The sequence below is a fragment of the Jaculus jaculus genome, chromosome 23 (assembly GCF_020740685.1).
Source record: "Jaculus jaculus isolate mJacJac1 chromosome 23, mJacJac1.mat.Y.cur, whole genome shotgun sequence".
Lineage (NCBI taxonomy): Eukaryota > Metazoa > Chordata > Mammalia > Rodentia > Dipodidae > Jaculus > Jaculus jaculus.
In genome coordinates, this window is record NC_059124.1 from 8,190,642 (window position 1) to 8,333,844 (window position 143,203).

At 48.9% G+C, this 143,203-nt stretch overlaps 1 protein-coding gene across 5 annotated transcripts; it reads left to right on the plus strand.

Moving 5' to 3' along the window:
- Nucleotides 1-23,893: 23,893 nt before the first annotated feature.
- Nucleotides 23,894-102,835, plus strand: Ntf3 (neurotrophin 3). Of its 5 annotated transcripts, none has more exons than XM_004668685.2 (2): nucleotides 23,894-24,081; nucleotides 101,631-102,835. In XM_004668685.2, exon 2 carries the CDS (start codon nucleotides 101,652-101,654, stop codon nucleotides 102,420-102,422), a length of 771 nt encoding a protein of 256 aa, XP_004668742.1. In that variant the 5' UTR covers nucleotides 23,894-24,081; nucleotides 101,631-101,651; the 3' UTR covers nucleotides 102,423-102,835. The 5 variants fall into 5 exon arrangements, with proteins under 5 accessions (XP_004668742.1, XP_044995650.1, XP_044995649.1 ...); XM_045139715.1 differs by having other exon boundaries at nucleotides 23,980-24,085; XM_045139714.1 differs by lacking the exon at nucleotides 23,894-24,081 and adding an exon at nucleotides 24,575-24,627.
- Nucleotides 102,836-143,203: the final 40,368 nt, after the last annotated feature.

Genomic DNA, 143,203 nt, shown 5'->3' on the forward strand with positions numbered 1-143,203 from the left:
TGCTGCTCTCCATTTGTCTTTGTGGCGGGCACGTTATTTCACTAGAGAGGAATGTCCTATTTTTAAGGGGTGGAAGGCAGTATGTGGGGTGGAGGTTGTACTAATAAATTTTGACAGGGAAAGGAAGGAGAGCATCTCTTATTTCCTGATGGCAAAGGGGAACCGAGCCAAGAATCTTGAAACTCACTGCGATCATAAAGGGATGTGAGGACCTTCACGAGGGAGATGTCTCGGAGGGCAGCCGTGCATGTGCCCAGACGGCCTGAGTAGGCAGCAATGCCTTGATTTCCCCCATCATGTCATTAACTTCCCAGAGTCCTGGGAACTATCTTAAAGTCTTCTAAGGGTGAATACTTCCGGTTCCTGGAATGTGGTATGCAACTCTCTTTGGATAGTGGCAACCACAGATTCCCTGCAGCCCTTGATGTAAATGCACCTTATCTTCTGTGTTCCTGAAGCTCTCCATACCAAATTTCGAAGACTTCAGAGGTTAATTCATAAGATTTTGCTGGTTGTAAGGGAGGGTGTTCGTTTTCCAGGGCCACCCTAACAAAATATCACAGACCAGGTGGATTAGGTTCATGGTTTGCCTCCAAAAATTCTGGAAGCTGGACATCCAATATCAGTGTCGGCAGGTTTGACATAGTTGTGGGGCCTCTATCCTTGCTTTGCAGATGGTTACCTTCTTGCCGAATCCTCATATAGTCTTCTGCATAAATGCACCCTTAGCATCCCTCTCTGCCTCCACATTTCTTCCTCTCTGGGTACGATGGTGACAGAGGGTGGAGACCCAGGATCTTCTGTGTGCTAGGTAAGATTCTGCCACTGGATTAATTCCCTGTATCAGATGTATTCATATTGTTGGGACAAAATACCCAACCAGTAGCCAAGGAGGGAAGGATTTAATTTCAGGCTTCAGGTTTTCAGGGAAACCTTCATTGTACTTGAGGAAGGCTGGGCAGCTGTCTCACAACTTCGCCTGTCTGTAGCAGAGAAAGCCAGCTGGTTCTGATCGGACAGGGTGCCGGACCAGTCAACCTCCAGGTCACTCAGGACAACACACTTCCTCTAGCAAGGGCCCACCAGCTGGAGACTGAGAAGGAGGCCTAGTCCCAAGCACCGGAGGCTACGAAGGACATTTAACTCCAAGCCACCACAACCCCTAACAACCTTTTCAGATATTATTATTGCCTGCTGAGTTATCTAGGCTGCCCGTGATAAATGAGATATAGTGCCAAAGAATAAATGACTTATTGGAACCGTGAGCTAAGGGCCCCACAAGAACCAAACCAGAGGGGAGGCTGTCTTTAGGCAAAGGACACCATGATGTCTGCGGTGTGATGATCCACTAAGATGCTGACACCACAGGATGGCTCGCCAGCCTACATAGGTGCCTGGACCTCAGCTTGATCACTTAGAAGAGCCATATTCAGCTGGGCGTGGTGGCGCACACCTTTCATCCCAGCACTCGGGAGGCAGAGGTAGGAGGATCTCCGTGAGTTCGAGGCCACCCTGAGACTACATAGTGAATTCCAAGTCATCCTGAGCTAGAGTGAAACCCTGCCTCAAAAAACAAAAATAAATAAATAAATAAAATAGCCATATTCTTAGGGAATGTGCAAACACAGAACCTACAGAGTCTATTAAACACTCAAATATATATTGTCTATTATGCAAAATCCCCTGGGTTTTGACACTATGCAGAACAGAAGGAAAAATATAGAGTAAGAAGAGAAAAGGAGGAGGAGGAGCTAGCTTTGGTTAAGTGTTACACATGAATAAACAGCACTGGGTTCTTAAAGGGAAACACTGCTACCTCTGTGGTGGAGGTCAAGCTAAAGCCACGGACAGCAAGTGGTCAGTCAATGTGATTTCACACTTACGCTTAATCTGACAACCTTCAGTATTCTTGCAAAGTATGTCTGGGTATGTTTTGTAATGAAAGGCAGAGAAGAGAGAAACATCCCACGCTGAAGTGAACCTATAGCCTAGGTCTCCAGTGGAAGGAGAGAACTTCGGCCCAGTTAGTCCCACTGCATCTACACACACACACACACACACACACACACACACACACACACACAAAACGTGTGCCCACCAGCCATGATGTCTGTAGTCTTACCCGGTGGATTTTGGTACTTTCCTTGACACTGTGACCAAACACCTCACAAGAGCAACTGGAGGAATGTCGTGGTTTGATTCAGGTGTCCCCCATAAACTTAGGTGTTGTGAATGCTAGCTCCCCAGCTGATGAATATTTGGGAATTAACGCCTCCTGGAGGGAGAGTATTGTTGGGGGCGGGCTTATGGGCTTTATAGCCAGTTTCCCCATGCCAGTGTTTGGCACACCCTCCTGTTGCTGTGGTCCACCTTATGTTGGCCAGGGGGTGATGTCCACCCTCTGCTCATGCCATCGATTTCCCCTGCCATCGTGGAGCTTCCCCTTGACCTTATGAGCCAAAATAAATCTCTTTTTACCAGAAGCTGCTCTTGGTTGGGTGATTTCTACCTGCAATGCGAACCGGACTGCAACAGTAAAGTGGTACCGAGGAGTGGGGTTGCTGCTAGACACCTGACTGTGTAGCTTCAGCCTTTTTGGAGCTAATTTTCAAGAGGAATGTGGAAGGTGTTGAAACCTTGGCCTAAGAGTTGCCTTGCAGTGCTATAAGTACAGCTTGATGGACTATTCTGCTCTGAACTATGAACTGTGAGGTTTGGCTCATGAGGGTGAAAAGAAAGAGCTTTGCCTGGACTGGGCTAGCAGTTTGTGTGAGAAGCTTGCTCTTGTGCCCATGTCCTGAGAAGTTGTGCAGGGTTGCTTTGCGTAGAAATGAACTGGTGTGAGCAGAGGGATATGGCACAGAAAGAAAAATCTTTGAGTGAACTGTTGCCCGTTCAGCTGTAACTGAGAGATTACAACCTTTGAGACTGGGCTAGCTGACCTGTGCTGGGGCAACAAGAAGAATGTAAACTCTTTTGAAGGGGACTGAGTGCTCAAGGAGTGTCCTGTTCTTCAAAGTCTGCTTTATTCCCCTCTGGATTAACAAATTGGCACCCTACCTGGTATCATGGAGTATAAGAAATGCTGGGAAGTGGGTCATTGAGTTTGCAACACGGTCTTGTGTTTTGGAAATGGCCATGGGCAGTGTGAAGCGGGTTTGCTGGTTGCATAGAGACCCCATGGGGCCATGAGGATGAACCATGGCTTGCAGTGGAGACCCAGTGGAGATGCTGGGACCATGAGATGGCTGCCAAGGAGCTGCCGGCCCCGATGAAGTTTTCCAGGACTGTGAGTAGCCTAGCTGGAGGGGCGGAATTGGAATGCCAGAGACTCATTGCTGGTTAGAATTATCGGACTTGAAGATTTGTCACTGGCTAGAGTTGCTGGACTTGAAGCTACAGAGTTTGATGTTTGCCCTGGTTGTTTTAAATCTTGTATTGGTTGAATGTTTCTTTGCTATGTCCAATGCCATCTATTGCAGTGTGAATATTTATTCTGTGCCATTATGGGTTTTTTGAGGTTATTTTTTGGTATTATGGCTCCGTTGAAAGATCTTGGACTATGGGGATGTATGAACATCATTGGGATTGATAAAAACTATGGGGACTTTTAAAAGTCAGACTGAATGCATTGTATTTTACATCATGTATGGATATCAGTTTATGGGCATCAGGGGCGGAATGTGGTGGTTTGATTCAGGTGTCCCCCATAAACTTAGGTGTTGTGAATGCTAGCTAGCTCCCCAGCTGATAGATATTTGGGGATTAATGCCTCCTGGAGGGAGTGTATTGTTGGGGGCGGGCTTTATAGCCAGTTTCCCCATGCCAGTGTTTGGCACACCCTCCTGTTGCTGTGGTCCACCTTATTTTGGCCATGGGGTGATGTCCACCCTCTGCTCATGCCATCGTTTTCCCCTGCCAGCGTGGAGCTTCCCCTTGAGCCTGTAAGCCAAAATAAATCTCTTTTTCCCAGAAGCTGCTCTTGGTTGGGTGATTTTTACCAGCAATGCGAACCGGACTGCAACAAGGAGTAATGTCGTGTTTTCGTCAACAGCTTAAGAAAGACTAGGGTCCATCTTGGAAGAGAACACATGGTGACAGACACATGAGGTGGCTAATCATATTTCATCCCTAATCAAGAGACACAGAACAGGTGGGAAACGGGGCCAGATGATAAAACCGCAAGACCCACTCCCGGTGACCCGCCCTCTCCAGCAGGATGCCAACTCCTGAAGTTTCCAAAACCTTCAAATTCAGCACCAGTCGCTGAGGATGGACTGCTCACCCACAGGAACCTGCTGGGGACATTTCCCATTCAACCACAGTAGACTGGATCAGCATTAAGGACCTCTATAGACATGAGTATTTTGCTCACACATGTGTAGATGGTTGTACATGTTAGGATTGCCATGTGAAAGAGACTGGGGGATTAATTTCAAAAACAGTAAGGTCTTGAGCTGGGATTTAGCCCTGTGGCTGGAGAGCCCAGCTTTCCACTGTTAGCCTCATGCCACCTGAGAAGCCTTCCCCCTGGAGGTCTCTGATTTCCACTCTGGTCCATGACTAACAGTTGAGTCTGCCTTCCTTCTCTGGGCTTGCCAAGTACTCTCTTCCACAGCTCATTCCAGCTGGTGCCAGCTTGCTTGGAAAAGGAGCTCTTTGGTCTGGAGAGATGGCTTAGAAGTTAAGGAGTTTGCCTGTGAAGCCTGAGAACTCATGTTTGAATCTCCAGGTCCCACGTAAGCCAGACGCACAGTGACGCAAGCACTCAATGTTTCACACACGCATAAAAGGGCGCACACATCTGGAGTTCATTTGCAGGGGCTGAAGGTCCTGGCACGCCAATTCTCTCTCTCTCTCTCTCTCTCTCAAATAAATAAATTTTTAAAAAAGGAGGCTGGGCATGGTGGCGCACGCCTTTAATCCCAGCACTCGGGAGGCAGAGGTAGGAGGATCACTGTGAGTTCCAGGCCACCCTGAGATTACATAGTAAATTCCAGGTCAGCCTGAGCTAGAGTGAAACCCTACCTTGAGAAACAAAATAAACAAGCAAAATAAATAAATAAACAAATAAATGAAAGGAGCTGTTCTATAAATCCGGCCAATTTCAGTGCAGTCTGTTTTATCAATGGAATGATCTTGGAGCTCTGGGTAGAGTCATCCATAAACTAAACCACGCAGTGGCAAGAAAAAAAAAAAAAAAAAAAGGAAAGAAAAGAAAAACTTTACACTGAAGCCAAAAGACACCAAGAGGGGCCTGTGTACCGAGACTCACAAGGACACTTTCACTGACTGGCCCTGCGGGACTTCAGGCCCCAGAGACCTCCAACACGGCTGGCCAACTCCAGTCCCCAGCAGCCCACTCCCTTTCCGTGGGTTCGAAGGTCACAGGGAGCTTGCGAGCCCACCCACTACGTTCACCCATCTTGGTCCTAGCTCACTGGGCTTGTTCCCACGGGACCCGGTGACTGCGCAGTCCATCTGCTGTGACCCCCCCCCCCCCAGCCTGGCACAGGGACCTTTGGAATCTAAACATAGATTTGAAGTTTTTTGTCCTGCTCTCTCATTTTTCAACTTGATCTTGCTCATTTTTAACCCCATATTACAAATCTCAAAACTTTTTGAACGTTATTTTTATCACTTAGGATATTAATATTTCTACAGATCTGGAAAGACTCATCTTCTTTCAAGTTCTAGACTGAGGTAAGAGAGATGACTACACCAGGGGGTTTTTACTGGTGTCTCTTGGCTCCTGACTGCAAGCTGGCCTCAGCCATCAAGGCAGCTCAGCTGGTAGCCAGTCCGTCTACTGGGCCTGTTTTTCTGAGAACTCTTCCTAGATTCCGGAGACTGGTACTTCCCAGTCTAAAACCCGAGGAGTGCTGATTTCACACTGACGCACTGAGCACAGCTGGTTTAACGCCTGTTCCAGAGCAGAGCTACAAATTAGTAACCTTTGTGTCTGTGGTCATGATCACCCTCAGAATATTCAATGACATTCTAAGACACTTACTAATATTTAATCTGATATCTTAGATACTCGATTTAATCTACAGTGTCCCCAAATCACCTGTATCTCTCGTTTTGATGACAAAATAAAGCACTAGCCTGTTTCCAGTGTGCAATCCGTTTCTCATACTTCAAAGCTTATAAACAATTATCTAAGACCATAACAGCTGATTTAAATATTGCCATATGTACTTTCAGACTTGAGTTTAAGGAGGCTGGCGGTTCTCATGTGCCTTATCTGTTCTCCAGTGGAGGGCTCAAGGAGACACACTCAAATCCATTTATTGCCCCCCCCCATGACACACACAAGAAAACTTGCCACCCTCACTCTCTGTTTATGGATGAAAACAGAAAATTACACCCATCCTTTCAGGACTGCCCAATAAGGCATGGTGCTCTGTCTTCTGAGGTCAGCAGGCAACATTTTCATGTCAAGCCATGGCCTTAACGCCTTTATTATTTCAGAACCTGAAACCAAATGACAAATTTTTAAAAATGTATAATTTTAGAATTTGATGTTATCTAGTACAGCCTGTCATCCCTGGCATCTCACAGAAGGCAGGTGACCTAACAGCTGACCACACGTACACGTGTAATGGAGAGAAGGGCCACCCTCTGTCTTCTGATCTCTGGTCTAGTGGCCTTTCTTTTGTACACAGCCACGTTTTAATTTTTTGTTGTTGTTGTTGTTCATTTTTATTTATTCATTTGAGAGTGACAGAGAGGGAAAGAGGCAGAGAGAGACGGGAAGGGCACACCAGGGCCTCCAGCCAATGCAAACGAACTCCAGATGCGAGCCCCATTCCCCTTGTGCATCTGGCTAATGTGGGTCCTGGGGAATCGAGCCTCGAACCAGGGTCCTGAGGCTTCAGAGGCCAGCGCTTAACCACTAAGCCATCTCTCCAGCCCCACAACCACTTTTTTTGAACCCTTAGCATATTTGAGGAAGTTATTATCAATGATGTAACTGACCTTAGCTAAACAGTAGTAACACTTTAGACAGATTAAACAGATTTTATCTGGAGGCACCGAAAGTAAGGAGCCCAAAAGAGAACCAAGCACAACCCCGGCAGACTCTGCTCAGACTAATCCTGGTCCGACCTGCCATTCCCTCCACCCACCTTAGCGCCTCATGCTAGAAATGGCAGGAGCTCATCACACACTGAGTGTGTGGCATGGGCTGTTCCTTAGTACTATAATATCATAATATAATGTAATATAATGTGATTGATATGATATGATATGATATGATATGATATACTAATGCTCAGAATAGCCTTATGGAACAAGGACTGTTAGTATCATCTGCATCTATAGATGTGGGCAATGAGGTAAGATTCAGTCGTTTTTCTGAACCTGTAGAGCTACTGAGGAGAGCTGTACTCAAAAGACATTGCTCTGGACTTTGTGCTCTTCACCGTCAGCAAAACCCTCGGAGCTCACAGGTTGCTTGGAGCGGGGCCTCCTCAACCCTGAGCCTCCTCCCAGAAGAACATACAGGTTTTTCCCTAGCCAGGACTTAACAGTGTCTTCTTAACTGGCAGGAGAGAGAGCTCGGTTGCTGTGTGAGCAGAAGGACCTGCATTTGATCCCCAGGACCCACATGAAGATCGTGCTCGCTGCGGGGTGTGTTTTCATTCCCAGCACTGAATGTACAGTCAGGAGGGTCTGTATGTCTAAAAGGAAGAAGATAATTGCTGGTGGGTGCTGATGACTGCAAATGAGGCACCCTTCTTGGGAGGGCATCTTTGGGCGAACCTAACCAACATTGTTCAGGTAAGGGCGCCGTGAAGGACACGGTGAAGCTGCCTCTCAGGAGAGCTAGCCTCGCCCTTCTCTCTGCATGCTGATGCCATCTGCCTGGTGTGCCCATCGTAGCGCCTCGTGCCTGAGACGCTCAATGCCTCTTGATTCCTTCTTGTGCCACAGCAATTCCACACTGAGACGACCGGGAGCCCTGGGGTTAGTGTTGCCCGGGCACAGAACCTCGTGTATATTATGCTAGTCAATCATCACATAGAGCTTTCACACACTCATTTTACACATGAGGGAACATCTCAGAGAATTAATGACATGTTATTAAGCACCTTGCCCAAGTTGTCTAGCTAGACAGCAGCTTTAAAAAAAAACAACCCACTGAGATTCAAAACTAGTTTGCTGAATTCTATCAGCCTGGTCCACCCCTCCCTTCTCTTTTGGCCACCACCTCCTCCCTCACTTTTCCTTCCCTCCTTTTATCTCTCCCTCTGTATCTACATTTCTTTCTTACTTTAATTGTCCTGTGTTTTCTCACATCTACTGGCCCATCAGGGTGGGTGTGTTAAAGGTATTCGACAGGAACAGGATGAAGGAGTATGTTAAGTCTACCAAGCTTTGCTGGAATGTGACTAGAAAGAAAACTAGCCTGGGTACTAGATCGGACACTATTCTCTGAAAGCTCCTCTCTTACTTGGTACCTACATTTGCAACATTAGAAGGATCTGGGAAGATTAGTGATGTTCTTACAATGTCCTGTTGCATATACTCATTTAAATTATTTAGGATCTGTGACTGCTTTTCTAATCCCCAATAATGTGAATTTGTGCCTTCTGTATTTTTATTAATTAGCCTTGCTAAGATCAAGATCAGTTACATGTAGTATTAATCATACTATTCATGTATAAAGGTATTTGGAAGAAATAATTTTTAAATGCAGAATCTTTAGTTTCTTTATAATATGCTTTTCTTTTTCCTGAATTTATGTCTTTCTTCCACAATTTTCTTACTTTCATTTTCTTTGTATTCAATTGGAGTTTCATTTTCTTTTCTTTTTAAAAACCTTTTTATTGACAACATCCATGCATATAGACAATACAATATGATCATAGTTGCCTCCCACCAACCCACCCTTTTCCTCTTTTTGTATGCCCCTACCAATTAAAAATTGACAATTTTTATGTATGGACAAATTATATTCTGATCATAGTTGCTTCACCTTCCTCTGTCTTTTTTTCCTATCTGCCCCCACTCCTCCTTGCTCTTCCCCCTTCTTCCCTTCAATAGTAGAAGGAATGGTTGCTTTTTTTAGAAAACTTCTTGGGATAGCATTTAATTAAGTGAATTTTAGCTTTCATTCTTTTCAAGGCTAATACTGAAGATTATCAATTTGGCTTTAATAATAGCTTGATCTGTATCTTACAAGTTTTCTTATAGCTTATCATTTTGTTGAGATATCTTATTTACCTTGTGATTCTTTTTTAATCTTATTTTTATTTATTTATTACAGAAAGAGGGAGAGAGAGAGAGAGAGAGAAAGAGAGAATAGACATACCAGGGCATCTAGCCACTGCAAATGAACTCCGGATGCATGTGCCACCATGTGCATCTGGCTTACATGGAACCTGGGGAATTGAACCTGAATCCTTACTCTTCACTGGCAAGTGCCTCAACCACTAAGCCAGCTCTCCAGCCTCCTTGTGATTCTATACCATGTAAGTTATATAAAAGTATGTTGCTTCACATCCAAATGTTCAATTTCTTCACTAATAGGTGTAGCTCTCTTGGCTCAACTCACAACAAAATGCCCTGTAATACTCAACTTGATGTTGGGACAAGTACCAGACAAAAATCAGTTTTAGGTTTTTTTGTTTTGTTTTGTTTTGTTTTTCGAGGTAGGGTTTCACTCTGGCTCAGGCTGACCTGAAATTCACTATGTAGTCTCAGGGTGGCCCCGAACTCTTGGCAATCCTCCTACCTCTGCCTCCCGAGTGCTGGGATTAAAGGCGTGCGCCACCACGCACGGCTCGAAAAATCAGTTTTAGGAAGGAATTGTTTATCTCACATTACAGTTCCAGCTTCTCGAAGGTCCCATCTCCAAATATCACATTGAAGTGCTGGATTTCATCCTATGAATTTAAGGTAGGGTGAATTTATCATGTGAATTTAAGGCAGGCTCAGTTGCATGCAGAGGAGGTGCAGTATTTAAAAAATTCATTGTTGCTAAATTCAACCTTATTGCAAATATAAATCTTTCACAACTTTATTTCTTGTCTACTTGATGGATCAATTTTGAAGCAACACATAATAGAGTCTTTTAACTATAGTTTAAAATTTTTGTCTTCTTTCTGTCTGTATCTGGTAGTCAATGTCATATTACATATGGACAATATACTCATGATATCAGACACATGAGTGTTTCAACTTTAAATATATATAAGACAATATTGATAGCTCCTTTTCCTCAGGGAACTTTTTAAAAATTATTTATTTATTTGAGAGAGAGAGGCAGGTAGAGTGAGAGAATGGGCACGTCGGGGCCTCTAGCCACTGCAAACAAGCTCCAGAAGCATGCCCACCTTGTGCATCTGGCTTAGGTGGGCACTCTAGGGAATCGAACCTGGGTCCCTAGGCTTCACAAGCAAGCACCTTAACCATAAGCCATCTCTCCAGCCCAAAAGTTACATATTTTTAAATTTGTTTTTTGGAGGGGGAGTGTTCATTTTTCTTTCTCTTTCTTTTTCTATTTCTCAGAGGATCTTAACTCCAATTTTCATCTCTGAAGCATGAAGAGATTACTCAGAGTTCTCCTTGGGTTTTTGTTTTCTCAGTGTCACTACTTTCAAATCAGCCCATGTCTCAAGAGCGCAGTGGAGCAAAGGTCGGTCGCCCTCTTCTGCTCTTCCTTTTTCTTGAGATCTCATCCCTTCATTTGTACTAACTTGACTTTTCTCCAATCACGTCAAAGAATTCTTGCATTTCCATTCAACATTGGATTATGGTAATCTGAGACACGAGGACAAGGCTCCAGTATATTAACGTGAATGAACACTCATGTACCCACCGACCAGATTCTAATATTTACATTTTAAAACGACTTATTCTTACCTCTCTCTCCATTTATTTATCCCTCTGCTCATTGATTTGTTTTATTTTTTTGATGCATTTATAAATAAATAAAGGACATCAGGGCATTTCCATTTAAATGCTTCCGCATGAATTTAATTAAGTAGAGCTCAATATTGTTTAATGGATATTTTTCATTAGATGCAGCATGTACATAAAATAAATTGTATAACCTTAGAGGAACGTAGACTGTTTTGACAAATGTGTGTGCTGCATAATGCAAACTCCTATCATTCCAGGAAGTTCCTTAATACCTCTTTCCAGTCAATTCTCACTCCCTTCCCCACCACACAGGTGACTGCCCTTATAAGTTTTTGCACAATAGCTTGTTTTTTTCTACTCTACTATAAAACTTCCTAAGGTTGGAATCTGCTAGAACACATTGTGTCTAAAGCTTCTTTAACTCATCATAACATGTTTGAAATTTCTTAGCATTATTCTGTGCTTTCAGTTTTCTCTTTTTGAGGTTGGCCCTCTGCTACGTGGCACACAGGTGTTTGCTATTTGTTCCTTTGAAGGTGGCCTTCAGGACTTCATCCGTGAGCTCATGGCTGATCTTACGGAGAATCCACTAACTATTCCACCAGTGCAGACTGTCTGCTTAGGCTTTCTGCAGATTCCCTTGAGCGGAGGGCGGCAAGCTCCACTGTGCCGTGGTTTTACTTGCCTTCTGTATCTGAATGCGTTTATCATTAATGGGGTGGAATATTTCCAGATCTTTTCCTGAATAAATTTTTGTGTCCTTTAACCTATCAACAAGGTGAATTATATTGATTAATTTTCAAATGTGAACTGGCCCTGCATTGCTAGGATAAAATGCTATGGTCATAAAAATGTTATGTTTAAGCCGGGTGTGGTGGCACACACCTTTAATCCTAGCACTCGGGGAAGCAGAGGTAGCAGGATTGTCATGAGTTTGAGGCCACCCTGAGACCACATAGTGAATTCCAAGTCAGCCTGGGCCAGAGTGAGAGCCCACCTTGAAAACGAGCAAAACAAAATAAAAAAGAATGTCATCTTTATATATTGTTGGATTCTGTTTGTTAAGAATTTTCACAATCTGGGCTGGAGAGATGGCTTAGCGGTTAAGCGCTTGCCTGTGAAGCCTAAGGACCCCGGTTCGAGGCTCGGTTCCCCAGGTCCCACGTTAGCCAGATGCACAAGGGGGCGCACGTGTCTGGAGTTCGTTTGCAGAGGCTGGAAGCCCTGGCGCGCCCATTCTCTCTCTCTCCCTCTATCTGTCTTTCTCTCTGTTTCTGTCGCTCTCAAATAAATAAATAAAAAATTTAAAAAAAAAAAGAATTTTCATAATCTGCAAGAGACATTAGTCTCCAATTCTTTCTTTCTGCTCATGAGAAAGTGAGGTTACTTCAATTCCAGATTTTGGTGCTTACAACTGTGGTCTGACTTCAAGGAAAGACAAAAAAAAAAAAAAGGGAAAATTAAGCAACAGTAAATAACATCACCCTATACTCTTTCTTCCTTGAGGTGCCAACTCCTTTGCAGAATTTTCCCACTTCTGTTCACTCTCTGGCTGTGGTCTCGCGTGTTTAGGTGGAGGAAGACTGGTCTGTGAGAGGCTTACACAGCCATCCCATAAGTGGAACCTTCACATGGTTTTAAAAATATTTCCCTAACTTTTTAAAATATTCTCAACGGAAAGATTGGCATATTACAAACTGGTCTATGTAGCCAGAAGTAAAAGTTCCCAGTAAATGTATTTTTAAAGGCAATTTTATATCTTCATAAATAGTCTTGATGCATTAGCCAAACTGAATCCAATTATTAGATTTAAAAATGTTTATGCACACATTGCCCAAACAAATTTTACATAATATCTGTGGCATGGACTTGGAGAAAGCGCAAAGTGGACGCGTCACTGCTATATGACCCGTTGTGTTAAGAAGGGAGTTTGACTTCTCAGCCACCCGTCCTAACCTCAGCCCCTGTACGGCATCACGGCAAGGTCGCCTCATGCCCGAGCTCAGTCAGTGACAGAAAACAGCTCAATAGCTGGGAGGCAAATGATTCTATTTTTGGAAACTCCGTGTGTCAGAGACACCACCCTTGAGGTCACTTGATATGTGCACCCCGCAGACCCTGCCCTCAGATGCAACTGCGCCCCTGGAGACCCCACAGATCAGTGTGTTTGTTTTCACGTCACGACTCTCTTGAGCTACTTGGGTCTCGTGTGTTTTTCTTTGCAGGTGCCCGGGCTCCTGGGGCGTGTCATGGACGTGACAGTGGTGTCAGTTCCTTTATGAGGCCGGGATACGAGACAGGTAGGACTCTGAATTTGACACCAGCTTTGACTGATAGCTTCATCGTGGGACAAAATGAAATGAAACGTTCTATCAAAGAAACATTCCCTTAGCTGGCGAGATCTTTTCGGGTGTGTGTTTTTTCCCTCACCAAATTCAGCTTTAGATTTGTTTTTTAAAAAAATTTAAACTTTTTTAAACAAAGATACAATGTGCTTTGGTGATAGTTCCCTCCCTTCCCTGGTCTCTACACCCTCAACCCCTCCACTGAACCCTTTCTCCGTCCCAGTCAGTCCTCCTCTTAGATTGATGTCTTTCCATGCCCTTCATCATCTTTGTCCAAATGGTGATGGGCCGGTGCAGATCTGGGGTCAGTAGCAACAGCTGCAGGAGCACTGGCTACATTATGTACAGAAGACGGCTCGCCAGAGCCCTCTTCCCCATCCTCCAGCTTTTCCTTTCTTTCTGGTGCCTCTTCCACAACATTCCCTGCGCTTTGGTAGAGACGTCTCATTTACTTCTGACCACTCCACAGCTATGTATTCTCAGGACTTCGGCTAGGTTTGACTCTCCCCAGTAGCCACTTCCCCATCCAAAAGGTTCCCCATCCACATGGTTCCCCATCCTAAAGGTGAGAACAGCACTAACCTATGGCCATAAAAAAGTATTGATGGTGGGCTGGAGAGATGGCTTAGCGGTTAAGCGCTTGCCTGTGAAGCCTAAGGAGCCCGGTTCGAGGCTCGGTTCCCCAGGTCCCACGTTAGCCAGATGCACAAAGGGGCGCACGCGTCTGGAGTTCGTTTGCAGTGGCTGGAAGCCCTGGCGTGCCCATTCTCTCTCTCTCCCTCTATCTGTCTTTCTCTTTGTGTCTGTTACTCTCAAATAAATAAATAAATAATATTTTTTAAAAAAAAAAAGTATTGATGGCCACAGCATACTCATTTAGTCAAGTACCAGTAGTAACTTCTCCCCTAGAATTTATGACCTTCTCATCCATTCATTTTGTTCTACATTTATTTGAGAGAGAGAAGCAGAGACAGGGAGAGAGAGAATGGGTGCACCAGGGCCTCCAGCCACTGCAAATGAACTCCAGACTCATGTGCCACCTTGTGCATCTGGCTTACGCGGGTCCTGGGGAGTGGAGCCTGGGTCCTTTGGCTTTGCAGGCAAGAGCCCTTAACTGTCAAGCCATCTCTCCAGCCCTGCATCCATTCGTTGTTGACAGGGTTTCTAGTCATGAAATTCCAGGCGTGAATTCTCTCCCATGAAGCAACCCGTAAATCCAGTCAGAGAGCAGCTGGTGACCTCCGTGACCATCATGTCAGTACTGGGGAGTCCCTGGGAGTCACTGGGCACACCTTGCTTGGCTGGACAGTTGGGTAGCAGACAGGGTGGAGCCACTGCTGGCTGAGACCGTTGATGACTCTTCTTCCTCAGCAGCCTCAACAGCGCAGGCCAGAATGAGGGCAGCTCCGTAGCAGGGAAGAGACTTCAACTCAGTTCTACCTTGATTTTTTTTCTCCACCCCCCCCCCCCCATGTCCTATGGCTGACGGGTGTGGTGTCTTCATCAATAGGGCCTTATGATCTAGTTCTGGTGGGTAAACATGGGAAATAGTCTGCATTGTTTTGAGGACCACCACAGACAACAACTCTGTGGGAGATACCCCACCCCTGGCCCTTGGGTTTCCCTGTACCAACTTAAGGCTTCTAAAAGCACCGTTGTCCCTATACAGGGAACTTCTGCCCTATCTCCTTTTTTCTAAAAAAAAAAAAAAAAAAAATTTTATTTTATTCATTAGAGAGAGAGAGAGAAGATAGAGGCAGAGAGAATGGGCACGCCAGAGCCTCTAGCCACTGCAAACGAATTCTAGACGCATGTGCCACCTTGTGCATCTGGCATACGTGGGTCCCGGGGAATTGGACCTAGGTCCTTTGGCTTTGCGGGCACGCATCATAACCTTGAAGCCCATCGTCATTGACCTCACACTCCCTACTGACACTGGGGAAAAAAAAAAGTCATTATTTTGATTTATTACCTATGGGTAGAAAGCTGAGTGTTTTCTGCCCGGCCATTTGTCTCTTTTACTTGTTTTATTTTAAAAGTGCCACAGCCAGATGGGAGAGATGAACAGCAGATACAGAGACAAGGACTGTCCCTTCCTGAAAAGTTTCCCTGTCTACCCACTCCAAACGAGCAAATTCCTAATTTGGGGGCTCTTGTTAAAAACTTTTGGAGAAAGCCAGGCACGGTGACTCACTCCTTTAATCCCAGCACTCGGGAGGCAGAGGTAGGAGGATCGCCGTGAGTTCGATCCATAATGAATTCCAGGTCAGCCTGAGTTAGAGTGAAACCCTACCTTGAAAAACTAAAAAAAAAAAAAAAAAAAAAACCTTTTGGAGAGATAACTTAGCAGTTAAGGTGCTTTCCTGGAAAGCCAAAAGACCCAGGTTTGACTCCCCAAGACCCATGTCATGCCAGATGCACAAAGGGGCGCACGCATTTGGAGTTCGTGTGCAGTGGCTGGAGGCCCTGTTGCACCCATTCTCTCTCTCTCTCTTTCTCTAAAACATGAAAATATAAATAACGTATTTTAATAAAATAAAACCTTTCGGTGGAAGAGCTTTTAAGGATTGAGGGAAGCACCAGTGGGGGATTCTCATTCTCGTTTGGTGCCGTAGAAGCAGAGGGAGGGGAAAGATGACATGCATGTCGGAGGCCTTGCGGTCACTACGCAGAAACAGTTCCGGGTCTTACAGCTCCATCACAGCCAGGTCTCGAAGGCTGCCTTGCCTTCTGAAGCTAAGCTGCAAGTGACGCTTAAGCCTGTATCTGCACTAGGCAGGCAGGTGTTTGTATGAGTGGCCACTTGTGACTCAATAGGACTCGAATGAATCATATGTAACTAAACATCCATTGCCCATACTGGGTGGGTACTTAGAGTTATTATATTATAGTAAGTCATAAGCCTCAGCGCTCAACTCTTTTTCCTCTGTGCCTTGATCCAGCAAAACCTTTTGATCTCTGTTAAACATCTGAAGCGGGGTGCGGTGGTGCACACCTTTCGTCCCAGCACTCAGGAGGCAGAGGTAGGAGGATTGACGTGAGTTCGAGGCCGCCCTGTGAATACAGAGTGAATTCCAGGTCAGCCTGGGCTAGAGTGAGACCCTACTCTGAAAAACAAACAAACAAAAAAAAACAAACAAAAACATCTGAAGCAAACCAATGGCTTGGCCCTTTACACAAATTTCTTAGCAAATTGGATCCAAGTGGCTTTTCCAGCATGCTTCTAGAAACTCTTACACCGGGAGCTGTTGTGAACGTATACGTATGTTCTATACCAAGAAACCAACCAAGGGGTCAGATGGATCCTGAAATCTATCCGTCTTCTATACGCCTGTCAATGTCCTGGTGTGAATTATATTCACCTACAAAGGACTCGACCAACTCCTGCCTAAGACTTCATTTTAACTTAACTTCATTTTCTCATACCTCACACAAGCTTGAGCCCAGGAGGCCTGGCTCTGTGGGCCCTAAAACCTTCCTACAGTAAGCCTACTCCACTAGAATAGGAACTGATTCCCATGCCAGGGCCTCTGTGTGGCATTATTTAAATTGCTTTCTCCCCTTAGGCTAACCTTGGGTGGTACATGGGTAAAAGACAGCTGAAATCCTAACTGTGTTGCCACCCATTTCCTACCTCTGCCTTCTTAAGCAAGTGATATAGTACATGTTTGGGGCATCAAATTTTTAAATCTGTAAAGTGGGGGTAATAGTGTCCCTGGTGTTTATATATAGCACTATATGCCTCCTCTTAGTATGCCATATGTATCATTGGTGCTTATAAAAACCTATGCAGCCAGGCGTGGTGGCACACGCCTTTAATCCCAGCACTCAGGAGGCAGAGGTAGGAGGATCACCGTGAGTTCGAGGCCACCCTGAAACTACAGAGTGAATTCCACGTCAGCCAAAGCTAGAGTGAGACCCTAACTTGAAAAACCAAAAAATAAAAATAAATAAATAAATAAACACCTATGCATACTGGTACCAAAATGCTATCTTCACTTGACATATTTGAATTTCTTTTTGTTTATTTTTATTTATTTATTCGAGAGCGACAGACAGAGAGACAAAGAGGCAGAGAGAGGGAGAGAGGAGAGTGGGCACACCAGGGCCTCCAGCCACTGCAAATAAAGAATGGTGCTCTACTCTAAACCGACAGCAGCCAGGAGGGGAGAAACATTCAGCCGCAGGAACTGGGAAGGAAGGACACTTGTCACACTTTGTACAGGAACAGGGTCTGGGCCACAATCCCAAAACACGTCATCCTGAATGACATTATTTCAAATGAAAGATCAAAATCCTCCAGGTCTATTGCCCTGAAAGATTACAAAAATATAACTAAGGAAAAATGAAATTCTTTAAATGACATTTATTTATAAAGGGATTTTAATCTGAGAGACATATAAAAACACAATTGGTGTTGGGGATGTGGCTCAGTGAAAAAAAAGAAGAAAGCATGCATGAGGTCTTGGGCTTGATCGCCAGCACCGAAAAGAAAAACAAAAGCGTTGACAGTACGTTTCATAGGTCACTTGCCAGCTTTCACAGTAAAAAAAAAAAAAAAAAAGAGCCGGGTGTGGTGGCGCACGCCTTTAATCCCGGCACTCGGGAGGCAGAGGTAGGAGGATTGCCATGAGTTCAAGGCCACCCTGAGATGTCAGAGTTAATTCCAGGTCAGCCTGGACCAGAGTGAGACCCTACTTCGAAAAACCAAAAAAAAAAAAAAAAAAAAACTACAAAGGCAATAAGAGCCTACACATTTTTGCAAATCTACACACTCAGCTATACCCCAGTCATACTGGCGTAACAACAAGTAGAAAATCCCTACTTGTAAGGCCAAAGGTCAAAAAATGAGCTGCATAAATGGATATCGCTAATTGGTAATTGTGGGCACCACGCTCTGTAACTGGCCACCTAAAATACTGTGTGGGACAAGTGCATATTAGTGACTTTTCTCATTATTGTGACAAGATGCCTGACCAAAGCAGCTTAAGGGAGGAAGGGTTGATTTCAGCTCGCAGTTCTGAGTACTCCATCCTGGCCCAGAAGCAGAGTGTCGTAGCAGGAGCATGAGGCAGGTGGTCACCTTCCCTTCATTCAGGAAGCAGAGGGCCATGAATGCCAATGATCAGGTCACCCTCCCCAGTCTGCAGAGTGTCATCCCTCCACTTAGCCATCACAGACAGCATAAGATTTATTTGTATTTTTATTTATTTATTTGGGAGCAACAGACAGAGAGAGAAAGAGGCAGATAGAGAGAGAGAGAGAATGGGCGCGCCAGGGCCTCCAGCCACTGCAAACGAACTCCAGACGCGTGCGCCCCCTTGTGCATCCGGCTAACGTGGGTCCCGGGGAATTGAACCTGGGTCCTCAGGCTTAGTAGGCAAGCACCTTAACCGTTAAGCCATCTCTCCAGCCCAAGATGTCTATTTCTTAGTGGAGTTTTGAAGTTTCAGTGTGTTTATGTGAATGTTCAATGCTTGTACATAGCATCTACATTGGGATCCAATCTGGGTTCCAGGCTCCTCAATAGGACCCTTTTTTCAGTGAAAATTTCCAACATGGCAGCTTGAGGTTTCTCAATATTCAGAATGATATTGGGGATTATGACATTTTTAAGGATGTTAGGCCTTCATGACTTGACTGCTCAAAGTTTCTGGGTTTAAGATTGTGTCTATGGTCTCCATATGGAAGTCTTGTGACCAGTGGGAGATTTCATTCATGAAAGTCACACCTGGCGCTCCTCAAGGTAGAGAGAAACAGAAAGCACACCCCCCCCCCCCGGCCCCCCAGCTTAGTGTTCTCTTTACTTCCTCATGTGCTTTCCTGCTTATAAAACAAACTAGGGGAGGGTTGGAGAGATGGCTTAGCGGTTAAGCGCTTGCCTGTGAAGCTTAAGGACCCCGGTTCGAGGCTTGGTTCCCCAGGTCCCACGTTAGCCAGATGCACAAGGGGGCGCACACGTCTGGAGTTCGTTTGCAGTGGCTGGAGGCCCTGGCGCGCCCAATCTCTTTTTCTCTCTCTCTCTATCTATCTCTCTGCCTCTTTGTCTGTCGCTCTCAAATAAATAAATAAAAATAACAAAAAAAATTAAAAAAAAAAACTAGGGGAAATCCCCGTAAACATGGTTGAAACCAGAGAAGTGTGAACGCTGTGTTTCCCTAGCGCCCCACGCAGTGCAAGGCTGGCTCCCAGGTCTGTCCCCCAGCCTCTGCCCCGAAACTCCTCTCCGCCTGGTGTTCTTTCAAATGACTGCTCTGTCCTTGCAGCATAAATTTAAGCCTCAAGCTCCACTTAGAACCTTTTAATCTTCCTCCTAAGCATTCAAGTTGTTGTTCAGCGTCCAGACCCTCCCCCACACATAGGAAGCCACAGCGAAATGACCTCTAACTTGGGGGTTTGGAAACTGGCCCTGGTCCCTCTCAATTCCACCATCAGGCCTCGGCTTTTTACTAAGGGCACGGGGAGCTGCCCCAAGGTTCTGAGTCTGTTCTGATCAAAAGCATCTGCAGGTTTTATTTTCTGCGTGTGTGCACGAGCTCATCCGCGTACGTTGGTGCAAATGTGTGTGTGTGTGTGTGTTTGCTAGCATTTCTCCATGTGTACATTGGTGCATGTGTAGGTGTGAGCATGTCTTTATGTAGGTACTGTGCATGTGTGTGCAAGTGTGTTTTCATGCGTGTGCGTGTGAGCATGTCTTCATATGTGTTGTTGCATGCGTGTGCAAGGTCGTCTTCACATGTGTGTTGGCTCATATGTGTGTGAGAGTGAGCGCATCCTTATGTGCATGTGTGTGAGCCCGTCTTCACATGTGTGTTGCTGCGTGTGTGTTCATGGGCAAGTGGGTCTTCATAAGTGTGCGGGTGAATGTCTGACGTCAGATCTCTTCCTCAGCCGCTCTCCAGGAGCTTGTGCGTTCCTCTAGTGCAGCTGGCCAGCTTGTTGAGGTGCCTGCCTCGGACCTCTGTGCCAGCTCTGCGGGCACTCACATGGGTACAGGCTGTCCACGGTTAGGTCTTCACGCTTGCGTGGCACCTGCGTTGACTGAGGCCATCGCCCGAGCCCCTGTCTGCGGGTTCTGAAACTTGCAACCTGATTGTGCTTTTCCCTTTCATCTTTACGTTTGGTGGCATCGGAATGCAGCTGTGCGGGGCTCAAGACAGCAGATGCATGGCGGGCCCATCCCTCACGGTGTGTTTGTAAGACGGAATCTGCAGTACGAAGTGAAGCCTATGGAGGATCTTACTGCCCAAAGATGGAATTAATGGCAGTGCCATATCTATGTCAAATGCACATAATAAAATTTTATGGTTCCTCCCCATGAAATATTTTGTTTATGTCACATGGGTCTAATCTAGTTTTTTTTTTTTTTTTCCCTTTTTCTTCCCCTCCCTTCCTCCATCCTTTTCCCTGCCCTCTTTGTCTCCTGAGGCCTATTCCCTTTGGAAATGCATTAGTTACCTAGGAAACCTTAATGTCATTTTTTTTTATGAGTGGAGTTTGGTACAGCATGAAGTAAATTTATAGGGTGGTTAGAAATTCATGTCGTGACTGGCGAAACAGGAGACTTTATTATGAGTCCCACTTCCACCTGTGTGGTAGGACTACGTGCCTTCCCTCTATCATTATGGGTAATTTCTTGAGGCATAATTATAAATATGTATTCTATTTCACAAAATGAGTCGATTCATTGTTGCTCAATGTAATGCGTTATATTGTTCAGTGGAAGCCTTAGAATGTAATTAGCAATAACAACAGGCCAATAATACACACCAGGCAGTCTGTTAATGGTGGAAGGATATGCTGGAATTTCCTCGCAGAGGGTGAGATGATGTTGCCTCAGAGGCCAGGGAATGAAGATTTCTACGTACTTCAATTGTGTCTTTCATGTGCTCTGAGGTCCACGTTGGTAAATTACACAAATTCTAAATACATTTGCCACTTGGTTCTGTTCACTTCTTGGTGTGTGTGTGTGTATGTGTGTGTGTTTTCTCCAGGAGAAAATACGTATCCATGCAGTTATAGCAATGAATTATGGGCAGAACGCATATGATAAACAGGCTTCTATCCAAATATCACCCACCCATGGGGAGGCAGCGTTTACAGCATAAGGACCGTAAGATTAAGCCCTGGAGTTTGCCCTGTGCCAGGCCCTAACTGGACAGGGTATGAATTAGTTTATTTCATTTTTGTAGCACTCCTGTGGGAGTGCGATTGTTTTCAACATTCCAGGTGGATTTTAACCACTTAAGAAAGTTCTCCAAAGACGCAAAGCCACCGGGTAGAGACTCATGTTTGACTGCAAGATTGGTTCTTCCGCTGAATTCTGGCATCTGATCTACGACTGCGGCCTCTGTTTGGGTTCTGAGGACCCGAAGGAAAAGTCATCGAAAGGCTGAGGCCTTGGTTTTGCCAGTGATGAAATGCAGGCTGGGGGTGATCCTCTCTGCTCCCAAGTATCCGGGATGTGCTTTCTTAGGAATCTAGAGGTGACCTGGCCTTGCTTAGCCAACATGGACAGATCACTGAGCGTGCCTGTGGACATCTGCTCCCATTGGGCAAAAACAACAGCAGCAGAATGACACCCCACACATGATTGAGGGCATTTGAGAGCAGTTGTTAGTTGGTGCCATAGCCTGTGTGATGGGCGGCAGCCGGGAGGGGGGTGTGTGGAATCTTTTGAGTGTGGGAAACCAAGGTAGCCTGAAGCTCCCCTTCCCCGCCCCCACCATTGACCCCTAAGTTTCAGTTTTTCAGGGCCAATGCTTTTTGCATTCAGCAAAATCGACTCTGGCGCTCCATCGTCTGAGGCAGCTGTATATGGGTGAGGATGGACCCGGGCAGGGCACGGGCTAGACCAGAGGGACAGCCGTTCCACTGGGACTCTCCACAGCAATGGAAGGTGCAGTCGCCGAGTATTTCAGAAGGCGTGTGGTCTATTTATCTGATTCCAAAAAATGCTGAACTCGAACCACAGAAAGAGGACAGGCACTGTAGGCTCCCTACATGCATGATCCTAGGCTAGCTGCACAGCCAAGCTCATCTCTGCCTGCTGTGGTGACGGAGGGAAAGGGCCTCGGAGGCCACTGGGTCCAATCCTCCGGTTTTCCTGGGCCCATCCGTCACAGCGCATTGACCATGCGCTCTTGTGGTGAAAGATTGCTTGGGCACACGGTCCACAGGGCTGCATGAACCACCCCTGGAAGTAGGTAAACGGATTTCCCCTACATACTCTTTTTTTGTTGTTGTTGTTTGTTTTTGTTCAACATTTCAACCACAGTGTGGAGCTCTTGCAAAAGATAAGGGTGGGCCCAAGTCAAGCTCTAGAAATTTGCCATGGGAGAAAGTTCTGAAGGGGGCCTTCAAAAACTATCCGCTTGCTGCTCTCACACACTACTTTCAGGAATCAGGCCCCTTCCACTCAGAGGCAGTAAGGGGGCGGGGGAGGCGGGGGAGAGGGGTTGGGGGAGAAAGTCCCACCACCTGGAAATACAGTCAATAGACACACGCCTGCCCCGGCCGCCAAGAGCAGGAAATCAGCTTGGAGAGACCCTCAGCCTTACCTTCCCTAATCAAAGCCTGGGCTCCCTCTGCCCTGTCCTTTCTCTTACGTGTGTGTGTGTGTGTGTGTGTGTGTGTGTGTCCCTAGTCTTTCTCCAAGAAAAGAAAAGAGGAGCGCAGAGAAGGCTCTTGGTAGACAGCCAGGTTTGCTTGAAAGTCATTCTATGTGTGGACTTCCAAAGGGGCTAAATTACATGGGGGTCATCGTTGTTTCTCCTGCCCGGTGGGTAAACAAGTGAGCTTTCCTGTTTGTTTCTCCACCCGGCCCTGTTTTATCGCTTTGCTCTACACACTCCTGTAAGTTCCAAGACAGAGTCGGCCTCAGTCTTCTACTGGAGGAACTGGAAGAAGAGATGATCCTTAGCTCTGAAGTGGAAAGAAAAAAGGGAAGGGAAACAGCAGACCCACCTCCTGCTGGAGGCTCATGCTCAGAAAGAGGTTTCTGTTGTTGTTGTTGGTTGTTTTTGTTTTTAACAAAGAAAGGGGTCTACAGGGAAAACCGACCCTAGGGTCGAAAAGTGGTCTTTTCACACTCTGCCCTTGCTTCCCTTTCTCCCTGGTCCTCTCTCTTCTCCCTTCTCCCTCCTCCCTTCGGGGCCAAGACACCATCACATATTTGGCAAGATTAGGGTGTCACCTCTCATATTCCAAGGCCTGTTGATTGCAGAAGTGACAGACACCCCCCCCCCCCGTGCCTCCCTCCCCCCCACCCCGAGGTGGGAAACAATGCAAACTCCTGTCCACTTGGATTGGGTCAAAGCGAGGCTGCGGCCAGCCTGTGCTCCTGCATTCTCCTCTGACTTTTCATATTTGAGCTTGCCCCTTCCCCTCCTCCCTACAGACTGCCAGGGACTGGGGAGCTGCAGGCAAAGAAGCATTTAACCCATTCCTCCTTGCCTGGGAGCCAGGCACTTTTTTGGGGTGGGGGTGCAATGACAGGAACCCCAGGACCAGAGCTTGAGCAAAGAGTGGAGCTGACCCTGGCTGGGGCCGCGGTGGGAAGGAGGGGGGCCCCCTCCGCCCCTTGTGTGGTGTGCGGGATGTGGGGGAGGGCGGGGAGGCGGGCCTGGGAGGAGAGAGAGAGAAAACAGAAGCCCACAGAGCCCGCCCAGGCCAAACCTTCAAGGTGCCGAGTGTCGGGGTGAAGGGGAGCCTCGGCGGCTGGGAAAGAGGAGGGGAGCCATTGAAGGAGAACCGAGCCTTCCCCGAGGCGTCCTCGGGAGGCGACGTCCTGTCTTTGGGCCTCGGTGGGCGCTCCTGGCCGTTTTTCGATGTGGCAGCCTCCCGCAGCAAGGATAATGATGAGGCAGGTACAATCTATCTAGTACGCAGCCCCCACCCCCACCCCGACCCCCAGGTCCCCCCATCTTTCCTTCCCAGCTCCCCTCCGCGCTCGGCCTTGGGCGCGGCCCTGGCGCGCGCGCGCGTCCGTCCGAAGGGCGCCCGGTGGCGCGATCTCGCCGTGGTTTCAGCAAGCGCATACAACTCCAAGCAATTTGGAGTTTGGGTGATTTTTCTTTTTTCTTTTTTTTTCTTTCCGAGATTAGGTCTCGCTCTAGCTCAGGCTGACCTGGACTTCACTCTGTAGTCTGAGGGTGGCCTCGAACTCAAGGCAATCCTCCTACCTCTGCCTCCCGAGTGCTGGGATCAAAGGCGTGCGCCACCACGCCCGGCCAATTTGGAGTTTTTGAGCCTGGACCCTAGCTGAGCTAGGACAGGGTGGCTTAATAAGATGCCTGGAGTCGAAAGGTCGTGGGCAGTGGTGATGGGCCGAGTGGCTAAGGTGACAGCGGCGGGAAGGGCCAGGGAAATGGACGTGGATTCCACTAGCAAGATCAGGGAAGAAGGACAGGTACAAAAACCCTCCTTCCCCGCGCGGCGGCTCTCGGTTTCTCGTGGACCCCTGATCAATCCCCCCCACCCCCATCCTCCATCCCCGCACTTTTCTAGAAGGGCAGTTGGGGCAAAAAAAAAAAAAAAAAAATCTAGATGACTTAAGGCTGCAAATTCAGAGAACACGAGGCAGGAGCCAGTGGCATGTAGTGCAGAGCGAAAAATCGTCTCCAAGTTAAGATCGCTGGCCTCCACCCTGAGATCTTTTTGCTGGAATGAATCCACCGGTGTGGGATTGAGCGTCGCTGCGCTTAGTCGGGAGCCAGGAAAAGGTTTGCTGCTGGCCTCCTGGGGCTTTCTTGCGCCGTCCCCTCGTGCAGGGCGCAGGGCGACCCTGCTGCGCTGATGCTGGGCAGCTGCCGGACCCAAGCGTTGGTCCCAGGGAGGAAGTTGGAGGCTGGGTGAAAGGCGAAGAGAGAACCTATTCCTCTAGCTTGCTCTTATGGACACACACACACACACACACACACACGCTCCTAGAGCTGTCCTCCAGTCCATTGCTCACAACCCTTCCCTCTTACCTCTGGACTTAACCTCCCCAGACCGCCTGCTCAGCGCCCTGGACGCAGGTTCCCCAGGAATGGCGAGTTCGTCGGGGTGGGGGGGAGCAATTGTCCTTGGGCGTGTGCGTGTTGTTGGTGGGGGTGGGGGGGAGGAGTGACGGGTGGGTTTCATAGGGGGTGGGGAAGGATCCCTAGCTGGAGGGTCTGAGGTTTGGAGGAGGAGTTTATGGTGCAGACCCAACTTGTCTGAGCGGGAGGGCCTTTCAGGAGGGCCTTTCAAGGCCCTCCTGCCTTTTAAAGAAAATCTTAGAAGGGGGAAAAAAAAAAAAAAAATATATATATATATATATATATATATAGAGAGAGAGAGAGAGAGAGAGAGAGAGAGAGATCAAAAAGAAAAACAAAATTGAGAAAAAGAATAAACAAGACAGCCTGAAGACATGAATATATAAAATGTCCCGATCAAATGAATGTTTTTTGGTTGTGTTTTTTTTTTTTTTCCCCTTGACCTGTAAAGGGAGTGTAGAGGCACTTAGGCAATAGGCCTGATTTGAAAGTGGTTTTTGTTGTTGTTTTTGTTTTCTTTTCAAAGGGGCCTAAAACCAATGACCAGGTCTGGGAGCAAGGCTCCAGGGCGCTGTCTCTGGGCCCTGGAGGTGCCCAGCAGGCGGGGCGCGGGGGCGAGCGCTGGCGCGCAAGGGGTTAAGCGCTGAGCGCGGAGCCATCTGGCCGGGTTGGCTGGTTATAACCGCGCAGATTATGTTCGCGGGACTCACAGTGGAAGGTTCCTCCGCTTCCCCGGCAGCTCCGCGCACCACCCTGCCCTGAGAGAGCGAGAGAGAGAGCGAGAGAGAGAGGGAGAGAGAGAGAGAGGGAGCGAGGGAGAGGGAGAGAGCGAGCCCGGCGCAACTTTCTTCTTCTCTCTTCTTTCTTTCTTCCCCTCATTTTTTTGTCCCCCTGCCGCGTTGTGGCTGCCGTGGGGGGTGGGGAGACTTTGAATGACCAAGCTTCGGTCCACCTTTCTCTTCATGTCGACGTCTCTGGAAATAGACACACGGATGCCATGGTTACTTCTGCCACGGTAAGGGGAGACGTCGGGGCACGTTGGGTGGGCAGGTCCGGGAAGGGTGGGGGAGCGCCGCCGTCGAGTGTAGGGGAGATTTTCCAAGGGATCTGCGTGGTGGAACCCACCCCCCCACACACACCACTAATCTCCGCTCCACCCCCATCCCGCAGCAAGCAACTTAACTTTCCGGATCTGGTGCCTTCTTCCCCAAACTTTGCGCTGGGGCCCAGGCCCAGGCGAAACCTTAACCACCACCACCCCCTCCCTTACACACACTCGCGCGCACACACACGCGCACACACACACACTCTTGAACGCACGGATACTCTTCTCCACCTCCTCCTCCTCCCTCTGGTCTCTGGGCTACCCAGGAAACCGCCCTCAGTCTGGGAAAGTGATCAGGTTTAAGAAACCTGGATTGGAAAGGGAGGGGGTGGAGGCTAGGGGAAATGGGGACCACCGAAGGGCAGGAAAGTTTCTGCATTGCTCCCCCACCCACCTCCCACCTTCCCATCTGGTCCTCCAAAGAAGGTTCCACGCGCAGTCTATAACAAAGCGGGGAGCAGACGTACCCCCCGGGTGGGGAAGGAGCGAGGGTCCCCTCTCAGCTCCGGGGGGCCCTAAGCCCCACACCCTTCTCGGCAGGCCCACCGCCCTGCGGGGCCGGGGGTTGGGGCTGGGTGCGGGGATGCCGCCGAGCTGCGGAGCTGGACCACCACTTCCCGGTTTGCGGGAGTTCGGACTCTCCAGTACCTGCTGGGGTGTCCCGCCTCAGCTTTTTGTCAGGAACGGATCCGATCCCCAGCTCTCCAGCTCCTCTTAACCGGCCCCGACTCGGCGGCTGACCCACCCACCCCGGATCTTTGCCCTGATGTTGGACCAAGCTCTCAGCCTGGGATACTGCCAGGGAGTAGTGGGCACCTGGGCGGCACCATCTGAGGGGATTTGTTTGCAGTTTCTGGGAGCGCATTTTAGCCCCCCCCCCCTCGCCCCCAGCGATGGTGTAGGAAGGCTGGGAGAGAGCGGGACACCAGAGGAGCTAGGTTGGCATTAAAAGGACCCACGAGGAACTAAACCGTCCCGCTACCCCAAGGCTTTGGCACAGTGGTGGACCCTCCCAGTGAAATTCGGCACGCTGGGGAATTGAAGGTGCGGGGGGCCGGGGGGGGGGGCAAAGGGGGCTGAGATGCAGGAGGGGGAGGGGACCTCTGCTTGTGGATTTAGGGCGCAGAGGTGATGTCTCTGGGATCACTGGGGCGTCCTTCCCTGGCCTGCGCTTCGGATTCACCTCGCTGAGCCGCCCCCTCCCCACCCCTGCGCCATCGGCGTGTGGATCAGAGGGGGTCCTGCTCATGGGGATCCAATATGGGGTGAGATTCCAGGTGGGGGAAGAACTCCACAAATTGCCCGCCCCGACCTCGTGCTGCCCCGGGGCCCGGAAGGCGGAAGGCAGGCAGGTTGAGTCCGCGGGTGGCAGTGGGTTGGAGCGAGCGCCGCGCCGGCTAACGAGCTGGGTGGAGAGAGCCCGAGCCGCCGCAGCCCCGGGCTTCTCCCGGAGGAGTGCAGGGGCTGGGGAGGGGGCGAAGGCTTGCTGTGGGGAGGGGGAAGGGAGACCCTCGGGCCGGGTGTCGGTCACTTAGCGGGTTACAGAGTGTACGGGGGAGTCTGCTTTGAAGTGAGTGCGCGCGCGCGCGGTCCTTAGGGGAAGGCGAGGGAGGAGGAGGAACGGGGTGTGTGGGGGGGGGGTGGGGGGGGACTTTGCCAGCGCTTGGGTGTTTGTTTGTTTCCCCCAATGCTCCCAAGTCAGCCTGCATACTGGCCAGCCCCTCTCTCAGGTCGGCGAGGTTTGTACAAAGAAACTGGAGAGGAGGAATGCAGAGGATCAAACCCAAGTGCCTGGCCTAAGGCTCCAACCCAGACCTGGGTAGAGCCTCGGGAGCGCGTGGAGAGGGAAAGAAAGCAGCAGACCGTTGTAACAGTCTGGAGAAAGAGTAGAAAGGGTCAGAGACGATCCAGTACGATTGCAGGCTGGCCCAGGCTCCCGTGGAAGGTGGACTAAGAGAGGGGAGTGAATCCTGGGCGGACGGGATCCCCTGCATTCCCCCCCCCCCAGAAGGGAGACCACCGTGATCCTTGGGTGGCCCGCTGGTGGGTGGGGAGGGCTTTCGTAGTGACTGAGTGGAGAGGCGGAGTTCCACCCAGCCCTGCCAGCCGGCGAGGGGCGTGTTCGTGGGGGGGGGGGGCGCCTGTGGGATGGGAATCTGTGTGCATAGCAGGGGGTGAGAACTTGTGATGGGAGCTTAGGTGTAGCTAATGGGAAGGCTGAGCCCGAGGAAGGCGTCAGGAGCTGGGGGAGCGCCGCCGCGCTGCTGCGGGACGGGTGGCTCTGGGCATGCCCGCACAGACACACGCGGGCCGGGCGGGGTGCGGGGTGGGCTCAGGTGTGTGGCCGGCTGAAGATTTCCAAAGACACTTCGGAGGGAAGATTATCTGAGGAGACTGGAGTGTGCTGGGAATTTTTGCAGGAAGGGCACTGGAGAGGAGAGAGAGAGAGAGAGAAATGTGGGCTTGCAGGAAAGGACGCTCACCCCCTCCCTGCCTTCCAAGGGAGGGAATTGGAAAAGGCTTAGGGCGAGGGATGTACATTTAAGGGGAAAAGTGCCTGTGTGTTGGCACAGCGTTGGGTGATAGGAAGAGCTCTGTACACAGGACTGGAGTGAATGGAGGAAGACACTCCAGCGGCAAGGAGTTACATTGGTATCACATTGTACCTCAGGCTTCTCATCCAACAGAACCCACTATGGCCAATTCATATTGATCACCAATCAAAATGTATGCGATGCTCAGCTCTTTGCTGGGTACTGGGATATGGCACACTGCCTTGGAAAAATTCCTTCCTTGGCCTCAGCTGACTGTTGCAATTTTGCCAAAAAAAAAAAAAAAAAAAAGAAGAATTAAAAAAAAAATCTAGAGAGAGCTCCGTCCTTGTTGAGGTCAATAATTCAGTTTCTGCGGTTGTTTCTGGATGGTGGGGCCCAGAGGGAAGCTGACTTGAAATATATCCGTGGTTTTGTAGAAATGGGATAAAGATAGGGGATGATGTATATACTTCTGTGGGTGGGAAGGGGCTGGCAGATGTTACTGTTGCTTGCAGCGAGTACTGTGCGCTGGGAACTGGCAAGGTGCTGCATTCCAGGTGGGAAATGTGGGTCCTGATGCACATCAGCATGGCAGTGAAAGGTGAGACAGGGGCGGGAAGTGTTTGCTCCTCTTTGAGGGCTCCCAGCTGAGTTCAGAGCTAGTGTGTGTGTGTGTGTGTGTGTGTGTGTGTGTGTGTGTCCTGAGGGCAAAAGGAACTAGGAGGAAACTGGCCAGCAGGATTGAGAGATGCACACATTATGGATCTTGCGCAGGAGGGTAAGATGTGATTTTTTTTTTTTTTTTTAGGAATCCTATGTGAGTAAGGAAAGATGAAGTTTGTCTTAGATGTGGATCTTAAGTGAACAGAGTGAATAAAGGGAGACCCGTAGAGTTTGGGGAGCGAGAGAGGAAAAGTTCTTTCACTGAGATAGCAAAGGGAAGAGCCTGCGTTGGGGGGCACACGTATTTGTCCGCATCGACTAGCTGACAAAGAATCCTAATTTTATTCGACCCACAGCATTCTTAACTTCATGAAACTGGAGACCCGTGAGCCTGCCGTTCTACCTTAACGCTTTGCGGGCACGCTTGCCTCTGTAAGGCATAGCTGATGTTAGGGAGGCCCCGGTAGCAGGGATTGCTGCTGGCCTTGGTGAGGGGGAGACTCTCACTTGGAAAGGCTTGATTTCATTCTAGACCCGCCCCTCTGAGGATGTTTGTCTGTCTGTTTCTAAAGTGGCTGTGTTGGCTGGGGTTCCACAAGAGGAACCCTTTTAGCTCCTCCCATCTGGCTTGAAGTGACTCATGGCCCAAAGACCCGTGCAAAGACGAAATGTCATTGGACGCAGGTGTGAGTCACTGTGTAGGTGGGATCTTTCCCTCCCTCGTCATGATAGTCTGTCTTGAAGGCCATCCCAGCTCTACCGTTCACCCACTGTGTCAACAAAGCTGCCCATGGCTGCCTCAGTCTCCCTGCCCGTGCACTGGAGGCAGCCAAAGCCAGATTTTTAGCTAATGGAAGTCTGTCGGGTCTCTGGACTGAACAGGGAGAAAAGCCATCCAAGAACCAGTTATTAATTTTCTGAGACACTGTCTTGTTTTGTAACATCAGCTCTGCGGCTCACGAGGCCAAAACAAATGTGACTTGAGAACACAGAACATAGTAATTGTCCTTGGCATAGCCACCGTCTGAACAGAAGAGAAGCAAAGTCCAGCCATTCCGTGTTACTATCAAGGTCTGTTTCTCTCTAGACGATTGGCAGGCCCCAGCCTGCCTGGAAAGAGGGAGGCTTTGGGTTCTGATTTGTGACATGCTGCCTGCCCAGTGCAACGAGCTGGGCGCAGTCACTTTCCCTGGAGACAAAGATGGAGACACAGAGGCACTGAAATACCCCAGTCCTTCCAGAACTTAGCACGTGCTGTTGACTCCTGGCTAAGAGTCAAGGCTCCTATCCTTCAGTTCAGTGGCCATAAATAGTCAGGAGCTAAGCTATTTCCATGCGGCACTAAACCAATTCTGTTGCTTTTCTTGGCGAGTTTGGGCCAATTAAGTTGATTGGAAGAGGTCAGTGTTGATGGGTCTCACATTCCCCAAGCGGGACAGGCCAGCAGAGTTTAATTACATAACATTTCCCATCTCTGTAGCTCCGCTCCCAGATGTATCAGACACTCAGGCCTGTCCTCCTCCCTCCATTCAGGATACCTAATTGGCCAGGCAGTTTCTGTGGAAGCCTTCCCGAGTATTCTATCCCAAGCAGTTACGGGGCTTCCACCCCCAAGTAATGGAATGCAATGCCAGGTGCTGGCTGTGAGCAAAAGGGGCCTTAACCTGACCCAGAAGATTTCCAAAACCCACTGCCCGGCTTCAAAACCTTACCCGGCTGCTGCTCTGCCCTTCAAGGAGGCAGGCAGTTCCTGGCACTGGGGATTCTGAACTCATCATGACCGTCGTTGCTAGGATTTCGGATTGAGTTTTATGTAAGACTGACTGTTGGAGAAGGGCCAAGTCATCTACTAGAGAAGAACCTGAGGCTTGTGGGATGCTGTTGGTGAGGCCTGTGGTGATGCTTTCGTGCATGGACCAGCTCATGCACATGGAGAACACGGATGCTCTGTGCATGTGTGTGTGTGCAGGGTGTTGGAAAACACATGAGCACAGGATCAGCCTTGGGTGGGCAGGAAGTATTTGTAAAGCGGATGTTATAGGTGGCAGATATATGGACACCTGGCTCATTCTTAGTTATCATCAAACTGCTTCTCATAGGTGGGCCAAACTAAGGGGGGAGAAATGAGGGCAATTTCTCTCAGATCACTTACATATGGGGACTGTGCTTTTAAACATGAGTCCAGGGCTGAAGAGATTGCTTAGCAGTTAAGCACTTGCCTGCAAAGCCTAAGGACCCCGGTTCGAGGCTCGATTCCCCAGGACCCACATAAGCCAGTTGCACAAGGGGGCGCATGCGTCTGGAGTTCGTTTGCAATGGCTGGAGGTCCTGGTGGGCCCATTCTCTCTCTCTCTCTCTATCTGCCTCTCTCTCTCTATGTCTGTTGCTCTCAAATATAAGTAAATGAACAAAAAAATATGAGTCCAATATCCATACTACCCATCCTTACCAGGAAAGATATCTAAGATCAAGTCTGAGAAATAAAAGAATATATATATATATATATATATATATATATATATATATATATATACACATGCATTCAGAATTCTCACTTTCAAACTTATGAGAGCACATGTGCATAGTCCAGGAGATTTATTCTTTGCTCTTATTGCTAGTTTCCCATAATTCAGCCTTTCAGTTTACCTAACAATACCCAGGGGGTAGGGACTGCATGCATCCCCGTGTAGCCAGAACTCACTCTTGTTGGCATCCTTATCGGAATCACGGTCCATACAGAGTTGATGAGCCACTGAGGGCCAGTGGGCAGCCTCGCAGGACAGAACTCTGACTCCGGACTGATTTAGCTGGAAATGAGATTTGGAAGTGAAACTTGGTGTGGTCTGTTGTGATGGCTGACTATTTAGTAACTTCTTCAGAGGAGACATTTGTCGAGCCCCGGATGTAACGGGCATGTTTAGTCGCTGACTTTCAAAAGAAAGCGTGGCTCTTGAACATGCAGAGCTGTGGACTAAACAGCAGCTTCCTGATCTCCAAAGACCCCATCACAGAGGAATCTCGAGCAACACAAGGCAACAGATGGCTGACGCGGAAATGGGGGAATCAGGCTGGTGACTGACCTCTGCCAGTGATTAGCTCGAGCTGTGTAACCCTGGGCATTCTCTCCAGGCTGTGACTTCTCTGTGCGTACGGGGTGACTCACTTGAATTCCAAAATCACAAAGTCCCATTCGAGTTGCACCATCCGAGCGCTGGACATGAGCTCCGTTCTCCTATGTTATCCGTTCTAATGTGCCGCATTCGAAGCATGCCTTGGCATCCCTTGGCATCCCTTAAAGAGCTCCTTGTGTTTTATCTTTGAGGAGTGGTTGGATCAAAGGCAGCAGAGCACGCAGAGAATTTTCCAGAACATTTTCCTTTTTTTTCATCTCATGCCTGAGATGTTGGCTTAGTTGGTAGCAGCGCACAATGGGCAGAGCTGGTGGTACGAGGGTTTGGCTTTCTGGCAAATGTGGTGCTACCCTCCAGGCAGCTTCCACTCAAGTGGTTTCCATAGCCTACCTTTCTTTTCTTTTTTAAATTTTGGTTTTATCTATTTATTTGAGAGTGACAGACAGAGGAAGAGGCAGAGAGAGAGGATGGGTGTGCCAGGGACTCCAGCCTCTGCAAACGAACTCCAGACGCGTGCGCCCCCTTGTGCATCTGGCTAACGTGGGTCCTGGGGAATCAAGCCTCGAACCGGGGTCCTTAGGCTTCACAGGCAAGTACTGAACCACTAAGCCAATCTCTCCAGCCCTATAGCTTACCTTTCTAATGGTAGTGAGTGTCCAGGTACTTCCTGGGTATGCCAACCATGACTGAAAACATTAAATGGAATTATCCCAATGCGCCCAGATAAAACCCCATTTACAGGGAGGAGTGCTGAGGGGATGCCAGGCTAAGGGGTACCCCGCAGCTACACTACAGAATGCGGGTACGCTTTCCTTCCTGAGGCCAGAGTCATCCCAAGGCCACCACCTACCAGTCCGGTTCTGATGTCTCTGTTCTGTGATGAGGTCCGGATGGGAGTCGGTTCTATAGCCTTCTGAAAAGTTTGCCGCCCACAGGATAACCTGCACCCCAAGAAGGTCCTTCTTCATGTGCAATGTAAATGTTTAGGCCCCTGCTGGCAAGCATGGGTCAGATCTGTCTTACATGGCCCTCCCCCAGTGGCACCCCCACCATCCTTGCATTGACAAGGGAACCTGCAACTCCAGAATGCAAGTATTGATTTAAGATGCAATTGCCTCCTTGTAAACGCTGGACGATTAGATCTGGGCAACTGGTTTTGATCCAAGTGTCCAGAAAAGGCAGTCGGTCCCAGCACCCCTGAGTTCTGGGATGAGCCTTGGGCAAAATCTAAGCAGAAAAAACTCTGAATGGTGCCCATAAGATTCTCTTCAGAACTTGGAGGCTAGTTTTTCCTCGGTAGGCTGGGGAAGACACAGCATTTAGACTGGAGCCAGAAGTCAAGGAGATCTCTTGCTGGGAGCTGGGTGGTCGGGGGTTATCCCAACTCTCTGGACCCCCAGGTTATGGTCTATGTGGAGCAGCCCTGACACTTGCTTTTCCGTGGCACTCTGGGAGGAAGGACTTCCTTGAAGTAGGAAAACCGAAGGGCTTCCGAAGACGGCGCCTGCCCTCTTTGAAGGCTGTAGCTATAGTCTCTTGTTTTTATTTTCTGACCTCCACTAATCTGACCAGTACCACACGCACATCTTCAGGTCAGTCAAGGAGAGATGGCTGTCTTCCGTTGCTAGAAGAATCTTCACTGTGCAACAGAGAACACTTAACCTAATGAGTCATCAAGCGTGTTTGATTGCTGATGCTCAAAGTGTATTCACTTTGTTTAAAACTTTTCATGTGTACGATGATACTTTCCTCTTTATATAGAAGGTATAGACTTTAAAAAAAAAAAAAAAGAAAGATAACCATAGACTTGAAATTTACTACCCCTTATCCTTCTGTTTCTAGACCTAAGCTCGATCATTTAAAAATATCCTCCTCTTCTGGCTCCATGTTATCCCTTGAGGAATGTATTTCAAGTTCTTAGTCTGGGATTAATTCCATCTTGTGTCTAGCAGACTCGCTCCCGCCGCTTCATACGGCAGGCACTTCTGCTGGGTTCAAGCTGAGGATGTGATCGGAAATCACCTGGTTTCCCCACAGGTGGGTCCCACCATTGGGAAGAGCTCCGCCCCTCCTGACACCCAGGTGGTTAGCTAGAGTAGCTAGTCACCTTTCTCCTGTAAAGGACTCAGCCGAACTCTGTGGCTTCAAACAGAACATATATATATATATTTTTTTCCCCCTATGGGTCTCTGCGTCCTGGTTTGGAAAAGGGGCGAACAGGACTCTGTGGTCTGAAGGACCCTAAAGGCTGTGGCCGTTCCATGGGCGCTCTGTTTCCCGTGCTGCTCTGTGGCCCGTGTTTGGCATTTCCAGGTTTCTACTGGCCTGGAGTTCTTATGCGCAGAGCTGTGGAGGGAGTACAGGAGGAAATTAAGTTATGCGATACCAGATAAGTTATTGAACATATGGATGAGTGTGTGTTTATGGAGTGCCGAAGAAGCAAGCCTGCCAGGTTTGTGGCGGATCTTGGATTTCTGCAGGAGCGTGGGGAGAAGTTTATGTGGGATAAAGTTGTGGGGGTCACTGAGTCCCGTCAGCTGAATCCCAAAGATCCCAAACTATGATGGGGAGACTAATGCCACCTCCAACCTAGTAGTAAGGACTTGCTGCACCCTGGGATGTCCTTGAGCCATCCTAAAGCTCATTTTTCCTCACCTGTTAAGTGACAAAGTTAAGGGCTTGGGATATTGCTGAAGTCTTTGCTGTCTTTTCATTAAATTGTAAGAATTGGGGCTAGAAGAAAAGTCTGGATGGATGGATTTTTTTTTTTTAATGCTTTACATGTAAAGGGAAATATTCTGATGGAAAACTGATATAAGTACTCAAAATTTGCATTTGTTTTTGAATTAAGATGTGTATATGAGTAAATGTGTGTGCAGACGCATATGTTGTTCTGAACGTTCATTTCTTCATCTTTCCTGGTGATATTAAAATCATACTTTACATCTTTGCTTCATCATTAACTTCTCTGGGAAGCCTGTCTCCCCCCACCCACGACCAGAGAGCCCCGGGGCTCCCTTCCCAGCTTTCCCCCATGTTATACCACTTAGCAGCCTGTATTCCTATCTTCTTGCTGGAGTGTGAGCTCCTTAAAGAGAGATCTGCTCTTGTCATTTTTTTTGTGTCCCCTAACACATGGACCAGTGTCTACCTCAGAAAAGAGTAGGGTGAATCAATGAACACTTGAAAGAGTCTCTGGCGAGTTCAGATTGGCAACAGTAATAGATGGCACTGGGAACTGGGCTCAGAGAGGTTACCCACCTTGCCAAGGGATCAAAGCTATGTCCACTGTGCCTTCATTTGGTCTATCCCAAGGCTAAAGTCACGAACACTGGCTGTCTGCTTACCAGTAAAGACTCCTCTGCCTCTTTTTATTTATTTATTTATTTATTTATTTATTTATTTATTTATTTATTATTTATTGAGACAGGGAAAGAGGCAGAGTGAGAGTGAGAAAGTGAGAGAGAGAGAAAGAGAGAGAGGGAATGGTTGCTTCAGGGCTTCCAACCACTGCAAATGAACTTTGGATGCTTTTTGTCCCAAGTCTTAGCTTGTCCAGCTTTTCAAATTTGGAGAGTTGGGAGTCATTCCCCCCACGAATCCCTCTTTAGATCCTTAGAAAGCAGCTCACAGCACCTGTGCGAAGATGCTTCAGTAAGTGTCCCGTTTGTGACCCTACGATAGATACCTAGCGAGTGCAGAGATGAGTGAGGTCCCACTCCGGAGGCCCGAAAGCCGGTATGGAAGATGAAGGCCAAAGATGGTTTGACCCAGGCTTGGCTGTTTAATGGGAATGAGGTAGAGGGTCCTCGAAGCTCAGGAGCGTACTGCTTGTAAGACTGGTCTTCACTTCTGCATGGCTCTGCTTTTACGTCATTTTCCCAGTTCCCAGTGCCAGACCAGGGCTAGGGGAAGGATGCTCAGAGTCCACTGTGCTGAGGGCTTTTGGTTCTTTGGGGCATCGTTTGGGGGGAAGATGTCTGTTGTGAGCATGCTGGGTTTTGGGGGGATGTAAAGGGATGCGAGCTCACGGGACACTTTTCAGAGGCACCTGCAACTCAAGGCTGCAGTCAGCATCCTTGGGAGGGGGTGGGAGTGAGGGAGATGGATCTTCCTCTAGAGACTGATTTTTCTCTGCTGCCTCCAGGCAGTATATATTGTCTCTGTGACCACTTCTGACACAGGGACAGACTGCCATCTACTGTCCGCTTCTGTCCTCTGAGTCTGTCCTGCTCAGCCAACCCCTTGTCACTTTCTTTCCCCACATCCTGTTTACAGCGTGTCCAGACAACCAAGGAGCAATGGTGTTTATTTAGTAGTTTCCTTAGAATTTAGGGAGAGCCTGAAAATAAACAGCGCATCTATCAGATGGTTTTCTTCTCTGCTTTGCGAAAGAAGGCAATGGAGAACCACGGAAGTAAAGGGTGGTGCAAAGGGGACTTGACACTCCAGCATCTTCTGAGACTTCTAGCCATGGAGCTGAATAGCAGCGGTGTCAAAGGAACAGCAAGTCCCCGCTATCAGTGACCTTAATGTGTCCTGGCGAGTTCAGAGAACTGGTCAGTAGGATGTGGCCACACAGGCTTGAAAACACACAGATGGGTACAGCGACTGCCTTGGCTGTGGCCATTTGGAGGAGGGTAGGTACTTGCAGACTTGTGTGACTTGCCCTGTGTCTCATTTCGGTGACTCGTGTTTGGAAAGAGGCTCTAGAAAGCTTGCAATGTCCTAGGACAGGTGCTGAGCGCCAGGACCAGGATGACCGGATGCCTAGAAGCCTGGGGCATCATCTCTAAGGTGGGCCTATTGGTGGACCTGATGACCAGGGCTGACCTCTTCCTGACCTTGCTGTCACTGTCCTTACTTGGATGTGGCGAACTGTGCTTTGTTTGTTTTTCACCTTGCTGAGAAACAGGAAAGCCCCTTGGGTCTCTTGAGTGAGGGTGCCCAGCTGTCCAGCTCCCGGGGTGACAATGGCACAAAGGGGGCTAAAGGGCTCCTCTAGGGGAATGTGGGCGCTATCCAAACCCAAGGGGTGTCTCTTCTCCATGCCTAGACCTTTACAAGAATACCTGCCTGGTGCTGGAGTCAAAAAGAGCTCCCCTAAGAAAAGTCTCATCGGTGTGCTGTCTGGGATCATGGTTTAAGTCCAGGGTTCCTCTGTGTTAGAATTCATTCTGCCAGTGTTGTTGGCTTGTTCTTTTCATAAGTGTCTGAGACCTAGCTCTTGCTTGTTTGGAGGTTTGGTTTTGGTTTTGTGTTTTGATTTTTTTTTTTTTTTTGAGATAGGATTTCTCGGTCACCCAGACACTCCTGGAACACATTTTGTAGCTCAGGCTGGCCTTGAACTCATGGCAATACTCCTGTCTCAGCTTTCTGAGTTTGGGGATTACAGGTATGCACCACCATGCCTGGCTTATATGGAGACATTTTGTAACTATGGGAAGGTTATGTTCAGCAATTCTCTTTCTTATTCTCTGTTCTTTCTTAGTATGTAACTTACCACCAAGGAAACTCCCAGCTTGCTTATTTCATGTTCTTGTCCTAGGGATGGGGAGACAATATGCACCAGAATTAAAGGCATTTTATGTTGTGGTCTATTAGCAAATGTGAGCACTCAACTTAAATTTGGGGTTACATTATTGGGTAAGAGACATCAGTCAGCTCTGTGCTCCATTTCTTTTCCTTTTGACTGTTCCCACTGCCCCCTCAGCACTGACGTCTCTTCTGGGGCTGCTGTCTAAAGTTAACTTCTGTGCACAGCAAGTGTCCTGATATCTTTGGGGGACCACTTAACAGAACCAATGGCAAAGGTCAGGTTTTGGACAAAGAGGGGGGGAAAATGTGAGAGGGTTGGAGAAGGATTCCAGGTGATTCTCTGTGGCGTGAAGATTATCTATGATGATTGTCCAAGAGAGAGAGTGAACTGGGGCTGGCAGAGAGGTTAAAAAGGGGGGGGGGGATTCCCCCAGAACCACCCATGTGCAAAGAGAGAATTAGTTCCCAGAAACACACGTGGAGCAAAGGACACCTGGAAGTGACCAGGACTTTCCTGCTAGCCTGGGAAGTGACTTTCGATCTTTGGGGAAAGCGGCGGGTGGCGGGGGGGTGAGGGGGGTGGAAGATGGGGAACATGCGCACTCCACTGCAGTGAATCCGGGTGGTGAGCGAGACCCTGGCATAGAGCGGAAGAGGTGGGCAGATGCTCTGGAGAGTCATGGGAGCTGGTGGAGGGTTCCAGTCAGCTCTGGGAAGGGCATAGTCATGCGTGAGTTTTTAAAAGGCTCCCACTGGCTGCGACGTAGAAGATACTCTTCATAAATGGTCTAGTGAAAGCAAGAATGGCTAACTAACAGGCTAGATGGTCAGAACAATTAATGAGTGAGCAAATGAATGAAGTAGAGAAAGCAGTAAGACTGACTTGATTGCAGGTTTTCCCATCCAGGGCTTCTTCTGGGGAAATGATATCAGATCCACCCATGATTGATTCCTATGGGTTAAAGTTGTGTGTGTGTGTCCATGCTTGTAGTAGATCTATATGGAATCTTCTTCTTTTTTAATATTTTATTTTTATTTATTTTATTTGAGAGAGATAGGGATTTAATAAAAAGAAAGACAGAGAGAAAGAATGGGCCCACCAGAGCCTCTAGTCATTCATTGCGAATGAACTCCAGATGCATGTGCCACCTCGTGCATCTGGCTTCCATGGGTGCTAGGGAATTGAACCTGGGTCCTTGGGCTTCACAGGCAAGCACCTTAACTGCTGAGTCATCGCTTCAGCCCCCCTGGAATCATTTTCTTAGGTCATACTGTATAATATCTCTGTGGAGAGTATGTGTGACAATGATCCCAATACACAGCATGCCATCCCTTAAATTGAGAGGTGGGAATGCTAGAACTCTACTCGGTGACACATCTCAGAGGTTAGCAGCCATCTCAAAGACCTTTGTGCAACATACACTTTCCATCATGGTCTCTATGCTCTGGTCTCTGAACCCTGCGTCGTGGTCTCTATGCTCTGGTCTCTGAACCCTCCGTCGTGGTCTCTATGCTCTGGTCTCTGAGCCCTCCATCATGGTCTCTATGCTCTGGTCTCTGAACCCTCCATCGTGGTCTCTATGCTCTGGTCTCTGAGCCCTCCATCATGGTCTCTATGCTCTGGTCTCTGAACCCTCCATCATGGTCTCTATGCTCTGGTCTCTGAACCCTCCATCGTGGTCTCTATGCTCTGGTCTCTGAGCCCTCCATCATGGTCTCTATGCTCTGGTCTCTGAACCCTCCATCATGGTCTCTATGCTCTGGTCTCTGAACCCTCCATCGTGGTCTCTATGCTCTGGTCTCTGAACCCTCCATCGTGGTCTCTATGCTCCGGTCTCTGAACTCTCCATCGTGGTCTCTATGCTCTGGTCTCTGAACTCTCCATCGTGGTCTCTATGCTCCTGTCTCTGAACTCTCCATCGTGGTCTCTATGCTCCGGTCTCTGAACCCTCCATCATGGTCTCTATGCTCTGGTCTCTGAACCCTCCATCATGGTCTCTATGCTCTGGTCTCTGAACCCTCCATCGTGGTCTCTATGCTCTGGTCTCTGAACCCTCCATCGTGGTCTCTATGCTCCGGTCTCTGAACTCTCCATCGTGGTCTCTATGCTCTGGTCTCTGAACCCTCCATCGTGGTCTCTATGCTCTGGTCTCTGAACCCTCCATCGTGGTCTCTATGCTCCGGTTTCTGAACCCTCCATCGTGGTCTCTATGCTCCAGTCTCTGAACCCTCCATCGTGGTCTCTATGCTCCGGTCTCTGAACTCTCCCTCATGGTCTCTATGCTCTAGTCTCTGAACCCTCCATCATGGTCTCTATGCTCCGGTCTCTGAACTCTCCATCGTGGTCTCTATGCTCTGGTCTCTGAACCCTCCGTCGTGGTCTCTATGCTCCGGTCTCTGAACCCTCCATCATGGTCTCTATGCTCTGGTCTCTGAACTCTCCATCGTGGTCTCTATGCTCTGGTCTCTGAACCCTCCGTCGTGGTCTCTATGCTCTGGTCTCTGAACTCTCTATCGTGGTCTCTATGCTCCGGTCTCTGAACTCTCCATAGTGGTCTCTATGCTCTGGTCTCTGAACCCTCCGTCGTGGTCTCTATGCTCCGGTCTCTGAACCCTCCATCATGGTCTCTATGCTTTGGTCTCTGAACTCTCCATCGTGGTCTCTATGCTCTGGTCTCTGAACCCTCCGTCGTGGTCTCTATGCTCTGGTCTCTGAACTCTCTATCGTGGTCTCTATGCTCTGGTCTCTGAACTCTCCATAGTGGTCTCTATGCTCTGGTTTCTGAACCCTCCATCGTGGTCTCTATGCTCCGGTCTCTGAACTCTCCCTCATGGTCTCTATGCTCTGGTCTCTGAACTCTCTATCGTGGTCTCTATGCTCCGGTCTCTGAACTCTCCATAGTGGTCTCTATTCTCTGGTCTCTGAACCCTCCATCGTGGTCTCTATGCTCTGGTCTCTGAACTCTCCCTCATGGTCTCTATGCTCTGGTTTCTGAACCCTCCATCGTGGTCTCTATGCTCTGGTCTCTGAACTCTCCATCGTGGTCTCTATTCTCTGGTCTCTGAACCCTCCACCGTGGTCTCTATACTCCGGTCTCTGAACTCTCCCTCGTGGTCTCTATGCTCTGGTCTCTGAACCCTCCATCGTGGTCTCTATGCTCTGGTCTCTGAACTCTCCATCGTGGTCTCTATTCTCTGGTCTCTGAACCCTCCATCGTGGTCTCTATGCTCCGGTCTCTGAACCCTCCACCGTGGTCTCTATACTCCGGTCTCTGAACTCTCCATCATGTCTCTATGCTCCGGTCTCTGAACTCTCCCTCATGGTCTCTATGCTCTGGTCTCTAAACCCTCCATCGTGGTCTCTATGCTCCGGTCTCTGAACTCTCCATCGTGGTCTCTATGCTCCGGTCTCTGAACCCTCCATCGTGGTCTCTATGCTCCTGTCTCTGAACCCTCCATCGTGGTCTCTATGCTCCGGTCTCTGAACCCTCCATCGTGGTCTCTATGCTCCGGTCTCTGAACTCTCCATCGTGGTCTCTATGCTCCGGTCTCTGAACCCTCCATCGTGGTCTCTATGCTCCGGTCTCTGAACCCTCCATCGTGGTCTCTATGCTCCGGTCTCTGAACCCTCCATCGTGGTCTCTATGCTCTGGTCTCTGAACTCTCCATCATGGTCTGGCTATTCTATAATCACTTTCCACTTCAAGGACTCTCTGTGCTCTGCCTAACAGTGTCCATTCAGGATGTGATTCTGGCCAGTTCAGTCTGAATGCCGAGGGACTTTAGAGCTCATCAGGGGATCCCAGGTGATGAGCCACTAGCTCACAGAGCTACCCCTGCAGCTCTGTCATGCAGGTGTTCCAGTCTGGCCCCTGGGTACACATCTGAGAAATCCTCATTGAGTTCAGGATCCCACCTAATTTTGCCTCTGCCCTCTGCCTCCTACCTACTCAGTGTTTGCCCCAGAAATCAGTGGACAAGGAGGAAGGACAAGCTTTGAAGACTATGAAGTTCCTACGGTTCCTCACCATCTGGAAGGGGTTGTAAGGATTAATGGGAGTATAGAGGGAGAAAAAAAAAAGAGAGCAAGCCAGCGCTCATAGCCACTGATGAAGGTCTAGGCTCTCTGAGTTATCTCGTTTGTTCTCGCGGCAACCCTTACAGGCAAGTATTGCTCCAGGCTGGAATGCAGTTTGTATAACGCGTTTGTATTGCAAGTGGTCCGCAGCTTTTCCACACTAGGAATTTGCACAGCAGTGATAGCCCTCGTCTACAGATGAGGACTATTGATTGCTGACGCTGCTGGTTCAGTGAGTAAGAAAGCCTTGTCTATTCTCCCTTGTCTGAGGGATCCAGGCCTGAGCATTAAGTCTTGGGCTGATCCTTCCAAGAGACACTCCTGGGCCCATGTCTTAGCCCACTGTCCTCCTCATAAAAGAAGGCGGTTGTGCCAGGTGTGGTGGCACACGCCTTTAATCCCAGCACTCGGGAGGCAGAGGTAGGTGGATCTCCATGAGTTCGAGGCCAGCCTGGACCATAGAGAGACCTTACCTTGAAAACAATAAAATAAATAAAATAAAAATAAAAAGAATGCAGTTGTTCCTGTCCTTGGATTTCCCAGATCTTGCAGGAGTGCTGGGGAATAAAGGTTTAGGGAAAGGATTTGTTTAGACCTTTAAAGTGGACCATACAGATTCCCACCCGTCCTTGGGTCTGCCATTTACAACTTTGTAAACAATTATTACTGTGGTTGCTCTCCGGCACACTTGGGCCGTATATTTAGTGTCCGTCACTGCGCATGTGCTTCTGTGGGAGTTTGAGACTTGGGCGTCTTAAGGCTCTTGAGTGACTGAGGTGTAGTATAGAAAGTGACTGGCATGCTATGGAATGCGCCACAGTGACCAAATGTGAGGACTGCACGGTGGTCCCCCGACAGAGCGGGCAGAGCGGTGGGGCAACCACGACCTGCAGGTCTGGTGGGCGCAGCCTTGCTCTGCACCAGGGGCTGAGCGCACATTGCAGACAGAGTTCCGCAAAGGGCAGGGGAGGCCGCAAACCCGAACGCTGTCTGTCCGCGTTTATCATGCAGATTGAACTGAAGTCATTCTTGCCTACGTGTGCCTGCTGCCTTCTTCCTTCTAAAGACACAGCCATCTCCTTCAACAGTGCCCTTGGTTTTTCTTTTTTTTAAATATATATATTATATATATATATATTTATATTTATATTTATATTTATATTTATATTTATATTTATATTTATATTTATATTTATATTTATATTTATATTTATATTTATATTTATTTGAGAGTGACAGAGAGAGAGAGAGAGAGGCAGAGAGAGAGAATGGGCATGCCAGGGCCTCCAGCCACTGCAAACGAACTCCAGACGCGTGCGCCCCCTTGTGCATCTGGCTAACGTGGGTCCTGGGGAATCGAGCCTTGAACCAGTGTCCTTAGGCTTCACACACAAGTGCCTAACTGCTAAGCCATCTCTCCAGACCCTTTGTTTTTTATTCTAACCCCTTTAATTTTTTTAAATTTATTTATAAGCAGAGTAAGAGATGAAAAAGAAAAGAGCGAAAGAGTGAATATTAGAATGGACACACCAGAGCCCCTAGCCACTGCAAACGAACTCCAGATGCATGCACCACTTTGTGCATCTGGCTTTACATGGGTCCTGGGGAATTGAACCCTGGTCATTAGGCTTTGCAGACAAGTGTCTTAACCACTGAGCCATTTCTATAGCCCCAAAATATCACTGGATTTTCTAACCAAAGAATAGTCATGCCGATGAGTAGAAACAGTCATTCTGAATGCTAGGGACATTTATTTTGTTGCCCAGTGTCTACAATACGACAACCTGGAAAGAGAATATGAACTAACATGAAGAAGGGCATGACAGTCCCGAGGAATATCCGATGTGGTGACTGTGAGAACCACGAGGAGTGATTCTCTAATGACCTCCTTGTGGGATTTTGCACAGGAACCCAAAAAGAAAATGTTCCTGGGGTTATTTTCCACCTTAAACTAATGCAACACAGTGGCAGGGATGGAGTCTAACCTACACTGCTGTGAAGTAGACCAGATTCTTTTCCTCTCCCCAGAATCACCAGTGATCACAGCCTCTTGAAGCCCATTTTCCTCTCTGGTAAAGTGTTATAATAAACCCTACCTTCATAGCACAGTGAAAGTGGAGTTTTGGGGTGAAATCAGGCATAGAAAAGTATATTGCAAGCTGTAAATTACATATGTGTGTTGTGATGGAATCTGAACACTTTGTGTGTGTGTCTGTGGTGATGGAACCAAGGACGTCAGCATGCTAAGCAAGCTCTCTGCCACGGAGCTCCATGCCTGACAGACCCAGTACTCCTTGAAATAACATCTCCCTGTTTCTCCTCAGTTGGGCTTGGAAAGGGGCTTCTGAGGCGATATTGCAATACCTAGGTGCTCCTGAAACACTTCAGGGACATCTCAAGTGGCGCCATTAAGAAATAAGAAGCAAAAGCCAGGCGTGGTGTCGCATGCCTGTAATCCCAGCACTTGGGAGGCAGAGGTAGGAGGATCGCCGTGAGTTCAAGGCCACCCTGAGACTACATAGAGAATTCCAAGTCAGCCTGAGCTAAAGTGAGACCCTACCTCATAAAACCAAAACCAAAACAAAACAAAAAGAAATAAGAAGTGAGCTGGAGAGATGGCTTAGCAGTTAAGGTGTTTGTTTGCAAAGCCAAAGGACTCAGGTTCAATTCCCCAGGACCCACATAAGCCAGATGCACATGGGGGCGCATGCATCTGGAGTTTGTTTGCAGTGGCTAGAGGCCCTGGCATACTCATTCTCTTTCTCTCTCTCTCTCTCTCTCTCTCTCTCTCTCTCTCTCTCATTGCAAATAAATAAATTAAATTTTTTAAAAAAGAAATAAGAAAAACTCTTGGTGATGTGGTCCCAGCGAATGACAATGTATGACCCTATTTCTTCTTGACCATGTCATTGGGAAGTAGGAGCGTCCTGCCATCTGCAAGGGGCTGCATGTGGCCAAGGACATTCAGAGGGGCCTGCACAGGAAATCTGAGTTTACTTCATGGGTTGGCCACCACTTCTGCAAAGAAGGTCCTTGCTACAGAGAGAGAGAGGGAAAGAGAGAGAGAGAGAGGAAGGGAGGGAGGGAGGGAGGGAGAGAATGGGCACACCAGGGCCTCCAGCCACTGCAAACGAACTCCAGACGTGTGTATCCCCTCGTGTATCTGGCTAACGTGGGTCCTAGAGAATCGAACTGGGGTCCTTAGGCTTCACAGGCAAGCGCTTAACCACTCAGCCAGATTCTTCCAGCCTGATCTCTTCCTTGCCTCGTGAAAACTCCCTTTGGAAATGTGGGTTGTCGTCTTTGCCGATGCAGTGCCTCATGTCTTTGAGACTACTAAGCATTTGAATGCCTTCCCGGAAGCTCTCTTAATGCTTTCTTAAGTTAGAGGGTTTGGGCAGCGGGGGGGGGGGGGGTAGAGTTCACTCTTTCTTTCTCTCTGGGATGGGCAGCTCTTTACTCTGATCGTCACTGGCCTACTGTGGCACACTCATTGCACACCTGGATTCGCTTTTCTTTCTTCGGTGGATCCCTCCATTTTCAGGCAATGAAAATGCATCTCCTTGTTTCCAAGACTAGCCTGTTACACGTTGATTTTTAATGTGTTTTGCTGCACCACATATGATGTCAGGCACGAGCAGGGAAACTACCGTGTGTACTTAAATCTCAATCTACGGAACCCCTCTAGAATTCCTCAGATCGCCCCATCACGTGAAACGTAGGAGAGGTGTGCCGCAGTTGAGGGCATCAGCGACAAGAGCTGTGCCTTCTTGTGTTCACACAGTGCCTGCCCCATGCCAGGAGATGGCTTTTTAAGTGAAAAACTGGGTGGCTGTGCCTTCCTGTAATTCAAAACAAATTCTGTGGAACGTCAGCCTTGTCTTCAATCCCGCCTTGATCTCATCTTAGCTGTAAGACTTGGGTAACATCTCTTAAGAGTCACGCTTTGTCCTTAAGTATGAAAGGATGGACACAGAGAATAGCCAGGCCTGCCCACCATATAGTTGAGAGCCCTCAGCAAGACAGAGAAGGTGGCCCTGAGTCTGGAACGTGGTCGGGGTTCGAGGAACGCTAGCTAGCTATCACCGTCCTGACATGATTGTTTTGGATACTATTAATTAACCCAAAGGGAAAAATCAAGGGTCTAATAGCATCTTAAGGAATTCAAGAACAAGAACTCCAAACAGATTTTATTTATTTACAGACTGTTTGGTCCGCCTGCATTGTAATCCCAGGACCACCCACCCCTGCATCCGTCTGTCTATCTCTCCAGTTCAGCCTCAATTTCAAATTCCCAAGAAGAGATTCTGAGTTGTGTAGCCTCAGTCAGCAGCTCACGCTAGCTCATCAAGACGTGGACCAGAGAAGCCTGCTGGTCGTGTCATTCCCATCAAAATAGCCCTCGGCTTCAGAAGCTCAGCTTTCAGCAAGGGGGCAGCGGTTCTCAGTGCGCAGACGGTTGGTTGACTGAGCATGCCCAGAGTTACCTGTCAAAATGATTAGTGAAGAGTGGCGGGAATGGAAGGTGTCTGTGAGCCATAGAGGATCCTCGGGTAATATTCTAGGGAGTGGGGGCGTCTGAAAGAGGCCGGTCTGTTTGGTTCTGCACACAGTCCCAGTACGGAACGGTGGGACCAAACCTCTGCTTCCTAGGAGCTCTTGCTCTGAGGGAAGGGAGAGGGTACCGACAAGACTCAGGCCCGTTTGGAGGACAGCTCCTCTGATGAGGCAGGCAGGCAAAGGAAAGGGTGATGTGTCCCCCCAGGAGTGTGATGGTTTCCTAGCCTTAGGGCATGCCAGAGCTGTCCCTGGTTAACAGTTCAGCCAGGCACTTTGTGGAGTAAACAAGCTATAAGTTGGGTGACTCAGGAAGGCTGGGTCACCTCTAAAGTTCACTCACCTCCCACTGTGTCCTTCATTCCCCGTGTGCAGACGCTAAGCCGTTCTCTACAAGCCCCTGGCCTCTTCCTCTTGAGCTCAGAAAGCACAACCTTCATTGTATTCATCGTTCCCAGTTTGTATCGACCTTCTCCCCTTCAACTCCTGCATTTCTTTTTAAAGCTTAAACTAAGGAGACCTTAGGGGACATCTCCAATGGTGAAGCTGCAGATCCTTAAGTCCTGGGTCATTAGATAATCAGTTTCTGAATCCAGTGACAATTTCTAAAAACCCATTCAGGATTTGCCAGCTTGGCTATTTGCATATGGGGTCCTGAACCCCGGGCATGGAGCTGGGCAAGGCCCAGTATGCAGCCTCTGCCCCCATAGACATTCTGCAGTATGGAGTGTGGGCCCGTGCACAGTGTCTGCCCCAAAGGCCATTCTGCAATATGGGTCGGTGTGCAGTGTCTCCCCCCATGACCAATCTGCAGTATGGGCCAGTATGCAGGGTCTGCCCTCATGGCCATTCTGCAGTATGGGCAGGCAGGTGTGGTGTAGAAGTTTTGGAAATATACGGTGAGCGCTGCTGTGAGCCTGGCGATGCTCTGCATGTGCCGGAGAGAGCCCTAAATAGGAAACAGTCCCCTCTGCCCCCGGCAAAGCTTGACCTCCAGTGAACACCGTCTTTAGCGAACGCCCACACAGAGAAACGGAGAATGAGCAAAGTTTTCACTCGGACGCGGGTACCCCGATTGGAGATACAGTGGTCTGGGAGACAGCGGCGGGGGAGAGAGAGGACGCAGGATGACCAGGAGCAGTGACAACAGGCCATTGTCCTTGCTGGACCCAGTAAAAGCAGCGTCCTTTCCATGCCCGAGAAACGTGCACTATTACCGGGAGCACAGAAGAAATAAAAATAGTTGGAATGTTCAGTATGCTTCATTTATCTAATCTGAAAAATGAACTGGGCCCATGACTGAATGGGCATAAACGCTGGTTTTAAAACAGCAAGTCATTCAGCAAGTGGCTTCAGAGGGCCTGATATGGTAAGGCATTGTGTTCTGTGCTGGCGAGGAATACAGAAATGCATGGTTCTCTCCCTCTCAGGACCTATAGCGCATGCAAGAAAATAACTGAAAACCGAAGTGGTCTGGCCAGGGTGTGGCATGCGTGACAGCCGTGGGAGTTGCAGAGACCCCCGCTGGATGAGCCCTGGGTTGAGGGAGGAAATTGCAGGGATAAAGACAACACAAGCCAGGGCCAAGAGGTGCCGAGAACCTGGAGTGGCCGGTGCTTGACAGAGTTCCCGAAGGGAAGTTAAGTGGAGAATTAATCGGAGCTATGGCTCAGGATTGCCCCCAAGCTCCAGGGCATTGTGGTTTGGGGGTACAGTGCCCATTTCCCTCTCGTGGTGGTCTTTCTCCTCTTTGGCTGTTTTGGGTTTTATTATTTCTCCCCCTAATAGTGCCCTTTAAGCTTTGAGAACCTTCTCTCGGGGGTCTCCTCATCTGTTCCTAGTTTAATACTGTGCTCCATCGTGGGGTTCCACTCTGGAGGTCCACTGTTTGAGATTCAGCCTCCCCCCACCCCCCGAACTTTCCCTCTGAACTGAGCATTCGGCAAACTTTTTTTTTTTTCTTGTTTTTCTGTAATCCTAGTCCCAAGAGAGGAAGGGCTTACCCGAAGTGCACACAGAGCTTCAGAGAAAATCCCAACTCTTCTGACACCAGCCCCAGCTTGCTGGGATCAGGCAAAAGTGGGCCCTGAGGGAGGAGAGGGGCACTCTCGCTAGGTGTCAAAGGTAAACAGATCAACCCCAGCCCTGGGGAGGCAGAGGTAGGAGGATCAAGGTGGAGGCCATCCTGAGGTGGTTACATAGTGAATTCCAGGTCAGCCTGGGCTAGAGTGAGACCCTACTTAGAAAAAGAAAGAAAGAGAGAGAGAGAGAGAGAGAGAGAGAGAGAAAGGGAGAGAGAAAAGGAAAGGAAAGGAAAGGAAAGGAAAGGAAAGGAAAGGAAAGGAAAGGAAAGGAAAGGAAAGGAAAGGAAAGGAAAGGAAAGGAAAGGAAAATCATTAGGTTCCTATGAGCTCTGAGAGCCATCAGCCCTGGTTTGCGAAACCCTAACATAATGTCCAAGTTAAACCCTGCATTTAGTCACTTAAAACATTTTGACACATGCATTTGCTGTCTTGTGCATGTACAGATAAACACACATATATATCTCCCCGTCCTTTCCCAGCCTCTTGATAAGCCCTCCCCTCTAGGAGGCTGGAATCCAAGGCCTCTAATCCCTGACTTTTAGAAAGCTGCTCCATCTGTTTAGCCAATCACCTACTATTGGCCCAGCGGCAGAGCAGAGCCCAGGGCTACCCTCGCACTCTGGAATTCTAGGCCAGCCTGCAGCTGCGGATTGAGGCTGCATGCTGGCCTGTCCTTGGGCGCTGGGCTTTGGAAGAGTTTGTGAACTAATCTCCTGGCTCCCACACGAGCCCAGAGAAGTGTAGACTTGAGGGAGCAACAGACTGCTTTCCTTTGTGCCACTTGGAGAACCCCCTTGGGTGCCTAATCACCCTGAGGGGCCCGGCACAGGAAGTCATGTCAGAACCCCATCACAGCAGCTGCCACCTGGACTTCATACCCTGGAGTGGAGGCGCCGAAGGGCAGGTAGCACTTTATTTAGTGGCAGAAGGAGTAGGAACCCCACTGACTTCTTGGGAAGGCTGGTACCTCCTGAGGTGCAGAAAACCTTGCTTCCCAGCCTTAGCCACTGGGAAACGTGGTCAAGACCTTCCTGCAAGGCTTTGGCCTCCTTTATGTACCCCATCCCTTTGCCTCCGACACTCCTGAACGGATGCTGCCTGGCTCATAAACCTGCTGCGTCACGATGCAGGAAAGGAGCGTAGATCAGTCTTCGCTCCTGGCGTCTCACTCAGTCCGCCTCTTCAGTGATCCTCAAGTCGATGGTATTCGCTTCTTTTCTCTAAGTAAAAACACAAAATACTGACCTCCCGAATTCAAACGTATCGGCTTTTCCTAGATTAATATTAAGACCATAGAAGCGGCATTGTAGACATCAGGATTTCCTCCCCTCCCTTTTTTTTTTAACGTTCCAGGAAATGTGGGAAAGACGTAGGTCAAACACTAGGAGCCATTCCCAAGGTAGCTATAGCAAACATCATTTCCTGATCATGCAGTGAATACCTATTGTAATGTACGTTCAATGCAGGCAACAGGGAAAATGTTAAAAAAAAAAAATCAGAAACAGAGTACAGACCAGAAATCCCATCCACATTCTAGGATGCCTTGTTGGCAGTTCTTGTCTGTGTGTCTGTGTGCATGCGGGAAGATCTGTTTTTTTTTTTTTTTTTTATTGGGGGCTCATCAGATACATAAGTGTTTTGTTTGCTTGTTTGTTTCTGGTGTCTTCTGTTTACTGTTGAATCCTACTTAATACTGGACTCCTCCTCATATCTTTACAAAGCAATGAAGGCATGTAACTTGACGATTACCACATACCAGCGTGTTCTGACCACTTCACGAAGGAAGTTCGTTTCCCTTGCTTTCATATTGCGGTTACCAACCTCAGATATTCGGTTTTTTGTAGACATATCTGGTTATTCTCTCGGGATGTGCCTCTAGAAGTTACCTTTCTGGTTACCAGTGTCAGTATTTAGAAGAAAGGCGGCGATTCTCAAAGGCTTTGGCATCGCCGTGGGGCACTTGGTTGATGACCCTCACAGGATAGCAGAGAGACCCTGGGGTCCCTCACGCCTAAGCCACCCCTGTGGACTACACTGGATGATTAGAAGGTGGCCCTTTGTGCCTGTCACTTGATCTGGGGTCTCTGTGTGCTGTTTCTAGTCCGTGGTGGACTCTCCTCGAGTCTTTTCTTCCCATAAGCCCCGGCATGTCAGCTAAGCGCATTATCTTCCATAGCACTGTTGCGAAGGATCTTGGGGGCTGTCGTGGGGACAGGAGCGAGGTAGGCTTGCTTTTGAATCCAGCCCCACCACTTACTAGCAGGGGAGCTTTGAAGAAGTCACTTGGCATCTGTGTCATCCTCATTTCCTCATCTGTAGAAGGCGGATAGGGCTAGAGGGATGGCTTAGCGGTTAAGGCACTGGCCTGCAAAGCCAAAGGACCCAAGTTCAATTCTCCAGGTCCCACGTAAGTCAGATGCACAAGGGGGCGCACGTGTCTGGAGTTCATTTGCAGTGGCTGGAGGCCCTGGCGCGCCCATTCTCCAGCCACTGCAAACGAACTCCAGACGCGTGCGCCCCCTTGTGCATCTGGCTAACGTGGGTCCTGGGGAATGGAGACTCAAACCGGGGTCCTTAGGTAGGCTTCACGGGCAAGCGCTTAACCGCTAAGCCATCTCTCCAGCCCTCTTTCTCTCTCTTTCTAGTAAATAAATAAATAAATAAACAAGAGGAGGATAGTGATGTGATCATACCCCAGCTTGTGTGAGGTTGCATACGCAGAGAAGCCTTAGAATATTGCTGGCAGACACCAAGAGCACTTAATAAACGGTGGTGCATAAAATACATTAAGAAAACAAGCGCAGATGCACAGATGAGTATTATTATCCCTCTGTTCATAGTGTTTGACTTCAGAGTCTGCTGCAGGTGAATTTGGCACCGTCGTATGCGTGTGTGACTTACTGACGGGACTTCGGCCAGCCCTCGACGGCGACGCTGTCTCCTTCGGTTGCATGTCCCTGCGCTTTCTCACCGCCCCTGCCAGCGAACCCCGCTGCTGCGCACGCTGTGGGCTTCTCTGGTTTCCAGATGGGCGAACGTGCTTCTCTTTCCCACCCCAAGCAGACCTGCTTGCCTTATCAGCAACCTTGGTCCACTTGGGACGAACTGGCGGGCAGTACCTCCGTGGATGTTTTTCCACGCGCCGCGCTGGAAAACTGTTCCCTCCGTGGCTTAGAAACCTCTTTGATCCACGTTTGGCTGTGTCTCTTCTCCCGGCAGATGTTTTGGATAGTTGGAGAATTTTTCTGCTCCCACTGGCCTAGCCTCGTGGCCCCCTCAAGCCCCACTTGTTCAGGTCTTTTCCCGGCTGGCCGCTTAGTAGCAGGGTCATGAATGTCTCCCAGGCCCGGCAGCAACAGAAGCAGCCTGGCATCCAGAACTTTCCGAAGTGCGCAGACTTCAGGGGAGGACGGAAGAAGAGATCAGGGAACCCTGCAGGGGATGGTTTGAGTTTCCTTAGATGCATTCCAGAAGCGCCTTTGATCCGAGGAAGACATGATAGAGCTAGTATTCGGTGATGTGTTAACAAAAACTCAACTTCACCCAGCCTGTCGTAGACCATCACATGGTCACCGAGCCCTCAGGGTGGAGACGTGTACGTGTTTACTGAGGCTACAGAGACAATGCGCCACACCTGGGGTTGCTAAAGGCAATAGGGATTTACTGACCACTCCAGAGGTCAGGAGTCTAAAGTCCAGGTGTGAGCGAGGTCATGGTCCATCTAAAGCAGTAGGAGATCAGCGGCCTCTGCCATCTTTCCCACATCTTGCCATAGACATTTCCTGGCTTGCAGATCCATCCCTAGATCCCTGGTGTCTTGACACGGCCTCTGCCGGTGACTACTTCCCTCCATGCCTGCCTATCCCCCCACCCCTGTGGTTTTTAAAAATATTTTATTTTATTTATTTATTCATTTCACAAAGAAAAAGAGAACGAGTGTTCAGCGCCTCTAGCCACTGCAAACAAACTCTAGACACACGTGCCCCTCTGTGCATTTGGCTAACGTGGGACCTGGGGAATCAATCCTGGGTCCTTTGGCTTTGCAGGCAAATGCCTTAACTGCTAAGCCATCCCTCCAGCCCCACCCCCGTGTATTTTTAAGGGTACCGTTCTCCCTGGGTTGGGGTCTTTCCTGCTTGGCCTCTCATTAGCTGGGTTAATTCAGAAAAGGCACTACTCACACCTAAGAGGGCATTCTGATATGCAAGGGACAAGGTCTCCAACATGTCAACCCACACGGGAAGGAGCGCACAGCCTCAAAGGGCCGCCTGGGCTGTGTGCAGACATGTAATCGTTACTTTTCGGGGTGAAGCCGAGCAGGGCAGAGACCCCCCCTCCCCCTCCAGGGCCACATCATTATTAATCCGAGCAAGAGCAATGGCCAACGTAGAGGTGATTAACTTAATTAAGTCAGCCGATTAAATTTCTGACGCTACTCCTGCCTTGTACAAGTTGGAAGCATCCGGGGCGTTTCTGAGAGCAGAGGAGAGAAAGTGAGGAGGTCCCTGGCAGGGAATAGCGGGTGGTTGGAAGAGAAGATGCATGGAGGTGTGGAAGGGGCGGGGAGAGCAGGAGCGAGCGGAGCCGCAGGCTGGGGAGGAAGGACACGGAGGTTCTCATCCTGCCTCTGGGCTGCAGATGTTTGACAGTGTTGGCCTTTAATTACCCAGGACTTGGCTTCCACAGGAGCGTGATTGGGAGGTGCGTGGCGCTCTCTGAGATTCCTTCGTGGCCAGAGCGGAGTTCTCAGCTGGAGCCCAACATGTGGGGCAAACTGGGCGCTCCGGGTTGGCGCTCCCACCGTGGGCGCAGTCTGTCTTCCTGTGGAAACATCTTCAAGCAGGCAGCAGAGAGGAGAGAGAGAGGCTGCCTTGCCGACAGGGGCACCCCAGCATGCATCTGGCGCCTGCCTGTGCCTCTTTAAACTGCCCCCATTTCTTGCCTCACAGCTCCCGGCTCTCGCCACATGCAAGCCTGGTACCCCTCTCGTGACTCCCATCACTCTTTGACGGTACACATCTGCCTCCTATCCCTGTCAGCTCTGGGAAAGCTACGCCAGGCTTCCTAGGAGCAGCCTAAGACTGCCCGGGTTAAACAGTGTGAGCCAACTGAGAGGTGAAGGAAAGGTGCTTGTGAGTCGGGCTGGGGGGGGTAGTTAGGAATGCCGAGCTCTGGCCTCCACAGCTGTCACAGGGAAAATGCATATTTGGACTAGGGCTATCCGTGTACCCCATGACATGCGTGTGACCGTGCTCACACACATAGATATGCGAAAAGCTCTCAGTCTCTAGCTTACACACATAACCCTTCTCTCTCAAGGAGCCCCAAGCCATGGCACGTGCCATCCTAGCCTAAAGAGAATCTATGGCTTGTATCTTGACTCTGTGGATGATGGGGAAAGGGAGATAGGTATGACTCATAGAAGTTACTGTCTTGGGCTGGAGAGATGGCTTAGCGGTTAAGCACTTGCCTGTGAAGCCTAAGGACCCCGGTTCAAGGCGCGATTCCCCAGGACCCACGTTAGCCAGATGCACAAGGGGGCGCATGCATCTGGAGTTTGTTTGCAGTGGCTGGAAGCCTTGGCGCGCCCATTCTCTCTCTGTCACTTTCTGTCTCTGTCACTCTAAAATAAATAAAAATGAACAACAATATATATATATATAAAGAAGTTACTGTCTTGATCAGAGCAGTCACTGACTGAATGGGGAACATGCTGCTATTTCACGACTTGAAGCCCCTTTCATGATACATAGGGACTAAGAAGGATAAGCAGGGAGAAGCAGCAGCAATGAGAAGCAGTGAGGAGAACAGAGCATTACACAAGGTGTGAGGAAGCAGGCCCGACTCTGGCAAGCTGGGAGCAATGAACCTCCCCCCCACCAGGTGGACCCCAGTGTGCTGTGGGCAGGAAGAGAGAAAGGAAGGAGGGGAAAATTGTTGCGCACGTGTCACCTTGAGCGTCTGGCTTATGTGGGATCCACGGAGTTGAACATGGGTCCTGAGGCTTCTCAGGCAAGCGCCTTAACCACCGTTGCCGTGACAACCAGAAATGCCTATATGTGTTCACCAGTGCCTTTAGTAGGTTGACACCAACTCTTGTGAGGACCTAGTAGGTCAGCATTAATCACTGACTAAGGAAGGAACAAAGGATAGCTCGCTGAACGATTTTGCAACAGCCTCCAGCTTAAGTTTGCTCAACACCAGAAGTTATGGACTCTTCTACCCTAGGTATGACCATCAGCATTCTTTATTCCTACTTGGGGGTTGGGGACAGCCTCCCAAGACGAGGCTGATCCTGACGCCTTGGGATGGCCTGATGTGTTGTCGAGATGGCCCATGCCTTTTGTTTACCTCTCTGGCTGTGGGTTTGGAGCCATCTCCACCTCCTCCTCTCCTCCCTGGCACAGGACCTCAGGTCAGAGATCAGGTGTGAATCTCGAGGGGAGGTTTTTATAAGATCCCCTTCCTGGAGCTCAGCACTCACGCATGGATTGACGAGGACGGGATTCACAGTCTGAGTGCCGCTGTTTGCCAAGAATGTCCCAGGAGATAAAGCAACTTATGTCCCGCGTCCCTAAGTCACTGCTGGGTTACTGAAACAAGTTGGTGGCCAGCCCATCTGAGAGAAATGGCAGCAGTGAAAAGGTGAGGCTTAAGTGACCTGCCGTCACCCCCACCACACCCCAGAAAGCCACAAGGCTGGCACGGTTTGTGCCCAGGCCTGTTCAAGGAACAAGCAAACACTGCCCTCAAGACTCAGGTATAGAGTGAGAACCCAGAAAGAAAGCTCTGGTGTGACCCGAATTTTACAGCGGCAGCCGCAGGGAAGTTCTTGGCCTCAGTAGCAGATGAAATGCTCATGACCAGAAGCCGGGCAGTTCCCGAGGACCCTTGTTGCCAGGACAGGGTGGCTACTGGGCCTCTCTGTCCCCTGCCCACCTCGGTTCCTCCCGCCTAGATCCCTTCATGGGGCTTCTTCCCCTCCACAGAGAACTTCTTTCATCCTGACTCTCTGTCCACGTTCCTGTTAGCACAGACCCCCGTGGCCTTCTAGGGTCTCCTGTTTCTTGAAAACTCCTGACTCTTCTTGGTGGGGCCCCGCCGTCTTGGCTCTCTCCTTGCCCCTGTGCTGTTTCTTCCTAACCCTTCCCGGAGTGCTTGTCCCTCCTCTCTACAGAGCCCCTGTGGCCAATGTCAAGCATCCCAGCAGTCCTGTATCTGTGGGAGGAGGACTCCCAAATACCCAGGGACTTTTTTCTGCAGCTAAGCTACACACATCTAGACATCCACCTGCTTCCAATGTCACAGGTCCCTAAAACTCGCTGGGATGCAATCTGAGCAGGGCTCCCCAAACCCTGCCACGTCTTGCTAATCTTGTCCCTTGTTTCCCATCCTAATAGACCGAGTCGCCTGTTCCTGCTCACGGTCAAACCGTGACTGAGAGAGGCACTCCCAGCTGCTCTCTCCCCCAGCAGGCAATCCCGAACTCTCACAACCCTCATCTCTAAAGACGTATCTCTTAAGCTTTTCCTGCCTCACTTAATCTCCATCACCGTGGCCCTAAGAAAAACACCTGTATCTCTTGCTGGTCTTCACGTTTGGCAGAGCCAGTTGGCTCGGTTTCTGACTCGAAAACTCATGATGCTGCTGCATACTTAACCTGAGCTTCGAAACGACATTTTCCCTCCTCCCTCTTCCAGCCTCAGAACTTTTGTATTTGCTCCCGTGAGCCCACCTTGCACGTGCTCTCTGTGTCTGACTCCCAACATCTTTCAAGCTTTTGTTTTGTTTTTGTTTTTGTCTTTTTTGCGTGTGTGTTTTTTTTTTTTTTTTCGAGGTAGGGTCTCACTCCAGCCCAGGCTGACCTGGAACTCACTGTGGTGTCTCAGGGTGGCCTCGAACCCATGGCGATTCTCCCACCTCTGCTGGGATTAAAGGCGTGCGCCACAAGCTTGATCATCACTTTCTCTGAGACATTACTCCCCATCCCCTGTCATAAGTACAACTTTATGCCACATGCTTCCATAATACGATGCATAGCGCCCAGTATTTCTTCCTCTTATGCATGTGTGTAGTGTGTGTGTGTGTGTGCATAGTGTGTGTGTGCGTGTAGTTTGTGTGTGTATAGTCTGTGTGTGCGCACAGACATGCACTCCCTGTGTAAGTGTGTGTGAAGGCCACAGGTTATTAGATTTCCTTCAGTATTTCTTTTTCTGCCCTGTGTCCTTGGGACAGGGTCTCTGAAGTCACAAACGGGCAATCTTTTGATTAGTCTGGCTGACTTGCAGCCCCCAGCAGGCCTCCTATCTCTGGCCACAGCCCCAGTGCTAGGGTGACAGGGGCATCTGCATACACCCAGCTTTCGTCGTTGGTGCCGCCGCCATGCCTGCGTCTCAGCCACCGAGCCACCCATGTCCCCAGCCCCATGGTGCTCGCTGTGACTTCTGCCTTGTCCCTCTGCGTGCTAGGCTTTTGGGGAGCGGGACAGTTTGCTCCTTGCTCCCGGATGCATTCCCGCCTCGCCTGCCTACCGCAGTGCCTGGCTCATCCCACGCCGTTAGCAAATAGTTGTTGAATGGATGGAGGAGTGAATGAAAGGCATTTTGTTTTTTTGGGTTTTTTTTTGTCTCCCCCCCCCCCCCCCAGCAGAAACCTGGAAGAAGATAAAGGACCATGGCTGGGATTAAGGAAAACACTTCCTCAGGGTGGTATTATAAATTCCCAGAACAGGTGACTAATCTTCCTTCACTTTGGCAAATGTTTATTTCACGCTATGCAGTCAGGCAAAAAGCTGAATGGGGGTTAATCCCTGCCCAAGGAGCTCATTCCTCCTTTGAAAGCCCCTTCGACAAGCTCTGAAGTGATTTTGGCAGGGAAACAAATTAGTCCGTGTTTCTTTGTAACCAGTAGAAGAAGGGGGTGTACAGGCACACACTCAAACACACACACGCACACGCACACACACACAGATAGCAGCCATGCCCTGAGCTTTCTCCCACGTTAAAGCATGGGCGGACTATTCCGCGAGCAGGCCGTGGGGAACCGCGTTAGCCGTAGCTCTCCGACGGTGCCGGGGACGGGCTTGGCTCTGACCACGACGTTTGTGACACGTTCTGCTAACGCGCTCTTGCGTCTAGCCCTCTGCTTGCTCCCAGAGTTGATCCCAGGTTTGACTCTTCAAAGAAAAAAAAAAAAAGAAGTTCTTCTATACTTGGGGGGGGGGTGGGGCTTCTCTTCTTTGTCCAGACTCTCAAGTGGGATGAGGTGAGAAAGTTGGAAGCCGCCCATACTCTTCTCCTTGACCCCAGTAAAGCGTCTGGGGACCCCTGTGCCCAGAGACAGCCGGTTGTTGTGTGACACCATCCAAGAAGAGGGGGCCAGCTATTCTTCAAGCTCAAGAAAGCGGCTGCCACTTGCTGACATGTCCCCCTGGTCCCGACCCCCACACTCTAGCAGTAGGCTGTTTCCTGGAGGTCCTGTCAGCCTTCTCGTCCCCCACTTGGGCTGTTTCGGCACTTCCGTGGTCTTCTGGGAAAGAACATGCCTGCTGCATGGCTGCCTGGCTGTGAAATTTCATTTCCATTTCTTACACCTGCACTTGCAGTCGGCAAGAGCAAAGGCCAGAGCTCGGGGAAGCCCCCAGGCCCAGGTTACCAAGGTGCTGTGGCCGTGGTGTCCCCCAGGGAACACACGTCCTCAGCAGATGTCATCAGCCAGGGACTCTCTGTTGAGTTTTCCTTCTGTGCCGACGCGGGAGGTCTATGCACTGGGTGCACGCCTTGAAGTCTAACATCGGAAAAAAAATAACTATTTCATTAGTCCTTCCAGATGTTCCTTTAGATTTGCTCTACGTCCTAAAAGTCCAGCTTATCTTCTTGGTCATTTCCTTTCTCCTCACCCCACTTCATCATCTCTTCCATCCTGGGACCTCACAGACGTTGAACTGGTCTCCGTCCTCTCTTAGCTGTACAAAGCCTGTTGTCCCACAGATTTTGGGTTCCATCTCCATATTCCCCTTTATTTATTTATTTGAGAGCGACAGACAAGAAAGAGAAGGAGGTAGAGAGAGAGAGAGAATGGGCGCACCAGGGCCTCCAGCCATTGCGAAAGAACTCCAGACATGTGCACCACCTTGTGCATCTGGCTAACGTGGATCCTGGGGAATCGAGCCTCAAACCGGGGTCCTTAGGCTTCACAGGCAAGCGCTTAACTGCTAAACTATCTCTCCAGCCCTTATTCCCCCCACCCCCACCTTTTTAATCCTGCCCATGCCTTTCCTGGCACGCAGCAGGTGGGCATTTAGTGGTACTTCCCTTTCACAACCTCGAGCATCCTTCGAGGGGCAAAAACCATGACAAGGCTCCCTCGCCAGCAGAGCCCTCCCTTCTCGGGTCTTCTTCCTTTTCCCTTCTTTCTATAGCACACTGGATCAGAACCAGCCACTCTGTGGGAGCACGTTGCTTTGCTGCAATACCGGGCCCCAGAGAGTATTCGATTCCTTGGCATAGAAGTGCAGGCTTAATTAATTTTTCTCTTTTGAACCTCTTAGAACACACACACACACACACACACACACACACACACACACGCTCACGTCTCTGCACAATTGTGTGTACCAGAATTTTAATGGCAGGTGGTGTTAGTTCTTTTCCTCCTGATGCAGACCAGGCGTTTTTCCATCTGGACTTTTTAGCAGGACGTAGGAATATTGACTTTCGAACCATTTGGATTTGGGTGGAGTGAGCAGAATGGGGAGGGGAGGGAAGGGTCAAGGGAGAAATATGCTTGTGTATAAATCACACCCGAAACGGGGTTTTGAAGTCATTATTGTTTCAGGATGTGTGAACTGTAATTACTTTTTAGGGTCTTGATTGGCCCAGTGAGCATTTCCCAGGGTTGCTGCGCTGAGCATGGAACATGACGTCTTTGCTGTCGGGGGGCGGGGCGGGGGGGTCCAGCCTGGGCTGACACACGCTTAATGGCTTTAAGGGGCCCGGGGAGGGGTCTGGTTTCTGCACATTCTCAGCTGCGGTTGGCTCTGCTGCAGCGTGATATCCCAGGCTCTCAGAGGATGAGGACAGTGGCGTTCCAGTGAGGAAGACACGTGTTTCCTCTCTGACCCCCTGGCTGCTTTGGTGGTTGGCTGCGTGGGGCAGGAAATCACCCGTGGCCTGAATGGGCTGTGAAGCTTGTGCTTTGCTCTCCTTAGCTCGCCGCTCTGGACAGGTGGTGGTGTCTCGCATCCCTTCTTTCTGGCTTGTGACCCTCAAGCCTAGGTCCATCTCCACCTCTCCTTCTGCGGGCTCATGCGCTCCGCTCTCCGTGGCTCCATTCTCCACCAACCCCCCCCCCCCCCCACGAGCTGCAGCCCTGAGCCAGTCATGACTGTTCCAGGCAACGCTTTTCAAGGGGCACGTGAAGCGTGCCCCCTCTGTGTCTTGACAATACCCTCCATTCCCAAAGGGCCTTTGTGAGTAATGAGGAAGGTCAAAATCAAGCAACCTTCAGGAGGAAGCCTCTAGAAAGGAAATCTCTGGCCATAAGCCATCCTGATCCAAAGATGGATTTTTTTTTTTTAAGTAGTTATTTAAAGAGGACTGTGAAGAACTTGGAAGAGAAGGAAATGAAGATCAAGAGAAAGTTGCAAATAGTTGCAGGGTATGTGGATGGAGAACATTTCAAAGAACGTAGTAAAAAAATTGGATTTGTAGTAAAACGTTGTAATAGGGCAACCTGTCCTTTCCCAGGTTTGACAAGTAAATGCAGGTACACGTGCTGCCATTCCTTTTCCTTTCCTACAGGAGACACCACCAATCAATCCAGCGCTCTTTCCTCTGTCACACCTTAGCCAACAGCAGACATCACTAATCAATCACAGCTACTCTTCCTCACTGAGTTTCAGACAGTCTTAATCCTCCTCACAGGCCTCAAGTTAGCCATATGCTAACTTGCTTCAGGACTTGGATCAAAACCCATTTTCACCTCTAGTTCAATAGGAGAAAACACTAGGTTTCACATCAGCTAGAGTACCTGAATTCATAACTCATTTTGATAATGACCCTCTCACTTCAGTTTCCTTCTCTATAACAACAACAAAAATCAGTGCTTATCACAAGGGGCCTGAAATAAGGTAAGTAAGGTAATACGTAAGACATAAGAAAACATATGTGGTGGTGCCTAGACAGTGCCTGGTACATTGTAAGTGCACAGTCAATAATAGTCATGTCTGGATTTGAAGCAACACAGTATGCTATGTACATACCCCTACCTCAGCTCTCTGTCAAACGCGAGGTGGTACATCCTTCACCTCTGCTTCTCTTAGCATCCTTGGTGGGAGAAGACAGAGGACAGCTGGGCCCTCTCATTCTCTCTCATGTTCACTTTACTTTCTTAGGACTCATCAAATCTCTCTTTCCTTGAATGAATTGAACACTACTTTGTTGCCCCGGAAGGGCAGCCTTGACACTGCAGGCTCTGTGGCCTGTATTCTTATAACATACATTTATTTATTTGACAGAGAAAGAGGGAGAGCGAGTGAGAGAATGGGCACGCCAGGACCTCCAGCCACTGCAAACGAACTCCAGACGCAAGCGCCCCCTTGTGCATGTGGCTAACGTGGGTCCTGGGGAATCAAACCTGGGTCCTTTGGCTTTGTGGGCAAACGCCTTAACCGCTAAGCCATCCCTCCAGCCCTGACCCGTATTCTTGATGTAAGGGCGTGCTGTTGTGGTCTCGTAGCTGTGTGCTGACACCAGGTCTGCTCTAACCCTGACTGTATAGAACAGCTCCACTCTGACACGGGAGCTCACACACTCGTGGCGGGCACAGCTGTCCGTGGGTGGAGATGGCAGGGAATTGGGGTGATAATTGAGAGCACAGATCAGGCTTCTGTGGAAGAGGTCTCACTGTCCTTCACCTTGGCCCAAGGTCAAAAGAGTAGAAATCGGTCTGTTGGACTTCCAGGATGCTTCTCAAAGATGGTAATGCCTGGTGTTGAACCTATTACTCAGGAGTTATTTTCAGAACAATAGTCCAGAGAATATTCCACGGGCAAATCAAGCTTTTCTGGCCACAAAGCCACACATTCTGAGATAAGAGTGACTCAACATGCCTCTTTCAATGAAAGACAGGGTACCTTTCACCCCATGAATCAGCTGCCTCCTCCTCAGCCTACTAAGTCACACTGGATATCCTTCAGGTGGCTTCCAGTTCCTCCAGTTTTGCCCCGTTCATTCTGTCATTGTAAGGGTTAGTGTCCTTTTCCTTCCTTCCAGAATGAAAGAGGCAGGACTCAGACACTTATTGCATGAGATCGAGATTTAACGTAATTGGCCAGGCACGGTGGCACACGCCTTTATAATCCCAGCCCTCGGGAGGCAGAGGTAAGAGGATCGCCATGAGTTCAAGGCCACCCTGAGACACTTAGTGAATTCCAGGTCAGCCTGGGCTAGAGTGAGACCTCAAATACAACCCCTCCAAAAATTAACATAATTGAACAATTGTGTATTAACCGCCTAAGGGCCAGCTGGTGTAGGCGATACATAGTCCCTGTCCAGATGTAGTTTAGGGACACTCAAAAGAGGACAAAGCAAGAAAGAAGACATACCAAATAGACATCAAAGTGTCCTGGGAGTCAAGGGGCCGTAACAAACGCTTCGCAGAAGGAGGTGGCGTGCGTCACCCTGGAGGTCAGACCAGCAGCTGCTCTTCAGGTGCACACAGGTGGAGATGGCTATGGGCTGGCAGCGGGGTGACCAGTCAGAGGAGCCGCACAGGTGGGGAGAAGGAACTCTGGAGACTACAGATTGTGCTAAGGATGGAATGACGTAAAGAATGAGGTTGGGTTTGGGAAGAAGAGTCTAGTGTGATATCTCAGCAGGTCTGCAGAACTTTTAGAGTACTTCACAGTTGTTTTTTTTTTTAAATATTTTATTTATTTACATATTTGAGAGAGAAAGAGGCCGATACAGACAGTGGGTGGGTACACCAGGGCCTCCAGCCACTACAAACGAGCTCCAGATGCAGGCACCACCTTGTGCATCTGGCTTACATGGGTTCTGGGGAATCGAACCTGGGTCCTGAGGTTTCACAGGCAAACGCCTTAACCACTAAGCCATTCCCTCCAGCCCAACAGTTGGTTTCCTTCTATCACGTTATTGGGATACCAGCTTGCCTGTGGCCTTAGTCATGTAGCAAGTCACCTTTGATCTTTGTAAGAGCACGTGCCCTCTACAGATAGATGCTTTTGTGATAATCCTGGAAAGCTGAGGGGCCGTCGTTTAGAGCCCTCTGTAGAATGAAGGCAGGAGAGAGAGGGCTCACATGAATATAACCCCATGGAACTATGAGCCATTTGCAGTAAGCTCATGTATTAAAGTTCTCAATAGAAGTTATGTTGTGTTAATTAATTTATCTTTTATTAACAACTTCCATGATTGTAAACAATATCCCATGGTAATGCCCTCCCTCCCCCCACTTTCGCCTTTGAAACTCCACTCTCCATCATATCCCCTCCCCCTCTTAATCAGTCTCTCTTTTATTTTGATGTCATGATCTTTTCCTCCTATTATGATGGTCTTGTGCAGGTAGTGTCAGGCACTGTGAGATCATGGATATCCAGGCCATTTTGTGTCTGGAGGAGCATGTTGTAAGGAGTCCTACCCTTCCTTTGGCTCTTACATTCTTTCCACCACCTCTTTTGCAATGGACCCTGAGCCTTGGGAGGTGTGATAGAGATATTTCAGTGTTGAACACTCCTCTGTCATTTCTTTTCAGCACCATGGTTCCTTCTGAGTCATCCCAAGGTTACTGCCATCTGAAAAGAGAAAGTTCTCTAACCAAAAGTGAGAGTAGCATTAATATATGGGTATGAACAATAAGTCCTTACTGGGCAGTTTGGTGAGCATAGTATATACATTTAACCAGACAGCAGCAGACATTACACCCCTAGGGCTTATGGCTACCCCTGTTGTAGGTTTTCAGTTTTAGGGATGTATTCCCTCCCATGGAGCGGGCCTCCAGTCCAATTAGAGGGCAGTTGATCTCCACCATGATAGACGTGCCACTATTGTACCCGTTGGCTCATTTGGCCTGGCTGGCCAAATACAAGGCTTGCAGTGTCCATTATTGGGTATCTTCACTGGTGATTTCTCTCTCTCCCATTGAACTGCATGCAGCGTGGCTTCTTCCAGCTTTCTGTCAGCTGGTCTACATGGAGGAGGTTATCAGCTCAGCTCCAGCAGGATTCCTCAGTGACCTTGCAGCCCAAGTATGTGGAGGCTTCAGCGATAGGGTCTAACCATCTCTTCCTGGTAGGAAATTATGTTTATGTGGCCACCTCTGGGAAAGAAAAATAAAAGAAGAGAAAGTGCTATCTGTCTCCACCTGAAAGTGCGAGTCAAGGAGCTGGTGGTGAGGTTGGCCGGGGCTGGGCTTGCCCTGCTTTTGCACACTGGCTCCGCGTTCTTTCTTTCCAGAAGTTTCCCTCAGAAGGAGGCGAGAGCTAGCGTGATTACTGTTTCCTGTACGGGAGGATCGAGCAGACTGTGTGTGGTGAGGCCACCAATGAGGAGCCTCAGCTCCGTGCAGCAGACACTGTCTGATTGACCCCTGCTCTGGTGTGGCCGTCGTTGTGGGAAAGACTCAAAGCCAAAGGGAGGATCGGAGAGGGACGCGGCTCTCAGCCGATGCGTCTCTCCCCAGAGCTAACCTGGAAGAAGGCTGTTTCGGCCCGCAGATTCCCGAGTCCCGTCCCCGAAGGTGGTGAACCTGTGAGCCGGGGTGATCTGGAACGTCTGTTATATTAAGTGCTTCGGGAGTCTGTGGTTCCGGGGGCCAGGCTGAGAAGAATCTGATCTCAAAAAGTTCCCGTGCTTTCTTTGGCTTGCTGGGGATTCTGATGGATTCACATGCGCTCGTTACGTAGTAAGTTATTACCCTGTGGCTTTACTGCCTGCCCTAGGGGCTGGATGCATGGATCCTACAGTGGGTGGGGATGAAGATGGAGAACATCAGCTAGTCCACATTAGGATAGTCTGGCTAAGCACCTGGACCACTCACTGCCTCTCTAGAAAGGCAGGCTGCTTACATACGCGATGAGTGAATCATTTCATCGTCATAAGTCTCTTTGGCACTCGTTCAAGCCCCACAGTTTGTTACTTAAGATGAAGGAGAGGCCCCTGAAGCGACGTGGACTGAGTGTCACAGAGATGCCCCCCGTACCCTGACTCACAGCCCTGTCTTTAGCTCAGCGCCCGCTCTCTACTCCACCAGGCGGAAAGCGCTCCCTTCCACTCCCGTGTGGCTCTTGGAGACTCCAGTGTGGACTGGGGTCCTTGAGGACAGGTTTATACAGACCCGGCTCTGGGGAAACAGAGCAGGCTGGCTGGGGCCATAGCCAGAAACATGGAAGGCAGGAGTTTTGATCTCGTTTGACTTCTGCTTCTAAGGGCAGCTTAGCTTCCATGTTACAGCCCCACCCAACGGCAAGTGTCTCTTGCTTCATCTGTTCATACAACCCAAAGAGATGCCAAGCCTATTCCCCAGAAGGGGGCTGTTTCTTGATGCCCAGTATATGCCCATACTACGTAATGCACTCCTTATTTCTCAGAATCGTGGCCTGACTTCCTGGTTGGCAACGCTGGGGCTTACAGATATGCTGACCAGCTCATATAGTCAAACCAGAGGCACTGCCAACACTTGAATGCAATCGACTTACCACCCTCGCCAGTAGTCTCCTCAGCCGTCCCACCACAGGAGCTCCAGCAGCAGCTACTCCAGAAGGGGAATGCACGCCAGCATCCAACAGGACCCATGCCTCAGGGATTTATGCTGAAGAAATACTTCCCCATGAGACTTTTTTTTTTTTTAGCTCTCCCACTGAGATGCAGGGAGTAGATAGGGGTTGTGCTAGACCATCCATCCTATAAATAGCAGGGTCAGGGGTCAGAGGCAACCCCCTGATCCTCAGGCCTCCTAGAGTACCAGAGCCCTTCTGAATGGCCAGAGCAAGATGGTCTTTTCAGAGACCAGGAAGGGGGTCCCAGAGTATCATGAGAAATGCATGTCTGGGTGTGGCAATCCTCATGCCCATCTGACCCCAACCTGTCACCGTACACCAAAGCTCTAAGTAAAACCCTCTAGGGACAAGGCCAGCTCTGTTGCTCTCAATGGCCACGTCTAGAAAGTCCCCCCTGAATGGTTGGCTGGGTCCCGGTCTGCCCCGCTGGGACCGTGGCAAGATGCTCCCTGGGGTAGGTGTTCTGCATCTGCGAGGTACAAACAGAACCACAGCTGGTCCCTTTTAGTGCCACTGGCATCCAGAACCAGCCTGGGTATTGGTATTGGAGGAAGAAGGTCCTGCTACCCTAGGGGGGTCTTTACTAAGCTCTTGTTCCCTCCTAACTCTTCTGACAAACCCTCCTTTTGATCCAGACTTCTCTCAGCTCCTACTCATTCCAGAAGTGTTTGTGTGCACACATGCATGCTTGAAGGTGAGACTGGCGGAGGAGATAAAAGGGGATAATGAGAACTTTAAATGGGCTCAAATGTGGTCAGGAAATGTATGCAGAAAAATGCTGCCTACTCGCCAAAATTCTGTTTGCTTTTTTTTTTTTTTTTTTCCTGGTGGTCTTCTTCTCTGGGTAGAGTTTCCTGTTCAAACTTGAAAATGAAAATTCCTCCACTTCAAAATGAACAGGCAAGAAATGTTGCCGGTTGGGTTTTCCCGGGGACCTGATGGCCTGGCCGTCCGCCCCGTGACTGACTGTGAATCGGAGCTCTCTGTACCTGCGGGCTTTGTTGACGGGAGGGCGGGGAGGGACCGGGCATCAGGAGCCCACCATCCCTAGAAATTTCGCACTATGCAACGGCCTTTGGAGAATCAGGACATGCCAGGCTTGCTTTCTGTGTAATTTGCGGGACATTTAAGAGGTGTTCATTCTTGGGGTTTGGTTTCTGTTGTCTGTCAGTCCTTTTCCTGTCTTTCTCACAACTCAGGATGCAACTCAAGACCATATATCAAAAGAAACAATGGCCCCTGATATTATTGAGACTTCTCGGTGCCTGATTGGAATATGCCGCCATTCTTAGGGCATATTCCCCTTGGTGTCTTCTGTTGTTCAGTGGGTCCATCGTGACATAGCTTTATAAAAAGGAATATAAAACTAGAAAGAAAGAAAAAATAGGTAGAATTTTTGTTGTTGTTGTTTAATTGGAGGCATAAAACCCAGCAGTTCTGACCTTACTATTGAGTGATTATATGATCTCGGACATCTCACCTTATGGTTTTGGGCTTTGGTTTCTCTGGCTTTAAAATAAAGACTAAGGCAGGGTGTGGTGGCGCACGCCTTTAATCCCAGCTCTCGGGAGGCAGAGGTAGGAGGATCGCCATGAGTTCAAGGCCACCCTGAGACTGCATAGTGAATTCCATGTCAGCTTGGGCTACAGAGAGACCCTATATAGAAATACTAAAAATAAAATTAAATAAAAACTAAGGGGGCTGGAGAGATGGCTTAGCTGCTAAGCGCTTGCCTGTGAAGCCTAAGGACCCCGGTTCGAGGCTCGGTTCCCCAGGTCCCACGTTAGCCAGATGCACAAGGGGGCGCACGCATCTGGAGTTCGTTTGCAGAGGCTGGAAGCCCTGGCGTGCCCATTCTCTCTCTCTCCCTCTATCTGTCTTTCTCTCTGTGTCTGTCGCTCTCAGATAAATAAATAAAAACAAACAAATAAAAAAGAAAAAAAAAAACTAAGGGACTGAATGATGTCCACAGGCCTTCTGGGCACTAGCATCCTGTTCTGTGGGTTTTAAAGGCCACAATATTTGAAAGTATGCATTTAAGAAGATCCCTAGGTGAATGTGAGTGTAAGCTACACTGCACTTCTGTCCTTTGGTGAGGACAGGGTCACCCTCAACGGCAAGCGGCTTAGACTAGCTCAGAGGGGTGGGAATCCAAAGTGGCTATTTTTAGCCCGGCGTGGTGGCGCACGCCTTTAATCCCAGCCCTCGGGAGGCAGAGGTAGGAGGATCACCATGAGTTCGAGGCCACCCTGAGACTACAGAGTGAATTCTAGGTCAGCCTGGGCTAGAGTGAGACCCTACCTCAGAAAGAATAAAAGAAAAGGAAAGGAAAGGAAAGGAAAGGAAAGGAAAGGAAAGGAAAGGAAAGGAAAGGAAAGGAAAGGAAAGGAAAGGAAAGGAAAGGAAAGGAAAGAAAAGAAACCAAATTGCTCTATTTTCTTCTTCTGAGTGGGGGGAGCTTAGCTAAATGCCAAGTTCTTCCATCTTCCTTCTCAAGTGGTTGTGTCTAAATAGACATTTTTTCAATGTTTCCTGCTAGGCCAGTCCATTAATCCTGCTTCCATCAAACCCACGTATGGTTACATCCATACAATTTCTTATGAGAGAGAGAGAGAGAGTTGGCACACCAGGGCCCCCAGCCACTGCAGGTGAACTCCAGACTCGTGCGCCTCCTTGTGTGCATATGTGGCCATGTGGGCTTGTGTCCCTTTGTGCGTCTGGCTCTCCTGGGATCTGGAGAGTAGAACCTGGGTCCTTAGGCTTTGCAGGCAAGTGCCTTAACCGCTAAGCCATTCCTCCAGGCCCCAACATCCATTCTTGAATTCCATCACTTGGAGGCGAGGCTCATGTCACCGGTGCCCCAGTGTGGGGAGCACAGGCTAAACAGGCCTGTTCCTCTTAGTAGTAGTCCTCCCTCTCTCTCCTCTGTCCCTCCACGAATGTCACTTTGTCTCACCACTGTCGCCCAGGTTCATCATACTGAGCACTTCAGACACCCTTGAGTGGAGGCAGAGGATCAGCTCTCCTGCACTTCCCAGACACTACCATAGCCACTAGGCTGCTCCTTGCTCCGTCTAGCCCTGAGCCTGCCCCTCCACCTTCAGGGCTGTCCCTCTGCTGAGACCACTTGGAAGGAACAGCCTGTGTTCCCCTGTGCTCCCAGACAAACTCGCCTCATCCCGCAAATCTTGTTTTGACCAGCGTCATCATAGCCTCCTCAGGAGTACCAATTCTGCCTTGGTTTGGTTGTTTAAATAACTCTGGGGGTGTCCTCCACCTTGCAGCTGATCCTATATGTGCACTCTTTTTTTTGTTTATTTTTATTTATTTGCAAGTGACAGAGAAAGAGGCAGAGAGAGAGAGAGAGACAGAGACAGAGAGAGACAGAGAATGGGCACGCCAGGGCCTCCAGCCTCTGCAAACGAACTCCAGATGCGTGCGCCCCCTTGTGCATCTGGCTAACGTGGGTCCTGGGGAATCGAGCCTCGAACCGGGGTCCTTAGGCTTCACAGGCAAGTGCTTAACCACTAAGCCATCTCTCCAGCCCCTATATGTGCACTCTTAAATACATGTATATGACTTACAATGCATGTGTGTTATAAGACGAAAGAGTGACATTTTCCCATCATGTCTATAGTTGCTTTTTATCTCTCTGCAAGTCAGTATCTTAATGTATATCACTTAAATTGGATTCCCTTTAGGAACCCCAAGAGTTTTTTTTTTTTTTTTTTGGTGTGTTTTTTTTTAACCTTTTAAATATAACTATTCAATTCTCAGTCAAGTTAAAAAAATAAAAACTAATTCTTAGCTGGAGGTGGGTGTTGTGCCCATGGCACATCTCACCCAGGGACTGCAGTGACAATAAAGGAGGTTTTTCATACCCATTTGAGACACATCCTGCCCATGTCACACGTGTTTTCTCCTCAGTCAACAATCCTTGGCTATGGTAAGTCCTCCTCATGGGAAAGAAAAGAAACAGGAAGGCCAGGAGAAGCTTTATTGAGGCCACAAGATACACTAAGTGTCTGAATTCAGAAGTGGTAGCTTAGCAGTGTTTCCTATAATATTTTAAAAAAAAAAAAAAAACCTTTTTCTGCATTCTACTAGTCATGCTGGGATATAGACATGCGTACCTGAGTGACAAAGATGGTCCCCACCCCAAGATAATGAAACTCATCCAGACAAAGGGGTGAGTGGACAGTGCCTGGCCCAGAGGACTCCGTGCAACTGCCAATGCCCTGCATTAGCAACAGCCCTTCAGACTAGCCATGGCTTCTAACTGCCCACCCAGAGAAAGGCGTGTCAGTTCCAAGACTAATTTTATTCATTGAATACCCAAGTCAGGGGCAAGTCGTGATGCAGTTGCCATTTTCCCAAACACCATGGCTGGAGAGGGAGGTTGAAGGCAATGGTGGTGGAGAACATCACACTGTATGGTGGGGGACAGTGGGCGGGGTGAAACAGAGAAGAAACAGAGAGCACAGGAGGTGTCTTTAGGGGTTCCAGTCACCATGATAAGGCTCATGGGCATTCTGTAGGGCACAGTCATCACCATGTAGTGCCCAGTACAATGAGGAAACACCATGCCTTCACTTTACCACGCATTACATAGGAGCACAGGATTTTCTAATCAATCTAGAAGTAACCCTTACCAGTGAGGCAAAATGTAAAAACATTAGCCACACCTTCCTAAAAGGTCACAGATTTTGTTGAGCATGTCTCTCTTTCCACATTCCAAATTCATATAAGATTACTTTTTGAGCTGTGTACTTTTCAACACTTTTGATTCTGAGGTAATCTTCGACTTGCGATTCCTGCTGGGTTTCTGGTGGCCCAAGCCTGTGATTCAGTGAGACTCTCTTGTTGAAACAAAAAGGACAAAAGGGATCTCACTTCTTGTCATTTTAAAATCCTTCTGACATGGAGCTAGCTCTTCAAGGGGAGGAATGGTGAGTCAGAATTCTTCCCCTTCTGAAAGAGAGGACAGTTCTCTCTACTCCCCCCGTTAGGAGCAGGAAGTTAGCTTAACTGTCACGAGCTCCAGGGAGAATGTCTAGAACGTCCTAATCACGTAGCAGGAGAACATTCCCTAACCCTGAAGTTCAACTTCCAAATCTTGTGTCATGGCCCGAGGTCAAGGCAGAAGTAGGGACACCTGGGTTCCCAGTGCCGACTGCTAGGGGAGCAAACTTGCTGTTGCTCAATCTCCCCAGATGCCTCCTCTTCCATGACTACAGGGTAGGGGTCATGACCTCCTCTATTTCCTGTCCCTGAGCAAAGGATCCTTGACCTTTTCCCGTGTGTGGGGGAAACAGGGGGGGGGACCAGCGAGGCCTTAAATGACATTTAAAACCTTGTTTTTATTTATTTATCTGAGAGAAAGAGGCAGAGACAGAGACAGAGAGGTTGAGAGAGACAAAGAGAGAGAGAATGGGTGCACCAGGGCCTCCAGCCACTGGAAATGAGCTCCACACACATGTGCCCCCTTGTGCATATGGCTTATGTGGGTCCTGGGGAATCAAGGTCCTTTGGCTTTGCGGGCAAGTGCCTTAACCACTAAGCCATCTCTCCAGCCCTTTAAATGACATTTACACGACAATGCTCTCCCTTACTCTCCACCCCTGCCGACCTGTACCTTTCAACCAGCTTGAAACCGCACGCCAGAGCACTTCCTTCTTCTGTGACGTCCAAGTACATCTGTGGGTGCAGGCCACCCAACTATGAGGTTTCCTTACAGTGAAATGGCCGCAGGAAATGGCTGCAGCCCCAGATGACTTCCGATAAAAATCTCTTAGTTTTAAATACAAAATGTGCGTGTCTTTCCACCTTGGATATTCACAGAAGCTATGCAGGCTGTCAGCGCCTGCTCTGGAGTCTTCCTTTCCCCACCCATCCCCATTGGCAACACACGTTTCCATTCACGTTCCTCTGCTCCTGACTTCTCTCCTCCCCTACCACCAGGTTTTGAAACAAACCTTTTAAGTAGTTTATTTGTCCACACTTATAATTTGTGTGAGAAATATGGACCCCACTGGCTTTTTGAGTCTCGTACTAGAAATTCCACTGGCTTTTATAGGCTGTTTCATTGGCTATTAATGAGGAACAGACAGCAGCCTTTGGAAACATTCATGCACAAGGGGTCCAGAAACATGGATTCACATTTCCCGTGTGTCACCAAGAACCAAATGACCTGAGATATGTCTCCTTCCTTGTTGCATCTCAGTTTCTTCACGTGTCACACCAAAGACCTCTGTGAGCTGGGCAGTTCAAGTGAGATAACCAAATGTATAGAATATCACTAAATGTGGATAATGATCATAGTGCTGCGTTCACCATGAGCAGAGCAAAGCAGAAAAAAAAAAACCAACCTTCACCAAACAGATCATGTAGGCTGAGGGGCAAGGACTGCCCTTCCTCTGGGCCTCTCAGAAGGGTCAGCTTGTGTATCTACTGTGTTTGTCACACTATCTCCTCTGTGTCCCGTATTATCCAGAGTTCTTTATTGGGAACAAGACAGAAGCTATGGGTGGGAGGTGGCAAAGAATTGTAAGTTTCAAGAGAAACATGGATAGATGGAGGGACGTCTGCAGAGAGGACAGACTTTGTTGGTTGGGGGACAGAATTCTGGGTCTCTGTGTGGTTCAGAGACAGATCTCCCCCCCCCCCATGAGAGGCAGAGTGGGCTTGAAGCATCCTGGACGTTTTGTCTGTGAGTCAGGGCTGGAGGCTCCCATCCCCAGTACGAGGCACAGTTTGGGTATGTCATATTCACGGATGCGTTTCTGTACAGACAGATAACAGGCCCAGAGGCCCTGGAACGTTGCATATTGTCAGCGCTTACCTGGTTTCATTTTGACAAATGTGACACCTGAGATCCCAGCCAAGAAAGTGTCATTGGGAAAGAAGTACTTTTGGCTAATGGGAAGGTTACCATATGAATATAAACAGACTGCAGAGGTTTTTTTTTTGTTGTTTTTTTTTTTAAAGTTATTAATGGCAGTAGTGTGAAATTTCCATGCTCAGATTTAGCCTATTGGAACAGACATATTCCAGGATGCTGTTGGGTGAAGGAGCCTGGGGCTGAGGTGGGTATGGGGAAAGCAGAAGAATGAGCAGGCATCTTATTTTTTTTTAATTGGTTTTATTTATGAGAGAGAGCATGGAATGGGAATGCCAGGGCAGTCAGACATTGCTAACAAACTCCAGAAGCATGCGCCACCTTGTGCATCTGGCTTATGTGGGCCCTGGGGAATCTAACCTGGGTCCTTTGGCTTCGCAGGTAAGCATTTATCTGCAAAGCCATCCCTCCATCCCTTTAGGAAAGATAGCAGTCAGAGGATGACATATCTAGCTCATTGGACTCTCCTGAGACTTGGTGGTCTAAGATGTAAGTAAAAACACTTGTCCCCATATTTTGTTGGGTTACTACTATAAAGATCAAATCAAAACTACACAAAAGTGCACTGGAAAGATGACTTAGTAGTTAAGGCACTTGCCTGTGAAGCCTAAGGACCCATGTTCAACTCACCTAAACCAGATGCTTACAAGGTGGAACACACGTCTAGAGTTTGTTTGCAGTAGTTAAGGTCCTGGTGCACCAATTCTCTCTCTCTCTCTCTTGTTCTCTCTCTCATAAAAAAATATACAAAAATGAGGTCAGGCATTATTATTAGGACATTTGCATCAAATATATTGCCTATCTTCCTCCTCCAACAGTTATCTACTCAATGTGTCTTTCTGGATCAAATCTCCAGTAGCTACCTTTTGGACCTGACTGTGTGGGGGAGACGTGCTGATCTCCCAGAATGTTATACAGTGGACAAGAAGAGGTGCAAAGCTGACTTGATGCCTCTCTCACATTTACCTGCCTTTCCCCTCCTTGGCTCAGGGGAAGGCAGGTATTAAGGGAAGATCCCAGGGCAGTGGAGAGTGGCAAGGTCAAAGCCTAGGTGATCCAGAAGTGGTCTCTGACTCAGGCTTCCCTTGCTTCTTGAGAAGCCAGGTCTTCACAGTTCCACTAGTGCCTGGATTTGTTTCTGTTCAGAGTCATTTTTCAGCTGATTTCTTAAGGATAAAAATAATAAAATTTTTTCTAGCTCTTTTGCTTACAGAACTATATAGATCTTTGAGGAATCCCAGTAACCGAGTTCTAGCATGTATTGATTTATCCACACTGTCATCATCTGCCTTAGTGGTCTTGCTGAAAACATCCTCTCCACCCTGGGCCCAAACCTATGCCTCCGACTGTGGTCCCCTGAGGTATCACTAGGAGCGAGTTCAGCCTGTTTTCTCATTGATAAAGGCATTCACACAGCTCTTCCCAGACTATGCGCAGCTCTTGGAGAATGAATTCTTTTCGGTCTGCGGGTGTAAATGTGGTGTGTATGGGTTAGGCTGTGTCAAGTTATAGCATATATAGCATATAGGTGAGATTTCAAGACCCTGCCCTCAGGGTCTTGAAATCCAGTCCTTCCATTGAGCTCTACGTAAGTTCCTGACTTGGGAAGAGGTCCTTCCAGGGGCTTTATTTTTCCAGGTGTGACTGAGTGGTCCATCTCTAATCTTCACTCTGTCATAATGTTTCTATAATGTCTAGTGCCATTCAAAAGCCCATCTGATCTCTCTGCCATGCTGCTACTGGGTAGACGGTAGACTGCTTAAGAGATGCAGCCTCGTGGGAGGGTTTAGTCAGCTGGCAGTGCATCCTGGAAGGGGACCGGGGGACACCAGCTCACAGGGAAAAGCAGGGGGCACGTGGCGATGGCCTGAGTCTCCAAGGCCGAGGACCAAAATAACTGTTTCCTCTTTCTAAGTCGATCATATCAGGTATGTCCTTATAGTAATGGTCAGCTAGGTTGTTGATTCCCACTTGCTTTCTTTTGCCTGTCCTTTGGTTCCCCCCACACACCCCCACCTTTGCTTAGGAATTTCAGGTCTGATCCGGTTTTTTTCATGGTAGGACCAGGAAGCCCAGCTGGAGGGGTCATAGTCTAGCAGGTAGAGTATGATGAAGCCAGCACCCAGGCCCTTTTAAAGGCCCTCTTCACAGGTGGCTCCCACCTTAGAGCAGGTATCTTTCTCTGCTAGGGAACGCTTCCTTCCTCATTGCTGGGTTTTGTTTTTTCCAAGGTAGGGTTTCACTCCAGCCCAGGCTGATCTGGAATTTGCTGTGTAGTCTCAGGGTGGCCTTGAACTCCTGCCTGTGCCTCTCGAGTTCTGGGGCTAAGCAAGTACGCCACCACGCCAGGGAAATTTTCTTCTGGTCTTGGGCTTTCAGAGTCCTTCCATGGAAAAGATCTCCCATGTCATCCCAGAAACTGTCATCCACGCACCCTCGGCTCAGTCTCTTTCTGACTCACCCTTCCTACTTCCTCACTCTTGCTTTGGAATAAACAGAAGGTGAAAATAGCCCACAGCAAGGGCTTTTGGCTTAGGGCGAGGAATGAAATTTATTATCCGAAGTGGGACACCCTTAAAAGTGAAAGTGAGTGCTGACAGCATCTTTGCCAGTACAAATGGCATAATTTGTGTCAGTGGTCACACTCCTTAAGAGCTTCATTCTTTCCAAATGCTTTCGAATTTGTTTCAAAGGATCTTCTGTTGAGTTCTCTTATAAACCAGGCACCGTGGTAGTTACTAAGGTTATTATAATGCACTCGACAAAGACAGATTGTCAAATTGCAGAGACATACAAGCAAAAAGGATAAAGAATTGCAGTCACCGCTGGGAAGTCTTTATCAGGAAGATGATGTGTGAGCAGAGGGAGATGGCTATGGAGGCATTAGCCAGCGAGGGAGGGGCAACAAGGGTATTCCTGGCATAAGGAATGGTCGAGAATTCTCATGGAGGTTTTTGAACATGCATGCTGTGGCTGGGAAATGGAGCTCCTCCATGGTGGCTTGTGTGTACAGGGTAAGAGAACTGACCAGAGACAGACGAGGCCCCGGGGGGTGGGGGGGGTCGGCCAGTGATGGACTTTGCAGCATGCTGAGCAGTTGTACAGAGAACCGAAACTTCTCCCACTGAGGGGTCAACCAGATACAGTTTCATCTCCCAGAAGATAATTCCATTCAAATGCGCCGGATACAGGACACGGGGGTCTGGGAGAGGAGCTAAGTAAGGTCTTAGAAAGCACTGGAGAATGGAATCTAGGTTAGAGAGAGCGGGACCCTGGAAGAAAGGGAGAAGAGGGCTGGAGAGATGGCTTAGCGGTTAAGCGCTTGCCTGTGAAGCCTAAGGACCCCGGTTCGAGGCTCGGTTCCCCAGGTCCCACGTTAGCCAGATGCACAAGGGGGCGCACGCGTCTGGAGTTCGTTTGCAGAGGCTGGAGGCCCTGGCGCGCCCATTCTCTCTCTCTCCCCCTCTATCTGTCTTTCTCTCTGTGTCTGTCGCTCTCAAATAAATAAATAAAAAATTAAAAAAAAAAAAAAAGAAAGGGAGAAGAGTTTGGGAACTAGGAGGAGGCAGGAAGGACGGCAATGGGAACCAGTTTGAGCTGAGGAAGAGGGAAGTCTTAACGCGTTCTCTAGTACCACCCTTTCCGGAGGGAGGCAGTGACAGGAAGCGGCAGGGAGAGGAGGGCTGGAGGGAAGATGGCATCTTCCCCTTTGGATGCCCTGCCCTTCAGGCACTGCCCAGCCTTCCACATGGGGTCTTGAGGCAACTGCATCTCTGGACTTGGAGATTAGGATGGGGTCCTTACGCTGAGATGTGGATATGGAAATTATCCACATGCAGCCAGGGAGAGTGACATCACGCATTCGTGACACGGAGGAGCAGAGACATGTGCTGGCCACGGAGCAGGAAAGCCATGAGGGGCGCCGCCGTCCCAGCGGCGGGAGGAGGCGAAGGAAGGAAGGTTGCTGGGCTCCTTCCTCGTTGAACGTGTGAACTCTGGGGTGTCTTTGCGGGTATTTTCTTCAGGGACTCTGGTGTTGGTCCCTCTGGTGGGAGAGAGGACGCCCGTGGGGGCCACAAACCCAGCACTCTTCTCTGATGTCCTGGAATCAGTTACTCTTTCTGGGAGGACACCATCTCATTCTCCTAGGTTAGCCGCACAAACGTCACGCACTGTAGCGTATGTTAAGTCTATGGCTGGGACGGGCCCCTGGTGACGGTGAGGAGGAGGACGGGGCTGAAACTTCTAAGAAATAGAAAAGGATGGGTAAGAAATGCAAATTGATGAGTTGGGAGGGGGCAACCCTCAGTGAAGGTTGGAGTCATACACAGGAGGAAAATACATTATAAATGACCCAAAGCCGGAATTATCAGTGTGCCTCCTTTTGTTCATTTTTTATTTATTTATTTGAGAGCGACAGAGACAGAGAGAAAGACAGATAGAGGGAGAGAGAGAGAATGGGCGCACCAGGGCTTCCAGCCTCTGCAAACGAACTCCAGACGCGTGCGCCCCCTTGTGCATCTGGCTAACGTGGGACCTGGGGAACCGAGCCTCGAACCGGGGTGCTTAGGCTTCACAGGCAAGCGCTTAACCGCTAAGCCATCTCTCCAGCCCAGTGTGCCTCTTTTGATAGGAGCAAAGGTTTGCTACAGGGACAATGAACGCAGGTTTGTCCAATCTTCTGATGGCTGACCAACAAGAAGACAAGAGACAGTCAAGTCTGACTCCCTTGATGGCATGGCAACCCCAGCAATACCCGCAGCGTGGAGCAGGAGCACCAGTTGGTTGTAATGGGAGATACTCAATCCTAGGCACTCTGGTCCATATCGAATGTGCAGATGGCTAGACCACTGTGGGATTCCTGGGCTGTTCGTAACTCTGGTCCAGCCTACACCAATTGACAGGGTTGTCCCTTGCCTGGGTCTGCAAGGTGTTCTTGTCCATCAGGTTCTGCTGCTCAGAGACTTGATTCTACCAACCTCAGTGGGTTTTTGTTTTGTTTTGCTTTGCTTTGTTATTTCGAGGTAGGGTCTCACTCCAGCCCAGGCTGACCTGGAACTCACTCTGTGGTCCCAGGTTGGCCTTGAACTCAACAGTGATTCTTCTACCTCTGCCTCCCTAGTGCTGGCATTAAAGACATGTGCTGCCATGCCCAGTCAACCTCAGTGTTTTTTGGGGGGTTGGGTTCTAGGTTTTGAGCCTGTGTCCTAACAACTTGAATACAAGTTTTCAGTAACAAAGGCGTTGTTGCTTTATGCCTCAGTCTCGCTCACTTCCAAAAGTGTACTTGTTTGGAGGACAAACTATCTGGTCACCTGAGTTGTATACACTCAAGTCAAGTTTTAGGTGGGATTAAAAAATTGAAGAAGGAGCCAGGCATGGTGGCGCACGCCTTTAATCCCAGCACTCGGGAGGCAGAGGTAGGAGGATCGCCGTGAGACTACAGAGTGAATTCCAGGTCAGCCTGAACTAGAGCAAAACCCTACCTCCAAAATCAAACAAACAAACAAACAAAAAAGTTGAAGGAGGGTTGGAGAGGTAGCTTAGCAGTTAAGACGTTTGCCTGCCTACAAAGCCGAAGGACCTCAGTTCGACTCCCCAGGACCCACGTAAGCCAGATGTACAAGGGGACACACACATCTGGAGTTCGTTTGCAGTGGCTGGAGGTCCTGCCCTGCCCATTCTCTCTTTCTATCTGCCTCTTCCTTTCTCTTTCCCTCTCTGTCTCTGTGTGTCTCTCTCTCTCTCAAGTTGAAGGAGCCCCTGCCTTATCATTGTTACGTTTTTCCCGTGAAGTAGCAGATAAATTCCCTGTATTCTACGAGATTTGAGCAGATGGGAGAGATTATGATGGATGGAAGAAAGACTTAATGTGGAAGAACAAGAGAGTGTTGATCTATGCAGGGCTGACCCCCCCAAACTGACAGTTACTTGGCAGCCAACAGTCCGTGTGCTGTGGCCTCCCTTCTCAGCAGGGCCGGTGTCAGCCTGCCGAGGACGGATGCTGGGACAGGTCACAGGATGCGGGTGTGCAGGAGAATGCAGGCGTGTTATGGGGGAGAGGCTGGGGTAATGGACCATGAGAATAAGACGGGCCCAGAGTGAGCTGTGTTCAGGAAGATATTTATGATAGCACTATTTATCAGTGGAGGACTGGAAATAACAAATGTCCAATAAGGGAGTGCCAGCCAGGAAATTATGGCACCTTGTTTTCTTTAAAAAAATAAAATTAATTAATTAATTTTTTAGGTCAGTATATGAAGGGAAGTGCTTTTCTGTGGCATTTCTGTACACACGTGCCATACTTCATTCTTACTCCTCTCCTTTCCAGGACCCCCCCCATCCCACCTCTCCCTCCAGCCCCTTCAGCTTGCATGTCACCTGTGTTCTGGAACTCTCTTACTTCCCCTCCACAGCAGGTTTCTTCCTCCTCCCCTCACAATCCTCTTTCTACTTTGTCTTGTTATTGTCGGTTATTTTTTTAAGTTATTTTTTTTAATTTTATGTATTTGCAAACAGAAAAGGAGAGAGATAAAGGGAAGAGAGACAGAGAGAGAGTGGGCGTGCAAGGGCCTCCAGCCACTGCAAGTGAACTCCAGATACATGCGCCCCCTTGTGCATCTGGCTATACGTGGGTCCTGGGGAATTGAACCTCGGTCCTTTGGCTTTTCAGGCAAATGCCTTAACCGCTAAGCCATCTCTCCAGCCCTATTGTAGATTATTAAACAGACTAATGTGCATTAAGCAATCCCAGGCATACCGCACGTAGAAGAGCTAGACATTTGTTTCTAAAGACTGAACACCAATATCCTTCCACGATCGTGTAGGATCACATAGGGTCCCTTATACATTTTTGAATTCTTAAAGCTTATTTTTTTTTTAAAATATAATCACATGACTTATATAATACAAAAAAATCGGTAGGAAATTTTAAGTCACTTAACTACTAAGCCATCCTCCCAGCCCACCCAGCATGTCTCAAGGAGACAGCACGGTCACTTGGCCATAACATCCAGCCTGCACCAACATGATCTTCACTGTGCTGAAGTGAGCATTTATAACTTTGTGATAGGACTGTTCATGTTTCATCATGGAATGCCACCCAGACCCAACTTGAAGGCTTCCAGAAAAGATACTGAGGACTATAGAGCCTGCCTCCTAAGGCTACTACCAGATTAAAGGAAACTACAATTGTAAGCCGGGCGTGGTGGCGCACGCCTTTAATCCCAGCACTCGGGAGGCAGAGGTAGGAGGATCGCCGTGAGTTCGAGGCCACCCTGAGACTCCATAGTGAATTCCAGGTCAGCCTGGTCTAGAGTGAGACCCTACCTCGAAAAAACAAAAAAAAGAAAGAAAGAAAGAAAGAAAGAAAGAAAGAAAGAAAGAAAGAAAGAAAGAAAGAAAGAAAGAAAGGGAGAGAGAAAGTATAATTGTAGAATTCTTAGCCCAGTTCCTGGCAGACAGGAAGTGCATGATCAGTATGGAGGTCATGACCCCTGAACTCCCATCCAGATTACTTCCTTCTGTCCCTTATTGGGACACTGGGAAAGACTGAAGTGCACCATGCGACAGGAATTTAAGACAGCATTGCTGGAATTTCCACAGGGAATTTTCTTGCTTCCTTTCTCCTTACAGATTTCTGGCCTTCTGAGGAATTACTCACAGGGGCTAATGCACCTTACCTGGGCACTCTTAACAGATAGAAAGCCCACCAAAAAATATGTTTTATTTCCTTAGTGAAGACTTTTATCTCAAAACCTATATGTTTGTGATGAAACTGTGATGTATTTGCCACATAATTGCTCCACATTTTCAGAAGTACTTTGCTAAAACTAGTTCAGCGTATAATTTGGGAGGGAAAAAAAAAAACAGAGTAGTAATGTACTTAAATTTCAATAGAAACTCATAATTAGACTTTTTATTGCAGTCTCCAGCATCTCTCATATTTAATTTTCGAGACTGAGTTCACATAGTATCAGCGGAGGTCCATCTGCCAGAGCACAATGAGTCCTTCTCCTGCTCTTAGAGGAGTCCACACGTCATAAATTCTGCTTGTGGGGGCACTAGCCAATATTATTAACACCACCGAAGGGAATTTAAATGTATCATGTTATAGGATCAAAAGTTCCCTAGTCTGAGTCAATGCCAGTAACATGAAGAATTCCCAGACTCCCCTGTGTGACCGCAGGCAGCGGCAGTTCCTTCCCACCTTCAGCCCTGAGACTCCCTCCAGCCACAGCTGGAGTGCCCCTGCTGCCCTCCCAGAGCCGGGGCCCCACCCGCCTCCTGTGGTGAAGGGAGCTGGTGTTCACAGTGTGAACACAGGACCCCAAGCCCTCACTCAGGTCTGCGGGGAACTTCTCCGCAGTTCATTTAGTAAACACACTTAATATGACCATGTAGCCCGCGTGCCTAGAAACTCAATACAGTGTTCTTTAGGATGAACCAAAATAGATCTTCCTGCAATAAATAGGTGGCTGCCACGTTTTACTCACTGGTCAAGTGGCCTAAGAGCGAGTCTTTTGGCCAGAAATGTGACTGCCTGCTCAGAGGGCTCCGGCCTTCCGACACTTCCCTTCATCAGGACCTCGTTCGAGCCACGTGGTCCACACAGCCGGCACGGTCTCAAGACACATTCCTGCAATCTTTGGGTTCCAACTTATCCTCCCTGTTAAGCCACTCATTAGCCCCAAATCCCGGGGCTCCTTGCCAGATCCATCAGCATAATTGGAGCTTATGAAGTCAGATCTCCCAATTACATTAGTTCAGCTGTCTCATTAGCCCCGTGCGTTATCCAAACCCACCATCAAATGTGCTGTGCTTCACTATGGGAGCCATTTTACTTAATACGGGTATTGTTGGAGAGGATTGTCTTTAACACCCACTTGTGCCTAACTGTTGTTTGATCTCCAAAATACAGTAAATCTGCAGAGTAAGCAGAGCCGAGGCTGAGGGCAGCGAGGAAGGGATACTGAGTGAGGCTGGGAGATCGCCTTCTCAGGAGAATTAGAGATAAATGGAGGCAGAATCCGAGCCCATGGCTGGCCAAGTAGGCCTCCCTGGGCAGGGGACATATTCTTGCAGACAGCTGTGGTCCGGCACTGGGAAACGATCGGCTTTGTGTCACTGGTCCATCACGGACAGCGTGAGAGCAGAGAAAAGAGCAGCCTGCGTTTACTTGGCAGGCGCGGCGCCCTCCCCTGCGCACAGGGCTGGACGACACCTCATGGCTTCTTTGGCGACCCAAGGCATGTGTTGTGTCCTTGTGGGTGGCAGGTACCTTGTGAGGCTCTGCAGTTAGGAGGGAGGGGTCGCAGCTAGGAGGGAGGGATTCTGGCTAAAGTTTTATTATCTCAGCCACAACACCTTGCAGCCCATCACTCTCCTAAATTTCCCAGCTGTCAAGTGGCAGAGTCCCCTCTCCATCGTGGACTCAGCTGCTTCTCTCTCTCCAAAAGCTCAAGCTAGCGGGCAATACACTCCCAAGGACCATCCCCAGCACACAGTAGGTGCCCAGATTCATGATGCTTTTCAGGAGGAGGAATTTCAGAATGTTCTCAGGTTCCCCGGATCAGTGTGCAGACATCTTCCGTCCTTGCCACTGAACCCTCCCAAAGCCACTTCAGCCCACCGCCTTCTTACCATGTCGGAAAACCCGCGCAAACTGGCACGAGGCTGTTGGTCTGCTTGGCACCGAAGTGCTCAAGGCCAAAACTCTATCAGAGACGTGGGGTGCTGGGGTGCGTGGATGCTTACGTTAGAGATCAGGCAAGGAAGAGCAGAAAGCATGTTCACATCCGCTAAGAGAACACGTGGAAGTTGTGTTGGGGGGGGGGGAATAAAATCTCCTTACCCTTTATTTACTGTGGTGTGCAGCCACTGGGAAAGCGAGGGGGCGGGGTGGGAAGGAAGACAATAGAAGGCTATGCCGCCTTGCTGTAAAAGCCTGCTCCACGCTAGTCATGTGGCAAACTGCTCGCTGAGCCTCAGGGCTCAGAGGAGGGTCTCCCTGCAGCTGTTAGTGGTGGGAGGTGCGCAGTGAAGAGGGAAGACCTGCAAGCCGCCTGGCTGGGACAGGAAAGCCGGACCGAAGGCAGGGTGATGCAGATCCAATGGACCAGCCCCCCCCCCAGAGGGGCTATGGTGGGGGGCTGTTCTGGAGAGAGGTGGAGAGGCCTTATGGGGAGCCCACAGAGGAGGTGACCAGAAAAGTGAACGCACACATCTCATGCAGCAAGTGACCAACATATGGAACGTGTTATCTGGAAGGGTTACAGGCTGAAAGGGCGCCTAGGGCTTTCTCCCCCCCCCCCAGGGGGTGGGGTGGGGGAGGGGAGCCTTTCTAAACAAAAGGAATTTGAGAAGGGTTGGAGAAATAATGAGAAATGCAAACTTGACCCGGAGTTTCTTTCTATCTCTCGGGCTTCTTCCCTGCCCTGTTGTCTTTGGTCCTCACATGTTATCAGTTCCTGGGACCCAGGAAGGCTCCGAGGAACCAGTGTTCAGTGTGGTAGCTCTGCTGGCCTGGGCGGGGAGGGGGAGGGGGCAAGATGGACCCTGGGGCCAACTGAGTCCTTTGTGCTTAACGGGTAGCCTGGCTGTAGAGCCCTGAGGACAGGCGGACGGCTCCAACCGCAGTGATCATGGTGTGGCTTGCTGGGACGCCCACACTGCATTCAAGAGCAAACTCACTGTCGCTGCCTGGGGCACTAGGAGGAGACCCCAGGTCCCAATGCTTTCTGCTCTTCTCAGCGTCCTTTCGGAAAGTGCCACACACAAACGTACGCAGACACGCTCACAGTACACAGCGCTCATACAGACGTACAGACACGCACACCCAAACACACACTGCTCACAGACATAAGCACCACGCATAGACACATTCTCGTACATACACTGTGCGTAGGTACCCATTTTTATTTTATTTTTTAAATATTTTTTATTGACAACTTCCATAATTGTAAATAATATCCCATGGTAATTCCCTCCCTTCCCTCACTTTCCCCTTTGAAATGCCATTCTCCATCATATTCCCTCCCCCTCTCAATCAGTCTCTCTTTTATTTTGATGTCATGATCTTCTCCTCCTATTATGATGGACTTGAGTAAGTAGTATCAGGCACTGTGAGGTCATGGATAGCCAGGCCATTTTGTACCAGGAGAAGGACGTTGTAAGGAGTCCTACCCTTCCTTTGGCTCTTACATTATTTCTGCCATCTCTTCCACAATGGACCCTGAGCCTTGGAAGGTGTGATAGAGATATTTCAGTGCTGAGCACTCCTCTATCACTTCTTCTCAGCACCACAGAGCCTTCTGAGTCATCCCAAGGTCACTGCCATCTGAAAAAACGAAGTTCTCTAACCAAAAGTGAGAGTAGCATTAATATATGGGTATGACCACAAACAGAAGTGCTTACTGGGCAGTTTGATGAGCGTAGTATATACATTTAGCCAGACAGCAGCAGACATTACACCCCTAGGGTTCATGACTACCATGACTACCCCTGTTGTAGGTTTTCAGTATCAGGGATATATTCCCTTCCATGGAGCAGGCCTCCACTCCAATTAGAGAGCAGTTGGTTTCCCCTATAACAAACATGCCAGTATTTCATCCTTTGGCTCATTTGGCCTGGCTGGCTATATATAAGACTAGCAGTGTCCACTGTTGAGTGTCTTCACTGGTGATTTCTCTTTATCCCATTGAACTGCATGCAGAATGGCTTCTTCCAGCTTTCTGTCAGCTGGTCTACATGGAGGAGGTTCTCAGCTCAGTTCCAGCAGGATTTCTCAGTGGCCTTGCAGCCCAAGTATGTGGAGTCTTCAGCAATAGGGTCTCACCATCTATTCCTGGTGGGAAACCAAGGGCCTCGGCAATGGCCTATAATGTTTTGGGTGCCTCAGGGACCTCTCTGACCAACAACTCCCTGGAAGGTATCCCATCCCTGGCAGGCACATATTTTTAGATGGATAGGCTTATACACTCACGTAGAGACTTAAAAAACCATACTCAGGCATATAGACACCACACATGTGGACATATGTACAACCACTCACAGATGTATAGATACACACTACACACATACACAAATAGCACACTGTCCTGCAGAACACTGCCACACAGACACAACTACCCCATGCACTGACACAGGTGCACACGCATGCACATGCAGTCCACAGCACTCACGAAGGAACATCCTCTCGGACACATGCACACGCACTGCCGATCTGCGTCCCAGTGCACACGTACCTGTTTGAGGTCCTTTGCCAGCCTATGGTAAGAGCGATCCCCCATCCTGAGACCAGGTACGGGTGGTCTATGCAGTCATAGCCTCTGCTCAGGCAGACCCTGGAAAGATCATTTTGCCTGCTCGCCCATGCCTTTGTGCTTTCCTACAATGCCTGGCCGGGGGGGTCCCTGCTATGCCTGACACTCCGTTTGCCGTGTCCCTGGAGGGTAGGACGCCAACGTTGGGCAGCAGAAGGTTCGCCTTGTTTCGGGTACACAGCGGCAGAGTGGGGGAGGAGTTTCTCGCTTGAACGTAAGTGCAGACGGCCCTCCGGAGCTGCGGTGGCCGAGGTGTGGTGAGGGTAGAGCCTCTCCTGCCCTTCTGTCTCGCCCTAGCTAGGCAACCTGCATTTGGGGGCCTTTAGCTCATCTGAGTGCCCTGTTCATAAAAGATAAAGCTTCATTCCACTTCCCTCTGTCTCTCCCCGTGTCTTCTCTGTCTCCAGTTTCCCACGCACGCGCGCACACGCGCACGCACGCACACACACACACACACGGCCCCTCACTGACATACTCTGACATCGCAGTGAGTGGAGATGGGTCCTGTCCCGTCACTTCGCAGTCGGCCCATCGGGGCTGCAGAACCTCAGCTGAAGCCACGTTCTGGAGACTGGAAGCTTGAGGCTGGGCATGTGTTTCACAGTTCCAGCTTCAGGGAGGCCGCGGTACCTCGGGATTGAGCCTTTTGAGGGCCTCCATCCAAGCGTCTAAGCGTCGTTACCAACTTCAGCGCAAGTCCCCGTTCACACTGAGAGGCAACCTTTGGGACCTTGGCCGTCCTCCCACCTCTTGTGAGCTTGCCTGTGTTTTGCTCGGTCACAAATCACCTTCAAGCCTCGTAGCTTGGAATATCAGCCATTTTTCTCATTTCTCTTGAGGTTTTTTTTTTTTTTTTTTTTTGTTTTTTTTGCAGGAATTTGGAAGAATAGGCTGGGTGATTCTGATGCGCTGGGAGGTCTTGACGCAGGTCAGCCGACAGTATTCGCCTGGAGATGGGCAGATCAGGACCATCCAAGTTAGGTCACTTGCAGGATGGGTCAGGGGTCGCTGAAAGGCTAAATTCAGCTGGGCCTGCCCAGAAGATACTCTCGTACAGTGGCCTAGGAGCCCTTAGCCTTCTGACGTGTTGGATCAGGGCTCGATAAGGCCAGAGTCTCATGGCCTTTTATGATCCAGCCTTGAAAGCCACATGAGGCTGCTCCCTATATTAGACCATGTTGGTCAAAACAGTCACAATTTTACCTGGATATAGAGGTGGGGTGGGGGCAGCAAAAACACCATCTTGACAAGGGAGAAGTATCCAAAACGAACAGCTGTATCAAAGCCAACAGCATGAATGTGCACGTAGCTGACCCTAACCGATTTTCTGGTTAGAACTCTCATAGTGAATTTACCCACCTTTGCTGTCTGGAAGGTCAAGAGCGCTCCAGCTTCGTGCTCAACTTTCCCTCGAGTTTCTAAGGTTATTTTCTGAGGCCAGCACCCTGTGGCCACCTGGTTCTTGAGAGGCTTGACAAGTGTGTGGCGCCCTCAAGCTCAGTGACAGACTGGGAGGGAAAGAGACCCACTGGAGGGAGCGAGGTCGTCACACAGCGCAGAGGATGCTTATCTGGAGGACTCTGCGGAGCAGGGAGACCTAAAGAATGACAAGGCCATAGGGTTGGAAGGGAAATCACCAAGAGTGACGGGCACGTAGGTAGACATGCATATCCCACGCTGTGTAATTTAGGTGTCTTAGGCATGGCTGTGCCCTCTCTTCTGGAGCACGTGGTTCTGTGCCATTCCCTGCCTCTTTCTTAGACCTTAGGCTGCCAGGGCCCCCAGCCCAGCCTCTCACTGTTCAGCATCCGATGGTGGTCAAACCCACCCGAGGGCCCCAGGCTCCAGGAGGGCGCGGTATTGATGCGCACTGGCAAGTGTCCGCATCCCCGCGAGAGTCCTTGTGAGCAGCGCGGAGCCGCTTCGACGGAAAACGAGGCTCTGATTCTAGGTGTGCCACTGATCTCTCCCATCCTGCTGGCAGCTCACCTGTACCCGTTGCCATTATACGGGAATCCTAGGTGATCAGGATGCCACGTCATGACTTCATGGCTTCAAAGGGACACAGAGACGTAGGAAGGACCAAAACCATTAGGCAAGCAATAGGGGTCATCTGGTAATGACTCGGGGTTAACAGAGTAATAGAAACATGGGCTATTCCGGTGAAAGAAAAATTTTGGAAATTCTTCTGTTTTGTTTTGTTTTGGTTTGGTTTGGTTTTGGTTTTTCGAGGTAGGGTCTCACTTTATATCCCAGGCTGACCTAGAATTCACTCTGTAGTCTCAGGCTGGCCTCGAACTCACGGCGATCCTCCTACCTCTGCCTCCTGAGTGCTGGGATTAAAGGCATGAGCCACCACCCCCACGCCCTGCAGTCTGTCTTTCTTTCTTTCTTTCTTTCTTTATTTCTTTCTTTCTTTCTTTCTTTTTTTTTTTTTCTTAATTTTGCGACAGGCACAGAGAGAAAGACAGATAGAGGGAGAGAGAGAGAATGGGCGCGCCAGGGCTTCCAGCCTCTGCAAACGAACTCCAGACGCGTGCGCCCCCTTGTGCATCTGGCTAACGTGGGACCTGGGGAACCGAGCCTCGAACCGGGGTCCTTAGGCTTCACAGGCAAGCGCTTATCCGCTAAGCCATCTCTCCAGCCCTTTCTTTCTTTTTAATTGAGAACTTTAGATGTGAACATGCTGTACTTGGATGACATTCCCTTCCTTCCACCTCGTCTCCCTTCCCCACCCCATGCACTGCCTTGAAAGAGGGACATTCCTCTTTCAGGGTAGTCCATCCTCTGTTTTTCTATCTCATTTGTTGTTGTTGTTTGTTTGTTTTTGTTTTCTCAAGGTAGGATGTCACTGTAGCCCTGGCTGACCTGCAGTTCACTCTGTAGTCTCAGGATGGCCTCGAACTCACAGCAATCGATCCTTCTGCCTCTGCCTCCCGAGTGCTGGGATTAAAGGCGTGCGCCACCGTGCCTGGTCTCGTCTCATTTATTTTATCCCCCTTCATCCTCCTTGTCAAAATGTGGATGGGCTCAAAACAGTGCAGGTCTTGAATGGTTGTCAGTACCTACCGTGGGGTCATGAATGTGCCAATGGTTTTATGCCAGGACACAGTGCCACAAAGCACACCTTTTCACCCTGCGGCTCTAGCCTGCTTTCTACCTCCTCTTCCATGCCAGCGTTCCCTGAGCCTCAGAGGAATGGAAATGTTTTAGTCCATGAATTCTAAACTTAGGATTTGTGGGTCAGTGTGTTGAACTAGTCAACGTTGGTGCTAAGGACTGAGCCTGGGGCCTTGTGCATGCTGAACTCTACACCCATCTACATCTCCAGTTCAGGCAAATTAAAAATAAAAACCAACAACAACACAGATTTTGGGTTCTTTGACTTCTTTGCAATAAAATAAGGATATAGGGAAAGGAATATTTTATTTTATTATTTATTTTTATTTTTATTTTTTGAGTTTTCGAGGTAGGGTCTCACTTTAGCCGAGGCTGACCTGAAATTCACTATGTAGTCTCAGGGTGTCCTCGAACTCACGGCGATCCTCCTACCTCTGCCTCCCGAGGGCTGGGATTAAAGGCATGCGCCACCGTGCCTGGCTTGAGAAAGGAATATTTTAAACTTGAGAAAGAAAGCTGCATGTTGAATAGATGTGCTTGCCAGTCTCTCTGGACCAGCCACACTGTGGGATGTCCTCTTTTTTGCTTCTGAGGGCCAGCACGGAGCCTCTCTTTCTCTGGATGGGGTGGGGAAGGGAGAGGATGTAGAAGGAAGGGAATGTTATCAAATTACAGCATGTTCGCATAGTAAAGTTCTCAATTAAAAAGAAAGAAAAACTGCAGGGCGCAGTGGCGCACACCTTTAATCCCAGCACTCGGGAGGCAGAGGTAGGAGGATCGCCGTGAGTTCGAGGCCACCCTGAGACTCCATAGTGAATTCCAGGTCAGCCTTGCTAGAGTGAGGCCCTACCTCTTTTCAAGTGAGGAAACCACTGGAGCAGGCGTGGAGCTTGCTGTCAGTGTGCTGCTGCAGAGAAATGACAGGTGCTCTGGAGTGCAGATAACGGCAAAGGCAGTATACGATATTGGCTAAATATTTGGGTTATGAGGGCACACAGACAGGGGTCTGATCCCCTGCTCTGCCTCTCAACTGAAGTGCTGTCTTGAGCCAAATTACCTAATCCCTGTGGGCCTCAGTTTCCTCAGCTGCAAAGTGGGGATAATAATCGTATCTATGAGGATTAATTGAGATAATCCATGCAAAGTGTTCTGCAAAGCCTGGCATATGGTAAAGCTCAGTAAAGATTGGTAGTTATCACAAGTGATTATTATGACTTGTGTCTGTGATTAAAGACAGCTTTGAGCTCAGGGTGTTTGTGCCAAAATTGCTTTCAGAGGACAAGCCGGGGTTGGTTTTGAGCCTTGCTTCGCTGCCCAGAAAGTCACTGGACTGTTTGGGATTGAAGTCATAATGTTTAGTAAGTGCCTGCCTCACACTCTGGTCTTAATGAAAGAGTGCTTCTCTTGTGGGCACATCCCTGCGTCGCAGCCTGAGTAGATGAAAACACACTCATAAAATCCTCAGGCAGACATTTCCTCTGCCTCTGCCTCCTGCTTTGTGATAATATCTCAGTGAACGTGTGCATCACGAGTGAAAGGAGAGACGCTAAGCAAGCTGAAGTGGCTGTGACTCCCCTGGTCTTTAGACACTGAGCCGAGCACCCCCACGTGCCACGGAAGAAGGCTGCTTGTGAGGTCAGGGAAAAGTGCGAGGGGCTGTGCTTGGCACAAGTCTGGTTGCCAAGCCTGAGGAGGAAGTTTGCCATCTGACCACACACCTCCTTCATCCAAGTCCTGCCAGGGGCCAAACCAGGACGGTTCCTTACTCCTGCCTTTCCTGCTGCCGCCGTAGATGATTCAGAGAAAGGGCTGGGCACTGCCAAGCCAGCTGCGATCTTAGTTCGAAAGGGAGAAAGAGAACGTGAATCCAACGGGGCTCACGCTTCAGGAAGCCCCTGAGCTTTTAACTGTCCAGCTCATGCCAGCTTCTCTAGTCGGTCATTTGGGAGCCTCGTTTTTTGCTGTGTTGACAAGGTGGATTCTTTATTTTGTCATCATTTTCACCGTGGCTCACTATAACCACCAAACCGATCGCTCAGCAGCCACTGCCTTGCAATACGAGTTATTTTAATTGCCCAGCATTTGCAAGCACCAGAAACTGGCCATAGGTGCCCAGTGCAAGCAGAAGACTCCCATGCAAAACAAAAGCCTCAGTAGGGAAAGTTATTTCCTGAAGCTGAAGTGATTTTTCAGTGCTGACTTTATCACCTGTTGTTGGTGTATCAGAAACAACATTTCTTGTGTGTTCTCCCACTGGGGAAATGGAGTTAACTCTGAGGCAGAAAATAATGTCCCAAACCGCAGTGACTTAGAACACTAAATGATTTTAAAATAGTCAGACTAGGGCTAGAGATGTGACCCAGCCAGTAGAGTGCTGGCCCAGCAGGAAAGAAACCTGGGTTTATTCCCAACATCTAGTCAGTCAGGCATGGTGGTACACTTCTGTGATCCCAAGACTTGGGAGGTGGATCCAGGGGGATCCAAAGTTCAAGGTAATCCTCGGTTACATAGTGAATTCAACAGCAGCCTGGGATACTGAGATCTGTCAAAAGAAAGAAGGAAAGAAAGAAATGAAGGGAGGAAGGAAGGAAGGAAGGAAGGAAGGAAGGAAGGAAGGAAGGAAGGAAGGAAGGAAGGAAGGAAGGAAAAGAAAGAGAGAGAGAGCAAAGAAGGAAGGAAGGAAGGAAGGAAGGGAGGGAGGGAGGGGAAGGAAAGCGAAGGGAAGGGAAGGGAAGGGAAGGGAAGGGAAGGGAAGGGAAGGGAAGGGAAGGGAAGGGAAGGGAAGGGAAGGGAAGGGAAGGGAAGGGAAGGGAAGGGAAGGGAAGGGAAGGGAAGGGAAGAGAAAGGAAAGGAGAGGAAAGGAGAGGAAAGGAGAGGAAAGGAGAGGAAAGGAAAGGAAAGGAAAGGAAAGGAAAGGAAAGGAAAGGAAAGGAAAGGAAAGGAAAGGAAAGGAAAGGAAAGGAAAGGAAAAAAGAAACAAAGAAGGAAAGAAATGAAAAGAAGAAAGGAAGGAAGGGAGGGAGGGAGGAAAAGAGAAAAGAGCTTGACTATAAAACCCCACATGAAGGGAGAGACCATACTGGAGTGCACAAGCCCGGGCTTGCAAGTCTGTGTGTCCAGTGGCCGCCGAACACGCGTGTCCAGAGCAAACTGGGAATTACTAAACAGTGGCCAGTGTGACTGGTAGCCTCGGTAGCAGTAAGAGTCTAGATTTTTTTTTTTTCTTGTAGTTTCTTTCTAGTCTACCCTTTGTTTGTGAAATGAGCAAAAGGCAAAATAAACCCGAGCTTCCCAGGGCTCATGTCATAGACGGGGCTCCCTTCAGATTTGTGCCAAGAGAGGCCCAAGTCAGAGGGTCCCTGGCTTCCCTCTCTCACTGCGGCAGCCACACCCGCGGTTCTGACATGCGCCCCTTCTGTCTCACTGCGCTGAGCTCTCCCTTCCAGCTGCAAACTCAGAGTTTCTCACTTCCATCTCAGTGTACCTAATGATCCTGCAAGAGAGGGGTCACACATCTTCCAGCGGTCCCAAAGTCCGCACTGTCTGCTCTCCAGAAAGATCAATTTCAGTCAGCCTTTGGAGGTTCTCTGTGTTATTTTGGTCCAGCCTAGCATGTGGCACCTGGGTCCCTGGAGTGTATTCTTCTGTTTTGGCGTGGAAGCTGGCATCACGTGACCCTTGAAGACTTCTTTCAGACACTGGTCTCAGGCTTGATCGTGTCAACCAATTTCCAAATCCTGAGTTTTCTTTTAATCTTTTTCAATTTTTATTTATGGGAGAGAGAGAGAGAGAGAGAGAGAGAGAGAGAGAGAGAGAGAGAATGGAGATACCAGGGCCTCCAGCCACTGCAAACAAACTCCAGTCCTGGGGAACTGAACCTAGGTCCTTTGGCTTTGCAGGCAAGCTCCTTAACCACTAAGCCATGCCCCCAGCCCCCAGTCAGAGTTTTAAGTGTTAAGGTGTTTGTTGCTGTTGTCTTGTTTGCTTATTTGGGACAGTGTAGCTATGTTGCCCCCAAACTCATAATCCTTAGTCCTCAGTGTTAACAAGGCTGGGATTACAGGCATGTGCTTCCAAGCCTGGCATTCGAAAAAGAATGAGCAATGTCCTTAGCTATTGCTACAGACTTGCCCGGGCCTCAGGGATTTTCAAGGAGTTTTCATGAAGCATGGGAGAGAGCAGAGCTCATCCCTGTCTCACACGCTGATCACTCTTGGTTTTCTATGAATTTCTAGGACATTGCCTCCCATCTTCTAGCGACAGTCGCTGGGCTGCTTGCTGATCACAGCTCGGTTCCTTGGCTTTTCAACTTCTATCCGTGTGTGTGTGTGTGTGTGTGTGTGTGTGTGTGTGTGTGTGTGTGTGTATTTCATAAGCCAGGGAGTGTCAGTGTCCCCTGCTCCCCTCCTTAGCTGTACTAAGAATGACTAACCCCACTTAGAGGCAGCAAGCCCTGCAGAGACACACACATGCACGTTCATGTGAGCTCATTTCTCATTTATCCCTCGTAGCAATTCCCAGTTGCTCCATCTTTCACTCCGCTACAGGTAGTTCCCTCCCTTGTTGGTTTTGGATTCGTCCTGCCTCCCATGAATTGACCTGTGTGTCTCCCTGGTGAATCTAACCAAGGTTGCCACGCCCCGTGGGTGCTGGAGCCTAACTGGTCTGTTCTCGCCAGTATCTTTAGCATTTTCCCTTTGGAGGTCACCTGTGTGTTTTCACTAATCTTGCCCTCTTTCCTCTGTTCTGCTTCCGGATCATTAATTAGGAGATTAATCAGAATCAGACCATCTCCACGGGAGTCTCCATCAGGATCCCTCCCTCCCTCTCCCTCCCTCCCTCCCTCCCTCTCTCTCTCTCTCTCTCTCTCTCTCTCTCTCACACACACACACACACACACACACACACACACACACACACACACACCTCCCAGCCTTGTCATGGGTCAGAACACCTTCATGTGGTCTTGTTGATTGACTTTGAAGCCTCGGGACCTGTGAACAGAACAAAGCCAGCGTGAACTAATTTTGCAATGAGGACTTGGGAAACAAGCTCTGCGGGTCTTTTGTATGTCCCTCCTGGAATATTTCCACCACATTCCTTGCATTGTTGTCATTTAGCTTGAAATCAATCACTTTCCCACCTCTTTCTTTTCCTAGCCCCTGAGCAAAATATGAAGGTTATCTGACAGGATGTAGCCTTTGGGAGTGTGAGTCAGAGACCATCTCATTGCTGCAGAAATTCTCTGGAGAGTTAGGCCCATCTGGGTACAGCTGGGCAGTTCCCTTCTTTAACCCCAACCAGAAAAAGGCATTTGTCTCCAGATGACTGTGTGGCTTCACAAGAAACGGTGAAATCTCTTGGATTTGCATATTAAAATGTTGGCAGACGAAAAGCTACTTTCACACTGATGTCATAGGTCCCCCTCAAAGGAACCATCACACAGCCATTCTACCTTCTCTGGAAGTCACCCGGGATTCCAGGGCTGGCTGCAAACCCAGCCCTCTGTCTCCTACATCACGTGACCTCTGTGAGGATGGGTGACTTTCAGAAAGATTGCCATGCAGAACCTCAAACGCAGAAGGAACGCGGCCAGCTTACTTTACTAGGCATTTCTTTCCATAAGGAATACGGGAGAAGGGAAAAGGGGGCAGAACCCTTAAAATCCCTAGATTAAACTGCTTAAGGCTGAGGCTTCTTGGGGGAGGTGCTCAACATGCTGGATGGCAGCTATACTGAGTCCACGTTTAAGCACAACCCTGGAAAGAATTCTCTAGAATGTGTGAGTTTGGGGAATACATAGATGGCATACTATAATCATGAAGCGTGTGAACCCTGGTCCAGACTGTACCGAAACCTCAGTCTTGCCATCCTGAAGTGGGATTAATGTTTCCACGTGATCCATTCCCCTTAACTCTAGTCAGGTCGCCAAGTTCTCATCTGCATTCTGGAGGTCATCATGGTAAGTGAAAGACACACGCCACTGAGAAAAACAGATACCACGTGTTGTCTCTCATCTATGGCATCTAGATTTTAAACATCGAGAGGCAAGACAGAGAGGGACTTCGTAGGAAGAGGAAGGACGCCAGAGAGGAAGGAGGAGGGACTTGGACATGGAGCTGCGAATATGGGCAAAGGACATGACATACATGTGTGCAGAGGGCAAAAGGAAGCCCATGATTCTGTACAATGAATAGATGCTAGTTAAATAGTTACTCCAGGGCTGGAGAGATGGCTTAGCAGTTAAGGCGCTTGTCTGTGAAGCCTAAGGACCCACGTTCGACTCCCCAGATCCCACATAAACCAGATGCACAAGGTGACACATGCATAAGGTCGCAAGGTGGTGCATGCGTCTTCCAGACGCACTGCTTGATTGCAGTGGCCGGAGGCCCTGGCACACCAACTCTCTCTTTCTCTCTCTCTCTCTCTCCCTCTCTTCCACCCTCCCTCTCTCCCTCCCTCCCTCCCTCCCTCATAAAAAGTTACTCTATGGCTGGAGAGATTGCTTAGTGGTTAAGGCACTTGCCTGAGTAAGCCTAAAGACACAGGTTAAATTCCCTAGTACCCATGTAAGCTAGGGTGGCACATGGATTTGGAGTCCATTTGCAATGGCCGGAGGCCCTAGAATTCTCTCTCTCTCCATCTCTCTGTCTCTCTCTCTCTCTCTCTCAATATATATATATGTGTGTGTGTGTGTGTGTGTGTGTGTGTGTGTGTGTGTGTGTGTGTGTGTATATATATACATAGACATACATATATATCTGTATGTGTATATATATAATATGTATACATATATATATTCTCTCTCTCTTTCTCTCTCAAGTAAATAAATAAATATATTTTTAAAAATGACTCCACATGGACTGGGGGGAGAAGGCTGAGTGGATAAAATGTAAGTACCAGAGTTTGGATCCCCAGGCCCCACTTAAGAAAGCCAGCTGCGATTCCAGCGCACCTATAGCAAGACGGAGGCAGAGACAGGAGGCTTTCCCAGAAGCTCATGACTAGGACAGTGAAGACCCAGAGACCCTGCCTCAGGTGGAAGAGGGGAACCAAAGCAGGAGGTGGCCCATACCTGCACACCTGCGCTCTCACGTGTGAAGGTAAACATGCACACAAAGTACATAAAATATTTTCAAAGTTCCGTGCATGTGCAGCAAGGGGTAACTATGGATGGAGAGTCACGTGTAGGCGCTAATAGATGGAGAGCTGGTCCTGGGGAGGCGGGTTGGGACCCAACGCGTTTAGCTTACGCTCTGCACTGCCCTAGAGAGAGATTGGTTACTGTCAGCCCTGATCCTCTACCACGCTGGGCCTTTGTGTCTGCCTTTCCCAGTTCAACTGCTCCTTAGATACCCCAAAGCCCTCTGTGTATATTGTAAATTGAGCCAAAAAAAAAAAGAGGAATCAGAAACTGCTCTCTTTTGAGTATTTTGAGGGATGGTGAAACCTTGTAGGAATGTCACTCCAGAGACTGAGAAAACACCATATGTGGGAAAGCATTGCTAAGTGAGGAAAATAGCATGTGCGCACTGGTCGGGGATCCTGGAAAACTCTGAAATGGGAAATGAGCACTGGGGAGAGAGCAGGCAAGGGGTTTACTGAGGTCTTTAACAGGTCTTTTTCTAATTATAGCCAGGAGAGCTTGGGGACCATGGCTGGCTTTGGAGCCAGGGCCTATATTTTCTTTGGGCAAAGAAGGCAGAGTTGACTGGCTTCCAAACCAGGCTTGGCAGGAGCCTGTGCAAGCTCTCGGCCAGCCCGCAGTGCCTGACCTAGGACTTGATTGGTGTCTGTGCTCGTTCAGGAAGCAGACTCAAAGCTCTGCAGTGTGTGCAGCCCTGGCCTGGGCAGCTGGGATACACGGGTGAAAAAGACAAGGTTCCCACCATTGAAGTGGGGCCCTGCCCGCGCTAGTAGCTATAGGACCGTGGCTTATGCTGAGGTTTCTGCAAATGGCTGGGAATACCCAAAAAGTTCCCACAAACAGAAAAAGTACTAAACTCTTGTGCCAGGGTCAAGATGACATTGTTTTCCTGTTTCCACACTCCACGGGGAAAATCCCACCCCAGGAAAGTTCTAGTGCCCACAAAAGAACCAGAGGTAACTGTAGGAAGGTAGTTAGTTCTAGTGCCCCAGAGAGGCCTGAGATCAAACTCAGCCCCTTCCCCTCTTAGCACATTCACCAATGTCAGCCGGCAGCCCCAACACACACACTTGTTTCCTCCGTATATTCAGTGCACGCTACTTCTAAAAGTCCCACAGCCAGCATCGCAGGACTAAGACCCAAGCACTGCGAACCGTGGCATGCGGGAGGAGGCCTTGTGGGAACCACGCGGGTGCATCTGGTGGAAGGCAAGACGGAGAGTAAAATGCTTGGTACTGCATGCATGTGCAGTGAGGGCGGACATGTGCAGTGGTCCTGTGTGCGTGTGTGTGCAGTGAAGGCAGGCATGTGCAGTGGTCCTGTGTGCATGTGTGTGCAGCAAGGGCAGACATGTGCAGTGGTCCTGTGTGCGTGTGTAGCAAGGGCAGGCATGTGCAGTGGTCCTGCGTGCGTGTGTGCAGCAAAGGCAGGCATGTGCAGCTTCCCATGGTCACAGACAGCTCGGGTTCATGTTCAGCTGCTGTTGTGATCACACTCTCTGCAGAGTGTCACTGTCCGAGTCTCATCACTGGTCGCTCACTAGCACACTGTCCCCAGACCAGTTTCTTGAGCTGAGAAAACGAAGTTTGGCTAGGGTCTTTTCCAGCTTCCATCTTGCGTGTCTTAAGGAATTGTACTAGCAACATTCTTTCACTTAATTTCTATAAAACAAGAAGAAAAACCGTAAAAGTAGGTCATCAAGATGGAGTCTAGAGGTGTGTCTACAGGAAGTGCATGTGTCTGTGTGTTCCTGTGTGTGCATGAGCATGCCTGTACAGGTGTGTGCACGTATACACATACACACATGCATGTGGAGACCAGATGACAGCCTGAAGTGACGTTCCTCAAGTACTGTCCACCTTTTTTGCTTTTTTGTTTTTTCAGGGTAAGGTCTTGCTCTAGCCCAGGCTGACCTGGCACTCACTCTGTCTTCCCAGACTGCTGTCAAACTCATGGCGTTCCTATTACCTCTGCCTTCTGAGTGCTGGAATTAAAGTCGTGTGCCGCTGTGTTCAGTGCCTGTCCACTGTTTTTGTTTGTTTGTTTGTTGTTGTTGTTTATTGAGAGTGGAGCTCCTATTAGCCTGGAACTCACTAAGTAGACAAGACCAACTAGCCAGGGAGCTTCAAGGACCCAGTTGTCTCTGTTTCCCTCGGCATGGGGGTTACAGGTGCATCACTACGCCTTGCTTTTTTGGCATGGGTTCTTGAGGGGGTGAAACTTGGGTCTTTGTGCTTGCAAAGCAATCGCTTGGCGACGGAATTATCTCTGTAATCCCTAGAATGATTTTTTTTAATATCACTCTTTTCTCCCAGTAAAGACTTTTGACTTTGACATTCACCATATGAGAAGTGGCAGGTATATATAACACACACATAGATGCAGTTAGGATCCCGCAAGCCCTTTGCTGAGTGAGCTGTCTCCCGGCCCCTCGCTGGCTTTTAATGCAGCCTTGCAGATAACTCAGAAACAGCAGGCTGGGGCTGGAGAGATAGCTTAGCAGTTAAGCGCTTGCCTGTGAAGCCTAAGGACCCCAGTTTGAGGCTCAATTCCCCAGGACCCACGTTAGCCAGGTGCACAAGGGGGCGCACGCATCTGGAGTTTGTTTGCAGTGGCTGGAGGCCCTGGTGCGTCCATTCTCTCCTCTATCTCTCTCTCTCTCTGCCTCTTTCTCTCTCTGCCGCTCTCAAATAAATAAATAAAAATAAACAAAAAGAAATAGCATGCTGCACATGGCATACTCTCAAGGTATCATGCTGACATGTTAGAGTGGACGAGAAGAAACAGTATAAAAGAAGAGGTGAGTGAGGCCCATGCTGACCTACACAGGGCTCGGAAGGATGTAAGACCTGCTGTAATAGCCATTCAGAGGACAGGCTGAGAGATTGCAAAGGAGCAGCTGTGGCTGTTGTTAAGAGTCCTTGAAGAGCCTCGGAGATAAGTTGGTTTATGAAGCCTGCCGGAAGAATAAGGACAGTGTCGACAGGAGAGGTCACGAAAGCGGTAGGGACACAGAGTCCCAAAGCTTGCTCACGTAGCAGAGAGTGGTGGCAGGTCCAGGCAGAGGGTGACAATGGGAAGTCAGGAGGCTTGGGGGTGGACCATAGTTAGACTCTCCAGCACCCACACAAGTGCCGAGTGGGTGTGGCGGCCCATCCCAGTGTTCAGAAGGCAGAGACAGTGTCCCAGCCGTCAGTTAGCTAGCCAGAGGTGCCAAATCCACAAGCTCCGGCTTCCCGTGAGAGTCCCCGCTTTGGTGCCGAGAGAAGCAGAGAACAGTCGAGGAAGACGTCCGTATCCGGCACCCACATGCAGGCACACATGCGCGTACATGGGCTCACACGCATGGAAACATGCCTACATGTATGCACACACACATATACGTGTGCAAAAGTAATTACATGCGTCCATAAATGGGAAGTTAGGGGAAGCATACTGAGACACCATGTGTCACTTGTGCGTGTGTCCGCGCTGTCCGTGAACATGCGCTCAGGGTTTCTTCACGGATGAAGTTACTGTAGGTTGAGTTTGGAATATTCCTCCAAGGCCTGTGTGCTAAAGGCTTGGAGCTCTTGTCAGATGATTGGACATTTAAGAGGCGGGGTCTTGTGGGATTTCTTCAGGACGTTGGGGAGTGGGATTTTGCTTGGTTCGTTTTCCTCTTGGTCCTTCCTAGCCTTGAACTATCTTGCTCCAGCGCTCTCTGCCGTGGCGATGGGCTGGGCCCCCATAGGCTCAAAGCCACCCACCCAACTCCTCATGTACTAAAACCTTGAAAAAAGCCATGAGCCAAGTTAGCCCAAAAAGTGAATGAATGAAGGGAGCCGGGCGTGGTGACACACGCCTTTAATCCCAGCACTCGGGAGGCAGAGGTAGGAGGATCACCATGAGTTCAAGGCCACCCCTGGGACTAGACTGAGGACTGGGCTAGAGTGAGACCCTGCCTCAAAAAAAACAAAACAAAACAAAACAAACAAACCTCCCCCAAAGAAAAGGAATGAAGGGGGCTGGAGGAATGGCTTAACGGTTTTGGTGTTTGCCTGCGAAGCCTAAAGACCCAGATCCAATTCCCCAGAGCACACATAAGCCAGATGCACAAGGGGGCACAAGCGTCTGGAGTTCATTTGCAGTGGCTAGAGGCCCTGGCATGCCCATTCTCTCTCTCTCCCTTCTGTCTGTATCTCTCCCACCTTCTCTCCCTTTCTCTTTTAAATGAATAAAGGTATTGGATTACACGCATTTTTGGAGACAGAGCCTTATGTAGCCCCGGAGGGGTTTTCTACTAATAACTTTAAAAATATTGTATTTTATTTATTAGAGAGACCAAAAGAGAAAGAGAGAGAGGAGAGAAAGAGGCAGGTAGAAAGAGAGTATGTGCACGGTGGGACATTCAGCTGCTGCAAGTGAACTCCAGACGCATGCGCCACCTTGTGCATCTGACTTACATGGGTCCTGCGGAATTGAACCTGGGTCCTTTTGCTTTGCAGGCACACACAACCACTAAGCCATCTCTCCAGCCCTAGTAACAGTTTTCTTTTGGTTTTTGGGCCTGCACCACAAAGACAATGACACTTGAACTATCCAACGTCCTCCTTGTCCAGTCGCCCTCGTGGTTCCCTTGCTAATGTGTATGCAGACTCGTCCTTTGCCTGGGACCCCCTCCCCCACACCATCCCTCATCTGCTTCCGGTGAGCAGGCGTCCTGTGTGCTGAGCTTTGAGAAGGGCTGATAAATTGTTCCGTGATAGAGTCTCGGTCTCAAATGGTTCTATCCCCAGCTGTACGGGAGGACGAATTGAGGGGAGCAATTCTCGTTGCACATGTACCATGCTTTCTGTGCTGCTCAAGCTTCGTTTTGTTGAGCCTGCAAGATTGAAGGAAGTGTCACTTCTCTCCAAGCGGGAGTGAGATTAATTATCCTGTGGGAACCGTTTTCCTGGGATAATACAGTTCCTAGAGTAGTCTCTGGGGTGGACAGCCATGCCAAAATCTTTCCCTCAGCTCTGACCTTGAAGGAGTCGGTTGCCCAGAGAGTGTTTCCCAGGGAAGGAAGATGGTCCCCTTATCACAGAGGCGGGCCAGAAGCCAGCAGGAGGAAGTTTCAGCTAATGTCTGCCACACGGTCGGTCGGTCGGTGGGCCTTTGGGGAATAAGGGAGCAAACAGATGAGATGGGACAGAGGGGCTGTGTCATGGGTTCTGGGAACGAGCTCAGTGACAAGCCATCGGGGCCAGGACAGCTTTTCTACATCTCATGCCACCTTTGTTTATTTCCTTTCTATTTTCCCTCTGGATTCAATGAAGTCTTTCTGGAAAGAAAAAAAAAAAAATCCCAAAACTGAAAGAAGGGAAGGGATTTTATCTTCCATGTTTGACAGAGCCCTCGAGAGAAAACCAGTGGGCCCCCGAGACCGGTGAGGAGGCATCAGTGGTCATTAAAGGACAAATGATCTAGGGAGATTGAGAGCCAGGGTGTAGGTTAGCATCAGCCGCTGGGCCACACATCTCCCTCCCCGGCTAGCCTTCTGGAAACGTGCTCTTGGCCCCGGTGTGGAAGAGTTGATCAGCAAGGCATCTCCAGCTCCTCCAGGCAGCACCACAAGGGCTTACCAGGCCCAGGTGGTCAGGTCTTGCTATGGCATCAGGAATGCCAGGGGGTTAAAGTGCCATTTTACAAAGAGAGATGGGAGGCTCTGAAGAAAAGCCACAAAAGGAAACATTCTGTGGGAGAAACTAAAGGCCTAGAGGAGGAAAAATCAAGCCCTCGGGAAGTCGAACCCGTTGACTTGAATTAAGCTTTGCTGTGTGTGTGTCTTCTGTGAGGGCTACAGTTTCGTGGAGGGTCTCCGGAGGTGGGCTTGATAGATCTTCAGGGCATCCTGGGTATGGATGCCCATTCACCACAGAGCCTGACAAAGTGTCTGGCGCTCAGACCCCTCTGTCCACGTTGCCCAGTGGCCCTGTGTCCATCTACAAGGGGAAGGGAGCAGAGCCCCTCTCTGATGCCACGTTATAGGGAGAGTATTACAGTTAAGTCTCTTGACACCGTCACAAGGCTCTGCCACTGATAAAAAGAATCTGTGCATTGATGCAATTTTCATAGTGTGCCAAGGTAGCATGGCTGCGCGTCTTTCAAGGCCTGAGGGATGTCGCCTCACAGCAGAAGGCGGCAGGACAATATAGATTTCAAATTGCGAACACAATTGGGGCTGCCCAGGCTAGGAGCAGGAGCAGAATGCCAATGCCTGAATGCATTCCTCGGTACTCCCCAAGGGCGGCAGAGGAAATTGCTCCTTTCAGATATCCAGAGAGGAGTTCCGTTGCTTACCTGGCATGGTGGTGGTGCCCTCTCTCTGGCATCAGAATGACCTGGTCTCCCCTAGCCTGCTGTTAACACCTTGTGTTTCTTTTGCAGATCTTACAGGTGAACAAGGTGATGTCCATCTTGTTTTATGTGATATTTCTCACTTATCTCCGTGGCATCCAAGGGAACATGGATCAAAGGAGCTTGCCGGAAGACTCGCTCAATTCCCTCATCATCAAGCTGATCCAGGCAGATATTTTGAAAAACAAGCTCTCCAAGCAGGTGGTGGATGTTAAGGAAAATTACCAGAGCACCCTGTCCAAAGCAGAGGCCCCCCAGGAGCCAGAGCAAGGAGAGCCCGCCAGGTCGGAATTTCAGCCGATGATTGCAACGGACACAGAGCTGTCGCGGCAGCAGAGACGCTACAATTCGCCCCGGGTCCTGCTAAGTGACAGCACCCCCTTGGAGCCCCCTCCCTTATATCTCATGGAGGACTACGTGGGCAACCCCGTGGTGACCAACAGAACGTCTCGAAGGAAACGGTACGCGGAGCATAAGAGTCACCGCGGGGAGTACTCGGTATGTGACAGTGAGAGTCTCTGGGTGACTGACAAGTCGTCGGCCATCGACATCCGGGGACACCAGGTCACAGTGCTAGGGGAGATCAAAACCGGCAACTCTCCCGTCAAACAATATTTTTATGAGACCAGATGTAAAGACGCCAGGCCAGTCAAAAACGGGTGCAGGGGTATCGATGACAAACACTGGAATTCTCAGTGCAAAACGTCCCAAACCTACGTCCGAGCACTGACTTCAGAAAACAACAAACTTGTAGGCTGGCGCTGGATACGAATAGACACGTCCTGTGTGTGTGCCTTGTCGAGAAAAATCGGAAGAACATGAATTGGCATCTCTCCCCATATATAAATTATTACTTTAAATTATATGATATGCATGTAGCATATAAATGTTTATATTGTTTTTATATATTATAAGTTGACCTTTATTTATTAAACTTCAGCAACTCTTACAGTATATAAGCTTTTTTTTCCTCAATAAAATCCGTGTGCTTGCCTTCCCTCAGGCCTCTCCCATCTGTTAACCTTGTTTTGTGATCTGGCTCTCGGGAACCCTTCTGTAAGACCTGTGTACACCAGTATTTTGCATCCAGTATTGTCAAGGCCATGACTGTGGTTTTAGTAAAACTTGTTAAAATCTGATGATGTCAGAGTTGTGTATAAACAGCCCTATCTCCCTCTGCTATGTTCCATGTTGGATTAATTAATTAAAAGAACTGTTATGGCCTCCATTGAAAAGAGCATCCTGTAGCCTTGAGCTCAATATTTCTTTGTGGCCGGCAAGTTCATAATTAGGAACTCGCTCGACTTTCCCATCTGTCAGTCTTGCCAATGGGAATGGTGATTTGGGCCAATAACAATGAACTTGGCAATTCTAGTTTTGGAAGTTTCTTTTCAGCACATTTCTTGTTTGGGGGTTGTTTAAGGATTTGGGATCTTTTTTTGTTTTTGTCTTTTTGGCTTTGGCTTTGGCGTTTGTGCTTTTCCTAAGCGGTCTTTATCCTTTTAGATACGTAAGAAAATATTTTTAAATTATTCCTCACATTTTTTTTTGTGGTGTTTGGGTTAAAACTGTAGCAGAATAATTACATACCTTCTGAAATGGCTCAAGAATAGCCTATATTCAGAAGATGAATGTACTCATTCCAGACTCTCCTGGTCCTGGGCCTCCACATTGATCTGGTTGCCTTCCTCCTGTGGACTGAGTTTGGGAGTGAGACCTGGATTCAAATTCTAGACCCACCCCCATGACCATGCCAAGTGTTTGTAGAATTCCCAGGGCCTCGGTACCCAGGGCCACAGTCACACGGAGCGGATTCTGGCCCACCTCCCAGGATAGCTGATGCCCCAGCACAGTGCCCACAGTGGATTTTTAGGATGAGACAAGCCTCTAAGAATGTCTTAGCCTTCCATTCCTCTTTATTCTTTTTTTAGCTTTTTTTTTTTTAAATTTTTATTTTTTAGAGAGAGGGAGAGACAAAGAAAGGGAGAGAATTGGCATGCCAGGGCCTCAACCACTGAAATCGAACTCCAGACGCTTGCGCCATCTAGTGGGCGTTGTGTGCGATCTTGCGCTTGCCTCACCTTTTGTGGGACTGGCTTACGTGGGATCCGGAGAGTCAAGCATGGGTCGTTCGGCTTCACGGGCGAGCGCCTTCGCCGCTAAGCTATCTCTCTGGCCCCTTTGTTAGTCTTTCTAGCATGCTGTGTCCAAGCTCTCCACCGTTGCTAACTGAGTCATACCTTGAGGTGCAAAAGGTCCAGTGACAGGGACCTTCTAGGTGCCCACTGAGGTCTGGCAAGGGTTCACTGTGGTGATGGCTCCCCTGTGTGTGGTCCTTGAAGGACTAAGGACACTAGCCAGACTCCCTGAGGAGTTTGCTGATACTCTGTTCCCATCGGGGATTCAACTTGTCTTGTTGGAAATGGAGGACAAGGACTGTAGTCACACCTCTCGTTGGAGGGGCGAGGCGTTCACCCCAACACGGAAGCAGCCATCACCGCCCTTACCCCTGCTCTTTGCTTTGCCAGACCTGGCTTATCCTGCCTTCATTTGCTGCCTGTGTGTGCTGTTTCTCCAGGGCCTCTAACACCCATAGAGCATAAGTGTGCTTTGTGTGACAGGAACTTGTCACACAGATACAGCAGCAAGCCCCGGCAGCTCCGATTGACCAGGGACACCGTCAGTGTACCGCGCTCCGTTCCTGGTGCCTGAGAGGTGAGGTCAGGGAATGAGACATACACCACGTTCCCACAATGCCCTGGACACTTTCAAAGAGGGCCATTATTATATGTCACCAAACCTGTGGGAATGGGGAGGGGACATTGTCATGCCCAGGTGAGGAGCTTGAAGCTGACTGAACTTGACTGGTTGTTTTTTCGCAGGGAATTGGCAGAGTGAAGAGTTAAACCCATGCTTGGATGATGAGAGTCTCTCTTATTCTCTCATCACTCTTCCCGCCGTCCCTCCCTCCTTGCCTTTTTCCTTCTAAGTGGCCGCCTTGCACGTCAGTGTGCACACTGCCGAGCTCGAGGGAGAGAGGCACCGTTCTCCATGGGGAGACCTTCGCTGAGTGTGTCCGGGACAGGTTAGACCAGCTCACAGGATAATGGAAATCTTGTGGCCAAATAGCACCACGGGATGCTGAAGGACACTGTAGCTAGAGGCAGCCAAAGAGCTGGGGCCAAAGAAGCGTTTACAGTCCTACTTGACAGTGGCTCTGGGAAGTTGGGGACAACCTATTAAAAAATTACAGCAAAGAGAGTTGCCTCACCCACCTACCCTCGGGCCTTTCTTTCTCTCCTCAGACTCTGGGGTTATGGGGTCCCTTTAAGGTCTTCTAGGAGTTCCATCCTGAAGGCCGCCGTCCACAGGGTCTGTCTGATAGATCGAGGAAATGGGTGACACTGATGAAGACTCCCAACACCAGCCTTGGGAAGGCAAGGACCTCCACATCGTACGTGAGGCCTGGACTCTGCCTTGTGTTTAAGTTTGCCAGCTGATCGAGAGCAAATCTAGGGCATCGGTGTGCAGCTCTGAGGAAAACCTAAGCCTGACGTGAGAACGTTCTAGAACGGAGCCCTAGACTGCAGGCTGTCTGATAGCAAGCAGCCTTCCCCACGCTGAGTGACAGGCAGTGAGCGGAGTGCTATCCAGATCCATTTCATTAACCGGATTGGCATCAGGGAATGTGCGTGTCCTGCCAAAGTCAGCCTTTTAGACTCCTGGGCTTGGGGCAGAGCATTCCTCACATGGGAAAGTAAGCTGTGCTCGTCCATCACCTGCAATTGCCGTCGTGATAGGCTGAGCCATAAGGCTTACTCCCGAGAAGAGCAGACCTGGGAAGGCTCTTGCCAGGAACCTAAGAAATTCTGCAGTTTCCCTTTCTCTGCCCTTAGCGCTTCATTTTGGCTGAGAGTCTGTTAACTAGAGACGTAACGTGGGGTGAAGAGCTCAGCTGGGTTTGAGAAAAAAACACGTCCTAACCAGCTTTGCTTTCGATAGCTGCATTGACCTTGGCGACCGACTCTCTTCACTTGGTCACCGTGAGGAGTCTGTCGCAGAGAGGGGCAATGTCAAGACCCAACGGGACCTACTTCTCCAAGGAATGTTGCAGCGGGAGATGCCATGCCACCTCACTGATGCTCTCGTGAGCAGCTCAGATGCCCCGTGCCACAGAGAACGTGTGACCAAGCGACTCGCCGTGCCTTCTGTCCGTTTGCTCAGAAAACAGGGCACGTGCTGACTTCATGAAGCTGTCCTGTAATGTGAGAAAATTACCGATTCCCTGGTACCTTAGACACCCCCTTAGGCATAACTGTTGATGAGGAAGACAATAACGACGAACCAACTGGGGTAGGGCTCACAGGGGCCCTCATTCTGGGATCCTCACGGGACCGTCCAAGCTCCATGGCAAGACAATGCTAATTAGAGGATGTGCATGCCCTGCCCAGTGGGAGGGGGCACCCTTAGGATGGCATCTTCTCATTTCTCTTCTGCAGGTTTCCAATCAAAAAGGGAAAGTGTTTCCAGTGGTTCCATGCAGTGAAACTTAATATTTTGCTAACTAGCAGTTCCGGCTATATGCCTCTCTCTCTCTCTATTTATAGATAGATAGATAGATAGATAGATAGATAGATAGATAGATAGATAGATAGATATGTGTGTATACATATATATATGTATGCATGTATATATATGTATATATATAGGTATATTTTGTTTGTTTATTTATTTATTTGAGAGAGAGAGAGAAATATATACAGAAATAGGCAGATAGAGCGAGAATGGGCCCAGCCACTGCAAACGAATTCCAGACGCATGTGCCACCTTGTGTACCTGGCTGATGTGGGTCCTGAGGAATCAAACCTGGGTCCTTTGCCTTTGTAGGCAAGCACCTTAAATGCTAAGCCATCTCTCCATCCCCATACACGCTTTTCTAAAGTGTGTGTGGCTGTGTGTTTGTTGTGTATTTTTTCCTACTTTTGAAAATTTATGGGATAGTTTTCTCCCCTCTCGCTCTCTCTTCCTCTTTCTCTCCCTCCCTTCCTCCCTCGGTCCCTCCCTCACTGTTTCTCTCTGTAACGGCGGGCACTCTCCCCTGGCTGAAATTTCTGGCTTGGTATTTCTGAAGGTTCATCCACCGCCCTTCCCTTAGACATGTGCCGTCACAACATTACACACTCCATAGTTCCTTCAGGGAGGTGGCAGCCCTCCTCTGAGGCCATCTGCACTGATTTTGTCACCTCTGAACATGTTCGCAACTGAGGCCTGGGCATCAGCTCACAGCTTCCTGGAGACTTTGCTCGTCTCCCCAGGACCACACACCACCCCCCAGCCTTCAAGCTGTGATGGCCTTGGGTGTACAAGCCGATGGCGGGTCAATAGTTAGGTCACACATGGCCTCACTAGCTCCGGCTCTTCTCAGCCACCCTGTGGGTTCCCAGACTTAGCTATGACACTCTGACATCCAGGAGCAGCCAGCTGTCCACAGCAACGGCCCCTCACTCTGCTCCCCTGGCCCTGGGGTCTTGTAGCTGGTCTTCCACAGATGTCTGTGAAGTCTCCGTCGCCTTGAACTTTCTCCAGCCCAGACTTCCTCCTCCTCAAGACGCTGTTCTCAAATCTCGGGGGACTCTGCTTGCGCCGCCGCAGTGGGCTAGTGGTCTGCTTGTTGACTGCATACACTGGTGGCATGTGAAAAAGCAGACCCATCTGTAATGACTCAAACCCCGGGGTTTCTGTCCTGCTCTGGGTGGAGGTTGCATCAGACAGAAGAGTGGACCACGAAGCAGGTGAGCAGCAGCCTGAAAGCCGGTGGACTTTGAGCGCAGTTCCTTCAGGGTGGGACCTCATGAGGCCCCAGGGTCCCAGAGCAGGGCCCACGTGCCTTCACAGATGGGCCTGTGATAGTTCTCCAGATAGGCTGTGGCAACTAGGCAGCAAAGACAGTGTTCAAAGATACCAGAATTGGGCTGGAGGGATGGCTGAACTGTTAAGGTGCTTGCCTGCAAAGCCAAAGGACCCAGGTTTGATTCCCCAGGACCCACGTAAGCCAGACGCACAAGAGGGGCGCACTCCTCTGGAGTTCATTTGCAGTGGCTGGAGGCCCTGGTGCGCCCATTCTCTCACACTCTCTCTCTCTTTCTCGTCAAATAAATAAAAATAAATTATTATTAAAAAATAAAATATTTTTTAAAAAGACACCAAAATCTTTTCCTTGGAGGCAACATCTACCACTGATAAACACTGGCTAGGATGGGCTATTGTACGAGGCACTAATGATCAAATTACAGAAGACTCTACAGCAAGAACACATTAAAGGTCATTGGGACGTTATGAAACATAGCTTAATGAATGAGACAGCTTTAAATATGGACATGGATGAGTGAGCATGGATGCCTGCATGCATGCGTGTGTGCATGCATAACTGCTTTGATAGTCTAACCAGTGATGCATTGCATGTTTTTTTGTTTGTTTGCTTGTTTGTTTTTTCTTTTCTTTTTTTTTTAACTTTTTATTTATTTATTTGAGAGCGACAGACACAGAGAGAAAGACAGATAGAGGGAGAGAGAGAGAATGGGCGCGCCAGGGCTTCCAGCCTCTGCAAACGAACTCCAGACGCGTGCGCCCCCCTTGTGCATCTGGCTAACGTGGGACCTGGGGAACCGAGCCTCGAACCGGGGTCCTTAGGCTTCACAGGCAAGCGCTTAACTGCTAAGCCATCTCTCCAGCCCTGTTTTTGCTTTTCGAGGTAGGGTGTCACTCTAGCCCAGGCTGACCTGGAATTCACTATATAGTCTCAGGGTGGCCTCGAACTCATGACGATCCTCCTATCTCTACCTCCCGAGTGCTGGGATTAAAGGCATGCGCCACCTCGCCCGGCTTTGCATATTTTTAAAGAGAGGTAATGCTTAAGAAAGAATGCTGTCGAACACAAGTTTAGCCTTGAAGATACTGAACTGATAACTGGCCAGGGAGCTCAAGGCATAGGAATATTCTTGAAGCTAGCCACTGGGAGATCAGAGTGGGAAATTCTGGCGTCTTGAGAGTGGAAGATAAGATGGAACCGAAGAGTGAAGAAAGGGATGGAGAGATGGCTTAGCAGTCAAGGCACTTGCCTGAAAAACCAAAGGACACAGTTTCGATTCCCCAGGACCCACGTTAGCCAGATGCACAAGGTGACACATGCACCTGGCGTCCGTTTGCAGTGGCTGGAGGCCCTGACACATCCATTTTCTGTCTCTAATAAGTAAAAATACAATATGAAAGTTTCTCTCTCTAATTAAAAAAATAAAATATAAAAACATTCTAAGGAAAGAATCAAGAAAAATAATAACAGTGAATCATGTCTTGGACGCTTCCTTTCTGTTTTGCACTGCCTGTGAGTCTCGAAGGACTCTAAAGTTATCCCTGGCTATCCAGTGCTGTGGAGCAGGGGAGGACATTGGTGGCGAGAAGAAACTTGTGTGAGGTCACGCCAGCTGGTCGGGGCAGTGTCCGCATGGCCTGGACACGCAGGCATGACCGTAGTGAAGCAGACTGGGGCGGCGGGGGTTGGGGGGGCTCTGAATTCCAGTGGGGTAGGAGTAAGTCATGGGAGATGCTTAGGCCCTGAGGAAGAGATGATAGGCTCACCACAGGGATTCCAAGCTGTCTGCCAGAGGGGCAGTTTCACCACCTGGCTCCATCACAGGGGCTTTGCAGAAGGGAGCAAAGTGGGGCTCCCGCCATGCACCCCTCATTTTCCACCCAACCACTTAGCAGTCCCCGCACTGGGAACATGGAGGCTATTTCTTCTACCTGAAAGAGTAAGTCACATTTTCAGGGGGCCTGGGAAGGAGGGGCTATTTTGTAAAGAGATAGAAAGCAGGAATTTTAATTTGGAAACAAACTTCGAGATCCAGTAATCCATGCTCCCTTATAAGGCAGAAATCTATTTTTATTCATTCGATTCTGTTAAAAAAAAAAAAAAATACATGGAATGCCTACTAGAGAGTGGGCACCCTGCCCAGCTGTATGCTCTGTGCTTACAAGAGGTGTCTTGTGGCAGAGCTGTGAGCCCCGAGGCCTCGGGAAGGGCAGCGTGGAGAGGCCTTGACCATCCCCACACCTCTTGCCTCTCAGAGCGCAGTAGCCTCACCAGGCAGCGCTCTCTATTCTAAAACAGCACTAATGATCACATAGAAAGCCTCTCCCTGTGAAGCCAAATCCACAGACAAAAAGAGTTGTAACTGGGCTGTCAACAAAAGGTGCTTTAGAACATGGGGAACTAAAAGCCATCGGGCTAGCCTGGAAGGCTTTCCCGGAGGGGGTGATCGACGAGCTGGCTCTCAAAAGCTGAGTTGGACTTCAATGGGGGGAAAAGAGGAGCGAATGAGACCCCAGGCAAGGGGAAGAGCTCACGGAAGTGCAGGCTGAGAAAGGACTTCACACATGCTTTCAAAAAAAAAAAATTGGCATAACAAGAACCTAAAACGATGGGAAGCTATAGAGAGAAGTTGTCGGCAAATTCAAGACCACATAGCAAGGGGCATAAGGCTTGGATTGCTGGATTGTCCCCCGGAATTGAATTTCTGATTCACTGGGCCTGGGGCGAGACTGAAGGGTTCGCGTTTCCAGGAAGTTCCCTGCAGGGGGGCCGATCGGTATTGCGGGTTTATTGGCCCAGGGGAGGCCTATGGTGAGCTAGGCAGAGGGAGGGCAAGGCGCTGGAAACGCGCCTTTGAGATGCAGGAAACACGATCTGGAGACAGGCTGGGTGTGGAAGCGGGAAGGACGGCATGGGGAAGGTGAACGCACCCTTCCTAGGTCCTAATTCAAGACAGCAGCACAGAGAAACCATCCATCATCAGTGTGCCGTGTCCTCGGGGCCACAGGGCTAGGACAACAGGCAACCGACTGTCAACAGGCTTCAAATGAAGGAACGACTCTTTTTAATTTTTTTTCTCAATGTTTTTAAACATTTTCCATGATTATAAAAAATATCCCATGGTAATACCCTCCCTCCCCACTTTTCCCCTTTGAAATTCCATTCTCCATCATATCCCCTCCCCATCTCAATCAGTCTCTCTTTTATTTTGATGTCATGATCTTTCCCTCCTCTTATGATGGTCTTGTGTAGGTAGTGTCAGGCACTGTGAGGTCATGAGTATCCAGGCCATTTTATGTCTGGAGGGAGCACGTTGTAGGGAGTACTACCCTTCCTTTGGCTCTTACATTCTTTCCGCCACCACTTCCGCATTAGACCCTGAGCCTGGGAAGGTGTGATCGAGATGTTAGTCGGTACTCTAGTCACTTCTTTCCAGCACCATGATATCGTCTGAGTCGTCCCAAGGTCACTGCCATCTGAAAAGAGAAGATTCTCTACCCAAAGTGACAGTAGCATTAATATAAGGGTATGAATATTAAGAGAAGTGCTTACTGGGCAGTTTGATAAGCATAGTATATACATTTTTCCAGACATCAACAGATGTTACACCCCTAAGGCTCATGACTACCCCGTTTTAAGTTTTCAGTAAGGAACAACTCATCTGGTGTAAAGAACCCAGTGGGGGCCAAGCTCAGTGGAAGCCCAAAGCATCAGCTGGCCGGGCAGCAAATCACAGGGTAGGAATCAAGACCCCCCCCCGCCCCGGGGCCCAGGGCACAGCTCCCTGCCTGGGCAGGGCCCCCCCGCATGGCTCTGGAAGCTGCCAAAGCCATCAGGAGGTTACCGAGGAGGGAAAACAAATAGGCTGAGGCCCTGGGTAGATCCACTTCCAGGTGAGTGTCATGTTTGGATTAGAGCTGTTTATCATTCCTCCCCCGACCCCGGGTGTGTGTGTGTGTGTGTGTGTGTGTGTGTGTATGCGTGTGTGTTCTGGTGCATGCATGCACACGTGTGTTTCTGTAGTGCTGGGAATTGAATCTAGGACCTCACACGCGCTAGGCAAGCCCTCTTCCCAATCACGTGTCACTCCGTAGTGGTCAGCAGAAACTGACCAATACAGAAGCTGACACCCTCACATCGAAGAACTTAGTGCGGCTCCGTGGGTGGCTGGGACTTTGCCTGGCCCTCAGCCATAGGAGAGTCTGTTGGTCACCTAGGAAAAGAAAAGCCACCTTTGGGGGGGGGCTCTCAGGCTCGTGGCCCTCAGCCTCGAACATTCTTCCTTGATCCTCGATGCCCTTCCATCCGATTCAAGCCTTGAGGGGTGGGGGGTGGGGGTCTCAATGTCCAAGTCTTTTTCCTCTGGGGGCTTCATCGGACACCCCATCTTTGATTTATGTAGGATCAAGCCTTGTCCCCCCTCACATGTGACATTGTCAGAGGGGCCGGGATTTGAGGTCACGTCACAACTGAAATTATCGATGGGAGAGTTTCTCTTTGGTGTATGTCATGATTTCTTTACCGCATCATGCCATCAGGCTCCCTGCCTTTAGGACACCCTGGTGTGAGTCTGAACTACTTCCAAAGCTGACCGTGGTGCCTAGGCTACCAGTAGGCACTTCACCAATACCCCATAAGTGGGCGGTTACAATCGGAAGATGGTTTTGGGGCCCACACTTGGGGAGGAGGATTACTCAGGAGGGCTTGTGTCCTCTTGTTATTTAGACATTTCGGAAGAGTTAGAGAAAAGAAGGGGCTCAACCGTCAACATAGAGTAACGATGTCCTTTTATGCCAGATTTTAAAGAATTTTCTTATTTTTTAATTAACCTACCAAACGTTGTTATGGCAGTTTTGTACGTGTCTACCATTAAACTTTGCTCACGTTCAGCCTTCATTACCCTGTCTTGTCTTCCTTCCCCTTCCAAAGATTTGAGATGCCCTTATTTTCATGGACAAAATGCCGGCAAGGTGACACAAATTGGAAGCAAAGAAAGGATGGAGGGCTGGAGAGATGGCTTAGCGGTTAAGTGCTTGCCTGTGAAGCCTAAACTCTGGTTCGAGGCTCAATTCCCCAGGACCCACGTAAGCCAGATGCACAAGTGGACACACGCATCTGGAGTTCACTTGCAGTGGCTGGAAGCCCTGGCATACCCATTCTCTCTCTATCTATGTGCCTCTTTCTCTCTCTCTCTCTCTGTCCCTCTCAAATAAATAAATAAAAATGTACTAAAAATATTTTAAAAAACAGGATGGAGATCCAGGGGAAGTTACTGGGGTTGCATAATTAGGTTTCACAGTTAAAATGGTTGCTTCTGTGAAGTTCAGGGCATGTAATATCGGGGTGCCTAAGGGAAGTCAGGCACATTTCCATACGCAGAACAATTAGTGGTCCTAATGAAGGCACAGGATCCTTAAGCAAAAGTCAAAAGCCAAACTGGCAATAGAAGTATGAACAGGAGGGGTGTCATGAGTCACCGCTCCATTCCTCAGCTGTGTGGGATGTTTGCTCAGAGCCCTCAGCAGTGATGTGCCATATCAGATGAAAATCAAACGCACGGAGCCGCTTCTGTCCTCCAGAGCCTTTACCCTGCCCAACCTGTTTCCAGCCGGAGGAGCGAGGGAGCCTCTCCTGCTGCAGGGCGGGTCCCCTGGTCCCCCTCCAGTGCTTCAGAAGCAGGCAGTGGGCAGGGCCACTCCTTCTGAATTCCTGTGCCTCTGGCTCCCTGGCAGCTGTCCAGTTAAAAGAGGTGTGGACCACAGCCCAACCCAGGGCTAGGTTTCTGCCTTTGGCGCCCTAAAGGGACTGTCTTTTCAGCTAATCCAGGCATCAAGAACACTCCTTGAGCTACGATTGAGTCGTCTGTATTTAACAACTCTCAGCTTTCTTTCCTGAAAATAGGGTGCAGAAACATTCTTGATTCAGTTACCAAGGGTCCTGGGGCTAACCCAGCCAGCCATGGATATCAGTTTGGGGGTTGTATCAAAGGTAAATCAAGCTGAGTAGGCTCTGAGAGGCTCCAGAAAGGCCAGGAGATTACAGCCACTGTCAACCTACCAGGTCAAAATCTTATGGCCCGTTCGTAGAGTAGAGCTTGCATGAGAACCAGGCCTTCCAAAACAGTCTAGAATATTCGATTCCTCCATATTGACATAAGACTTGCAGTGGCCCTGCCTCTCCTCTGCTAGCAGCTGCTTCTCTGTTCTCAGACCCGTCACAGGGGCCTGGATTTTGCCAATTGCAATCTTCAATCCATGCTTTCCAGGCCCCGCAGAGGTTGTCTCTGGAGTTGAATACTACAGCGCAGTGTGACCAAAGTCAGACAGGCTCTGGTCCGAATTCAAGCACTTGCCACCATGTGACTTAAAGCAAATTCCCTAACATGGAGTTTTCTATTAAATGAAGGCAATGGGGCTGGAGAGATGGCTTAGCGGTTAAGCGCTTGCCTGTGAAGCCTAAGGACCCCAGTTCGAGGCTCGATTCTCCAGGACCCACATTAGCCAGATGCGCAAGGGGGTGCACGTGTCTGGAGTCCATTTGCAGTGGCTGGAAGCCCTGGAGCAAAACTAAATCATAGCCCATTATAAAATTTAGAAAGTGATAGGTCATACACAAGCAATCAAACAGTGTAGAAAGACAACGGCATTCCTCATTTCATTAACAGCCTGGCATGCTTTCAGCATATGCCATTTCCCTTCTCTTTTTGCCTGCATATTCTTCATATGTGGTAATACTTTTGCAATCTTTTCTGCTGAAAGAGTAGAAAAAATAATTTAGCTTCTCTGTGATAAGGTCAATTAAATTTCAGGTTTTTTTTCTAATACTGAGAGGTTTGAAGTTCACAACTTATCATTTGCAATGTCATGTACATTTAAAAAAATATTTTATTTTTAACCCGGGCGTGGTGGCCCACACCCTTAATCCCAGCACTCAGGAGGCAAAGGTAGGAAGATCGTTGTGAGTTCGAGGCCACCCTGAGACTACATGGTGAAGCCAGGTCAGCCTGAGCTAGAGTGAGACCCTACCTCAAAAAACCTATATATATATGCATACATACATACATACATACATATATACATATATATATATATATATATATATATATATATATATATATATATATATATATATATACACACACACACACACACACACACATACACACACACACATTTGAGAGAGAGAACCAACACACCAGGCCTCTAACCACTACAAATAAACTCCAGATACATGCACCACCACGTGCATCTGGCTGACATGGCTTCTGAGGAATCAAACCTGGGTCCTTAGGCTTTGCAGGCAAGTGCCTTAACAGCTAAGCCATCCCTCCAGCCTAATTGTTACCAAATTCAGTAAAACTTTCAAGTTGCTTTCTTAAATCAGCTGGGAATGTGAAAATATTTCTACTTTTCTTTTAATGCAGCAAGTTTTCTTAGCTACTCTGAATTGCCAACCGTCATTATCTCTTCGGCCATTAACATCCCCAGGAGGTCCTATTTCCTTTGTCAACATTAGTGTTTTATGTTGAGTCACCAAAAGAGGAAAATTCTGCTTTCCAATGTGAGCATATGATTCCTCCCTTTCTTTTGCCAATCCAAAAATCTATTCATTACTTTTATTGGCAATGCATCTCTTATTAATACATTAATACTTTTAGTGTGGCCTAAGATTTTTTGGGGGGGACAGTTTGGTTTTAAAATGAGCATAATTTTTTTATTTGTTTGTTTGTTTCGAGGTAGGGTCTCCCTCTAGCTCAGGCTGACCTGGACTTCACTACGTAGCCTCAGGGTGGCCTCGAACTCACGGCGATCCTCCTACCTCTGCCTCCCGAGTGCCAGGATTAAAGGCGTGCGCCACCAAGCCCGGCTAAGAGATGGGCATAATTTGAATCCTACTTTGAGAGAGTTTTTCCAGTCATGTAACCAGGGCACTTTCAAGGCTTTGGAAGGCGTCAAGCCAAAGGTGGAGTTCTTTTACCATCGTGTTAAGTCAGCCTTGGAAAAGAAGACAGTCACCAGTTGCCATCTGTCTCCAGCCATCCCTGCCCCCTGCTTGCAGACCCCTTGTCCAAGCTGAAATGCAGAGCTCAGGGTGGAGGAGGCACCGTTCCAGAGGCCGTGTGTAGAGCAAATAGAGAAGCAAGTTCTTCACACCAAAGTGCGGTGGATCCGGGAGCAATGTCTTCTCCACCCCTCGGCTCCTCCAAGCGCAACGTCGCTCTGGTCTGGGGTCTAGGGTATATTCACCTTTATTTTTTTTCCCCCCAGTGTCTTAGTCCTCAGGGATTGCTGCTGTTACTTCTTCCACGCAGAGTGTCCATGTGGGACATCGAGCATTCAGTGCTTCGAGCCCTAGAGGTGGGTTGAGGCCTGGCTGGCAAGACGACATGCACGTCAGGGGAGGGGTGTCACAGGCAGGCAGCGGCACTCGGACCCCAAGTCCGCACTGCAGCGGCGCAACCCCGCCCGCAGGAGGCAACCCCTCCATTATTCCTGTGCGGAACGGAGGGAAAATACTTAATGACCCAGGAAAGGTATGAGCGCTACAGGAGGCGTTGCCCTTTAATCCGGAGCTGGACGCTAGCTCTGATGTGCCCGCTACAGGGCCCTTAACGCCTTCTTCGTGGCAGGGAACCAGGGGACACTGGTGGTGAGGTCGGAAGGGACCTGTGCTTATGGCCGAGTCTCCCGCTGTCACCTTCCTTTGAGGTTTCTAGGAGCTGCCCCCCTCCACAGAAAATTGAATTACGCCTGGTTTCCCTTCACAGAGCCCCCGACCAGGGACAGCCAGGGCCCCGACTCCTTCCTTCCTGGCTGGGCAGAGCAAGCAGGTTTCCCCATCTGGAAGATCAACCAGCAAATACGTTCATGCTCACACGGGCACTGGCTACGGGTCCCAGGCCATCGCTGATGGCAAGAGACTCTACAAGAGGCTTGGCACAGGGTATCTAGATGTTAACCACCAGCAGAGCAGGTCACACCGCCCCTTCCAAGAAGCATGCCCTGATTTCAGATTCCTGCCCCGAGCCCTCCCTTGACCTGTATTTATACCCCAACATCTATGCACATGTTTGCAATAAACTAGCCATAGTTGGAGTATCTTTATTTATTTCTATAAATAAATGCTATAATTCTATTTTTGTTCTCTTATCAAGTAACCCCCCCCCCCCAGATATGACACATCAATCTAGGTGTCTGAAACGTATCGAGCATGCACCACGAGGCTTAGCAATGGAGGAGACAGACATGAAGAAGTCCGCAGGATAAATGAATGGGTCCGTTGGCATGCCAAGCGCTTCAGAAAGTGGACTGGGGGAGAGACGGGGAAAACCAAGCACAGACATCCCAGGCTGTAGGGGGAGGTGATCCCAGGCTGCTGTTTTAAAAGGAGGACCCGGGATAAGCTGAGATGGGAGGCATGACTTGGAAAGGAGATGAGGAGGAGTGAGCTGTGTGGACATACGAAGACAGGCCACTCTGGATAGAGAACCCCAAACTGTGCAGCCGCTGGAGCAGTCAATCAGCTTAATTCTGGGGTGCATCTGACTGGCTGCTTTGGTCTTCCTTGGGCATGCCCCGATAACTCCTATCTCTGTCTCATTTATGCCAGCTTTCTGAGATCTGTGCTTTCTACCCCGGCTCTCCGCTCGCTTTTATAAAGCAACGAAGACAAAAATAAAATGAAATGTACGAAATTCCTGTACAAACGCCGTGCTACAAGCTAAGGGGAACTGACTGTCACAGTCAGGTTCGCGTTGCTGGTAGAAATCACCTGACCAAGAGCACCTTGTAGGAAAAATAGCTTTATTTTGGTTTATAGACTCAAGTGGAGGAGCTCCATGATGGCAGGGGAAAATGATGGCATGAGCAGAGTGTAGAAATCACCCCCTGGCCAACATCAGGTGGACCATAGCAGCAGGAGAGTGTGCCAAACACTGGCAAGGGGACACTGGCTATAACACCCATAAAGCCCACACCCAACAATACACTGCCTCCAGGAGGAGCTAATTCCCAAATCTCCATCAGCTGGGAACCTAGCATTCAGAACACCTGAGTTTATGGGGGACACCTGAATCAAACCACACAAACCACTGAGGCTGACGAAGCTGGCCCACTGTGCCCCCACCACCACCAATGTGGAAAATGCAGTGTGGACCCCTAGATATGGGAGTTCCAATCCTGCCACTTCGAAAGAAGTCTGATCACCGTGAGTTCGAGGCTGCCTTGAGACTACATAGTGAAATCCAGGTCAGCCTGAGCTAGAGTGAGACCCTACCTCTGAAAACAAAACAAAACAAAGAAAGAAAGAAAGAAAGAAAGAAAGAGAGAGAGAGAGAGAGAGAGAGAGAGAGAGAGACAGAAAGAAAGAAAGAAAGAAAGAAAGAAAGAAAGAAAGAAAGAAAGAAAGAAAGAAAGAAAGAAAGAAAGAAAGAAAGAAAGTCTGAGCATCTTCGTTCAGCATCCAAAGTTGCATGTGGGAAGTCAAGGGCTTCCTGCTAAGTTACAGAAGGGCCTGGGGGGAGGGGGCTAGGTAGCTAGAGTGGGTGCGATGCAGAGGGAAATGTGGGCTCCACCCATTGTTTCCCAGTCAGTGAGGGCTTCTCTGAGCGACTGGAACAGACAGCTCACCCCAGCGGGTGGAGCCGCTCTGAGAGGGTGAGGCTATTATGGAAGGTGATGGCCAGCGATACCAGTGTGCACTCCTACCTCCTTGGTCAAAACCCTCCTGGGCACGGGGTGTGTGTGTATCTTTTTTTTCAGTACCACCATGTTCAGAGAGGGTTCCATTGGGGGCATCCAGGCCTCCGTTCCCAGAGGCTTAAGGACAGGCTGTGGGACATGTAGATGTCTGGGCTGACAAGCCTGGGAATTTTGGGGTGGGGGGATGTCTAGGCAAGCAAGCCAGCCCACCCCAGTCATAAATGCCATACTCTTTGGGACACACAGGAGGATTTTATTGTTTCATTGAAAGCCGATCCCGCGGTGCAGCTGTTCCGTCCCCGAATTCCAGGGGCAAGGACAGGCTGGGAGGGAGAGCCAGAGGGAAGTGGGGAAGGAGCCTACTTGTCAGGTCTGTGAGATCTTGTTACTGAGGTTTGAAGAAAACTGGATGCTGTTCCAGGGTTCAAATCTTTCTTGCCCCACACACCAGGGCGCTGGCTCCACTGAGGGTCCTAAACAAACCAGGGCCTGCGTGTTCATCGCCTGCATCCGTTTCCAAACCAGCTCTCAAAGAGTCTGTTTACCAAGAAGAAAAAAAAATTTTTAAAAATGCTAGAGAGGGCTGGAGGGATGGCTTAGCAGTGAAGGCGTTTGCCTACAAGGCCAAAGGACCCAGGTTCGATTCCCCAGGACCCACGTAAGCCAGATGCACAAGGGGCACACGCATCTGGAGTTTGTCTGCAGTGGCTGGAAGCCCTGGCGTGCCCATTCCCTCTCTCTCTTTTTCTCTCTCCCTCTTTCTCTGTCAAATAAATAAATAAATAAATAAATAAAAGGTATTAAAAGAAAAACACTAGAGAGTAAAACCTGTGATGTGTTAGAGGTGACACCTTAGACTTGCCACAGTCGGGCCCTGGCCCTCTCGGCAGAGTTCTGTGGGCCTAGAATGATCTCTTTCAGGTTAAAGCTGAAGACTTCATCTCCTGGGAGTCAGGGCACCTTCCCTGCCCATCTGCGGAGGGCACTTAGCCTGGCTGAATACTCCATCATGAGCCTGTCCCCGCCACAGCCAGCCCTGGGTTTTGGGGTCCACTGGCTGATTTCTCTGCTCGTGAGATTCCAAGCATCACGAGGGTAGTGACTGCGTCTCTGTTCTTTTGGGTGCTCAGCCTCAAGTGCCTGAGGGGACACCCTCTCCTTAGCAAGCAACGAACAAATACATTTTATCATGTTACATGAATAAATAATGCTTTTGATCCACCTGGCTTGTGTAATTTCTTTGGTAATGAGATGGAAAAAATATATATATATATATAGTGGAGCAGAGGCTGGGGTGAGGGGGGGCAGGTGGCAAAGAAAGATGGACTGCCATGGTTTCCTCTTAAAGGACAACTTGCCCCTAAACGACAGGAACGACTCCAGGTACGATTGCTGTGCTGCACCTGGAAGACCCTGAATGGGCCCCCGGCGACCTTCATCTTGGCTTCTGAGTCCTTTGTCCTTATTCCATCCAGTCCTGAAATCCATTTATTTATTTATTTATTTATTTATTTATTTATTTGACAGAGTGAGAGAGAGAGAGAGAGAATGGGCATGCCAGGGCCTCCAGCCACTGCAAACAAACTCCAGACACATGCTCCCCCTTGTGCCTCTGGCTAACGTGGGTCTTGGGGAATCGAACCTGGGTCCTTTGGTTCCACAGGCAGACGCCTTAACCACTGAGCCATCCCTCCAGCCCCTGAAATCCCTTTTGTTTTCCAATAACGGAATGTTCGGCTTTCTCCTTTCCCTTTGCGGAGGGCCTTGCGTGTCATCTTGCATTATAAAAATCGCCAAGACAATCCTTCCTGCCCCTGTACACCTCTCTAGACTCTCCTGGAGCCAATGGGAGTCAGGCCGTCTTGAGAGAGTCATTCTCCTTCTCTGGGCTTCAGTTGTCTGTAAAGGGTAGGGGTGGCATTGACTGAGGACCAGGTCCAGGGCAGCTCTCGAAAGCTGTGAGCTTGCCATCTCACATCCAGCTGGCATCCACGCGAGGCTTGCCCCTCCACAGAGGAGGCTGTGGCTGAGCAACGCTGAGAGTCACAGGCCCTGGCTGCTTGCCCCTATGAAGGACCACCCCTTGGCATCTACCACCATGGAGCAACGTGAGGGCGCGACATGCCAAAAGAGGAGCCAACCTGTGCCTGAGAGGAGAAGGACTGCCAAGGTGGCCCTGGCTCCCCTCTCGCTGCGCGCCAGTTCTCTGTGCTGTACATTTGTGCTCCTCTTTGGGTCACATGGTGGAGTCTATTTCCCCATTCCTTCAGTGTGGACTGCCTTGGGGCCTGCTTTGGCCTAACGAAAACACCTCAGCACCAGTCTGTACCAGTCTGTAAGCTTTCATCCTAATCCTTCATTCTTCCCTGAATCCTCCTCCACCTTCCATGAAGGCAGACTTAGGTTAGTCCACGGCATAGTGACGTTCACGGAAGAGGGCCCCCAGGCCAAGCTAAGGCCATGCTAGAGCAGCCAACAGTCAAATGAGCACCAGACATGAGAGACCAAGCTAGACCAACCAACCCATACCCAGGCTAGACCAACCGTATTGTGTCCAATCAGAAGAGTAATGCAGCTGACTCACAGGTGTGTAATGGTGAGTGTTTGTCTCAGGAGGGTTTTGTTCATTGGTAGCTAATTAGTGATACCTGCAGAGCCTGCCTCCCGGTATCTCAGCTCTCCCTCAGCTCTCGCTCTTTGGCGTCCTTGCTTGTGACCTACCCTGCCAACTGCACCCCCTTGTTTCTTAAGGCTATACCTGACTTCCTTCCTTTTGAGTTGAGGAACACTAGAATCTCAGGGTTTCTTCCTTTGTCTACAGACATACAGGCAAGTCCATGTGATGCGTTTTTATGTTTTCAGGACGTATTAAAAGCCGGGTGTTAGGGCTGGAGAAATGGCTTAACGGATAAGGCGCTTGCCCGCAAAGCCAAAGGACTCAGGTTCAATTACCCAGGGCCCACGTAAGCCAGGTGCACAAGGGGGCGCATGTGTCTGGAGTTCGTTTGCAGTGGCTGGAGGCCCTGGTGCGCCCATTCCCTCTCTTTCTCTCCCTGACTATTTCTCTCTCTCCAATAAATAAAGAAAATTAAAATATATAAAAAAGCTGAATGTTATAAAGGATCATCGACTTGGTCCAGCCATAGCGTCAGAACTTGGGACCGAAATTGAAGTTTGCATTCTATACATCACGCATGCGACTTCTACTCCTCCTTTCCTAGCACCAAGAGCCATCATGCGCACTGGCAATGATAGGGGTGGCGGCTGGAAGCTGGCTTCTGGTACAGTGCTCCAATCGGGGCCTCCGTGAGGTCCCTGGAAACCACAGAGCCAGGGGAAATGGGAGCCCCAGGTCATAGCCACGCTCCTGGAGTTTTGCTGAAGAGTTCACCCTGTTTATTTGAGCAAGCATCCCACTTCTTTCAAGTAAAGGAGCATTTTGAGAGGCCTGTTATAAGTCAGGTAGCTGCAGCTAAGCACAGTGATGACAGATAAGGAAGCTCTTCCTGTAAGGAACTTTCTAGTACATTATCCCAAAAGTACAGAACACCACTAAGGACATAATCCAACAAACAGATTTTTAGATTTAGTATTTGCATCGAAATTCTGAGGATCAAGCCCGGCGAATCAATATTCAACAATTAGAAAGATTACTTAGGAGTTTTTCAGTCCTCAAATTTTACTCAGATTGCCTGTCTCCATGGATACCCCCTTCCTACTTTTCAAATTGGATCCTGTGGATCCAAAATGTTTCCCAGAGGGCCATATGTTGGAGGCTCAGTCAGCAGCCTGTGGTGCTACTGGGAGGCCGGGGAACTTCAGCAGGTAGGAGCTAGTGAAACGAAGCTAAATCACAGCCGGGCGTGGTGGCGCACACCTTTAATGTCAGCACTCAGGAGGCAGAGGTAGGAGGATCGCTATGAGTTCAAGGCCACCCTGAGACTCCATAGTGAATTCCAGGTCAATCTGGGCTACAGTGAGACCCCTACCTCAAAAAAAAAAAAAAAAAAAAAAAAAAGAAGTTAAAATCACTGGAGACATGACCTTGATGGGGAGAGAGAGCTCCAGGCCCCTTCCTGTCTTTTCCCTTGCTTTCTAAGTGCTCTGAGGCACACAGGCTTCCTTTCTACATACTTTCTTTTATTTATTTACTTATTTATTTATTTGAGAGTGACAGACAAAGAGGCAGAGTGAGAGACAGAGAGGGAGAGAGATAGAGAGAGAGAGAATGGTCGCACCAGGGCTTCCAGCCTCTGAAAACGAACCCCAGACGCATGCGCCCCCTTGTGCATCTGGTAACGTGGGACCTGGGGAACCGAGCCTCGAACCGGGGTCCTTAGGCTTCACAGGCAAGCGCTTAACCACTAAGCCATCTCTCCATACTTTCTATCACAGTAAACGGTGCTGCCAGAGGCACAAAGCAGGCGAGCACGTGTGTGCTCACGTTTCTGAAGCTTTGAACCACAAAGCAAACCTTTCCTCTTTGTACGTTGATCACCTCAGGCATTCTGTCATGGTGACAGAAAAATAATCAACGTATCTCCGCCCAGCTACTTTTATATTTCTTATGCACTGTAAATCTCATAATTCTGCCCTTACGATATGTATAGAATCTCTCCATCCCCTACCACCCCCATTCCAGTGTTAGCCATGAGCACCTCTCTCACCAGGACCTTTGCAGAAATCTCGTAACTGAGATTTCGTGTATTTTTGTGGTGACAAAAGCACCCGAGAAAACAGCTGACGGGAGGCAGGATTGACCTCTGCCATGTCAGGTACGAGCCAGCTTGCAGGTCACTGCGTTTGGCCCTTCTTCACAAGCAACAGCTTGTAAAGTCAGGAATCCTAGCCGCAGGGTCTTGATAACCGGTCAAAAGGGGCTCTGAGGTCCACCTCTGGACCTGAGTAAAGACATGACCTTCTAAACTGCCCAAAAGTTCATGAGATTAACCGTTTAGCCAGAAGCTTTCTAATAAAGAACAGTGACACAGCACTGTCCCCGCCCTGGAGGGTTCACCCAAATGTGCCTGTCAATCACAGGAACAGGAAAACACCCCCTAAGAAGCCGTTTATTCCAGAAACTTTAAGAAAGATACAGAGCCTACCTAAACGTGTGGGTCAGTACAGGGACCTCTCTGGCCATTGTCCACTCTCACCCCATTCCTCTAGGATGCCCCACTCTGTCCTAAAACAAGTTCTACCTGCCTCCCACAAGATGCTCTGAGCCTCACCCGAATTCCTTCAACAGAGATTACAAGGACTGAAAAGCCAGTGGGTGGGAAGCCGTAGCAACATCCCAGTAACATCTTACCTCATGGGTTAGAGTCTGGCCATCACGTCAGGAAAAGGAAGACACGAGGAAGCTGATCACATTATTTATTGTGTCTGAGAAGCAGTGGGGGAGGCCTGGGCTATGGGGGGGATGTTTAATTTCTGTTTTCCTACCTTACTCTATCCTGGCCTCTACGTATAAGGTTCAGGAGTGACCAAGACCACGGAGACCACTCTGAGGCGAAGACAGAAGCTTTTATTCGGGGAAAGCACGAGCTGCCAGGATGAGTCTCAAGCGGAGCACAGCCAGCTTCGAGATTCCAGATGGCGGGCTTTCTCGAGCTCTTCAGGTGGGGAAGGTGAGGGAGGGAAAAGGACTCCTTTGTTCTTTACATGAGCCACTTCACATAGCCAGGGGGTGAGCCCAGAGCAGGGAGCAGGTGACCTGAGAGATCAGGGGGGCAGGACACCTAGACCTGGGGCGTTGCTAGGCAAGGAAGGGATGACGGCTGGGCGGTTCCTTGAGGAATGTGGACGGCCCACGTCCTTGTGTCTCTGTCGCCCTCCTGCTGTCCTCAGTGACTCCATTTTGTCCTGACCTATCACCACCTTACAGGATGGTTGCTCCAACATTCAGGAAAGTTAGCTCTTTCTGGAAATGCTGTCAGACACTTAGAAGTGTGCTTTACTAATCTCTTGGGCAGTTTTTAACCCACCTAAGTTGACAATCATGATTCTTCTCCCCTACATCATTTTTTTTTTTTCTTTGAGGTAGGGTCTCACTCTGGCCCAAGCTGACCTGGAACTCACTATGTAGTCTCAGGGTGGCCTCGAACTCATAGGAATCCTCCTAACTCTGTCTCCCGAGTGCTGGGATTAAAGGCGTGCGCCACCACGCCCGGCTTCCCCTACATCATATTTTACCAAATGGGTTGAAAGGCAGTGTTTAACATGCATCAAAATACGTTAATTTTCAATGCAATAATCTTCCAATGGTTTCCAATCATATTCACCATAAAGTTCAAATTTGTCGCCGTGTCCTGCCGGGCTCCAGATGGCCTGGCTCTTCCAACGTCTCTAACCTTACCTGCTCGGTTCTCCTCCATAATGCTCTCCCTCTGCCTTAAGCGACCATACTGTTGTAAGCCTTTTCCTCAGAGGCTGTGAACAGACCCTTGAGCACTGACAGAAAAGGGAAACGATCCCACCCAAGTTCAGTTTGGTGAGCCAATTCCGTTTGTCAGGTTTACTTAGCAACAGGAACAAGGACTTCTCCAAAAGTCACAGAGAAGTCCCACCCTGGCATGGGTGGGGAACACGACATCATGAACAGTGAGTGCATCCAGGAGCTGCACCCCGAGTCAACCTTCCTCTTGGGTTATTATATTCTAGCACCCCCCCCACCCCCAACCAAGGCCATATGCAAGCCGGAGGGAAGGAGGAAGCGGTAGCCAGAATCTCAGGTCCCGTCCCGCCTTCCTCAAGGGAACGTTAACCACGCCATGGGTCACTGTATTATGTGACTCATTTCACCAGCATGGATTGGTCCCTGGGGGTCTCTGTGTTACCACAGCAATCTCTGCTTCTTGAGGACAATTATCTGCTACCTACAGGAAACTGACTCACTCGTTGTTTACTTTTTTTTTGCTAATTATGAGCGGGGCACTCAACGGTCCCCGTTATCTTTTGGACTACCATCATCCAAGCATGCATGTGCGACTTGTCACAGGCAAGACCCCAAGGAGCCCCCCAGAAGTAGAGATGAGCACTGGCTGCCTCCTTACTGCTAGCAGCGTGGTCTTGGTCAAGCCTCTTTATGTCTCCATGTTAGGACCCCAGCAAGAAGCTGGGACACAGTCAAGTCAGGTGAGCAGAGCACAGTGCATTAAATACTTTTTGGAATAAAAGTTGGACAGGGTTTAAATCGTCAGATTATTTAATAGTGGAAAGGAAAAAAAATCAGTGAATGCTTTTTATAAGGCAGAGATATTCATGGAAATTGTCTATTTTTCTAACATTTTTCTTTTTCTTTCTTTCTTTCTTTTTTTTTTTTTTTTTTTGTTTTACGAGGTAGGGTCTCACTCTAGCTCAGACTGACCTTGTCTTATGAATTTAAAGAATTAAAACCTATAGAAAAGAGAATAAGGTTTAGAGAGACTTTATTAGATTGGGAGAAGGAAAGAGAAAGAAGTCCAGAGAGGCCCTGGTACAAGGGAGGTAAGGTGGGGGGGGGGATAAGAGCCATGTGGGAGTAAGGGTACCCCCCTTCTGGGCTGAGACTAGCGGGGATTAACCAGAGTAAGGACCTGGTGGTTCAGAAGAGATAAATAGCCAAAAAGGAGACCTTACCGCCCAGGTAAGCATCTGTTTATAATCCTATTGTGGTGGGCCCTGCCCTCAGGCTAAGATGGGTTTGAGAGATAGCTGGACTGTCTGGGTTTAGGGGGCTGCGCAGGAAGAGGTCTCTCTCACTTCCTACGCAAGTGTGATAGAGAGAGAGCTGATTGGACAAGGCTGGATCAGATGCTGACCTCCGGTTCTACTGAAGCAGGTGGGTGGTGTGACATCAATTTGGTTCTCTCTTCATGCCCTCTCCTGGTTGGCTACTTGAAAATCAAGCTACCTGACTAGCGCTCCCTCATAATGTCTGTATTTCAAATGCAAAATTAAGATATTTGAAATCTTAATTTCTGATCGACATGTACTGACCTTATTTGCACCTTAAACTTTTACCATGATTCATGGATTTCCAGATGCTACGCGTCTTTTCTTTTGCTTATTTCTCAAACAAGAAAGTGCATTTGTATCTCTTCCTAAAGTTTTGCATTCATTGCACGTGTTTGTAAGTTATTTCTTCTCATAACTCTCCCTTGAAGAAAAGCTAAGGAAAATATGTCTTAAATTTGCTTTCATTAAAATGGGGATAAAATAATACATTTACACTTCATGTGTGGGTCTTGCTCTATCTATATTTTAGATCTGCAATAGTTTTTCAGCTAATTTTCTGGAAAGGAAAATAGTCATCACAAAGACGTGTATTGTGGTAATACTTGGTTTTCTAGTTGCCTACGTCTCTGATGCAGTGCTGCGGCACCTGGCCGTCCCCTTACCCTTGGCTGGCAGAAGTGAAAGGAGCTGCTTTCAGGAACTTTAAGTGTTGACAGGGAAGGGAGTACGCAGGGGCTGACTGACAAGGGCCAGGACCTGCGCAGGAAGTTGAACAGCCATTCTTCCCTCCCTCCGTCTTCTGCTACCACTCAGTATGGACTGGACCCAGGTGCATGCCCGTGGGCATGGGAGCATGTTGGCATAGACCAAGAGGTTGCCTTACAGTCCATAGCAGGTGGAGAATAGGTCTGGAGACTCCAGTGGACCCTTGCGTCTCAGTGGATTTACAGAAAAATGGACGACCACGGCTCCCTGCCATGGCATGATGCCCGGGTACCACCAGAACTAGCTTGGCATCTCTAAAGTGGGAGGAAACATGGCAGCTGAACTAGAGGAAAGCGAACAACTGCTGACTGGGGCTGGGGAAGGGACAAGGTCCTGAGGTCGCTCTGGGGCCCCTTGGGCAAGATTGACTCCAAGCGGGGATGTTGCTTTCTCAGAGGGCCAGTGTGGTGCGATGGAAGGAAAATGAGTCTCCTGGCCCTCTGTCTGAAGAGTCTACGAGAGAACACTGCCTGTCATGCAGGATTTTGAGGGCAAAGAGTGATAATGCATGCAAAAATATTTTGTACCCTATGAAACATGTTAATTTTGTGCTGGGGTGGGAGGGTTGGAGCCTGTTTCATCCTCAAAACAGAAAGCCACATAAAAGCTACGGAGACATATTGTCTTCCTTACGATGAAATCAGATGCAGAAAACATTTATTTTCCTTACGTTAGGATGCCATGTGGAGTGTCCTTGTTTGACGAAACCATGCAGAAGTAAGGAATTAAGAGATTCTAATACAACAACTCCACGCCTGGTCTACTGAGATGTTTCCTTTTGTCTCTCAACTTCTCTGGACTGAAAATATGGCCTGAGGAATCCAGTTGAGTGCAGTTGGCTTTGACCAGAGAAGATGAAAGGAATGATGTCGGCAACTGAAGATCTTGCCAGCCGGAGCGACCTCTGCCCCAAGAGCAGCATATCTTCAGTGGCAGAGTTCAGAGATACAGAAGAATGCAGACGCTTCTAAAGAGCTGCAAAATTGGAATGGCACATGGAATTATTTTTCAGAGCCTGTTCTCCGGGAGGCAAAATGAGTTGGAAAGATCCCATGCTTGGAACCCATAGGCAGAGCATGGCACTGGACCCCCTGGGTAGAATCAGAGGAAACTAGAAACTGCAAGGCCACCCACAGTTTACAGTTGAAAGAGGGGACCTCCAGCTGCTCCATGACCTCAGAACCCCAGCACTGGGGCCCAGAGGCACACCTGTGAGCAGAAATGACCGACACAGCAGGGCAAACAGAGATGGGTTTACAGGCAGCAAGGAGAAAAGAGGAGTTCTGTGACCGTCTCTCCATTTCCACAGAGACTGAAGCCGGTCCCCCCAGAAGTCCCCTCTCTCCATGACCCCCATAACTCACCTGGGCAACGAGGACGCTAAGCAAGGCAAAGACCAACTTAAATGAGGTATTCAAGAGCTTGTGATATGGGCCAGGGAGACGGCTCAGTGGTTAAAGGCATTTGCTCGCAAAGCCTGCTAGGATGGGCCCCAGCACCCACGTGAAGCTGGATGCAAAATGTGGTGGTTCGGGGCTGGAGAGATGGCTTAGTGGTTAAGGCGCTTGCCTGTGAAGCCTAAGGACCCATGTTAGACCCTCCAGATCCCACATAAGCCAGGTGCACAAGGAGATGCAGGCACGCAAGGCCACACATGCACAGAGGGGGCGCACGCGTCTGGAGCTCAATTGCAGTGGCTGGAGGCCCTGACATGCCCATTCTGTCTCTCTCCCTTTCATTAAAAATACCAAAAAAAAGTAGTGTTACATGTGTCTAGTGGTTTTCAGAAGCAACATACCATGGTATAGCCATGCATACATGAACACACACAGGCACGGAAGAAATTGTTTTTTTTTCAAAAAGCACATAGCATGGTCTGGGATTTAAAAAAATATTTTTATTTTTGAGCTGGGCATGGTGGCACACACCTTTAATCCCAGCACTCGGGAGGCAGAGGTAGGAGGATCACTGTGAGTTCAAGGCCACCCTGAGACTCCATAGTGAATTCCAGGTCAGCCTGGGCTAGAATGAAACCCTACCTCGAAAAACAAAAAAAAAAAAAAATATTTTTTTTATTTATTTATGAGCAAGAGAGAGAGAGAGGCAGATAGAGAGAAAGAGAGAAAATGGGCACACCAGGTCATCCAGCTGCTGCAAATCAATTCCAGACACATGTGCCACCTTGTTCATCTGGCTAACATGGGCACTGGGGAATCAAGTGAGTCATGACTGAGTGTGAGTCCTGGGGAATCAAACCTGGGTCCTTTGGCTTTGTAGAAATGTGCCTTAATCTCTAAGCCATCTCTCCAGTCCCTCCCCGCCCCCTTTTTCTGAGGTAGGGTCTCCCTCTAGCCTAGGCTGACCTGGAATTCATTATGCAGTCTAAGGCTGGCCTTGAACTCACAGCAACTCACCTACCTCTGTCTAACCAGTGCTGGGATTAAAGGCGTGTATGCCACAGCCTTGGGAATTTTTAAAAATTGTTTATTATTTTTATTTATTTATTTGGGAGCAACAGACAGAAAAAGAGGCAGATAGAGAAGGAGAAAGAATGGGCACACCAGGGCCTCCAGCCACTGCAAACGAACTCCATCTAAGATGCATGAGCCCCCTTGTGCATCTGGCTAACATGGGTTCTGGGGAATCGAGCCTTGAACCAGGGTCCTTAGGCTTCACAGGCAAGCGCATAACCACTAAGCCATCTCTCCAGCCTGGAAATTTTTTTTTTAAGTGAAGTTTCCTGGTCTTGTTATTTGGGAGATTCACTGAGAGGACCTGGAGCATTTGCAGAGCACCTGAGCTTGAGCCCCACAGTCTCGGTGATCTTTAGGGTCCTGCCAGCTTTGGCCCTGGGAGGGAGATGCTCCCCAGAGACGGGAGGTAAGCACAAAGCGGCGCACAGGGCTGCTGTGGTAGATGTGGTGCCAAGACGGGAATTTTATTGTTTTTAATTTTATCTTTTACAATCTGCTCCTCTGGGTCCTGGCTGACGTGCTGTGGGATCATCATCCCCTCTTGGGTCTCCCCATATTCCTCACCAAACCCCAGTAAAATCCTACCTACACACGCTGCACACAATACTGACTCGAACGATTGTGTGCACCCTCTGGCCAAGAATTCCTCGACAGCCTGAGAACAACTTGGAAAAAGTACCTGTGTCCAGACATAGGTTCTTCCCCCCAACTGGGTGTCCCACAGACAAGCAGATGTTCCCAGAGGTTCTCCTTCCTATGAGAAGTGGCCCGTTGGCCAAGGGGACACTGCAAGTGCTGACCGGTGGACACGATTGACAAATGGAAAATGAGACAAAGTTACAGCAAAAATCTAGGGAACCAGCGGACTCAAGGAGTGGCTCGGGCCCCAATGGGACAGATCCAAATGGATTGATGCCACAGACCCCGTCCCTGCACAGGCCTCGGAATGCCCCAAGCTTGAAACACACACAACGTGGTGACGACCCCTCCAGGAAGCAGGAAGCAGGAGAGCTCAGTACCATTGCCCCAGGCCATGACTGAGCATCAGGGTCCAGTCTGTACGAAAGAACTGGTGCACCCTACCCCGAGGGACCTCCTGGAAGGAGCTGCAGAAGGTCAGGCCATGGGGACAACAGGATGGGTAAGTCTGTCTAACCTCATCTATCTATCAATAAATAAGAAAGCCTTGGGGCTTAAGAGATGGCTTAGCAGTTAAGACACTTGCCTGCCAGGCCTAAGGACCCATGTTCAACTCTCTAGATCCCAAGTTAGCTGGATGCACAAAGGTGAGGCAAGCTCAAGGTCACACATGTCCCCTAGGTGGCTCAAATGTCCGGAGTTTGATTGCAGTGGCTGAGGCCCTGGCGCACCACTTTTCTCCCTCTCTCTCTAAGATTGAAAAAATAAGAAGAAGAAAGCCTTGGCCCAGGATCTGCCCCAGGCTCCACCCAGCATCAGACAACATTGACTGCATTCTCTGCAGGAAAGTTTCATGGTACAGACAAGTGCCGTCTGGTCTGAAGTCAGGACTAGGTGGTTACTGGAAACGTGATTATTTCTCTGGGGTAATGACGCTGCTGAGCACACGGGTGGAGAAGGGCGTGCCCGGCAAAGAGACGGACGCAGGAGAGACGTTTCGGGTTGGGGCAAGAAAGGTGTGTGGGGTGGTTCAGGGCATGGGAGGCGAGCCCAGACCCTAGGCTCTCACTCTACTGGTGGGTGATCATGGGCCAATCTGTGACTTAGTCCGTCCATCTTTACCTGTCAAATCAAAACCAGTCAGGCCAACTGCTTTGGGCCACTGTTTTGAGGAATAAGATTGCGTATTCATGAAGGGTGGCACGGGCCATGTGTTAGGGCTCCGGAACCAGCTCTTACTGTGCGGTTGCTGAGGGTGATAAGATCCTGGGTAGCCAAGGTATAGTGAGGGAAAAAGGGGACTCTGAAGGAGAGCTTACCGGCAGTCCCGTTCACCCCAAGGGGACTGGGGTGGGATGCCCCATAAGGAGCAAGAGCAAGATTGCAGCCAATTTGCTGAGGTGAGCGTTAAGACCCAGGAGGCTAGCGCTGACAGCGCTACCCAGGGCTGTGGTTCCTCAGTGCCGAGGGGCTTGGGGTACCCCTGCCTGGGCTCCTTGGACAGGCTCCAGCGTGCCAGGCAGGCAGACGTGAGGTCATATGTTTACCATAGAAAGCCCCACAGCCGGGGGGGGAGGGGGCTATGCAGGAGCTTGGATCACCCCAAAGGCTTCCAGAAGGTCTTAATCCAAGGACAGGATGAGCCAGCGGTAGGGTCGCAGCCTCACCATCCTCCGTTCATTATCATTAGCTCTTCCCAGTCGCCTTGGGCTGACGGCCTCTCCTGAGCGAAGCTTGCTGCCCGCCAATCCAGGTGGAGACAGAGTCGGCAGGTCTGAAAGGCACCATTGGAGCACGAACACAAGGCTACTCATGTCCACCTTCAGAGACTGGCCCCAGCAGCTCAGGCTATCGCAGCGCCCCAGGAAATGGTTGAGCATGTGCCCCCCCATACAGGACCCCCGAGTGCTGAGAGTAAAGGCAGAGGCAGTGAGCAGAAGCCCCAGGGGACTGTGCTGAGCACTCTTGGTGTGGGAAGGGTTTCGGGCTCCAGCAGTCTCGTCTTCTCACGCTGACAGAGGCTAGGAACCTGGTCACTTTCCTTTGCTAGGTGTTCTTCTGAGGGACACAGGTCCAGAAGAACGCAGGTGCTGCTCTGCCCTGGCAAGACTAGAAGGGAACTTACTCTGATTCAAGACGGCAAAAAAAGGCAGGCATCCAGTTTCTTCCTCCCTCTAAGCAATGCTCTTTCTGAGTCTGCATTCTGCTCCCTGGCCCACCAACTAATCCAGGTCCTAGGGAGATACACATTTGAACTTGGCAATGAGGCTCATCACAAGTGGAGGCCCAATTTATATCTTTAAGGTTTTAAGAAGACCTGACCAGAGTCACAATATGGATTTTCCTATGCGGGACCCCTCCTTGTTGGAGAAGTGAGGCTCTCAGCTTGGGAGCTTCTCTTCTTTACTTCTTTTTAAAATATTTTATTTATTTATTTGAAAGAGAGAGAGAGAGAGAGAATGGGCATGCCAGCTGCTACAGATGAACTCCAGGCACACGCGCCACCTTGTTCATCTGGCTTACGTGCGTCCTGGAGAACAGAACTGTGGCCCTTTGGCTTTGCAGGCAAGCGTCCTAACCGCTATGCCATCTGCCCAGCCCCTTCTGTCTTTCTTCTACTCTCCCTTATTCTCTCTCTTAAAGTAAAACTTAAGGCGTGCATGGTGGCGCACGCCTTTAATCCCAGCCACTCGGGAGGCAGAGGGAGGAGGATCACCTAGAGTTAGAGGCCACCCTGGGACTACATAGTGAATTCCAGGTCAGCCTGAGCCAGAGTGAGACCCTACCTCAAATAAATAAATAAATAATAAAGCTCTCATAACCTACCCTTTTTGTGTCCACTCTTCCTCACTCTTTGTTAATCCTAAACCAGGAACTTGACAGCCGCTGGCTTGGTGACTCCTAACCCCATCCAGACCCCAGAGGGGCTTCCCTGGTCTCAGCCCCGTTACCACGTCACACGTGGTGAAACTGGTTGCCAGAGGGAATAAACGTCTCAATCAAAAAAAAAAAAAAAAAAAAGAGTGAACGGTTGTAGATGTGCCTCCAAGAGCCTCCAGGTACCCTGAATCCGTTGTGAGGGAAAGGTGGTCATCACAGAAGTGGTCCCACGTGCAACCTTATGTAATAACGGGGAGGCGTCCGGGCGTGATGGCAGGACACACGCCTGTAACCACAGGGATGGAGGACTAGAGGCGGCAGAGCTAGAAGGAGCTCAATACAGCCTGGGTTACACAGTGCGTGTTTGAGGCCAGCCTGCGCTGCGTAAGACCCCATCCCATTAAAGGGTGGAGAGGAGGAAGCAGAAAGAGAGTTGACTCTCTCTCTCTCTTCTGTCTCTCCCTCTTTGTCTGTCAAACAAATAAATAAATATATAAAAATATTTAATAAAAAGAGAGTCGAAGACACACAGAGAAGGCCATGTGAAGTCACGCAGAGAGAGAGAGACTGGAAGGTTCTTGCCTTCAAGGTCGGGTTGATATGACCACAGCCATTGGATCTTGAACAGACATGCTGCAGATCCCCACTTCTGGGGTCTTCAGAGGGAGCAGAGCTACCAACACCTTGACTTTGGCCCAGCCAAACTGATCAACAGGCTTCTAGCCCCAGGAACTGAGGGAGAACCAGGTTCTACTGTCATAAACTGGGGAGACTGTACCCCATGGCAGTGGCCACAGGGAGCTCTCACGGCTGTTTAGTGACCAGCCCTAGAGCTGTGGTTTATCCACTGATATCCCACAGGTTAATAAGAGGGGAGACAGGGATGGGGGGCTCCAGGAGGGCAGATAGTCTCTTTTGCTCGGCAGTTATCTCTAGCAGCTCTGCTCAGAGATACTAGGACACCAGTAGAAATGGGTCACTAGGGGAAGTGAGGTTGACTAGTGATAGGGACCCCAGGAAACTAATAGCCAAGTCTGTCCCTCGGAGCGATGGTGCCTGCAACTCTCTAACCTTAGATGCCTGCTTCTGGCCAGGCCTTTTATATTATCTAAGGACAATTTGGGCTATTTACAGTTGGGTTTTTTGATTGGGTGCACATAGCATTTGGGACGTCTCATTCGGCGTCTCTCTATAAAGAATTCCTGGGATCGATTAGAAAAACATGACAAAGAATCATTTCAGGGCTGGAGAGATGGCTTAGTGATTAAGTGCTTGCCTGTGAAGCCTAAGGACCCCGGTTCGAGGCTCGGTTCCCCAGGACCTACGTTAGCCAGATGCACAAGGGGGCGCATGCATCTGGAGTTTGTTTGCAGTGGCTGGAAGCCCTGGCATGCCCATTCTTTCTCTCTTTCTCTCTCTCTCTCTCTCTCTCTGTATCTGTCTTTCTCTCTGTGTCTGTCACTCTTAAATAAATAAATAAATAAATAAACAAAAAAATTTTAAAAAGAATCATTTCAGGAAAGCATTGCTTGGCTTTTTCTACCGGGCAGGCAGCCTCAGCATAGGTGAAGGTTCCAGAAGTTGGGAATTCCAACCTGCCTTTGCGACAGGAGTGGTTAGGCCTTCCACAACACGTTTGGCCTTGGTCAAGTATAGTGACATGGGACAGAGCTAGAGATAGGGCTTAAGAATCTCACATGCTCTTGGGCTGGAGAGATGGCTTAGTGCTTAAGCGCTTGCCTGTGAAGCTCAAGGACTCCAGTTCGAGGCTCAATTCCCCAGGTCCCACGTTAGCCAGATGCACAATGGGCGCACGCGTCTGGAGTTCATTTGCAGTGGCTGGAAGCCCTGGTACACCCATTCTCTCTCTCTCTCCTTCTCTCTCCCTCTTTTTCTCTCTGTCTGTTGCTCTCAAATAAATAAAAATTAAAAAAAAAAAAAAAGAATCTCACATACTCTTGGTGGGTTTTCCTAGCCTGTCCTCCCACGGCCTGGTCAAGTCTAGGGAGTGGAGATGGCAACGGAACCCTGATGACAAGGTACACTTGCCTCTGGACCAGCCCATCTCACAAGCAAAAAATAGCAGAGCACACTTTAATCTAGTGCATGTGCATGCAAACACACACGCACACACTCATGTACGTGTTCAAGGAATTGGGAGCAGGAAAACCTGTTCCCTCAACATCTCTCAGGAGACATTAAGTATACACAGTCGCTGGAAATCAACACATTCAAAAGTGCCAAGTGGCACAGCCCAGGCCAAACACAGCAAAGCAGAAGGCTGGCACGGCTGCAGCTGCCAGGCCACAGCATACTAAAAGCTCCTCTGACTTCAAGGCTCCCCGGTGTGAGATTAAGGTGGTGTTTGGGAGACATGTCTCCCATCCTGTTGAGGACTTACATATTCAGTTTTTTATTTGTAGTTTGCATCTGCAGCCACCTGGCTGGAGGCGGTGTCACTGGGTGGATCTTAAGGTATGGTCGTGGGTTTCCGATTTCAATCTAAAGACAGGCAAAGTGTATCTAGCTGGAGTTCCTGAAGTGTGCTGTGGCTTGTGGCTTTTAGGCTTGTGCCTCTCTCTCTCTTTCTCTCTCTCTCTGCTTGGCCTTGGGGAAATCAGGCCAGCTTCTTCTGCCATTATGGAACTTCCCCAGGATCTGGAAGCTTCAATAAATCCCTTCCTCCATCACTGTGCCTGGTTTGGATGCTCATCTCAGCGAACCTGAAGCTGTCTGCTACAAGAACAAAGACTGGGAAAGGTACATCCAGGTAACAAGAGGGGGTAAAGTTCCAGGTCGGTCACTCTGTGGTCCCTGAGCCTGGCGGAGTCATGCGTGGCAGTCACGGGTGAAAGGCGCCTGCTGAGCTGGGCACTGAGCGGTGGGATGCAGGAGGGCAAGGCCTTTGTGACAAAGACGTGTTACAGAGGCAAACACTGAGCCAGAGAGATTGGCGTCCCATCTTGACACGCTCACGTCCGTGCTGAGCGACAGGGACTTGAACTCGCCCTGGAAGTATACTAAAGCACCAGAAGTTCATCTTTCAGATTGTCGACACTGTGGGGAAAGACGGGGGAACCACAGGCTGCGTGCAGGAACACAGACAGCGTGGATGTCCCTGAGGGGAATCTCAGAATGGCAACACACTCCGGAAGCTGTGACGCCGTCCCCGGACACCAGGGGACAGGGACACTGTGTGACAGGCAGACCAGGGATGTGTCCCCAGGTGAACGGCCCTAGAGACACCAGGCAGAGGAATCAGACCGAGACTTACTGGTACACGTGCCGCCGTTAGCAGGTGTTGAAAACGTAAGGATATGTTGGAAAAAATAAAAGAAGAAGAAGAAGAAGAAGGACCATAGCACAATGCCGTTCATGTAAATTAAACACACATACGCGCACACACACTCCCAGTGCATTCAAGACATGTTTTAAGAGTTCAAAGACAAAGGCCACTATACCACCGAAAGGCCCACTCCAGCCTGGGTTACAACTCCCTAAAGCTGGATTCCTGGAGTTCTCTGTGTGCAACTTGTAATGTAACCAGTTTGGCAACACTCCCCCCCCCCCACCCCCCCCCGCACCAGTTATTACGTGACTGTGAGGGAGATTGCACGACCTTGCATGACCTTGGGGAGGTGATGGATCTTGTAAGTTACAGACACTTCCTGAGACCTGTAAGGTTTATTTATTTCCTGAGCTTTATAAGTTTTTTTTTGTTTCCTTCTTGAGTTTTCAGGGGCTTCAGGCCGAGAGATATTGTTTCAATTCTGAGATGAAAGTTACACAAAAACTCACTCACAGATGATACTGTTACTACTGACCATTTTTTGCTCAGTGTTGAAATGTGTCCTGAACAAAGGTTCGTGCGTGGAGGCATTGATCCTCAGACTGTCGGGTGAGGGTCCAGAATCTCTAAGAAGTGGGGACCTAGCAAAGGAATGCTGGTCCCCAGAGTGAGTTCTGACAAGAGCCAAGTGTTCTGGCAGCTTGATCCTGCCTTAGCCAGGTCCCTGTGCTTCCGGTCTCACCATGTAATCTTTCCGCCGCCAGGACTTCATCCAACCCAAGCTGGTGCTTGTAACACGGCCTGGCACCTCCAGAATGGTCATCCCAACAAACCTCGTTTCCTCACAAGTCGCTCAGCTCAGGTATTTTTATCACAGTGACCCAAACCTGTCTAATACCCTCCACTAATATAGGTTTGTAGAACTTTTATGTTTTCCTATTGAGCAAAATAGTCTGTCACAATTTGCTTTGCTTTTACAAAATTGAGGTATTTGAGGATCTCTATGTTGTTTTAAATGGATTTTCAAATACAGTCAATATTTTATTTTACAATAATTACTCATTTATTCAATTTTTCTTCTGCCAGTCTGCTTTGCCAGAAGTTTAATAAATCTCTAGTTTTCTCTAGTTTTTTTTATACTAGATTATACTGATATTTTTATCGTTTTAAAATTTGTATTATTTCTTTGGGCTTTAAAATTCACTTTATATCTTTAAATATTTATTTATATATCATTCATATCTTTCTATATCTATTCATTTATACCTTTTCATTTATAGCTTCACTCCTTCCCTTAAAATTTGAATGTTTTATCTGTGACTTAATCCAAAATACAAAATAAGTCGGGCATGGTGGCGCACGCCTTTAATCCCAGCACTTGGGAGGCAGAGGTAGGAGGATCGCCATGAATTCAAGGCCAGCCTGAGACTACAGAGTGAATTCCAGATCAGCCTGAGCTAGAGTGAGACACTACCTTGAAAAACAAACAAACAAAAAAAACAAACAAAACAAAATACAAAATAACCATTTTTATAAAAGTGACAGTCGTGCTTTGAAAATAAAATGTCCCCAATAGGCTCATGTGTTTGGACACTTGGCCCCCGGCCGGTTGTGTGGTTTGGGAGGCTGTTGCAACCTTTATGACCTAGAGCATAGCTGGAGAAAGTAGGTCACAGCCGGATGGCAGTGGCCCTGAGATTCATACATTTCTTGTTCTCTCTCTCTGTCTCTGGTTACTGATCTGCCGGGCTATGAATAAAATAGTGGCTGTCTCAAGTTTCCACTGACCCAGGCCACCAACACCAGATCTCCGTCCACGATGATGATGGACACCTCTCAAACCATGGGCCAAAATGAACCTCTCCTGCCATAAATTGCTTTATGTCAGTGTGGTAGTTTGGTAGTTGTTCTGAATGCTAGGTCCTGGGGATTTGGGACTTAACACCTCCTGGAGGCAGTGTATTGTTGGGATGGGCTTATGGGTGCTATAGCCAGTATCTTCTTGCTAGTTTTTGGCACACTCTCCTGTGGCTATTGTCTACCCGGTGTTGGCAAGGAGGTAATGTCCACCCTCTGCGCATGCCATCGTTTTCCCTGCCATCATGGAGCTTCGCCTCCAGTCTGTAAGCCAAAATAAACCTTTTGTCCCATAAGCTGCTCTTGGTTGGGTGATTTCTGCCAGCAATGCGAACCTAACTGAGACAGTCAGTTAGTGGTCACAGCAAGGAGAAAAATAACTAGTACACCAGCCTTAGCTTTGTCCTTTTTTTAAAAAATTTTTTTAAGTTTTAGTTCTCCTTTGGCTAATTTTCACTGCCATTTCAGCCTCCTCCTTCTTTCTTAGTTTCTGCACTGGCCTTGGTCTGACTCCTGACGTTGAAGCTTAGCTCATTTGTTTTTGCTCTTTCTCGGTGTTTGATAAATGGTGTTTTTTGAGAGACAAGTCTCTCTAAAGGAGCGGTTTGGTTATGTCTCATACATGCTGACAGGAGGTGCTTTCGTTCTGTTCGTTTATAAGCACGTCATACTTCTCCCTATGATTCCCTCTTTTCCCAGAAGTTATTCATCAGTTTCTTTGAGTTTCTAGGCATATGGGATGGTTATAAAGCTATCCTTTTGTTACGCTTTTATGGCCAGACAGAATATACCCCATGGGGACGTCGTTTTCTTTGGAATTAGTGAAGCTTGCCTTGTCACCCAACCTCAGTGTTGACTTTTGTGATTGGTTCATGCCTTTTTATTTTTTTTAAAGAACATGCTTTCTATATTTATTAGGTGTGAAATATGTGTGTTCAGGCTTATTAATTGTGTAATTCAAACCTACCATATCTTTCCTTTCCTTTTGTGTTGGTTTCATTAGTTTTGTGGAAGAGTGTGTTAAAACTGCCCATTACAAAACTGGCTCGTCGACTTATTCCAATAATAGTGTGTCAGTATTTTAAATTTATACCTTTCCAACATTTGCTATTAGTTGTGTCCACACCTACAAGTAATCATTGCGTTGCCTTTCTCGTTGCTCATTCCACTGATCTCTCTTTGTTCCTTTTGATGAACTTGAGCATAAAATCCATTTTGTCTGATAAAATCGACCCCTTGGTATGTTCTCGGTACCCATTTGCTTTGATGTATATTGTTCCGAACATTTACTTATTCATTTAGCCTGTGCATATGACGTGTGTGTGTGTGTGTGTGTGTGTGTGTGTGTGTGTGTGTATGTGTTCTATGCCAGTGTGCCTGCAGATGCAGTGCCCCCCACACCAGAGAATATCAAGTATCCCAGTGCATCACCCATTTGTTTGTTTTCTCTGAGATGCATTCTCTTCATGGACTTTGGAGCTCATCACCTCCGTGAGCCCTGGCCATTTTCTGGCCTCTGCTCCCCACAGCACCAGAGTTACAGATGTGTGTAGCCCAACTGCTTACATGATTGTTGGGGATTTGAACCCACTGTTCTCAATCCCCCCTCGGGTCATCATGCGTGTATACCAACCACTTTTTACCTGCTGACCCACGTCTCTGACCCGAACTTATGTTTTTATATGCGGAGTATATGTAAGGATATTTCTATGACAAGGATGGCAAATCAATGAAATAGGCTTGGAAAGCCGTTACTCACCCAGAAAGTAGAGGGATGGTCCCTTTTATGCTTATCCAGATCCCAACACTTCCCTCGGCCCTATAAGTGACCTTAATTTCATTCTATAGTTTATTCTTTTTTTTTCTTATTTTTTTCACATATTTGCAAATACCGAACAAATAGATCATTCAACTTTTCATGCTTATATGGGAGGCATCTTCCTGTGACTTGTTTTCTCATTGCTGTTGTAGTTGTTCAGCAGTATTTAATTTAATGCAGTGGACACTGCAAGCCTTATATTTGGCCAGCCAGGACAAATGAGCCAATGGGTACAATAGTGGCACGTCTGTCATGGTGGAAACCAAGTGGCCTCTAACTGGACTAGAGGCCTGCTCCATGGGAGGAAATACATCCCTGATTCTGAAAACCTACAACAGGGGTAGCCATGAGCCCTAGGGGTGTAACGTCTGCTGCTGTCTGGATAAATGTTTATACTGTGCTCACCCAACTGCCCAGTAAGCACTTCTCTTCATGTTCATACTCACATGTTAATGCTACTCTCACTTTTGGCTAGATAAGCTTCTCTTTTCAGATGGGAGTGACCTTGGGATGACTCAGAAGGCATCATGGTGCTGGAAAGAAGTGACTGGAGTGCTCAGCACTGCAATATTTCTATCACACCGTCCAAGGCTTAGGGTCTAATGCAGAAGAGGTAGGGGAAGGAATGTAAGAGCTAAAGGAAGGGTAGGACTCCTTACAACGTGCTCCCTCCAGATACAAAATGGCCTGAATATCCATGACCTCACAGTGCCTGACACTACCTAACAAGACCCTCATAATAGGAGGAAAAGATCATGACATCAAAATTAAAAGAGAGACTGATTGAGATGGGAAGGGGATATGATGGAGAATGGAATTTCAAAGGGGAAAGTGGGGGAGAGAAGGTACTACCGTGGGGTATTTTTTTATAATCATGGAAGATGTAAATAAAAATATGGAAAAAATAAAAGAATCCGCTCTATTTGACAGATGGAGGAGAATACAGGTGACGACAAGGATACATCAACACATCAAGAGGAGAGAGCCAAGTGTCTAGCAGGAGATGGTTCGCCTTCATCTCATCTACCAGAGGCAGAAGTCATTAGAGAGAAAGGTATGACATAAATACTCTTCTCAAGGCTGGCCAGAAACCCAGGTCCAGGGAGATGGCAACGGATGCTGTGGTCACTAGAACCTCATTGTAGCAGATGCTTCAGGTTCGCTGAGATGAACTTCCAGACCAGGCACAGTCATGGAGGAAGGGATATTTATTGAAGCTTACAGATCCAGGGGAAGTTCCATAATGGCAGAAGAAGCTGGCCTGCCTTCACAGGTCCAAGCAGAGAGAGAGAAGCACAAGCCTAAAAGCCAAAAACCACACAGCACAGCACACTTCAGGAACTCCAGCTAGGCAAACTTTGCTTATCTTTAGATTGAAATCTCAAACCTACCACCACACCTTAAGATCCATCCAGTGATACCCCCTCCAGCCAGGAGGCTGCAGATGCAAACTACAAGCTAACAAAACACTAAATATATTGGGGGCCATCTATTCAAGCTACCACACTCATTAAAACAGAAATCCAGAGGCTACAGAGAAAACGACACCAAATCAGATTCCTGTCTTGCTGTCCAGGCTCAGGGAACGTTGGGGGAGAAGGGGTAGAAAGATTATAAGAGTCACAGGGTGCGTGGGAAGAGCCTGAGGCACTGTGTGTCCCCTCCCCCCCCCCCAGCTCCCTGCAGAGATTGACTGAGGCTTCTTGGTCCCCACAATGATTACCAATAACTTCATCGAAGACCCTCGGCAGAATTGGGGCAGGGGAGACGGGCTCTAGGAGTACAACCTTTTTATTAAAAAATCAATAAGTTAAAAAAAATCATACACTCACTTAAAATATTGGAGTTTTGCTGGGCATGATGGCACACACCTTTAATCCCAGCACTCGGGAGGCAGAGGTAGGAGGATTGTCTTGAGTTTGAGGACACCCTGAGATGACATAGTGAATTCCAGGTCAGCCTGGGCTAAAGCGAGACCCTACCTCGAAAAAAAAACATATATATATATTGGAGTTTTTCTGATATTGTTTCTGTAATTTAATAGCACAGTTCTCAAGTGTGACCTTTGTAGATGACAACACTGTCTGGCAATGTCAAAGCGTGGGACATGCCTGATTCTAAAACATTTTCAGGTGTGACTTTGATGTCACTTCCTGGAGGCTGGAACTTAATGAAGGTGCAAGAAGTTTCTGTGTGAGTTTATATCAAAAGAGTAAAATGGGACCATAGCCACATTGCTAGAGGGACAACACCCAGGAGCTTAACTTCGGAACAAGTTTTAAGACCCCCCACCCCAACCAACACCCCACCAAGCTAAAGCTTTCTGTCCTGTTTAGTTCTGGTGTCTCCAGTGAAAAAACAATCTCAAAATGAATGAAAAAGACATTTCTCTCCCAGAAGATAGCTGCCCTGAATGTCTGGTCCTGTGGAAAGCAACCAGCCTTGTGAGCCTGCAGATTTCCCAACTTTCATGAAAAACCTATGAAGAAATTGAATTGGATAGCCTGGAGTTGATCTCCATTTCTCCTGGCAGAGCCACACTTGGAAGGAGTCTGGAATCTTGATGCTGGCTGTAGCTTGCAACTGTTGGAGTTGTCACCGAGAAATATCCCACTCCTACCCCTGCCAACCAAAAGAACAAGAGCTGGGAGAAAAGAAGGGTGCTTGGGATAATCCAAATCTAAGCCAAATTCGTAAGCAAAGCTTGCTTACTACCTGTCCCACAGTCATTTCACCCTGTCCTTCCTGGAAGACCCTTGACCCTGCCCAACTTTTCATATTTTGAGGGCTTGTCCCTCATGATATCGTGTCTTCATTTCTTTTTTGTTTATTGATTTATTTGGGAGCGACAGAGAGAGAAAATGGGAGTGCCAGGGCTTCCAGCCACTGCAAATGAACTACAGACGCGTGCACCCCCTTGTGCATCTGGCTACCGTGGGTCTTGGAGAATTGAGCCTCGAACTGGGGTCCTTAGGCTTCACAGGCAAGCGCTTAACCATTAAGCCATCTCTCCAGCCCTTGTGTCTTCATTTCTAACAAGAGATACAAGACAGATCTTGCCCCTGCTCTTCCAGTGGACATTCACGAGTCTGCATTAGATGCCCAGAATGAAGGTAACAGATATTTGACCGCGAGAGATGCCCGTCTGAAAGTGAAGCCAGGGCTGGAAGAGAAATACAGAGACGGGGAAAATCGAGTCCTGACATACCGAGCTGGCTCAGCCCATGACTTTCCTTGTCAGAAAATAAATCCCTTAGTGTTTAAAACTCTGAGTCAGAATACTGACAACTTACAAGAAAAACATCCTAACTTTTTGCAGCAGGAAAAAACAAAAGCTTCAGAAACAGTCATAGAATGGAAGGCAGCCATGACACCAGTGCTTCCAGGCTGTGTGGAGAGGAAAACACAATATGACGGTGATAATCGATCTGACCAGAGGTAAAGGTTGATAGAGCCAAGAGACTTAGCCTTCTTATTGAATGGAATTCTGGTCGCTTGGGTAAAACACAAACATCTGAAAAATGCAATAGGCCGAGATCTGGGAAGGATGGCTTTTACGGTAGTAAAAGCTGACCAGTTCATTAAAGTTAAT

Excerpts from the sequence above, each read along its gene's own strand:
- Ntf3 (XM_045139714.1), top strand. The coding sequence starts at position 24,586 with ATGGACGTGGATTCCACTAGCAAGATCAGGGAAGAAGGACAG. Across the intron at positions 24,628-101,630 it reads AGATCAGGGAAGAAGGACAG|ATCTTACAGGTGAACAAGGT; the intron begins GTACAAAAACCC and ends TTTCTTTTGCAG.